This window comes from Pinus tabuliformis, chromosome 9, assembly GCF_031772625.1.
Source record: "Pinus tabuliformis cultivar Carrire ecotype Pingquan chromosome 9, CPIR1, whole genome shotgun sequence".
Classification (NCBI taxonomy): Eukaryota; Viridiplantae; Streptophyta; class Pinopsida; order Pinales; family Pinaceae; genus Pinus; species Pinus tabuliformis.
In genome coordinates, this window is record NC_142307.1 from 1,699,429,530 (window position 1) to 1,699,573,708 (window position 144,179).

The 144,179-nt window shown below is 36.7% G+C and overlaps 1 protein-coding gene and 2 pseudogenes across 1 annotated transcript; 1 reads left to right on the forward strand and 2 right to left on the reverse strand.

Moving 5' to 3' along the window:
- The first annotated feature begins 18,341 nt into the window (after positions 1–18,341).
- On the forward strand, positions 18,342–18,875 carry LOC149155423 (2S seed storage-like protein pseudogene; annotated as a pseudogene).
- Positions 18,876–21,573: 2,698 nt separating this feature from the next.
- On the reverse strand, positions 21,574–103,080 carry LOC149155424 (serine/threonine-protein kinase STY13 pseudogene; annotated as a pseudogene).
- An 11,875-nt stretch (positions 103,081–114,955) lies between these two features.
- LOC149155425 (2S seed storage-like protein) lies at positions 114,956–115,783 on the reverse strand. Its single transcript, XM_089445501.1, has 2 exons — positions 115,218–115,783; positions 114,956–115,022 (listed from the first exon to the last, which is right to left on the reverse strand). Exons 1-2 carry the CDS (start codon positions 115,711–115,713, stop codon positions 114,991–114,993), a joined length of 528 nt encoding a protein of 175 aa, XP_089301627.1. The 5' UTR covers positions 115,714–115,783; the 3' UTR covers positions 114,956–114,990.
- Between the last annotated feature and the right edge of the window lie 28,396 nt (positions 115,784–144,179).

A 144,179-nucleotide genomic window follows, 5' to 3' on the forward strand; every position in this document is an offset into this window, starting at 1 on the left:
CGAGGGTCCAATGCAGTGATACCTTTGAATACATAAGATAATCAGGCTCCACAACGAACAATCTCCCACTTGGAGGTTATTACAGCAACACCACCGCTGCTTCATTTCCTAGACAATGACTCCACTTTGGACCTAGTCGTTTCTCATCTTCTTCATCATACTTGAAGACCAATTGAAACTGAGCAGATTCTAAGTTTCTCCCTAGTTACAACTTTTGTTAACATATTTGTAGGATTCTGGCTAGTGTTTATCTTTTCCAGTTTCAATTGTCCATCTTCCAACGCTGACCGTGTGAAATGGTACTTGAGTTGTATGAAATGGTACTTGAGCTGTATATGTTTAGTCTTGGAATGAAATGTAGATTTCTTTGCAATATGTGTGGCACTCTGGTTTTCACTGAATAACCAGTCCAACTCCTGCTTCTTACCCAATTCATCTAGAAACCTTTAATACCAAATCATTTCTTTACTATCCTCTATAGCAGCAACATACTCTGCTTCTGTTGTTGAAAGTGAAAACCCTTTAACCACAAGTCTAGCTTTATACCTTTTTCTACCTCCATATTCTTCCTTCGATTTGTAAACCCATTTATCCTGCAATGTTGTTTTACCTGCAGGTACTCTGACTAAGTCCTAAGTCTGGTTATGTGCTAAGGAGTCCATCTCCTCTTTCATGCTTGTTGCCACTTCTTCCTAGTTTCTACTTTTACTTCTTCTTCATAACATTCTGGTTCACCAGAATCATTCAATAGTACATAATATAATGAAGGAGAGTATCGTTTAGGGGGTTTGCTTAACTGGCTAGATCTTCTAACACCACTTTCAGGTATTTGAGGTGCTTTTTGCTATTGTGGTTGTTTTTCTGGCCATTGATCATTATGATTTTCAGGCACCATAACTTTCTCTGTAATCTCATCAAGCACTGTGTATTCTATGTTTTATTTTTCTTGTTTCTTTTCCTGCAGCTGATCCTTATACAAAACCTTTTCATTGAATATGACATCTCGGCTCCTAATGATTTTTTGTTTTTCATAATCATAAAAGTGTTTTTCATAATCATAAAAGTGATAACCAAAATCATTAACACCATATCCAATAGAAGTATATTTCTTTGATTTTGCCTCAAGCTTTATTCTTTTTTCTTTATTAATGTGGACAAAGGCTTCACAACCATTTTTTTTTTAAATGAGTAATTTACCTTTTTACTTGTCCATGCCTCCTATGGAATAACACCATCCGAGGAACTTTAAGGCCCTCTATTTATTAGATAAATAGCAGTATCAACAACATCTGCCCAAAATTGTAAAGGAAATCCTACATGCAATCTCATGCACCTTGCACACTCCATGATTGTCCTGTTCATCCTTTCTCACACACCATTTTCTTGTGGTGTTCTTGGAACTGTCTTCTCTTTTTTAATTCCATTCTATAAAAAATACCTATCAAACGCTTTGCTGCAATATTCACCTCCATTGTTCGATCTGAGACACTTCAACCTTTTTCCTGTCTCATTTTCAACCAAAGCTTTCCATTTCTTGAAAATATCAAATACATTTATTTTGAATACAGTAAATCCCGGTTTTTCTGGTTGTATCATCAATAAAAGTAACATAATAATGAGAGCCACCAAGAGATGATACCTGAGCATGTCCCCATACATGTGTATGCACAAGCTCTAATTTTTCGCTCTTCTTTTCTTTCCCAATCTAAGGAATCTAACTCTCTTCTGTTTTCCATAAACACAATTCTCACAGAATTTTAAATCAACATGCTTCAAACCTAGCAACAAATTCCTTGAGTGAAGAATTTGTATCCCCTTCTCACTCATTTTCCCGAGCCTACGATGCCACAATGCCATATCTTCTCCTATAGAAGTTAAATCATTAACAAAATTAGAAATACCATTGCATAAATACAATGTACCTACCTTTTCTACTTTTGTTATTACCAGGGATCCTTTAGTAACTTCTAGGTTTTATCTGTGAAAGTAGTTACAAAGCCTTCACCTCCCATCTGCCCTGATGAAATCAGATTTTTCTTCAGATCTGTAACATGCCTTACCTCCTTCAATAGCCATTGATTTCCATTTTGTCGTTTTATGAAAGCTGTACGCATTCCAATGATTTTACAGGGTTTATCATTACCCAATCAAACCTATCCAAAATCTCCTTGAACATAATCATGAAAATGTTTCCTATCAGGTGTGGCATCAAATGAGGCCCCTGAATATACCACCTAGCCATCAATAATATTTTCTAATGAAAGAAGCAAAGCATCTTGCAACACATCACCTGTCACATTTGCTTCATGATTGTTTTCTTGTTGCGCGTCTCCTTCTTTTCCCTTCCGAGACTTGCAATATTTCTTCAAGTGTCCTTTCTTCTCACACTTCCAACACATTATCCCTGATATGGACTTGCATCTTCCTTTTCTTGACTTACTGAAATATGGAGGGCTCTTTCCTATTTGCATTTTTCTTTCCCTAGTCTCCATAGTCAAAGAATTACCTGATGTCTCACCAGAGATTTTCCGTCGCATTTGCTTGCTAAGGATTTCACTGACAACATCATAAAACTTTAAAGTACTAGATTAAAAGGCAAAGTTAATAACGGCCATAACTAAACCATTCCAACCTTCTGGCAATGAGCACAGAAATAACAGAGCCCTAACTTCATCATCAAAAGCTACCCCTACAAAACTTAACTGACTGGTAGCTATATTAAATTCATTTAAATGATCAACAATAGATCCACCTTCTAACATTTTCATATTAAATAAACGCTGCATAAGAAATACCTTATTTGAGGCCGAGGGTTTTTCATATAGTTTGGCCAATGTCGACATTAAACCCTCTATTGTCATTTCCTTTGAAATATTAAATGCTACCGACACCACTAGGCACAACCATCTTCTTCCAAGTGCCTTTCTGTTGAGAATATCCCATTCTGTGTCTGTCATACTCATCGTCTTCTTTGCCTCTCCACTCAATGGTTGGTATAGATCTCCCTGATATAGATAATCTTCCATCTACATATTCCACAGCTGGTAGTTTTGGCCATTGAATTTTTCGACCCTAAACCTACCATCTTCCGCCATTTCTCCTACTCGAACTTGGAACCCTTCTCTCTTGTGAGTTTATCAGCCAAATAGACCTTCGGCTCCGATACCAGTTGTTAGAAAATTATATATTATAGAGCAATGGAACACATTAAATATTGTAGAAATATAAACACAGAAAATGCATAAAACAAGAGAGACATAGATATACGTGGTTCACCTAGTTTGGGCTACGTCCATAGAGAAATAGCCAACCCTTCCTTTTATATTATCCAGCAACTTGAAGAGATACAACCTATAGCAGATCCGCTGTAATTCCCTCTTCGGTCTCAATCTCCTCTGTCTTCCTCACTCAAGATACAGATCTACATAGGTGCAATACAATTCCCTCATATATAGCGAGGAGTTGCCTTCTAGGGCAAAAAAAACCCTAAATTAACCATAACTTCTACCATCAAATCTCTGCCTAATGAATGGCCTAGATTGACTACAAAATTGCAACATTGTACAAGGCAATTTCAAATCTATTTTTAGCTTCGGGGGTAGTACGCTCGATCCCCCCATGAGTGTGGGGCTCCAAAAGGTCGCAGCCATCCCCCGTTGAGCCCCCCTACAGTGAATATTTTATGGGCCGCGTTGCCATCCCATTACAAACTGGGGTCTAATGCAGCAATACCTTTTAATACAGAAGATAATTCAGGCTCCACACCCAACATTTCTAATGAGGTATTGTGCATATTAAATGTATATTTTATGCCAAAGTTATGACCCCAGGAAGTTGATGCACCAATTTACCCAAACAGGGCCCATTGTTTGGCACTTCATCTCCTAGGGTTAGATTTTTGGATGTTTAGGGATTTCCATTGTTTCTCAATAATAAGTAAGCCTTTGAGCCTAATTGTAACATAGTTCAGAGGGATGTAGCCACCACATCCCTTCTTAGAGATAAGATACAATCGCTTGAGCTAGTCTTATTTCCATTCTGTTTGTAAGCATATTTCAGTATTTGATATTAATGAAATGAAGTGTTACTTCTACTACAACTTTGTATTTATGGTTATATCTATAATTGTTTTCATTCCTATTTAAATTCTAGATCAATGGTATCAGAGCAGTCTGCTCTTTATCTATTTTTATTTGCATGTCCCCAATGGGGATCTGGTTAAACCTTCACAAGATCAGCCTCAGTAACCTTGCAAGATTAGCCTCGCAAACCTCGATGGTCGACCATGGGGGAAGAAAAGAAAGACGAGGGGGTAGGAGATCCTATCAAAATATTGTGTGAGGAGGCCCTCGAGAAGCAAAGTAACACGATGATGGATAACTTTTCTCATATCCTTCAACAGTTACCCACCAGCAACACATCCACATCCAGCAACCACTCTGGAGGCTCCACTTCTTTTAAGGTATAAGTAAACTTTGACATTCCCATATCTGAGGGCCAAATAGATGCAGAAGAGTAGATAAATGGTTAAATTTGCTAGAGGTATATTTTTTTGTTCATGATTTTTCGAGCCAAGAAAAAATTACTTTTTCTCTTTTCAAAGCCATCCCCCACATCAAGGACTAGTGGGAAACCTACCGCGACAAGAATGATGAAGGTACAACCTCACTTTTTCCAGTTGCACCCTCTTGGAATTCGTGTTGGGATGCCATCAAGGAGCAGTACTACCCTATCGGGAGCTATCAGGATAAATACATAAAGTGGACAATGTTGCAGTAGGGAAGGAACTAAGATGTGTAAGAGTTTACCAATGTTTTTCATACCCTTCGCACAAAGTTGGGTATCAAAGATTCTAAAAACATTTGGTACTCAAGTATCGCGATTGCGTACGTAGGTACATCAAGGATGAGATGTCTTTCCTGTACATTTCCTCACTCGACATGGCGTACTACCCTAATAATCTAAACAGAGATGATGGATGGACCATAAGCAAAAACTGGGTTCCAATCCTATCATCCAAATTCTACCCCTAACTATAATCCTCCCCTAATTAACCTAGAACAAACATAAAAGTTCTAATCTATTTTAATTTAATAACACACTATGACCTATATCTTAACTATAATAAACTCCTCAACATAGGATAATATGTAGGAAGCCTTAATAAATAATCGCGACATATAATTAAAACCAATACAAATACAAAGTAAAAATAACTAATTAATAAATAATTTAATAAACAAATGGATATAAATATAATCATAAAAATTGAAATTGAAATTGATAAATAAATTGAAATAAATATAATTATAACAATTAAAAATTAAAAATAATAGTTAAAATAAATACAATTAAAACAATTAAAATTAAAATTAATAATTAATTAAAATATATACAATTAAAAACAATTATAAATCAATATAATTACAACAATTAAAATGCCCCCGAGGGTTAGCTCAAATTCGACTGATAGTACAAGGTCACGGGGTCAAATCTCCTCGACGCCCTCATAATTGCAGCTCTACGTGGACGTAGCGGCCATGAACCACATCGAAAAAAAAATAAAAAATTACAACAATTAAAATTAATAATTAAAAGAATCATAATTAAATAACTAAAATAGAAATAATTAAATAAAACTAAATTAAATTAATTAAAATAAAAATAATCAAAATTAAATAAAAATAATTATATAATTAGAAAATCATATAAATATAAGATTAATTAAAATAAATAATTAAAACTAATTATCAATAATTAAGTATAATTACAACAATTGAAATTAGAATTAATAATTAAAAGAATTATAATTACACTAATTAAAATAGAGATAATTAATTAAAAGTAAATTAAATTAATTAAAATAAAAATAATTAATCAAAATTAAATTAAAAAAAAATTATATAATTAGATAATTAAAACAAATATAATTAACCATAAACCTAAAGGAAAAAGAATAATTAAATCAATTATATATTTCGGCTAAGCATCTCCATGTATATAAGTGGAAAAATAAAACCAGTCTTTCAATATTCTCTCACATCCTCAAGATGAACCATCGTTACTCGTTCGAAATGTCAATGAAAAAGAATCCTTATGTGATGTATCCGGAAGATAATATGAACAAGAATGATGTGATGTTAAGTGCAAAGATGACCAAGTGTTAATAAATGCATGTGAAACATGTGAAATAATCAATTAAAGTGAAGTAAAACAAAGCATGAGAAGAGAGTCATGGTAACGATGACTGTTGGTGAAAAAACAGGGTAACTCATGCGACACTTGGGAAAGGAAATCTTAAAATTGAAACAACACTTATACAATCTAAAACAAGTTAAAACTCTAGCATTCATTCATAAAAACATGTGAAGCAACGCTCTCACAAGCTAAACCATAAAAAGCGATAGAAAAATCAGCAAAAGACTAGAAAATTGAAACTCACTCGAAAAAGCGATAAGGATTGCATCGAAGGTTCCTTGATCTCCTCGGGAATGCTAGATCTCCAATATAGAGTGTGCAAATGATATCTAGCAACATCGATTAAGTAGATTTCATCAAGTTAGGGTTTATGACGTGCATGCCTAAAATCAAGGAAAAAGAAACACTTGGTGGCAATTTCTAAAATAAATCACATGCCTCCTTCGAGTTACTAAAAATAGATCCCTACTTTTTAGGGATACTTTTTTTTCCTTTTCAAGAAAAACCTCCTTGCATTTTCGAGAAATATTGTGCAGTTCTGGAAGGGACTAAGCAACTCTCTCGATCACGCACTGAGCTTTTTTTAGCACAGTGGGTTCTACGCAATTTCTGGGTTGAGTGGCTCTAGGTTGCCTCTGCTGTCTGTGTAATTTTCTAGTTCAAGGTTGGATGCCATTTAGTATTGTGCATTTCTTGAGCTCAAGGCTCAATGGCAGTGAGGACTGCAAAATTCCTAAGAGCAAGGTCAATTTCCCTCAAGAATAGCGCAATTCTCTAAGGCAAGCATGAAACTACCAAAATACCAAGTCAGGAGATCGTCTTGTGTGTTAGAAAATGAACTAAGTGAGGAAACACAAGCCAGGATGAGAATAATAAAGCTCAGTTGAAGCATAAGTACCTAGACCAGTGCAAGATGAGCTATTGTGGTTTAGAAGGGAGGCTCCAAAAACGACACATAGGAAAAATTTTGGAGGGTGATTGTAGGCACTACAATAGGAGGAAAACTTCTATTTCATCAACATTATGACTCTTCTTTTCAATGATTTATAAATTCTCTTCAAGCCTTATATTTTATTTTCAAATCCTCACTATTTTCTCATGAGAATCCACAAATTCTACATCAATAACAATGGTGTTACCTTCTTCTAGATATGACTATATCTTATTTTTGTAGTCTTCTTCTTTTAAATATTATGTATTCTTGACTATGGATGAGATTTATTTCAGTGATTTGGAGTCACACCTTTTTTACTTTCCCATCTTTGTTTTTTAGGTATTCCTTCTAGTTGTTGGTTTGTGTCTGAAGGAACCTACTCTGATACCAATTGTTGGAAGCATTAAGAGGGGGGTGAAATAGTAGTACATTAATTGCAAATAATTTTATCTTTGAAAATTTTTCATGCACATAAATTGTGAAATACATATCATTACATAAGAAACACTTATACATTTTTTCTCTGTAAATATTTTTAAAACTTCCTTGTAGAAACTAAGAACCAACTTACAAATTTTGTAGCCTCCAACCCATAGTATATGTCATTCCTCACTGAGAACCACTCAGAAAATGTAGGAGATACTAAGACCCCCTTGCTGACCGCCAACTCAGTAAACTATAGGAACCAAACTACATCTTCAAGTTTTTCCTTGGATTTATCATCAATAACTTCTATTCCACAAGAATTTCTTTAGTGAGTTATCACCTAACTATGCAACTCTCAGGTTTGTGCCTTCAATCTCGATCACAGTCACTTGACTAATACACCTTAACTTTGTACTCTTTAACTAGCCTTGTTGACATGGATCTTTAGACTTGGTCTACTACATGCCAATCTCTATATTTTATCAAAAAGATTTTTTCCCATTTGGAACTTCAACTTCCTCCACTCTTAGTGTTCATTTTTCAACTATCACTTTCTAATATTATTATATGTTCAAATACAAGGTCTACCTACCTTGCAATTTTTACATACAACTGTATATTTATTTCTACTACACAGGGATTTACATCACAATTTGAACAAAGAATGCATTTATAAACTTGAAGGCTTATTTCTCGTGGCCTATCAAACTTTGCATTGGATACTCACCTTATGTAGCCAAGATGCCTACCATAAATATTTTCCATGATAGCCCCATTCTTAGTGCACCACTATCCACAATAGGCTTCATTCTTATTATCACTTTAACATCACAACTACTCTAGTTAAAAGCTACCATAACATTGCCTTATCCAACTAGATGCAACCTCCAAATTTCCCTACAACAGTTCTGCAGTAGAAATTGTCCACATAAAAAATTAGAATAAAACCCTTTTTATAAGAGGACCACAACTTACGCAAAAACCAAAATCTAGATCGAAATTCAAAACACTAAAATCCAACCTTCAAACTAGACCTCAAATTGGTGTTCAAACTAACCCTGAACTCAACGTTCAAACACTAGAGTTTGGCCCCATAATAGACCTGAAACTTGACCTCAATAGGAATGAATTTTGACCTTCAACAAGGCTAAACTCACATTCAACATAGTTATAAATCAACCTCCAAAACAACTCTTAAATTCTTCTTCTAGACAGGACCATAATCCTTCCCAAAGAGTGCCCAAAACCCTTCCAAAAATTGTGCATGAAAACATTCCCACAAAAAGCCTCTTCAACTCGACATCACTTCACATGGTTCATTAGGTGTGAAGCTCAAAACTATTCCTTTGTTTTCTTATACAAAAACAAATTTTCTTGAGCAAGTGAATATAAATGCTACTTCTCATAGCTATTTATAGTGCATTTGGGGTCTAGACTCGGTTGAGTTGTCCATTGTGTGGGCTAACTTGTGTAACTAGTAGAATGTATAATGAATATTCAAAAATTTATTTCTCCTCAACCATGAGGGAGTTACATATACTATTGGAAAGGACTTAGAATAAAAACCTTATATAATTTACTCCTTGCTAATCTAGGTGATTATAGTAAAAATGCATTCAAATATAGGGTATGTTAATGGGGTATCAAAAATCCAAAAAAAATATTTCGAAAAGGTGTGTCATATATCATTTGAAAAGGTCATGAAAAAAGCTATTTGACTATGTAAGCTTCTCTATCATTGGGATAACCTTTGCATCAATAACAACCATTTTCAACAATCTCCCCCTTTATTATTGATGGAAATAATTTGATATCTACTTCTTTTGACAAGGACAACCCATGTCTGCATTCTCTCCACTTTTGCATTAGTAGAAAAGAGTGTTTCCTCGGAGTTTGTAAATACATGTTGCAAAACCTTCTATTATATTTCTTCTCGCATATTCTTTATAGCAATTTGGGTTAAAAGTTCATGTAATAAAGTTAATAAAGGAAACAATAAGACCAAGGTCATGGGACACTTCGGGTAAAACATCCTAGTGGGTGTTCATTTGGTTTATTATGGCTATGGAAATTGGCAAAGGCATTGGAAAAGGATTTGAAAAGGAAAGGAGACATTAATTGCCACTTATTTTTGAAAATAAAGGAAAATGGGAGAAAATGTAGATGAAAGGTCACAGGTTGCTTGTGAGGAGGAAATTGGAGGAAAATAGAGGAAAATGGATAAATTAGAGGCATCAATAATAAAAAGACATTAGAGAATCAGTTTGGATCCTTTTGTTAGTTTGGATTTGGAATTAGGTTCATAGAGAGAAGAGCACCAAGAGTACAAAGAAAGAAAGAGAAAGTAAAGGTAAATAATGATCAAGCAAGGAACAGTAGGATCAAGTAGCTACAATGAGATTACTTTCAGGTATTTAGTTGCATGTATGGTTTCCTTACTAATTTTGGTAATCATGGTACATGCATGTGTTTGTTTGGTTCATTTGTTTTCAATGGCATGGGTTTTTCATGGTTTGACAGTGGTTTCAACCTTCCCTTGACATTTCCTGATATCCATGGTGTGATGGGATTCATTCTTGGTTGAGTTTTGGATTTCCAAAAGTTTTGAGATCTCTGTGAGGTGGTTGTAAGAAAATATAAGGGGTTGCAGGTGGAGATGGTTTTCTTCGGGAATCCCTCAACAGGTGGGTGGAGATAAAAAAATTACTCAAGGGATGGTGAAGGAATTCTAAGGCATCCAAGCTTGGTTTGGTTTTGCGATCTCCAGGCCAGTTTAGGCAGGATCACGATAGGTTTAGGTGGGTTGCAGGTGGTTTAACATCAAGATTCCCTTCATTGATTATGTCTTGATTATCACATGAGATCCTAGATTCATAATTGGATTATGGCACAAGGATGATTGGTTGAAAGAAAGATTTGGGATGACCCAATCTATGGTTGGGTGGTACGTGGAAGTCCCTAACATGGTTGGATTTTACATATCTTAATAAGATATATTTTTTTATTTTATTTTATGAGTAAATGTTCTTTCTATGTTGTGGCTTTGATGGTTGTCTTATCATTATTATTATTTTGGCTATATGTTGGCTATAAGTATGGTTTTATGACAAATTCTAATGATGGCTCTTATATTGTTTTGATTGGTAAGTAAAAGATTATTGAATGCATGAACTAATATATGTTACTCTAGCTATTGTGATAGGGAATTAGACCTTCTTGACGATTATTAGATAAGTATTAGACCCCTATGTTTATATATGCATTCATGACCTGTAGATTTCATGTTCACTATGTGTTTGACAGAATGTCTATGATGGTTAGCTCGTGAAAAGTGAATCAAGTTTTGGGGATGCATGCTAAAAACTAGGAAATATAGACTATAGTTTCTAGGAAGTAAGGTTATCTATCAAACTAGAGGGTTGCAACCACTATCTTGCCTTGTTATGCAAGTGACTTGGAGTTTAGATAAATATACTTGGAGTGGTTATTTAGCTCTTTGGGGTCTTGTAGCTCCTAAGGAAGGTCAATAAAGTTTCGGTTTTTCGATTCCACTTTCCTAACTATACTTATGAGGTTGAATCATGTCATAGTATCCCTTAGCTCATCATTGCCCTGGAAGGCTAGTGAAAGTGGGTAAATGTTTTGGGGGGGGGGGGGGGGGTTACATTCTTTGGGTTCATTGGGTGGTCACATATCTCAATGAGGTTAAAAAAGAAGAGCCATATATTGGATATATTCTTTTTTGAACTAGCATAAAAGAATTGACTTTGCTTATAATTTTACTAACTTGATCCTCTTCCATATCATAATCAAGAGGAACAAAATAAATTTATCTTTTCTGATCACTAGTAGTAGAATATTTTCATCATTTTGGTTTATCTCCTCAATTTCCACTTTAAGAGATTCAGATAGAACCTATCTTGTTAAATAATGAATCCATACAGGCGATGATAGTTTTAAATAGAGGAGGAATGACCTGTTATAAAGTTTTATGAACCCAATGTTTCGGACTACCAAGTGAGTCCATCATCAGGGGTTGCGACGATAGATATTCTAGAGATATTAATGATGTACCCATGAGCTAAATTTAAGGTTATATATATATATATATATATATATATATATATATATATATATATATATATATATATATATATATATATATATATAGGTTATGAAAGAAATTAATGTACAAAATTAGGTCAGCCAATCTCCAATTTTGTTAATATTCAGATTTTTTAATCAATTAAGTTGTTTAATTAATCAATTAATTTGTTTAATTAATTAATTAATTGTTAAATTAAATAATTAATTGTTTAATTAATTTTTCAAATTAATTAATTAATTTGTTTTAGTTAATTCCCTAATGAATTAATTAATTAGTTTGAGAAATTAATTAATTAAACCAATTAACTAATTAAATTGTTTAACTAATTAATTAATTTGTTAAATAATTAATTTAATTAATTTGTTTACTTAATTAATTAAGATGTTTAATTAATCAATTAATTTGTTTAATTAATTAATTAATTGTTAAATACTTCATTTCAACACAATCCCCATCATAGTATATACACTTCTAATTTTTCATCTACATATAATCTATTTCTTGCTCACATCACATGATTGACAAATTCATAATTAAATCCATTTGTTATTTTCTTTAGTTTCAGGAAACGAGAAGCAAGGCCAAATTTACCATGAGGATTTTTTCTCTAAAATGATCTAAAAACATTACCATCTTCCACTTTAGTGTCGATAAGTTATATAGTTGCAAATGAGTTCACAAGTTTCTCATCAATATGCCCACTCTCAATGTTGAAGTCCTTTTCTAGATTGTTAAGACTATGGTTTATATCCTCTAACTCAACATCATCAGGGTCATTAAATCCTACAAAAATATGATTCTTAATCCACTATTTCTCTTTAACAGAAGCTTCAAGTCTGATTGTCATTCGTAGAGAATCATGGAATTTTTGAATGGAAAGATTTTCTAATTATATTTCACCACTAACATTATTGGAAATTAGCTTTGCAATGACTTCCACTTTATGGTTCCTTAGAGGAGCTAACCTTTTGTTCATATTCTCCACTTATGTGTTTCACTCCCAATACTTTATTGTCATTTTTGTGGGCATTTTGTTTCTTTTCTCTATCTCATCACTTTTTTAAGTCTTTAGAGTTGTACACATTAAGCTTATGTATTTGGAAACATGACCTGATCCTCCATGTAGTTCACTAATAGAACATAGAACTTCATCTTCTTTAGAGTTGGAATAATAGGATTCAACAAAGTCATTTTCTCTTCTACAAGTCACATAACCCTACTAATTCAACTCAATACCTTCACATGCATGTGCAACTTGGATTTCTAGCCTCAATTGTTGTAACTTCTTTCTTTTGCAACTAAATTTGTCCTCGCTATTATTTCTTTCTAGGTTTTTAGTTGTAACTTGGTTGCATTATAGAGTGAAATACCCTTGAGCTATGAAAAATCATCTTCTGGAAGCGAAAGTGGAGTTCCAAATGTAGTGGATAGCATATCCAAATATATGTCATCGACATCTCCTTGTTCAGATGGATTTTGATGTTTTGGTCTTAAATAGGAATCTTGCAATATTGTCATTGGGATGATGTTCAAACTAAGTAAATCCAAAAGAACTAGACCTCTACAACCACCAATTTCAAAATAAAACAAAACAAGTTAAAAGATATAATTTTCCAACCCTAAAGGTGGGCTTCATTAACCTACAACCATTACATACAAAATTTTCAAGACTTCCCTTTGTTCAACTGCCTCACAGTATTCAACCTTACATGTACTTGAAGAAGCTTTCATCAACAATTCATACCTATGTCTTGAGCATTCACATCCATATTTGTCTCTTCTTACTTTTGACTCAACACTTGGTGCATTTTTCTTTATGCCTACTACAAATATCATCTTCTTTGGTTTCTTTAAGAAAACATCTCATGCTACTTCTGTCGTCCCATGCTATATGCTCAAAATTCTGAATTTCATAGAATTTTGTACTATACTTGTATAAGGGAGTGAATAAATTATGATTTATGTTGCCATCGAGATTAGGACCATTGATTTGAGTGCGTATAATTTTGTTTCTAGATGTTAGACACAACAATGGTAAAGACAAACTATATGAAGGATTAGCCTTGATGCATTATTATTCACAATGATACATATTTATAAAAGTCTAGTGACCGTTGGTTTCATATTCCAAGTGGTCTCTTGGACTACCTTTGACAATTCAACTTCCGCACCAACCCATAGAGGATTAGGTGTCCAAAACTCCCCCCCTTAATTCGAAGGGGTATGTATGAGTCCAAGAAGAGAGCTATAATACAGAATGTGTAAAAATGCATGGGAGCACTTGGCTAAATGTGCTCTCTAAAATGTTGGTATAAGGTGATGGTTCAAGGATGACCACCAAGATTATAATGCTTAGTGTAGTTCCTGTAACTCTTCGAAATCTCTCAAGATGCTGAAATATTTGGTTGGAGGAAGTTTTCATAACTCTTTGGAGAGGGAGATCTTCAACCTCGAAAAGGGATTTCTACAACCTACGGTGGTTTAAGGTTGACCAACAACTCTAGAATGCTTGATGCAATTCATGGAACTGTTCCAAAACTGGTAAGAAGCTGAAATATTTTGCTAGAGGAAGTGTCCCCAATTTGTTGAAGAGGGAGAAGATCAACTTGAAAAGGGAGGTCGCAACCCCGCATAGATGGTTTAAGTGTGACCACCAAACAAAGGCATGCTCAAGGTCATCTCAGTCTCTGGCTACAACTCTAAATCTGGTATGACAGGTTATGGCTCAAGCTTGCTTGATGTGGGTTTGAAGCTTGTACATGACCATCACTTCCCGCTTTGTCAGATACAAGGTGAGAAGATGGAGAAAAAACAACTACAAGATTATTCAATACTCTAGAACAAGTTCTAACATATGACTGAAATATCTTCTTGGTTGTTGAATCCCATTGCCAAGAAGCGATCCATCCAAGAGGAATCGTTTTTCTTGCAAGAGGCTTGTTTTTGAAGCATATGTTTGAAGAATGAGTGGTTTTATGAAAGTGCTCACATGGATGAAGATAGAAAAAATGATATTTCATATGACCAACTTGGTCACAATGTTGGCATTTATCATTCTTTTGTTGTTGCTGTGGAAGAGGAGCATAATCTAAAACGTCTGAAGGTGAATTGTCATGAAGAAACCCAACACTATGGAACTAGATGGTTTTGAGTATTCTGGAATATGAAAGGACACATCATTATGATATCCAAGACCATTTATGTTCTTGTTCTGGAGAATTTCTTCCCAAGGTCCGGTGATGGGCTTGGGAAGTGTTTGATGAATTTCTGCCTCTTTCTGCAAATTTTCTCCTTCATTAGGCACTGAATGTGAATCAACCTCAACCTTACTAATTTCATCACCTCTTGGATGTTGATGGGTGTCTCTCTCAATGTTCTGAACAAAAATAGGTGCATAAATATGTTTATTTTGTTGTAGCCCTTCCTGTTGGAATTAAGGTTCGAGTTTTAGAAACTTGGTATTTGCTTAAGCATCTTGTAGACATGTGCGAATGTCAACAAGAATGGTTTTTCTTATTTTTATTCTCTACAGTAGTGGACAAGATTAGAGTGCTTAATAAATCTAAAAAATCATTATGTCTCGCCATTGTCTCAACAAAAGATAAAGACTCTAGTGGAAGCTATGAAAGGCTTAATAAATGAAAAGTATCATATTTTTACCGAAAATACACCGTTGCTTCTTGTAGATTTTAAACATTTCTCTCAGGTAGTGATTTCAAACTCTGGGATCATTAATGCATCACGATTCCTTTTCTCCACGCACTGCATGTGTCATCAATCGTTGAATGTAAGTGCAAGGAGGATGCAATGCTCATATATTACCAATAAACATTAGACTTTCACTCCTCCTTTCTAGGAATTCATTTCAAAGGTTTAACACTATGAACAAAGCCTTGATAACCATTCCACTTCTATCTTCACTTGCACAATGTAATAATAGCCTTTCAAGAAGTTGAAAGTACAAGTTTGAATATCTCTGCTTGGCACTTTGATAACCTAAATCAAAGGTTCATATAGAGATGTAAGAAGAGTGGGCACACAAGAAGATGCTTCTCCACATCATTGAGGATTAAAAGTAGGTCAATTTCATCCTCAAGCTCACTACCCTTTAAATTATTTTGTGGATATTCTTCCGCTGTTAATGAATAGTCATCTGAGTTATACATTTGTACTAAAAGGAAATGTAGCAATTGGTTATGTATAGAGGAATGATATATGGTGATGAGGCAGATCGAACATAATTGAAAGTCACCAAAGGGAGAAACAAACCATGGTGGAAGCAGTGTTTGAAGGGAACAACACAACTAAATCCACATAAGAATGGCTAAAGGAGGCGGAAGACTTGTCACCAAAGGGCTGAGGAGACAGGGTCTCTCATAATTTCTCCATGTGGGTACTCGATCTTGGCAGAGTTATATAGCTGTTAGGGTTATATGACTCAGAGTTATATGGAGGAGATATATGATGTTCTCAATAATGGTCGAGGATAAGAAAAGGATGTCATTAAATCAATCAAGAAGCACATCGGAAATAAGAACCCTAGATCCAGATTCTTGCATTGACTCTGTTAGAGACTCTTATAAAAAATTGTGGCAATAGTGTTCATCAACAATTAGCTAAACGAGATGTAAATGATTTACTGCATGTAATTGCTCTATAGAGCAAAAGCCATGCCTGTGCATTTTTAGATTTTGTCGGTTTTGATACCATGTTAGACACAACAATGGCGAAGACAAAATATATGAAGGATAAGCCTTGAATGTATTATTATTCACAATGATACATATTTATACAAGTCTAGTGACCCTTGGTTTCATATTCCAAGTGATCTCTTAGACTCCCTTTGACTATTCAGCTTCCACAAAAACCCTTAGAGGATTAGGTGTCCAACACTAGATGTATGATAAGGATCGCTAATATCATCCCTCACATACCCTTTACAATCCCTTGCTTTATTTCCAATGTTTAAACATGAAGAACAATAACCAAGAAATGGATTTTTAGACTGTTGAGAAGGATTTTCTTATGAAACAACTCATCTAAAGTTGTTATGCATTGGAGAAGATTCAACTATATGTTGATCCTATCTCTTATTTCATTGTTACTTGTATCAAGTGTATGGAACCCTTGAAGGCATCAACCTAGCTTAGATACGAGAAAAAAAAAAATTCCACCTCATTGGAAGTTTCAATGTCAACAATAACAAGAGATAAGTGAAGAGCCAACCTTCTCTACTATGGGTGTCTTGCTTCACATATACTTGCATTTATACACATATATTTATTACTTTATATGTGAGTGAGAATCAGCTATTCTTTCCTTTCGACCTCAAGCAACCTTAACATGTCATCGAGGAGTGTAGATGTACAAGCCCTGAAGTAACCTTAACCTCTCATGAGGAGTGTTTGAGATATTCCGTGTGTCCCGTAATCGAATGTCTCATTCATACTTTGAAAACGCATGTTGCCAAAAATGAAAGTCTTGTATTGTGGTAGTTTGGGAAAACTAAGACTTCTATAACTTTTAAGACTCTTTAAGGTAACCTTAGGCTGTCATTAGCGAGTGTTTAATTCATTTCCTAAAGTCGAGAGCTAAATTCCCATTTCATAATCTAAAGTCCCATGACTTCACGCACTGCGTTTTTTTAAATCTCTGAAGTTCATTTTAAGTTTACATTTATCAAATTCAGTGGAATGATCAAATTCGTTCTTTCGCTTTGTTGAAGTTTATATTTATCAAGCTCAATGGAATGATCAAATTCCATGTCACTTTTCTGCTATCAGCAAGCTTTGAGATTTTGTTCCAAAATCATCCCAGAGGAAAGATTTCACATTTGTGATTCAAAATGATTTAAGAGATAGCTGACGTTACACATAGCTGAACGCTTCGCTATATAGTTGGTTTGACCCTAATACCTCGATGTGATGGGTAGTGAGGTTAAAAACATAGCGTGAATACTGATATATATGTTTCACTTAAGTGACAAATATTATGACAAATAAACAGCTAGGCTTCACGGTTAGGGATTTCATCCAAAGTGACGAGATCTGGATTTGCAAGAATTTTGAAAAAAAATGTAAGCTGATAAAGATTCCATCGATATCCCCTAATTTTTCTGAGCTTTTACTTAGTTACTCATAGTCCCGTTTCCCGATTAAATCTTAGGTTTTGAAAATGTTATGCTTCATATGTGATATCATCGTACTATTCAATTTCATAGTTTGATAGTCACGACATATTTGCCGCTGTTAAAGCTAGTCTCGTCCACTTAGTGTCGAATTCGTGTATGGCGTTAGAAGCATTGTTGTGGTATTCAACCTACCACACCCGTCACACCTTCATAACAATGCGATGCTCTTATGTAAACCGCGCCGCAACAGCCTGCACTGTCTTCTCTGCCGCCTGCAAGATTCTTCACTTTCTTTGAAAGACGCGCCCATTCGAAATGGAGGCAGCCAGGCGCTCCTTCTTTCGGTTGCTTTCCGCTGGATTGGGACGTGGAGAGTGAGAAGCTGCATGCACTGCATCTGTTCCTCTCTTCTTCCACTTTGTATTCTGCTGGTCGGCCTCCTTCCCTCCCACAGCTTCCATAATTACCACGTTAATACCTACGACTCTTCCGACCTTCGCACATGCATTCCATCATTCAATCACGGTAACAAATAAAGAAAAACAATGGATGTCTTCTACCCTCAACGGTCGACGAGGCTCACACTCAAATGGCTGAGTTTAGCTGCCGCTCTTCTCGTCCTCCTTTACTGGGGTACCCTCGGTGCTAATGCAGACGAAGAAAATATGTATGGACAGGATGTGCAACAACAAGGAAGGTCGTGCGACCCGCAGAGATTGTCTTCTTGCCGCGACTACCTGGAGAGGCGGAGACAACAACCATCTCAGAGATGCTGCAACGAATTGGAAAGAATGTCTCCACAATGCCGATGCCAAGCCATACAGCAAGCACTCGATCAATCTCAATCGTTTGATTCATCGATGGAGGACCTGTCGGTGGATTCTGAATTTCAGGAGGATGCACCACATAATCAACGCCGTCGCCGTGAAGGGCGCGGAATGGAAGAGGAAGAGGAGCTGGTTGAGAGAGCGGAAGAACTTCCAAATACCTGCAATGTCCGCCAACAGCCCCGCCGTTGTGATATCCAACGCCATTCTCGTAAGTCATTCCATCAATCGATCGAGGCTCCTAGCTATTAACGAAGAGTGATCAATTTGTGTCGCTGTACGTCCGGTGTTTTACTATTATGCAAATTCTTTCATAACGTGGCGCATTAATTCGTATCATTGTTCTTCTTGTTATTTCAAGCCATGGTGAAGAATGAATCTAATTGATCTGGTGTTTTACTGGTGGTGCATGCACAGGCAATAACTTATACGAGAGTGACGAGGAAAGAAAATATATATACCATGTAACTAAATAAACAATGGAGGCACTTAACCCACTGTGAATATGTGGGTTTTTGGCTTCTAGGACAGCACGCACGATCTCCTCCCTTTTATGCAATAAAGGATGAATGATTGACATAGATGTAAGTTTCCCATTAAGGAGTAAAATTAGAATCTATTACAATATCCAAAAATGTCCAACTTACCATGGATAACCACTTCGCAATTTTTTAGGTTTCTTTTAATTATCAATTTCTCAGTAAATTTTTTATTAAGAAAACGAAGACATAAGACAGTAACATCCAACTCAACATCAACTTACAGGATATCAATTATTTTTTAATATAAGTGTAAATGAGTTAGTTTGTTACGAAGTTTAATTTTTATTAAATTTTTGAATTCATATTTTATGGGAAATGATTAAACAATGAAAAATAGTTTCAAAATACATCTATTCTCAACTTAATCTCAAACAATATCAATCATAACATCCCATTCTTCTTTCAATCTATAAATGAGCATCAATAACCTATAAAAATAAAAACGCTCCGTTGTTCTTTCAAGGTATACATTTGCATCAATGACCTATAAAAGAACAAAAGAAAAAATAACTAATAACAAAAGGCCCTTCATGAGACTAGCCCTTCATTTTATTTATTAATCATTTTTGTGTTATTTGGTTATTGGCTTTTTTATATTGGAATTAGGTTTTCACAATTTTAATTTTTATTTAAAAAAAATTATTTCAATAATTTAAATTTCATTTTTGGTATAAATGAGTTAGATTGTTAGGAAATTTAATTTTTATTAAAGGTTTGAATTCATATTTTATAAAAAAAATTAAAAATAAAAACTAATTATAAAATAAAACATTGTTTCAAAATACATCTATACTTAACTTAATCTCAAACAATATCAATCATAACATCTCATTCTTCTTTCAATCTATAAGTGAGCACCAATAATTTATAAAAATAAAAACACCATGTTGTTCCTTCAATATATAAATTTGCATCAATGACCTATAAAAGAACAAAAGCAAAAGTAACCAATAACAAAAATCCCTTCATGAGATTAGCTCTTCATTTTATTTATTAATCAAAGTGTTTTTGTTTGTTTTATTGGTGGATGGGTATTTGTTTTATTGGTTGATGGGTATTTTTATATTGGAATTGGTTTTTTACAATTTTAATTTTATTTAAAAAAAAATATTTGTATAATCTAAATTTAATTTTCAGTGAATATTCTCCATCTTTATTTATTAAAAAAGATTCAAATTTATTTAAAAGTTGAAATTGAAAAATATATTTATTTTGAAGAAACTAAATAACAATTTAAAAAGGATTTTTTTTAAGTTGAAATTGAAATATATTTACTTTTGAAGAAGCTCAATAAAAATTTAAAAAATGCATATTTAAAATTTAATATACACATACATTGATTTCATTTTTCCATCCCTTCATTTTATTCTTCCCCCTTCAATTCACCATTTCATTCTATACGCAAACTCAATTACGTGGCTCAATCATATACTCTTTTGTTAGATAGGCACTAGTAATGGTGGCTTGACAACAAGAAGGAAACATCGGGTGAATCTAGTAGACGTCGAGCATGCTTCCATAGGAGAATAAAGCTTATATATATATATATATATATATATATATATATATATATATATATATATATATGAAAACCCGCCAAGTGTACACCCCAGCCTGACGAGGCCAGATAAAATCCCACTCGGGGTGTCAGCTTGCTAGCATTGGAAGTGATGTATGGTCAAGACCCTCCCGAACAGACAAGGACGCACTACAACAAACTCCCACCATCAGGCCACTGGCACATAACTTCTTGAAGCAACAGATGTAGGGCTGACACAACAGATGGGGGTTCTACTCTATTAACTACCTTCAAGCCAAGGGTTATGCCCCCATGTACCTTTCTATACCCTGGTCTAGGTAGGCTGACAATGAGCATGATAAACTAGAAATTGCACTGAGAGTTGCAAAGGAACGCCGATAAGAGGAGTGGGGAATGTTGATGGAAATAGTTTGCACATTATTATTTGTAAAATTTTGAGCTTGGAAAAGCCACAGATCATATGCCACTTTATCTCGATGTAAAGGAATGTCAATAAGAGGAATGGGGAATGTGGAAGGCAATAGTTTACACATTATTGTTTGTAATATTGCGATCTTGCAGAACCTAGACATCATATGCCACTTTATCCTTTCAATATAATTATTCAAAAACTCTGAGAAAATATTATGCATACTACTTTGTACCATCAATATGACCATTCGATCAAAATGAAAAATGCATGGATCTAATATAGTAGCATGATCTAGTTGTGTTGCCTTAGCGGTGCATAAATTTGACACAAGTATAAAACTTAGTGAATTTTACATACAATGTGTAAATGATATGGTTAACCTACTTTCCACTGCAACCCAAAAACACAAATTTATTTTAGAAAACCACTAAAAGAGTTATATAAACCCTCTCAATGCTATGATACAGTTTCAAGAGTCATTCCTTCCATTTACACTTCAATTCTAGCAAACCCAAAATCCACAATCTTGATAAACTTATCTGTAGCTATGAGTAGATTACCAAACTTTAGATCCATGTGAATAAACCAAATATTCTACAGATACTCCATGCCCCTTGCCACATCCAATGCCTACTTCACAACTAATTTGGAAGGAAGGCATTGGGCGGTTCTGTCTCTAGCTAACATTAAAGGCATTTGACAGTTTTGTCTCTTTGTGAGAGACTGCCTCAGAAAACCCCCATTTGCATACTCCAATACACCAAACCATAGGTTTCTTACAACCCCTATGAATCTCACCACATTCTCATGCCTCAAAGTGGCCAACATCATAGACTTTCTGTGTGAATTGTTGCTCCAAAACTTGGGCTTTCTTGGTATTATCCTCTTGTCTCTCAAGGATCTTCACTGCAACATCCTCACAATTGTACATACCTTTTCAAATTTTACCAAATTCTCCATGTGCAAATGGAGGACCGGTGTTGAGTTTTTTTAAGTCAATGGTCCACTCATCATATTCCTCAAGGCCATCAGTAGGGAACCTATCATCCATAAGCACTTGTGCAAGGCCATATTCTCCAAGGGTATGAGTGGCTATGTTGTTATGGGCCACACTATGGGCTATGGATCCTCAGTGTAAAAAATAGACAAAATTATTACAACATTTAAAATGGAAATGGGTGTGCCTTGGTCTGGTTCGGGTTCGAATCCCTGAATCTTAACTAATTCTTTAAAATAACTTGAAGTAGGACCTGTCAAGAGTTTAAAATATGGTATGCATTCCTACGTTTCAGAGAGAGCGAGGAATTTTGAGGGGTAATTTAATTATTATACATAATATTAGTATTCCTATATCCAAAGCCTCATGAAGGCATAGTGTGGCACCTATCATCCATAAGTGCCTATGTAAGGCCATCTTCTCCAAGGGTGTGAGAGACTATGTTGTTATGGGCCAAACAGTGGGCTATGCATCCTCAATCTGAAAGATAAAGAGAATTATTACAACATTTAAAATGAAAATGGGTGTGCCCTTGCCTGGCTCAGGTTTGAATCCCTAAAGCTTAACTAATCCTTTAAAATAACTTGAAGTAGGCCTTGTCAAGAGTTTAAAAGATGGTATGAGCACCTACGTTTAAGAGAGAGCAAGGAATTTTGAGGAGTAGTTTAGTTCTTCTACATAATATTAGTATGCCTGTATCCAAACCCTCACAGAGGCATACCTACACCAAGGAAACAATATAGGATTAGTTTTTGTATAAACCCTTGTAAGAACTAGAATGAGGAATGGAAACTATGCCATAAGGAATTTTATTTTAGAAATTTAAATACTTGGACATGAGTAAAGGAGGACGCCATACTTCTGGGTGAAATCCAACCATTAACCCACAATTAGAATCCCCAAGGAAAGTGGAAAGTACTAAATATAAAAAAGGTGATCGGAATGTTACTGTTCAATTGGAAGATGGAAGACCAGGCCCGGTGAAGCGAAATGTCTCCAAGTCTAGCCTGGATAATGAATATGTCATGTAAGAAAATTCCCTTGGTGATGAGCTGAGAGTCGAACAATTTTTTTCCAACAAGTAGGTAAAACAAGAAAAGAGTACAATTCTTTTCTTCAACAAAATTTGTAGTTGTGGCTTATAGTGATCAGAATGGTACTGTTGAGATGGAAGATGGAAGACTAGGCCCAGTGAAGCAAAATGTCTCCAAGCCTAGCCTGGATAATGAAATTGTCATGCAAGAAAATGCGCTTGGTGATGACCCATGCAATTGGTGAAATTTCTGTTCAAGTTAATAATTGTTTCGAAGGGCTAATTGTAGTAAGGTTTTGAAAAATTACCCTACTAGGAGTTGCAATGGCCATATTTTGAACAACTGAAAAGATAAATTTTCTATCTAGGCATTCCTTAATATTCATATCCATAATTATCTTTCTGATTCAGAGCTTTTTTTCTACCTGTTTCAATCCATGTGCATATGATGAAGTAATTAGAACCTATGCTAGGAATCCCCTACCCTACCCTTAACTCCACCTAGTGAAGAAATCCCTAACTCATTGTTGTGTTTCTTGTGACTTTACACAAAGTATGTAACTCCCGCTCCTTTGCATTTTGATCAATTCTAAGTGGAGTCCAAGGATTTTATACCTCAGAGTCGAGTGTATTGGTTCAAGAACCCGATCCCTCCCTAGAGTAAAAGTGCCTAGCCCATTGCATTAGCTCCACTGTGAATGTCGCTTCTTGTTGTGTCCTCCCCTTCTTGAAAATAAAGAACCAACACCTGAGTAAAGGCTCTAAAGGTCACCTTTTTGCTGAGTAAAATCTTTCATGCTAGTTTATCAGGTTTTAAAACCTTAAGAAGAAAAACCAATGGCATTGTGGAAATGTTCTATGCAATATAAAGAAATATTTAAGTTGCACCAGGCAAAAACCTTTAACAAAAAATTACAAGAGAAATGAGGCTTATAATTTTTTTCTTAAATGACCTTAGAACAAAAGTTAAAACCCTTACAAGCCCCAAGCTAAATCACACAAAATATTAGTGAATCTTACAAAGAAATATGCACATGTACATTTTCTTTTGAATGTGGAAGGAAATCCTTGGATGTCAAAGGTTATGTAGAAGGTTAGACAGAACTCTCAAGAAGTATAGCAAGAGCCTCCAACAATATGGAAGATGACGAGCAACAGAGACAACCCCTCTTCCTGCTACTGCTACTCTGGCTCTATGGAACAACGTCGAGTTGAGGACTTTAAAGGGTAGAGGGCAAATTTTATGTAAGCGGGAGTTGGAAGATTCGGTGCAGAGAGGCGTCAAGCAGAGGTAGTGCTACAAAGGCCATGGATAAATGGCAGGCATGTATGCAAAGTGACCTCCACTAAATTTGTTACACGTGTCATATTTCTATTTGCCTAAATGACATAATTTAAAGCATTTCATCGGTTAGGGTGAATAGTGTTTTCCCACCCCATTCTAGCAAATAAAATGCCTATCAGTGTAACTAGTGTATGTTGTCATTTTTGGTAGGGTCTGTGGCAAGTATACAAAAAGAGGGACGAACCATCAGTGACCGGACCATGGCACATCTATGTGGGGCTGCAGAGTTTTTTTGAAAATATATATCAACTCAATATATGAACAAGTGTTAAGTGTAATAGGCATGGATTATTGATTAGTATTTTTTTTATGTAAAAAACAACTGGTATCTAAATTAAAGTAAAATAATTAAGGAGCTAAAATTGTATATAGAGATAAATGTTTTTAATCATAAAAAATACAAATATTGAAAATGAGGTTGTTTTATTTATACAGATATTTGTTATTGAATTGATAACTATTTTAATTTATTATTAAGATTTTTTTACTAATTTCTAATCTATATAAAGTAAAATTATTAATTTTGATTTTGAGGGTAAATAGATATAAGAAAGACGTAAATGGTACTACACAATGTAGGAGGAGTTCAAATGGGAGAGGAATGGTCAAATGTGAGACCAATGAGGAAATTTAGGTGGTTGAATTAGCATTATTTTTGTTTATTTGTTGTTGTAGTGAAGTTATGAAAGCATTGTATTGCTAAAACTAAAGAGTGGAAGAAAAGTGACAAAATAGTAGTTTTTTATTGCAAAGCAAGAAGAACATTGCTAGATATGGAAGTTCAATTTGACTTATAGAAAACAAACACTAAATTGTGTTTACACATTGTAACCTCATATTAAAAAATCTATTACCCTAACTCCTATCAATACCCAAATATGGATCCAAAATACTACATTATTACAATGTTTATTATAATAATAAAATAATTATTATGAGATTAAAATTTAAAACCTTATAAACAACTAACTTCATAATATAAACTAATAATATTTAATTAAATAAAATATGTATTTATTATAATAAAACATGTATTTATTAGAGTAATGTATATGAGATTGGAACCATCATTAAAAAAATAACCCCTCTACCAAATAATAAAATACTTTTATAAAAGGTGAGACCTTAAAAAAACAAAGTTTATGATACTAAAGGCAACCCACTTACCAAATAAAATTTTGTATAATAAATATGTTGACCCAAATGTGTCTTAGGTCGGGAAACTCACGGCTAATGTATAATCATAAATCTTAAAATCTTTTACGTTTCGACAATTCGAAATGGTTTAGTTTATGCTTTAGATAAGAAAATTGAGGAAATTTACATATGGGAATGGTGGGCCCGTGTGGAGTTTTAGCACAACAAACATGACCCAAACAAAGTACTGAACTTACAACTCAACGACCTATAACTAAACAAAAACAAATAAGGGCCCACAATGCATAGAAGTTTTTGGTGACAGCTCATTTATGATTATGTAGAAGTCGTACGGTACGTGTGCACAGAGGTGAGGACCCAACTGAGATATCACTGAAAAATGAATTCAATAATAACAAATAAATCAAAGCGGTGGATCCGTCCATCGATCAAATTGAGGTATTTAATCTTTTATTACATAATTAGAGATTTTTTTGTTTGACAAAATTGATTTCAAACTAGGGACATTCACCATTAAAAAAATTGTAATATAATTTTTAAAAATGTTTAAAAATAATTTTATAATTAACAAATATTTAGTTTAATATTTGAATATTTGATCATTTTTATAATACTTAAAAAAAATTATTTAAAAAAACTATTTGAGACTTATTAGTTTGATTCACTCATTACAATATACTCTACTTTCGGCATCTACAATAACATGTACCAATTGCATGATAACAACATAATACTCTTAAGTTTCACATGTATAAAGTAGTTAGATAATGTTGGCACACAAAATTAAGTTGTTCAAGGACATATTTGTTTATATATATATATATATATGTGTGTGTGTGGATATGCGTGTGTTTTGAAGTTGTATAATTGTTTATATATTTGTTATTATGAGTGATGAGACTCTTGATACATATTGTATGTCAATACTTATATATATAATTACGGTGGATTAACACATGTACCTTACTCATACAATAGGTATGAAGTTGGTTTACCTATTAGATTTGTTATATGGTATATATTATGTTGATGAAATGCACACACATATATGAAAATAAGTTGAAGGTTAAGCATAAGAAAACTAGTACATGTGGCATCATCGTGTGGAATAGGTAAAAAATCTCAGGTGCCATCATGTGGGTTGATGTGGACATGACCAACGCTGATGAGATAGAATGATTACATTAATGTAACCTTTAAACTAGTTGTTAGATCAACGAAGTGATTATATAATCAGAATTTTCGCACCCAGTAGGATACTATGACATTGTTATTATCTATTTTCATAATTCTTTTAGAAAATGGCATTTTATAGCCCAATATATCGTTAGAAATTGATAAATAGAAGTTAAACATTAGTAACACCTCCCACAAATCTTAATATTACAAGGAGGTCATATGTAGTGTTATAGTTAAGTACACCCCTTAGATACTTGAGGATTACTTCTAGGTTCTTTTGCGAGATACCCAACATTATGGCCATATTTATAAATTCTATGATGTACTCTTGTATGTTATGCCCAGGTCTACTTGAAGTAATGCCATTGGATCCATTGGCCTTCTACTTACCTAACAGTGTAAAATAGTGACTTCATGAGGGTTTTTGAATCATCCCACTTAGCGACTGGAGGATCTCCTTTTAGCCTCAAGGTATTTGTGTGGCGTTCCCTCTATGTCGAGGCATGGGCCTATAATTTTAGCTAAGGAAATAAAATCTTTTATTTTTCCTCTATATGATGACACACCAAAATAAACTTTTAATTGTTACAGCTAGTGATTTAACTTTACAGCATCAATCTCACCATTGATATAGCTAGATTTTGAGTTCCACATCCATTTTGAAAATGGATTGTCAATGGTTCTCGAAAATTAAAATAGGATGATCATTTTTGAGTTCTTTTGTAGACTTCCTTTATGGATCTTCATGATCAATCAATTTTCTCTCCAATTCGACCTCCACATTAGAACCTCCATATTCTATGAATAATGTGAGCTTATTGGTCAAGGATACCATGATGAGGTTCACATTATGGTTTATATATGTGACCTGTGCTTCCAGCCATGAAAACCTCTCCTCTCCAACATCTTGAGGATTATTAAAATATGCATTAGCTATTGTTGTAGTTTTATGTCTTTCAACTTCGTCGATATAGTTCCCCTATAAATATCCACAATATATCCAAAGAAACCTTCTCTAATACTATTTTGATTCGTAAATTATTGTGGATATTCCAATGGATATTTCATCACAACAAATCTACTAAAAATCACTAAAAAATATTAAATCTATACTATCAGGATTTCTTTCTCCATAGCTTTCTAGATTTGTTAATCATTGTTTATTGTATATGCATGCAAATTATAATTAAGTAGAAAATAGAGAACAAATAGGGAAATCACTCATAAACCGTAATAACACAAGATGTAACTTGGGAAAATATTTTAGGGGAAAACCAGGGGGGAGTTGGGGTTTCTCATATCCCTCTTCCTTTGAATGAAAATGGATGGATGTGAAAATAAGTAAGAAATGTGACCCATGGGGTATTGCAGTGCATAAACCCTCTCTATTTTCTCTTTTCCTACCACTCTTGGCTACTTTTATCACCATGGAATAAAATTCCCTTGAATAGATTGTAACTCCTTTTCTTCCTAGTGGCATAGTTATAACACAACCTAATATCCAACTAATGGTTAAGTTGGACTTCTTCAACTCTTAACTAGTGTTACAATATTGAATAATTTGGGATAATATGGAACCCCCTCAAACCATAATTGTTAAAACGAGAAGGTCAACTTCTAAGTGGAATAATTTTTTCATACAAAATTCAATTGAGACGATTCTCATACCATTGGAAAGGTATATGTATATAAAATTATGCTAGTGGGTGAAACATTTAAGTGGGAAAAGTTTACCCAAAAAAAAATCATTTGATGCCTCCAATTTTTTCCAAAAAGTTTCAAAGCCTAATTTTAAAAATGGTCATGTGTTTTGATTCCTCCACTTTTTCGAGTCTAAAAGAATCAAGATGGATGAAAAATAATATAATTTTCTACTCTGGATCAATTAACTTGCTCCATCAATAAACTATGAACTAGTAATAGGGGGAATATGATAACAAGACATTTAAATATTTCTATAAAGAGAAAGACATTCAACATTACCACTTTATTCCCTACACCTCTCAACAAAATGGAATTGCTAAAAAGGCGAGCCAAAAACTAAAGGAGATGGAAAATTTCATGGTTTAGTTCAAGAACATGATACCTTTTTTTTAGAATGAAGAAATTGATTGTGGCAATTACATTCGAAATTTTATGCCTCATAAGGCATGTAACATATGACTCTAGTGGAAGCATAGAAACATGTTAAGAATAATGTATCTTCTTCCAAATTATTTATAAGTCTAGCTTAGGCATTAATTATAGATGGAAATGTAAAGAAATGGAAAAGAAGAGTCCATTATTGATATTTGTTTGCTACTGTAAGTGGATGAAATGAATATAGACCCTTTCATGCTCACAGAATGAATGCATGTTTAAAGCGATTTCTATTTTGATGAACACTATAAAGTGACATCATCTATTTCTCCTTCCTCAAATTTTAGCATTTATAATGATCTTAATTATTGTTATAGTTTTGTAGATGTGAAAGATGAATTTTTTTGCTAAATGTCATTGGCTGTAATATAATCTACCATCAACACCACTAAAACATGTGTAATATAGCTAGGTTCAACTTATCCAAGGCAAATCTTTTAAGAGGATTCTTAAAAATTGAATGTATATTGACAGATATCGCTATGAGGCCATTGATTTTAGCTATCTTGCCTCCAACCATATATAATCAAGTGGAATCTCACTCTTGAGTCCTGCCATCCTAGAAGATCCACCACATATTTCTGATGTTGTTGGAATACCTATGTGGAAAGCTCCCATGACCAAAGAATTGTCTCTTTTAATGAGTAATTACATTGAGGATTCATCTTATAAATTAATCTATAGAACCAAATATGTAGCAAATGGATTTTGTGACTAAGGATTTTTCAGAAGTGGAAGGAATCAATTATTCTAGGACCTCTATCCTTGTTTCCAATATGTATGCTCTATCTTATGTCTTCTCTTACAACCTCCTAAGTTTGATATACCAAATGGATGTAAAAAGAACCTTCTTACATGGTGATCTACATGAAACAAAATCCTGGTTAGTGTAGGATCCTTCACTAGTGTGTAGGCTTCAACATTCATTGTATGGTCTCAAACAAGCCCCTAGAGCTTTGTATGAGAAGATGAGTAATATTTGGATTCAACCATTGTCATGTTGTCACTATGATCATACAACTTACACTTAGAAACAAGACTTTGATATTTGATTTTAGTTTGCAGGTAGATAATTTGGTCTTCACCTAGAATTCATGTATGATTTAGAGTGTCAAAGAAACGTCGATGGAACAATTGAATATAACTAACATTAACTTTCTACATTACTTTCTTGGATTGAAATCGGTTACTCTTGACAAAGAGGAATGATATTTCACTAAAATATGCTCTTCATTTACTTTAATTCTTTCATATTACTAGTTGTAAACCTAACCCTACTACTTTTCAATATTATGTTACTCTTACCACCAATTATTGGGACTCTACTCTATTTGAATCACGTCCTATCGAACATTGAACAGTTTTCACAATATGGCTAGTCTCTCGATTTTCTCAAAATCCTTACGAGACTAAGAGGAAATAAGCAAAGAGTATTCTTAGATATATTCATATTAGTTTTTTGATTTAGTACATGGTTGCACGGTTGGTACTTCTTGTGGATTTTTTTAATTAAAACATAGTTAACTAATATATTTCATTAACTAACTTATTCAAGACGATGTTTTTCACCCACTTATTAACTTATTCAAGACGATTTTTTTCACCCACTTATTAACTTATTCAAGACGATGTTTATCACCAACTTATTAAATAAGATCCATATATTTCATTAACTAATTTATTCAAGACTATGTTTTCCACCATCTTATTAAATATGTAATTTTTTAGCCTAGTGTATGTGCCTAATGAAAAATCACAAGTTATAGATATCTTCACCAAACATTTGTTCAGTAATATTTTTTTAATTATGATTGTGACTATATGATTGGAGTAATAAGATTTTTGGAGAGGAATTTGGAAATTTCTCTTGAAGTTAGCTCTTATGAAACATTCTTTGTTTTCATTATTTCGTTTATCTCCTTGTTCATCTTTATTTTGGGGAGAAAAAAATTCTAGAATTTTTTTATTAAACATTCTTTATTTTGTTGGTTTTTGTTTTATTTTTGTTTCTTTCCGAGTATTAAAACTTAATTTATGCAAACTATAGACCCATTAACAATCCTATGTGCTACATACTCCATTCCATTTGTTCCTAAGGATATTATACTACTAATTATCTTTTGGGTCTCTCATTAGGCTGTATTTTGTTCCATCTGTTACTAAGGATACTATACTATTGTTGATAGTGCTGGATTGGCCAACATTCAGGGGATCTCCCCGATATGAAGTCCCAACTAGACCTCACACTATTTGGTGTAGGAGTCCCATCCCGTATGATGGTCCGGTTTCCATTATCTTAAATATTTACCTTAGATATTGCTTTTCGGCACATGAGAGTGGTTTTCTTAGTCTTCGAACAACAAGGTTGGCATGCCTAGTGAGCTCTTAGTGTCACTTGTGTCAAGGTTCTTTCACTACAGAGGGAGAGGGTGAGAGTAAGTCTCAAGTCGAAAGGGAATAGTCCCAAGTTTGTTAGAAACATACAACACATGAGTACATGTTCAGCTTCTGACTTTGTAGTCCACATAGATGTAGTAGTCATAAACACAAGGTAAGTAGATATCATGTACAACACCCAATTGAATAGTCCACACGAGTGCGACGATTGTTATCACAATTTTACGGGAGTGAATCTGTCGAGTGTCTGGTGGAATAGTCCATACACGTGAGACAACATTAACAACTAATACAAGACATTTCTGATAACATATGTACTAGAACAACCGAAATAGGTCAACTGTCTTAATACAGGTTAAAAGAAAATGCCTTACAAGCATCCAAGGAATAGTCTTACAAACAAATACAATACATGTGTGAAAACGTGTTGCCCTGTTAATAGGCTTCTGAATTAAGCGAAAGTTCCAAGACACATCCGTACACCATTAAATCACTAACCACGATAGAAAGGTGTTGGAGCCACTGCTCACTTCTCAAAGAAAATACCAGAGACTCTCAAGGTTATGTGGGAGGAGCCAAGGTAAAAACTTCATTTGCATGTACAAATGAGGGGTATATATAGCCAAGGGTGAGACTAACCCTTATGACTGTTCGACTTCCCTCATGAATTTTCGACTTACATGACTCTTCAACTTTACATGTGGGTCTCTTGGACTTCCACGTTACATTACATTGATTACAACAATATGGCCCATAGTAGTGATTTGGCCGAGATGAATCATGACATGACTCGACACGACAATGCTAGTATGTTTGTGTTGATGGTGGTGTCTATGTTGAGTTGCAGTGCTGCTAAGTGATGAGTGTGCTCTTTGTGTATTAGTGTTGTAGGGAAAACACAACACCCTCCCACCCCCATTAATTTAAATAATGGAGACCCTTTCCATTAATTTTTTGCTAAGCATATTTTTTGATTTTCATTTAAATTAATTGTCTTACAATTTTATCATTTTTTCATTTTCATCGAATTTATGTTTTGATTGTTTTATTTAATTCGACTTTTCACTAGCTTTCCATTGATACTTGTTTCGCCTCGTTTGGTCAAACGGTTTGTAAATGGCACTCCTTTGAAGTTTGATAGTTTTCTCGCATGGGCTAAAAAATGTTAATAAATGTATAATATTTCTATTTTTTGTAACTAATTAAGTTCAATAGCCATTCATAGTAAATATTAACTCTTACCTAGTTTTCACTAACATTTTTTCATTTTTCACTAACGGTCCTACAAAATGACCCAGCTATATTGTACATTAGTTGAAAATTATTCCAGGATCTTAGTAATTTACTCCAATTTGTTATTTTAAAACAAATTACCAATCCCAAAACCCCAAAATTGCAAAGTGAATGAAGTTTGATTTGCAGGATCATTAATTCACGTGGGCCTCACTTCTCATCAAATTCTCCCTTCCAAAATCCCGAAATTAAAAAATGTCATATTGTGATGCGATATTGTGATCGTGATAATTTCATATCGCATATTGCAATTTTTTTTTTACTAAGCACTCATTTTTATATTTTCGATTTGCGATGAGATAAGTTTTTTATATGATGAGAGTTTTTGGTTTAATATAAAGTTTTCATTTTCTCCTTATACCTCCCAACTCCGCTGACCTCACCCTACCTTACCCTCATCCCTTATTACTCCACCTCACCCACCTTATCCCTTTGTTAACTCCCCATTTGCATCCTCCATTAATCTCCCTCCTCCATAACTCCCTCACTCATATCACATTCACGTGGTTTTTTTTTTGTTTTAACTATTTTTGATCCAGGTGGATGTTGGTGGCCACCCACCTATCCCACTCAGACCCCCACAACTATCTCTTTCAGCTTTTCAGTTTCCTTATTTGTAACACAATTTACTATTTTTAGCAGTTTTTCGGGTCTTCAACTTTTGGAGCTGTTTTGAGGCCCTAAACAACGTTCTTCTGGGAAAATCGAGAGCAACATGGGTTTACCACCCATGTTTCTCTTCCCTGAGTTATAGTCCTAAGATAGATCTTTATAACAAGCTATTGTGTGTGTCAAACAAAGATCCTATGCCAAAGTTATGACACCGAGAAGTTGATGTACCAGTTTACCCAAGCGGGGCCCACAATTCAGCGTTTCATCTTCTAGTGTTAGGCTTTTGGATGCTTAGGGTTTTCCATTGTTTTCCAACAATAAATAGGCCTTCGAGCCTCACGGTAACATAGTTCAAAGGCATGTAGCTGCCACATGTCTTCTCAAAGATAAGCTACCATCGCCCTAGCTGTTTATTTCCATTTTCTGTTTGTAAGCATCTCTCAGTATTTTACATTAATGAAATGAAGTATTATTTTGTTGCATCTTTGTGTTTACGATTATCTCTGTAATTTGTTGCGTTCCTGTTTAAATACGGATCAGTGGTATCAAAGTGGTCTGCTTTTTTTCTCTATTTTTCTTTGCATGTCCCCAACGAGGTCGGGATATAAGGATTTAGGGCTTGAACTAGTCGAATCTTTGCAATACCAGCCTCACAAATCCCGACAGCCTCCCATGGCGGATGAAAAGAAAGACAAGGGAGCAGGAGATCCTATCAAAATCTTGCTCGAAGAAGCCGTCAAGTGACAAAGGAATGCGATGATGGACATCTTTGCTCAGATCCTTCAATGGCTACCTAGAGGCGATGCATCAACTTCTAATAGCTACTTTGGAAACACCGCACCATTTAAGGTAGAAGTTAATTTTGAAATCCCCATATTTGAGGGTTAGATAGACACAGATGCCGTAGATAAATGGTTAAATCTGCTAGAAGGTTATTTTTCTGTTCATGAATTTTCGAGTCGGGAAAAGATTATTTTCGCTCTTCTCAAAGCAGCCCTCCATGTCAAGGATTGGTGGGAAACATACTGCAAGCAGAAGGATGAAAGTACGGGCTCACTATTTTCAGTCGCACCCACTTGGAATTCATTCTGAGATGCCATCAAGGAGCAGTACTACCCTGTGAAAAGCTATGAGGACAAATAGATAAAGTGGACCACGGTGCGGCAGGGAAGGGACCAAGATGTACTGGAGTTCACAAACATTTTTCATACCCTTCGCACACAGTTTGGTATCAAAGACTTTGAGCCACATTTAGTACTCAAATACCATGGGTGCCTACACAGATACATCCAGGAGGAGATGGAGTTCCTGAACATCTCCTCGCTCAGCACGACGTACTGATAAACTGTCAAAATCCAACAAAAGTTCAAACAGAAGAAGAGAGACTTTGGATTTGTGAATCTGAAGAGCAAAGGGAAAAGCCAAGGCGGGGTGACCCAAGACAACTTGTCGAAGCCACAAGAAAAGAACAACACCACAAAGTCAAAGGAGGACACAGGAAAGTGGTGTGAGTTCCATAAGAGCCCCACTCACAACACAAGTGAGTGTCGAACCAAGTAGTCACTGGTGGCCGAGTTGAAGGCTTCAGAATCAGATGAATGTTCTGACCCTGAGTCAGAAACCGACAAGGGGAACGGAAAAGGGAAGCAGATCATTGATGTGGAGCCCAACATCATTGTTTCCACTGCCAAGATCCAGAAGAATGAGCTCGAAGATCTAGAGGAGGGGGAGTGTCTTTTCCACTCATAGATGTGGGTGAAGGGTTCATCGCTACAATTCATTGTCGACAGTGGTAGCCAAAAGAACCTCATTTTAGTAGAGATCATGAAGCAATTGGGCTTACCAACTACACCACACCCACAACTGTATAGTATCGGGTGGCTTCACTAAGGTCAAGATCTCTGAGTTCGCCAGCAGTGTTGCCTTCCCTACAACATCAAGCCCTTCATAAACGAGGTATTGTGTGATGTTGCACCTCTCGATGCTTGTGATGTACTATTTGGCCAGCTGTACTTGTGGAGTTTACATGTTGTGTATGAGTCAAGGCCTCATGCTATTATTATTACATTAGGTAATTCATTATACAGGATACCAGAGGTAGCCCCACCTATCGCCACCTCTTTGATCACTGCTAATAAAGGCAACAAGCTCATCCCGTAGACTAGGAAATTTATTTTCTGTCTATTTCACTCCAAAAGTAAGGGGAAGATTGTTGCCACATCCATAACCACTGCAAAGGGTTCCTCCATGCAGCAGCAACAACAAAGGGATGCGGTCATGACAAAACACAAGAACAACTTCTCCTCACCCATAGGGGTACCACACAAGTTTCAGGTGGGTGACAATTCTTGGTTACATCTGCAGAAAGAATGCCTTACAAGAGCCCATCAGAAGCGCAGACCACTTCAACATGGTCCTTACAGCATTACCAAAGCCATGGGAAACAATGTTTTGGAGCACAAAATTCCTCCATTCCTTCGCTTGCACCAAGTGTTCAATGTGGACCGTCGTTGACCATGCTTCCCACCATTACTGGACACATCAGAGACTACAGAAAAGCTCAACAAAGACCTAGCTCAATAGAAGCTTCCTCATCTAATGGAGGAACTCAATGCAATGGGGACCATTGCTTCCTGTGGGGGAGGAATGATCCAGGTGGATGTTGGTGGCCACCCACCTATCCCACTTACACCCCCACTACAGTCTCTTTTAGCTTTTTAGTTTCCTTATTTGTAGCATAATTTACTGTTTTTAGCAATTTTTTGGGTCCTTAACTTCTGGAGCCGTTTTGAGGCCCTAAACGATGATTTTTTTGGAAAAAACGGGAGCAACATTGATTGTCAACCAATCTTACTCGTCCCAAAGTTATAGTCCTCAGATAGACCTTTCTAACGAGCTATTGTACATGTCAAACTGAGATCATATGCCAAAGTTACGACCCCAGGAAGTTGTTGTACCAATTTATGCAAATGGGGCCCATAATTTGGCATTTTATTTTCTAGGGTTAGGTTTTTGGATGTTTAGGGTTTTCCATTATTTCTCAACAATAAATAGGCTTTCGAACCTCATTGTAACATAGTTCAGAAGCATGTAGCCTCCACATCTCTTCTCAGAGATAAGCTACCATCACCCTAGCTGTTTATTTCCATTTTTTGTTTGTAAGCATATCTCAGTATTTAACATTAATTAAATGAAGTATTATTTCCATTGCATCTTTGTGTTTATGGTTATCTCTATAATTTGTTGCATTCCTATTTAAATCCGGATCAATTTTGTTCCTTGGTTGATTCCAATGGTTTGTATTTGAAATGTTTAATATAATAATTATATTTTTATTATAATAATTATATTATAATTATAATATTTATACAATTTTAATATAATTTTAATATAATTTGAATTATAATATTAATATAATATTATTATATTTTAATTCATTTATGTTAAATCATTTTTATAATTAATTTTTGTAAATAATTAATTTAGTTTGTAATTACAATTAATTAATTAATAACTATAATTTAATTTGGGATATAATTTAATTAGAAAATTCTAATTTTGAGCCCATGCAACAAAAATTCTAGAATTCTATCAAATTTAATTCTCCAACTTTAGAAGCTCATAAATGAAGTTTTACTTGGCGAAATGAGGCCCAAGATGGCTCATTTGAAACATAAAACTATGGAGAATATTTATAAAGTACTTTCATTTCTAGATCTGATCATTTAATGCATCTAAAATACAATAGAAGATCAAGCTCAAAAATTTTTAAACAAAACTAGTTTTCTGAGTTTAATTTTCTGCATTCTCATTTGCCGACAACTTCTTCTGAGTGTAGATCCATTCGTTTATGTCCCCCTTAACCAATTAAATATTCACATGCATCAATAGAAAGCTCATATTTCTTTTAGTTTAATTATTTAATTATGTTTTGATTGAATTTGTTTTAATCCCACTTTTGGTATTTTGATTTTAGTTTTTTCATTTCAATTTAGTTTTGATTTATTTTTTGTAGAAAAAGAGTTGAAGAGATAAGGAGAACACAATCTCCATCAATGAGAATGCTCCAACAATAAAAGAATAGAATTTTGAGTCAATGAAAATTGAAGGAACAAATTTATTGTTCAACAAACTTTCTTGTTGAGAATTCTTTTGTAAATATTATCAATAATAGATTGTAGAATGTATTAAAGGCTTCTCTTCTCTGCAATTCTAAATTCTTAAAAGCACTATTGTAATAGGGATTTAGAGTTGTAGGTGAAAGGAGAGAAAATCTCAGATCTAGGGATTATTGAGGATTTTTCTTTTGCATTATGAATTATGTATGATGGGAAGAGCTTGCACTACTGCAGCTCTTCTTGTAACAACATAAGTTCAAGGATTATAGAGGATTGTTGGAGACTAGAGCTAGAGATATGGATTCAATAAATTGGTATTTCTACTACTATTGTTTTAAATACTAATTTCATTTTATGATGGTGGGAATGTGTCATTTTATTCATATTTGTGCACTATTGTCAGTATGAGTAATTTGTCTCAATCATATGTTATTATTTATCTCTGCTCTAATGGGTTGAAATTTGATTTTCTAGTAACTATTTACTTAGAAATCTAATTTTTAGTATTGATTTAACAAATAATAATATGTTGTGAATTATTTCCTCATATTATTGTTTAATTATTCCAATTATTGATTTAACAATCAATATCATTTTTTGAACTAGTTTTTAAATGTTGTTGGTTGATTATTTCAGTTAAGAGGTCTTTGAATAGAATATGTTTTGGTATTCATAATGTCAATTAATTGAACTACTTCGTTAGCTTGATATTACTTATAAGTCAGACATATTTAAATCTCAATCATTTAAATATCTTGCTATCGGTTGGGTTAGATCTATCTACCTAATTGAGATAGGATTGGGATTTAGTTCCTTTTGCTTGCATTTTAGAATAATTTTGTATTTAGATTAATTCTACATTCTTGAAAGTCCTCTTCACAAAGAAGTACACTTTACTTGTGCCTTGGCTGAGCCGCAGACCATCCTAAGGGTCATTCTCTTTCCTGATCAGCAAGAAGAGCTGATCTGATATCCCTACCTATTGGTAACTAAAGAAACATCTTAAACTGATAGCAATAGGAGAAAGGTAATTGGACCTAGTTAAACCAGTCGAAACCATCATTTCAATGTAAAAGGAGTTACTTTAAGGTCTAAAGTGGGTGGTCTCCCTTATAATGTTGATGGTAGGCATTTTCTGCCCTTAACATTTTTGGTGGTATAAGGAGGGCCTGAAAGTATTTGTCTAGTGTAGCCTTTTAATTCTAACGTTTTATTTGACAATGGATCCTCTTAAACTTCCAATTTGGAGTTGTATCCATGGGCATGCATCTTCCAATACTTCACCTGAATTGGTAAGACTCTTGTCTTACGTAAAGTTTAATTGTAAGCGGAACTCTTCTGCTCTTGATCATTCCTTTCAATTTATTCAAAAAAAATCAAATTTTAATTTTCATGATATTGATGAAGGCATTTTAGGTAGGATTATTACTCTTACGTTCTTGGAAAAATCCAAAATATGGTGTCAATCACTTCTAGTTGCCTCAATTCATATTTGGGATCAATTTGTTACAATGTTGCTTTGTAAATTTGACTTCTATAACTACAAACAAGTATGTGACGAAGCTGAATATTTGTGAAGGTCTGAAAATTAGTCCCTGATTGATTTTACCATTTGATCTCATTTAATTGCTTGAGATTTAAAATTTAAGAAAAAACTTCGAAAGAAGAATTATTAGATTGGTTTGAATATATTTTCTCTCTTACTCCCATTCATAATCCATGTGAAATTATTTCAAGCTTTACTCAATCTTCTTCCAATTTCATTAACATAATTGATAATTCCAATATGGAGGTGCAAACAATGATAACGAAATGGCCTCTATTATGTACAATCTATTTCTTCATTTAGTGGACACTTCCTAAGGTATTAATAATGATCACTATGCACCTTCACATTTCAGTGAATATCAATCACAAAGCTTGGAGAATTTTACTATTCAAATGCAAGAAGATATTAACAATAATCTTGAAGAAAACATAGCTTTGAAATATGAAAATCAGTATGCATTAAATTATGAAAATCAAAACACAAATCAGTGAGTACAAGCAGCAATCAAAGTTTCTGATAAAACACAACCTACTGTACAAATTTCTAAATTCTTTTACGATGAGAAAATGCAAAATTCAGAACAGAAAAGAAACATTCTTCAAGAAAGCACAAGTGCACAAATGAATGGTCTCAAATGTAAAATTTACAATGAATAGAATGCACAAGAGTTCTCAAATAGAGACACTTTGAAATCCATTTCTTTTGATTCTCATTTTTCCCTTTATCTTGATATTTTTTCTCATAGCAATTTATCCCCTCTTAACATTAATGATATTTAAGAAAACAATGAGGCTAATATTAAAGAATTGCCAATTAGTTTTTATCAAGATAGATAATTAATTATTGATCACTCTTCTAGTATTAATTAACATGTGCTTCATATTCCTTCTTGTTTTGATACATTGGATGAGATCAAAGGGAATTCTAATGAATGTCGTGAAGTCATTTATGATAAGTACTTTGAAATTCAAGATATTGATTTTTCTTCTTCACAATTGAATCCTCGTGACCAAAGTCGAATAAAATGTGAAAATGAAGGACACTCTAATTCAAAAATTGTTTCAAATAGTTCTCATTTTCAAATAATTAGTCATACTCATGATTTCAACATTCAAGAAACCATTCCCATTCATAATTTATCTTATGATCAAACTCTCATTCCTATTCATAGTCATAATTCTTTGTCTAATTCACAAGTTGGTATTGACAATCATTCTAATTCATTATTATGGAAAATTCTCATGAAAATGAAATTGTTTTAAATCAATCCCAATTGTATTGTAACAATAATTGTAACACTAGTGTAAACTACAATTCGATTTTGTTATCTATCCTTCACTTATTTTCTTTAAATTCAAATTTGTTTTCTGTTTTTAATTATCAATTTTTAGATACTTTGTGCTAGCACATTGAATATTGAACACCCAATTGATGCATTTCCTAAATGGGAAAATGAAGTTTCAATTTCTAGTCGTGAACATCAAGAGTTATTTATCTTCCAATTCCAATTGATGTTCATTTCTTATCAATTACTTCATTATTCTTGAAAACAATGCTAACAAGAGAATGTCTTTTCAGAATATCACCAACAATCTAATTCAATTAATAATATTCCATTGTATCTAAGATATTTTCATCCATTTTTCATTGACCCATTTGAAAAAAAATTGGAAAGTTTTCCTTTACGGAAGGATTTTAATAGTTTAACACTTGCGCATAACACTAATAAATTTCTGCAGGCCATTGTATCTAAAAGCTCATTTCCACGATTTTTCCTATCATTTTCTCTTTTCAACCTCTTCCAATCATCAATGGAAATCCATCAAGATTTCTATGATTCAATTGAAACTTAGTTGGAAAGGGAATTTCAAAAGAATGAAATTATGAATAAGTTGCTAACAATATATATACATGCTTCTTTCAGATTTAGTTTGATTACTTTAATTATATTTGTATTTTTGTTACTAATGATTGCTCTATACATACATGCATGAATTAAAATGCTTACATGTTACATCGGAGGTATGACTATATCTAGTCATGTATCCTTCAACGTTAGAAATAGAAATAGATTAATTTATATTAGATTTCTTTTCTATTTGCACTTATTTCATTGTTTCATATTTTCAATAAAGCGAGCAATGAATCTGATTTCTTTTAGGAATCCCCTTTCCTTTTCAGAAAGAAGATTAGAACATTTTAGAATCTGTTTAATAACCAGATCATACATATTTGTGAACCCCTTCATTGTCTTGTTTTGTAAAACTTCATCACATTGATCATACATGAATAAATTCCAAGAATTTTCGACACCTTGACAATTTTTTATTCATAAGTATTTTTGAAAAAAGAGTTTTTTTTCAGCACTCTTGTCTTCCGATATCAATTTGAGGTGGATGCAATTTGAAAATTCATTATTTAGCATTTTTAGATTAAACAAGTAGGTGATGTTGAACATATGCTAATTTTGAGAAAATTTGGGAGAACTTGAAGATCCATGAGGTAAAGTTACAATCAAAATTCGCTCAGGTATGTTTTTACAAGTTCATTGTCATCTATCATTAGTTTAATTTTTTCAAAGGTTAGTTCTTATTCCTATTTTGTATCTTCTGCAGGTCTTCATTTACTTGATTGTGGAAACCTAATATAAGCAAGCAAACAACACTTTTTCAAATATGCGACACATTAGGGAAGTATTATTGATTTTTCATTAGAATTTGAGAATTTTTAATTTTTCTTTCATTCAATAAAACCCCAAAAGGCCTTTAAAAATAATATTGGAAGATTCATATCGAAGTAATCTAATAGCATAATTGGCATCATTTGAAAAGCTGCGATAAACATATTCCCTTATCCAATATTTTGAACATCTATTAAAAGGGATTTTGTTAAAAGACAAAATTAACTTTGTCGCTTTTTTTTTAATTGAATACCTTAAGAAGTTGTTGGACCCACAAAATGCCACGTCCCATATCACATTTTTCATATTGGAGGTTTTCAATTGAGCATATCTCCAATATCTCGAATCACCGATCGCCGATAGTTGACCTCACCAATATTACAATGTCCATATAACCTTGAACCCGATATAAGATTTAAATCAGTTTTTAAAGATATTGCATATGCTCATAAATTGAAATATTGGTTGAGGCCCATGTTTAAAAATTCCAATGTCCCAGATCCGATATGAAATTAAATCCATATAATAAAACTACCAGGTTCATTCTTCATCACACATCGGCATATCAATGTGGTTACATCTCATATTGAAATCTACCGATCATCAGTCTTATAAAATCCAAAGCTGGTCCCACTAATGAGCCATGTCATCTATCACATTCCCGTTATCACAAGAATAATATTGGAGTTTCCTTCTCCTAATAGCTTTGATTTGTGATATGAATATTCACCTATATCGCAATCGCTCCATCATAATTTCCCATTTCATATTCTCATATTGCAATCTTGCTACCGCAATGCTTCTATCGCATCTGAAAACTCAAATGATGCCTTGTCCTGACATCCCCTAATGCGATAAAATTTGGCATATGCCTCTTTGCCTTTATCTTTTAACTATTATATTCAATTACATATCGGCAAAGGTGAATCTTGCAGTTTGAAAATTATGCCTGAAAAAAAATCTTGTGATGCAAAACATCCAATGAGGCATTGTCATGTAGAAAAGAATTTAGGGCACTTTTGGGCAGCCATTGTGGTAATTTAGCATATGTGTGTTCCTTCTAATGCTCAAATAACAAAGACCCTTTCCATTGATTTTTTGCTAAGCATCTATTTTTGGGTTGATTTTGTCATTTTTTTGTATAATTAAGTTGGGTCAATTTTCACTAACGGTCCTACAAAATGACCTAGAGAAATTGTACATTATTTGAAAAATGTTTCAGAATCTTGGTAATTTTCTCTAATTTGTTATTTTAAAACAAATTACGAAACCCAAAACCCCATAATTGCAAAGTGGATGAAGTCCAATTTATAGGATCGTTAATGCACGTGGGCCCCACTTCTCATCAAATTCTCCCTTCCAAACTCCCCAAATTAAAAAATGCCAAAATGAAATTTGTGATACAATATTGCAATTGTGATACATCACATATCGCAAAAAAACAAAATTATTAAGCGCTCTTTTTTATATTTTCTATTTGTGATGCGATAAGTTTTTTATACAACAAGTTTTTTTGGTTTAATATAAAGTTTTCATTTTCTTCTTATACCTACCGACTGTGCTGACCTCACCCTACCTCACCCTCATCCCTTATCACTCCACCTCACCCACCTTATCCCTTCCTTAACTCCCCACTTGCCTACTCCATTAATCTCCCTCCTCCATAACTCCCTTACTGACATCACATTCATGTGGCTTTTTTTGTTTTAACTATTTTGGTCCTTGGTTGATTCCAATAGTATGTATTTTAAAGCTTTTGTAAAATATTGTATTTGTATTATAATAATTATATTATAATTATAATATTTATTATAATTTTTATATAATTTGAATTATAATTTGAAGAGTTAATTTAGTTTCTAATTACAATTAATTAGAATCAATTAATTAATAACTATAATTTAATTTAAGATTATAATTTAATTAGAAAATTCTGATTTTGATCCCATGCAACAAAAATTCCAGAATTCTCGCAAATTTAATTCTCCAACTTTAGAAGCTCATAAATGAAGTTTTACTTGGCCAAATCAGGCCTAGGATGACTCATTGGAAAGATAAAACTATGGAGAATATTTCTGAAGTAGTTATATTTCTAGATATGATCATTTTATTGACCTAAAATACAATAGAAGATCAGGCTCCGATTTTTAAACAAAACTATTTTTTTGAGTTTAATTTTCTACATTCTCATTTGCACACATCTTCTTCTGAGTGTAGATCCATTCGTCTATGTCCCATTTGACCAATTAAACCTTCATAAGCATCAATAGGAAAGTCAGATTTCTTTTATTTTAATTATTTAATTAACTTTTCACTGAATTTGCTTTAATTCTAGATTTGGTATTTTGATTTGATTTTTTCATTTTAATTTAGTTTTGATTTATTTTTTCCAGGAATAGTTGAAGAGATGAGGAGAAAAATATCTCCATCAATGAGAATGCTCCAGCAATAGAAGAATATAATTTTGAGCCAATGAAAATTGATGGAGTGGATTTATTCTTCAACAAACTTTCTTGTTGAGAATTCTTTTGTAAATATTATAAATAGAAGATTGTAGAATGTATTGAATGATTCCCTTCTTTGCAATTTTGAATTCTTAAAAACAGTATTGTAATAGGGACTTAGAGTTGTAGGTGAGAGGAGAGAAAATCTCAGATCTGGGGATGATTGGGGATTTTTATTTTGCATTCTGAATTATGTATGATGCAAATAGTTTGTTATAACAATAGAAGTTCAAATATTGTAGAGGACTATTGGAGAACAGAGCCAGAGATATGCATTCAATAAATTGGTATTTTCAATACTATTGTTTTAAATACTAGTTTCATTTTATGATGGTAGGAATGTATCATTTTATTCATATTTGTGCACTATTATAAGTATGAGTAATTTTTCTCATTCATATGTTATTATTTATCTCTTATGGGTTGAATTCTGATTTCTAAGTAACTATTTACTCATAAATGTTTCTTTTAATATTGATTTAACAAATAATGATATGTTGTGTACTATTTCCTCATATTATTGTTTAATTATTCAAATTAGTAATTTAACAATCAATATCATTTTGTGAACTAGTTCCCAAATGTTGTTCGTTGATAATTTAAGTTAAGAGGTGTATGAATAGAATGCATTTTAGTACTCATGGTGTTAGTTAATTCAACTACTTCATTAGCTTGATATTAGATATAAGATAGACATATTTAAATGTCACCCATTTAAATATGTTACTCTTGGTTGGGTTAGATCTATATTTGCCGAATTGAAATAGGATTAGGATTTAGTTCCTTTTTCTTTCATTTTAGAATAATTTTTCATTTAGATTAATTCTGCATTCCTAAAAGTCCTCTTCATAAAGAGGAAAACTTTAGTTGTGCCTTGGTTGATGTTCAAATAAGCTAAAGGGTCATTCTCTTTCTTGATCAACAAGAAGAATCGATATGATGTCCCTACCTATTGGTAAATAAAGACACAACTTAAACTGATAGCAATAGGGAAAAGGTAGTTGGACCTAGATAAACCTTTCAGAACCATCATTTCAATAGAAAAGGAGTTACTTTAAGATTTGGACTGGGTGGTCTCCCCTATAATGTTGATGGTAGACAATTTTTGCCCTCAACACATAGCTTCACCTCCGTATGTTAAGGTGTGCAAAGCCTTCAATTGTCTTGTTGTTCACTTGATGTTTTACGCATGTGCATGTGTCTCCTTCGCTTGCTACTTGGTATGATTTGTGTGTTCGTCCAATTGCGAGCAAGTCTTCTAGCATGCGCTCCTTGTTCATCTCGTTCGTCATCGCTCCATGTCTCATTCATGTACCTATATATGCAATCACTCATGACGAGACGATATCAAATCCAGAAATCTCCTAGTATACATGATGCATAATCTTTCATTTTCAGGTTCAGGTGACCAAGAGAGACAACAAGGCAATGAAATTGCATAGAGCACATTTCAGGCTGAGATGCAGGCTCCCGGGCATCGTCAAGGAAAATTGTGCAGAGGTTAATGGGAGGCTGAGATGAGAAATCCAGAACAGTAGTGACCATCTACAAGATCTGGCATGGTTGGAGGGTAAAACTACGAAAATTTTCCAGGGAGGAAGTGCAAACAGCACTAAGGATGTTGGCAGTGAAAACTATGCAGATTCTCCAGGCAAGCTGGTAGCGGGTTGTGGGAGCTTACTGGCCAAAATTGTGCAGAAATGGGAGGCTAGCCTATATGACCTTTCTGCGTAGCTTCTAGGATGAGCAGGGTGTCAGGAAGCTGGTGGACAACCTAAGAAAACTGCATAATTTTCAGTAGGAGTAGCAGGTCGGCTGGTAGGAGGACTGACTGACAAAACTGTGCAATTTTTAGAGATAGTGCAGTGACAAGCAGTGGGTGTTTGTCCCTCTTGTCTACAGAAATTCTTTAATCAGTGGAGGCAGGCTTGCTGACAACTTATGCGTAATTTTTGGGAGGATTAAAGCTTGGTGTCACTTCTCAGTCAAACTCTCTTGTTGACCAGTGGTAGGCTTGATGGATAGTCTTGCAAGAAGCACACATTAAGGTGGCTTCTTGGGCAACTTCTGAGCTGTTCTAGGTGACAGTCAACCAGGTCGTTTCCAAGATTGCATAATGCAGACTTCTTAGGAGACAAACTCAAGATCTGTGTGATTCAGGAAAGAAGTACTTGGTGACTGAGGGCTGAGACTATGTAGTGCAGCTCAGCACAGGTCCAGTTGATGGAGGGTGGTTCAGTCAACAGATATTCGGCAAAATCGTTAAGTGTGTGAGTGAGTGAAGTCATGTATACATGACCTTGTCAACACAAACTCAACATGACTTGAAAAAAAGAAGTATCAAACCAACAAGACAACATATGCTCATCGTGACTAACTACGTGACTGTCTAATGGTGAAAGCGACAAGTTCGACACTTTAGATAGACCTTCGGATGACCATGAAGAAAATTTCACGATGGTGCTTACGACATCGTGTGTCAGTGTGATTAATGTTTACATAGCAAACATTACTGAAACACAAACCTTCAACATCACCATAACAAGGTCGCAAGCATGACATAACAATCAACATGCCGAAGATGATAGTGGGTCAAACGAGTGAAAAGGAAGAAAGACATGTAGAGGAAACACATGAAATTAATTTTTGTGTTTGCGCACATGCATGTTACTGAGGACAGGGTGATATGAGAATGACAAGGAGTCTTGCAAACTCAACTAAGAGGTGCACTTTGAAAGGTGTTCTTTACTTACCATACTCAGCCTCGAGACGATCATGCATCCGATGAAGTTTTCATGTGGTCCTGATATTTTCCATTACTTAGTCTCTTGTTCCTTCTCCTCGACGCCTTGGGAGTGATCTCAGGATGTCACATTTTCCTATTGTCACTGGGCGATGGATCAACGCAGTTTCAGCAGAAAGTGAATGTTGTTGAGATGAGGTCCTGGGAGGCCCATCTGCTTATTTTTTGCATGCATGACCGATAGGACAACTTGGACAACACTGCACAGTTTTGAGGCACAGGACACTACTACGGGATGGAGTTCCTAGGAGGACACCTTTACACAGTTTCTGAATGGAGCTGGGATGGACTGCTCTGCACATTTCTGGAAAGCAGTGTTGGTTGCCTAACTGATCTGCATATTTCTGCAGAGTAGTGTTGGTTGCCTAACTTCTCTGCACATTTCTCAAGAGAAGTGTTGGCTCAGGTCTCTGCAGGCTACAGGGTTTCAGCAGGCGAGTGAGTAAGCTTGATGGTTGTAGATAAAAGGTGTAAAGTTTTTGGAAGATGAATGAAGCTAGGTTTCTTATGAAATGGCTAAGTGTGAGATCATTGACACAGATGTAAACATTGATAGAACTCGACTATGATTGCACATGGACACTTAGTGACACAATGTAGACCATTCAAAATGAATAATACATAATTTTCTCAATGCAACAACCTTCGTGACAAGAGTGCATGAAGTGAGTGTAAAACATGTCTATGTGATGAAAACCACTCATACGTACGTGATTCCCTTGAAGCAAAACAACATTCCCTTTTCATGACAAATGACAACTCCTATTCCCAATGATGACACATGTTACATAAAGGTGAGAACATGAACAACTCTTAAGATCAAGGAGCGAAAGCTTGAGATCATGAGCTTACCAAGAAGTGACCAGGGACAAATGATCGCAAGAGCCAAGGTAGCCTCCGAAACTTGCATGCAAGCCAAAATTTCAGAGGGTGTTGTAGCCATTACAACACTAGCGACACATTGGTAAAACTCCATCTCTATGTATGGACCTTGTTTCGTGAAAAATTAATTTAACCCTTCTAGACGTATTGTTTGATTCTTTGATCACGACAGCTTCCACAATAGCTTGTGTGAAATATGTAGTCCTTTCCATTCTCTTAATCGGTAAAAAAATATTCCAAGTCAAGTCAACTTAGTTGTTTCGATTGGAGATGAGTTTTATATTGAAGAAAAAGTAATATAACAGTCAGAGTTTAAGTTTCATCTCTAGTGTTGCTCTGCTCTTAGCAAGTCCTGACAGTACCCCAGTGGAGTCACGCAGGTACACAAGCATCACTCTGCTGCCAACAAGCTTGGTCAGCACCCTGGCAGAGTTAATTGTATCATCTTTCTGTGTAGGAAGCCTTTCTTTTCTTTTTCCTACAATTTTTTTTTTAATTTTTTTTTTAAGAATTGTGCATATGCAGTTATTTATTTTAGTGGAAGATAGATCGTAAATTATTAAGAGTAGGAGAGGTTTTTACTTCAGAGAAATATGTTATATATACCTTTGACATACTTGTTAAGGTTTTCCCCTCACCTTACTCTACTTGATTGAGTTGACAAGGGTTAACCCAGAAGAACCAATTAGAGTAAGCGATACTAGTTAAGAGTGCAAGCATTGTGTTTTCAATAATACTTACTCTGAACAAAACATATTTTCCATCAAGGCATCATCGATGAAGACAATAAGTTCTTCATAAAGAGAGAGGAAAATAGATAACTAGATGTTTGTATTTGTACAAGTCCTTTTAGATTTGTGCAGCTTGTCTCAAGAGCTAAACACAGTTTCACAAGAGGCTAACCTATGGGTACAAGCAAGCAAATAAATAAAAAATAAAAAACAAGAAGTAAAGTGAAAGAAAAACATGTAAGAAAATAAAGAAAGCAAGAAAACCAAACCAAGTAAGCAAGCAAACAAACATACAAAATAGAAAGCAAAGCAAAGCAAAGCAAGAAGAAAAGACTATTCCTACTCCTACACTAAATAGTGCATGGGCCTACTAACGTGAACTCATATTTCCAATGCAGCCACCAACACATTGGTTGACCCATTTTGGCAAAGGAATGGTAAAATAGAAAGATATGCATGTAAACCAGTGAACAAGAAATATTTAACAATGAATACCAACACACTCTGAGTTTAAACGCATCCACATAAAAGAAAAGAGTGAAAGCACAAGACAATAATTATGTGAACTTAACATGGTGTTGTGACACACTTCATGTAGATGATAAGCTTACGTACTCTTTTGACTGTGACAGATCATCAAACATGAGAAAGATAGACAACTTACGCATTGCAAATGTGCTTGCTTTATATGATTCTTCTAGTGTATAAGTAATGGGATCATGTGATTTCGTTGGAGGAAGCGAAATATGTGTGTTGGATTGATATTCAATGCATACATATGAGTGATGGGGAGCCTTGGGTGTTTCACAAATTTTCTAATCGGAAGTGGAACTAACCTTAGGACAACAAGGGCCTGACATAACCATCATATTAGGCTGAAGTTCCTTCACAACCTGCGGGATTTCCACTTCGTCAATAGATAGATCATCAGAGACCAATGGCTTAGAATGATTAGCAATGAGTGAATGAACATCGTGATCAAATGAAGAAGTAAAAAGATCATGACAACCATGATCAGAAAATTTAGGATGTTTGTTGACATCCTCATGATTTGAAGAATCATATAGAGGGGTAGATAAGAAGCACAGATGTTCACCCTCTGCATTTCCAAAAAATTAGATGAAAATTCAAGTAGATTCTCAATGAAATATTTTTCCTCTCTGCTATGAAATGATGGACTGGCATCGGGTATGTCCTGCGAATGATCAGAAGTAGATGGATCCGTGGATAGATTTACACAAGGAAAAATAGAGATAACAAAATCATCAAAGATATTAAGAAAAAGTAGAGGAGGCATGGACAAAAGGAGGTCATCCCTCACAGCAGGTTTATGCTCATATTCTTGGTCATACTCTTCGTAAACGACAATGCAGGTTGGTTTTGCAATATCAACTCCATCAATAGCTTGATCCTCATTCACAACAAGTGTAGAGTCTAGAACGAAAGAACACAAGAAAATGCAATCCAGAGGATAAAAAAAATATGGGGGTAGGAGGATGTACTAGTTGAATAGCTTTCAGAGCATGCTCTGCCACATCACTCTGTGGGGGTGGAGCTATTTGATGAGGGCAAGGTGGACAATCACTTGTGACAACAATTGTTGCCGCTTGAGATTTTGTAGCTCCATCACCGAGGTATGCTAAGCAGGGTTTGATCTTTCTCTTCACTTTGGGACAAAGTAATTTATGACAGCAATATTCAAATCTATCAATAATATATTGGAATTTCATTTGACTTTTCAAAGATTCAAACATGAGTAGATAGAAACGCTTCCAAAAATCCATAGGCGACTCATGTGGGGCATTTCTTTGTTTTAACATTTTTTTGTCAAGAGCTTTAGTATTAAAATGATGTAAAACATATTCGATTAGATTATTCAACTGCTTAAATGAGTGCATGCAATTAGGAGGCAGGTTGTGGCACCATCGTTTCTGGGATTCGCGAAGTGTGTATGCAAGCAGCGTGTTGACCTATACTTCAGGAAAATATTCCTCATTCTCCAAGAATTCAAGGAAGTCATGTAAGTGGTCCGGATAGGCCACTTTGGCTTCACCATCATACATGAGTTCAAACAAGTCATGTAAAAACAACTTTGTGACTTCAAAGGCATATGCGTTGAAAAGACATCACGGAGGGTTAAATACAAAAATGTTCATGATATATGTGCAAAGATTCAAAACATGATGTGACGACTCATCTTGTCATGTGGCCCTCCTTATAGCACCAGAAATATTGATAGCATTGGACCCACCAACATTCATGGGATCTCCTTGGTATGAAGTCCCAACTAGACCTCACCATTTGGTGTAGGAGTAAAATCTAGTATGACGGCTCGGTTTCCATTATCTTAAAGAACTTAGCTCTTTCTTGTCAGCACATGAGAGTTTGGACAAATCATGTAAAAACACCTTTTACCTCAAAGGGATGTGTGTTGGACACACATTGTGGATGGTTAACTACAACAATATCCATGATAGATGTGTGAAGATTCAAAACAAGATGTGAGGACTCAACTTGTCATCTGCCCCACCTTCTAGCACCATAAATGTTGACAGTTATGGACCAACAAACATTCAGTGGATCTCCTCGATATGAAGTCCCAACTAGACCTGACACTGTTTGGTGTAGGATTCCCATCTGGTATGATGCCCCGATTTCCATTATCTTAAAAATTTTCCTTAGCTCTTTCTTGTCAGCACATGAGAGTGGTCTTCTTAGTCTGAACAATGAGTATTGCATGCCTGGTGAATGCTTAGTCTCACTTGTGTGAAGTTTATTTCACTACAGAGGGAGAGGGTGAGAGTGAGTCTCTAGTCGAAAAGGAATAGTCCCAACTCTGTTAGAGACACACAACATAGCAAGAAATGTGCACATTCTGATGGAGTAGTCCACATGGATGTGGATGTCACAAACACAAGGTGAGCAGACATCACATACAACACCCAGTGAAATAGCCAAGGGTGAGACTAACCCTTGTGAATGTTCAACTTCCCTCATGATTGTTTGACTTACATGACTCTTCAACTTTACATGTGGGTTTCTTGGACTTCCACATTAGATTACATTGATTACAAAAGTATGGCTGACAATAGTGATGTGGCCGAGATGACTCATCAAATGACTCAAGACGACAGTGTTGTTATGTTCATGCTAATGGTGGTGTCCATGCCGAGCTGCAGTGTTGTTGACTGATGAGTGTTCTCTTGGTGTATAATAACTTCACCTATGTATGCCAAGGTGTGTGAAGTCTTCGACGGTCTCGGTATTTTCTAGATGTTGCATGCATGTGCATGTGTCTCCTTCACTTGGTACTCGGTATGCTTCATGTGTTCATCCAGCCATGATAAAGTCTTCTAGCATGCGCTCCATGTTTATCTCATTCGTTGTCGCACCATGTCTCATCCATGTACTTGTATCTTCACTCACTCATGACGAGATGACATAAAATCCATAACTCTCCCAGTCTACCATCATGCATCATCTTTCGTTTTCGAGTTTAGGTGACTGAGAGAGAGGAAAAGGTTATGAAACATCAGTGATTGCCTGTGGCATCAAGCCCATCTAGAGGGAAGACCTGTGCGAATTTTCTAGGGAGACAGTGCAGGCAGTAGGGAGGACATTAGCAATGAAAACTGTGCATATTCTCTAGGAAGGCTGGCAGTGGATTGGGGAGCTTACTGGGAAAAATTTCGGAGAACTGAGAGGCTGGACTCTAGGACATTTTTGTGTAGTTTCTAGGCTGAGTGGGGTGTCGAGCAACTAGATAACGACCCAAGAAAACTATACAATTTTCAAGAGGAGCGGCAAGTCACCTGGCAGGGCGACTGGCTGACAAAACTGTGCAATTTTTAGAGATAGTGCAGTGACAGGAAATGGGTGCCTGTCCCTCTTGTCTATGTAATCTCTTTAGTAAGCAGAGGCATGCATGCTGATAGCTTCTATGAAAATTTTTGGAGGAGTGAAGCTTGGGGTCACTGCCCAGTCAAACTCTCCTGTTGACCACTCCGAGTTTTGATGGATTGGCTTGCGGACAACGTAGATTGAGATAGCTTCCTGGGAAACTTCTGTGTTGTTTTAGCTGACATTAATCTAGGTCGATTCAAGGATTGCTTAGTGCATACTGCTTTGGAGATAGCCTCAAGCTCTCCGTAATTCTAGGAGAAGTATTCGGTGACTTAGGGATGAAACTGCACATTGGAGCTCAGCAGAGGTCCAGCTGATGGAGGGTGGTCCTGTTGACAAATTTTCGAAAAAATGGTTAAGTGTGTGAGTGAGTGAACTCGTGTCTACATGAAATTTTGAACACACACTCAACATGACTTAATGACAAGACATATAGAACCAACAAGACGACATATTCTTAGTTTGACTAACTGTAGGACTATCTAATGGTGAAAGCGACAAGTGTGACACTTCAGATAGACCTTCGGACTACTGTGATGATACATGTGTGACAAATCTTATGGCATCGTGTGTGAGTGTGATAGATTTTTACATAGTGAACACAACTCAAACCTAAACCTTCAACATCACTAGAACAAGTTTGCAAGCATGACTTAGCAATCATCATACCAATGAGAATAGTTGGTCAAACAAGTGAAAAGGAAGCAAGACATGTAGAGGAAACACATGATTTTTTTTTGTCTTTGCGCACATGCATGTTACTGAGGACAAGATGATATGGAAATCACAAGAAGTCCTACAAACTCAATTAAGAGGTGTAATTTGAAAGTGTTCTCTACTTACCATACTTACCCTAAAGATGATCATGCATTCGACAGAGTTTGCATGTGGTCCTCATATTTTCCATTACTCGGTCTGTTGGTCCTTCTGCTCAACTCCTTGGGAGTGATTTCAACATGTGACCTTTTCCTATCTTCACTGGATGATGCAACAATACAGTTTCAGTGGGAAGTGACTACTTCCGGGATGAGGCCCTAGGAGGCCCATCTATGCCGTTTTTGCATGCAAGATGGACATGACAACTTGGAGAACAATTCACAGTTTTGAGGCACAAGACACTACTTCGGGATGGGGGTTCTGGGAGGACACCTCTATGTGGTTCCTAAATGGAGTGTAGCTAGACTGCTCTGGGCATTTCTAGAGAGGAGTGTTAGCTACTTCACTGCTCTACACATTTCAGGAGAGCAGTGTTGGCTAGGATCTCTGTGGGATGCGGGGTTTTAGTAGGAAAGGGAGGAAGCTTGATGGTTGTTGAGGAAAAATGCAAAGTTTCGAGAAGCTGAATGAGGCAAGGTTGCTTGGGAAATGGCTAAGTTTGAGATCAGTAATGCAGATGTTAACAATGATAGAACTCGACTGTGATTGCACACGGACACTTAGTGACACAACATAGACCATCGAGAATGCATAGTACATACTTTGCTAAATGCAACAACCTTCATTGCAAGAGTGTCTGAAGTGAGGGAAAAACATGTCTATGTGATGAAAACCACTCATACACACATAATTCCCTTGATGCAAAACAAAATTCCCTTTTCATGACAAAGGACAACCCCTTTTACCAAATATGACACATGCCACATAAAGGTGAGAACATGAACAAATCTTAAGATGGAGGATGGGAATATTGAGATCATAAACCTACCAACAAGCTACCAGCAAAAAATGATTGCAGGATCCAATGTAGGCTCAAAAATTTGCATGCGAGAAAAAAATTTGGAGGGTGTTGTAGCTACTACAACAACTAGTAAGTAGCCATTAGGTCTCTCATGAGGCTGTATTTCATGTAGTAATGAGAGGAGTGGGTTGTATTCCATTCCATCTATTCCCAAGGATATTATACTATTGAGTAGCCTTTGGGTCTCTCATTGGGTTGTATTATGTCTGTAAGTGTTATTATTTCAAGTGCACGTCGTCTACCACCGTCACTGCACACCGTCATGGCTCTTCAACTTATGGAAGTCACCACTTCCATTCTTGCACTGCCTTACCTATTCAAACATATAATAGTCACCATCGCCTGTAGAAATGAAAGGGAAACACCACCTCAAAAAATAATATTTTAATTGTTATACTAACAAGAATTTCTGTATAAATGGAGATGCTTAGCCAAATGAAGATCATCCACTCTCAGCTCTCATTCGTTTGTATAATCTTGTAGTTGTAGCTACGTTTTCTAGACTTAGTGTGTCTCTATTTCTTTTCCTTATGGTTTTGATCTGGTATTGGAGCCACTTTTGGCAGTTGTTGCTCCTTCATGGTTGATATATTCTTCCTCCCGTCATCAAATTCCTCTTCTTCTTTGTTAGTATATTCATATTAATGTAGTAATGGTTGTGTTGTAAGTGTACGCAATGATGATTATGGAGATAGAGAAGGGCGTAATTTTGATTCTAAAATTTTTGTATTATAGAGTAGGAGTCTCCATGACAGCCTAAGAGCATGGTGTATAAATAGTAATGGAATCTGAAGTGAGTGCCACTTTGCAGTTCGTTGGAATCTGAGTGAGATAGAGAGAATTTATTCCGTAAAATTCAGTCAGAAGTCGTTATTAGAGGAAGAAAAGAAATGCTATGGAGAGTGCCTGTAACCGAAGAAATTGGTGTTGTTGAGGAATTGTTATTGGGTGGCGTAGATATACATTGAAAACAAATAGTTTTGGCATAATGTAGTCTTCCGGCATGATGTGATTTCTACAACGATCCCTACTGACATATTGAATATTCTACGTTGAACTGGAGCTTACCGTGACTTACTTTCGAAGGAATTTTAAATTCATATTTGTATACCAATACCAAACCATTCTTTTAGTTGTTAGTTCATTTGTTGTCTTTAAAACTTTATATGCATTTCCTTGAGTATTATGAGTCCACTTTCTCTTCATATCTAAATCTCTTCTCCATCACCTCAAAGTTAATCATTAAGTTATTATCTTGATTACTACCCATGAGTATATTGGCTTTGTTTTTTTTGGAGAATGGGATATGTTGTTGTTGTAGAGGCTACAACCACCCTCCAAAATTTTGGATCACATGTAAATTTCGGAGCCTACCATGGTTCCTGTGATCGATCATTCCTTGGTCACTTATTGGTAAGCTGATGATCTCAAGCCCCCCTCCTTGATCTTAAGAGTTGTTCACATTCTCATCTTTATGTAGCATGTGTCATCCTTGGTCATGGCGATTATCATTTTTCATGCAAGGGGAAGTTTGTTCTACTTCAAGGGGAAATCTTTGTGTGTATGGGTTGTTTTCATCACATAGACATGTTTCACACTCACATCATGACTCTTGTAATGAAATTTGTTGCATCAAGTAAAGCATGTTTTATATGTTCTAGATGGTCTATGTTGTATCACTAAGTGTTCAAGTGTGTGATCATAGTCAAGTTCTATCGTTGTTTACATGTGTTTCACTAATCTCACACTTAGCCAATTTCCTGAGGAACCTAGCCTCATCCAGCATTACGAAACTACACACTTTGCTTCTTCAACCCTCAAGATCTTTCCCTTGCCTACTGGAACTACGTAATGTTCAGGAACCCTAGCCTCCCTTGGCATCCAAAACTGCACAGTGCTTTCCTCCAATGTCCTTCCCTCAACAAGAATCCACTATCTCTAGAATCTATGCAATGTTGTCCTTTAGCTGCCCAATGTGCCTTGTGACCTAAAACTACATGAATGTGTCCCACCAAGACCTTATCTTGCAATGGTGCCTTGCATTCATAAACTGCACAGTATTTTGCCTCAACTACCTAGTTTGGCCTACATTTAGAAACTATGTAGAGGTGTCCTCCTAGGACCCCATCCCACAGCAGTGTCTTACATCTCAAAACTTTGAAGTGTTGTCCTAGCTATCCGGTATGCCTTGCATCTAGAAACTACACAGATGTGCCTCCCAAGGACTAATCCTAGTAATAGCCACTGCCCGCTGACACTCTATAGATCTATCTCTTAGTGACCATAAGGAAGGATGACATGCTATATGACTTCAAGGAGTTGAGGAGGAGCACCAAGGAACCTAGGTTATGATAGAAGACTGGGACCACATGAAAACTTTGTCAAGTGCATAACTCTTTGGAAGGTAAGTATCGTAAGCAAAGCTCATCTTTTGAAATACATCCCTTAGTGTAGCTTGAAGTACTGATATCATTCTGTCTTTAATGACATGCATGATTGTAAGCACTGAAAATCATTAGATGTGTTTCCTCTATGTGTCTTGCTCCTTGTTGCTTGTTGGACCAACGGTAATCTTTTGGCATACGGATTGCTTTTCCATGCATGTGATATTGTTCTGGTGATTTTGAAATTTGGTCTTTGTGTGCATGAATTTTCTTCGCTCTGTGAACATCGGCCATACTCACACAAAACATTGTAAGCACTGTCACACAAGTTTCATCACGGTCATTCGAAGGTTTATCTCAAGTGATGCACTTGTAACTCTAAACCTTAAGATAGTCTCACTGAGCACGTGTTTGTCTTGTTGGTTTGTCTTGTCATGTAGTTGAGTCATGCTAAGTGTTTGATCACAATGTCACATCTACACAAGTTCACTTTCTCTCCCACTTCACCATTTTTCTCAAAAATCTGTCAACCAGATAAACCCCTTCAACTCGACCCCAACTGAGTTGCACTGCGTAGTCTTATATCTTAGTGACCCATCTCTACTGGCCAGAACTGTGCAGTGCTTTAGGCTGTCCTATGAGGTAGTTGCACTATGCATTCTTGGAATTGAGCAGGCCGTCTATCTCCCAGAATTGTGCAGAAAGTGTATCCAACCCTGATTCAATCTGTGCTTCCCACAGGATCATTTTTCAAGCCTCCCTCTAGTGTACCAAAAATCTACACTGCAATGTAACCTGGGGTTTCACTGCTCTCCAAAATTTCATAGACATGCCCAACTACCTACCCTGCACTGCCTGCAAAAATTATGCAATCATGCTGAGTCAAGCCTCCTGCTCGCTTGCTCTACTCTGCTCTTGAAAATTGCACAATTTTGACTGGTACACCTTATGCGGCCCTGCTTTACACTATTTCTGGAAACTGCGCAATTTTTCCTATCCTGTAATGTCTGTAAGAAATGTGCAGTTATGACCAGAAGCTCCCTACAGCCTAATCATGCCTTTCTCTAGAAAAGTGCAGAGAATTTCCTGCTAGTGCCTTACTTTGTCTCCCTCCGAGAAATTATGTAGATCCCCAGCTAGACCCCAAGTGACCCACGCAATCCACATCCTAAAAATCGCACAAACCTGTCCAATAGTTCCTCTGACACCTTGCATTGTCTTCCTCTGATGAATTGTGTAGTTCTACCCAGCTGGGTTCCACCTTGCAACTGTCACTACCGTCCTAGATTGCGTAATGTTTCATCCCAGTGACCTCTACATAGTTTTTCTCAAAAGTACTCAGGAACCCATCATCCCAACCTAAGTTGTGCTCTGCGTAGTTTCCTTGCCATTTCCTCCCTCTCGGTCACCTAAACCTGAAACCAAAAAGAATGCATCATGCTAGACTAGGAGTTTTTTGGATTTGATGTCATCCCATCATGAGTGGATTACAGGAACATGTACATTGATGGAACATGGAACGATGACGAACATGATGAAGAAGGAGCACACAATGTGCTAGAAGACATACTTGTAGTTGGGGGAATGAACGAGGCACATCAAGCAGCAAGAGAAAGAAACACATGCATGTAACCATATTGAAAATACCGAGACCATTGAAGACCCCACAGCACCAAGCTATGCGGAGGTGAAGAAAAAGTACATCTAGGGAGACATCCTTCACTTAACAATGTGGAAACTTGACATGTACACCATAGTTAGCGAATACATGTCAATTGTGTCATGTCGAGTTGTATTATGAGCTGTCTTGGCCACCTCACTGCTATGAGTCATATCTGTTGTAATAAAATGTAATGTAAAGTGAAATTCCAAGTGTCATTAGTTGAATACAAATAGTCATATGTAATGTAAAGAGTTATATGTAAAGAAGTTGAAGATTCATGAGGGTAGTCCAAGAGTCTAAGGGGAATGTCAAGGGTCACCCCACCCTTTGCTATATATAGAACCTCATGACTCATAGAACAAGATTTTGGAAGACAAGCATTTTTCTAGGAATTTCTTAGAGAGGGCTTGGAGAGTATTTTGAGCAACAATAGATTCTCCATAGCATAAAGTGAGCACATCTCTTTGGAGGATCAGGTGGTTTTGACTATAATGTTTCGCTATTGGGGCTCGTGGTTGTCAATGGTGTATGTATAGTTGGAACTTTCACTTTATATATATATATATATATATATATATATATATATATATAGATATATATAGATATATATATGTAATAGAGCCATCACATATTCATGGATATGTTGTTATTGTAGTTCAACTATTCTAGTTACTTTAGCAATGTATGTTGTTTCACTTACACATTTACTTATGAACTATTTTGTATGCAATTGTATGAATCTTGTTGGAACCGTTTTGTTGGTTGAACATTTCACCCTGGATTGTGGACTATTCCACTTCTAATCTGTGATGTCATTATGCTTGTGTGTTCCTTTTAGGCTATGTACTATTATGGGCTACTAAGGGATACACTTCCTTTTCCCTTTTGTGTGTTAGAACCTCCCCATGCATCTTGCTTGGCTCGTCACAAGGTCACACACTTTCTTCCAACAAATATATCTTTCTTACCTCTACGCGTAACCACAGTCAAGGAACTATTGTACTACCCACTGCTAGGACTCCTACTCTAAACAATCTGAGGTATAGTTGCGACTTCTTACTAGCGATATCCCCTGATATGTTGGTGGGTCTAGCACTGTCAACATTTTTGGCACTAGAAGGAGGGCTAGATGACATGATGAGTGCTCAAATTTTGTTTTGAATCTCTGCACATATTTCATGACTTATGCTATAGTTAATCCTCTGAGATATTTGTCTTATGGAAATTACTTTGAAGTATCAGAGTATATCTGGAATGAATTTTCATGTAACACATACGATGGTGAAAGCAGAACAACCTTGCTTAGAAACAGAGTTGCCTTCACAGGCTTCTGTGAAAGGAATGAAATCCATCAAGATTACATTGCGTGTTCATGTTCTTATTCATGCTTCATGGGAACCCTATGATGTGGTCTGTCACATTGCCTGATGCCTCTATTCACTCTTTTGACCAGTTGGTCAGAGAGTTCACACATGCTTTCTATCAGTAAAATTGTAAAGCACTCAATAAGAAAATTCTATAATTACGTAAAGCACCTAATGAATCCCTTGTGCGATTTTGGGAAATCTTTCGTAATATCGCATATCAAATCCCTGAAGATGAAAGTGATTGGAAATTTCTTGATGAAATATTTCAGTATCTTCTTCACATATCAAAAAATATTCATATTTTAGAATCATTTGAACCCCTCCCATCATACCTCGGTGTTAGAGCCACCAAATCTAAGATAGACAAGGTTGTTATCAAAAGTGACTGTCTGTCCTCCACTCATCAAACAGCTCTAGCTCCGCAGTGCGAGGTGGGAGAAGATGTACGCACATCTGTCAAATGATCGGAAGCGTCCATCCTTAGATATGTGTCCATCGTTAAAATTTTCCCACAAAGAGGACACATCTTTCTCTGAAAATCCATTCAATATTTCACTTGTCATTTCCAGAAATGAAAAAGGTGAACATTTGTGTTTCTCATCAACCACTTTGCATGATTATTCAGATCATGAGGATGCTGATGAACATATTGAATTTTATGACAGTGTTTGTCATGATCTCTTTAGTCCTTCATTCAATCACGATGTTGATTCAGTCGCTATTGATTTTTATAAGACACTTCTCTTTGATGATTTGCCTGTTGATGAAGTGGAAACCCCTCAAGTTTTCGGCGCACTTCAGCCTATGCTGATGGTTATGTAAGGCCCTCGCTATCTTAAAGTTAGCTCCACTTCTGATCAGAAATCTATTGAAACATCCCACACTCCTCATCACTCTCTTGTTTCCATTGAAGATCAATCTAGTTTACAGATTTCACATCCTATACCTGAATCACGTGAACCCATTGCTCATGCATTGGAGGAATCATACACAATGAGCACTCTTGCTAAGCAAAAGTTTTCTTACCTTTTTTAGGTTTTCTTTTTTGTCACGGTTGAAAGAGTGTACATGCTTATCATCTATGCGTAGTGTGTTGCAACACGATGGAACATGCGTAAAATGTGTGTCTTCTGTGTTTACTCTTTTCTTTGTTGTGGATGTATTTAAACTTGGAGGGTGCCTGTCTTCATTGTCTTATCTTTTTTGTTTGCTTGTTTACATGATTATCTTTCTTGTTAACTATGCCTTCATCACATGGGCTAGCCAATGCACTGGTGGTTGCATTGTAAATATCATTTCACGTGGGTAGGCCCATGCACTATTTAGCGTAGGAGTAGGAGTAGTGTTTTCTTTGTTGCTTTTATTTTCTTTCTTGTTTTCTTTTATTTGCTTCCATGTCTTTCGTTTATTTCTTACATGTTGTGATTTCTTTCATGTCTTGTTTTCCTTTCTTGTTTTTCCTTGCTTACTTCTTCTGCTCCTTTCTTTTTTTTTGTTTGCTTGTTTGTACCCATGGGTTAGCTTTAAATGAAACCGTGTTTGGCTCTGACACAAGCTGAGAAAAATATAAGAGGACTTGTACAACTATCGAAATTTGGTTATCTCTCTATTTCATCTCTTTATGATGATCTTGTGTTCTTTAGTTGATGATACCCTAAAGGAAAATACGTTATGTTCATAGTAAGTCTTGGTTAAGTCACAACGCTTGCACTTTAACTAGTACCACCTACTCTAATAAGTTATACTATTATTTTATTAACCCTTGTTAGCTCATCAAGTAGAGTAAGGTGAGGGGGCAAAACTTAACAAGTACTTTAGGGGTACATATAACATACTTCTCTGAAGGAACAATCTCTTATGTTCTTAATAAGTCTGGATCCCTCTTCTACCTCATGAAAATAAATAAGTGCCTATGCACAGTTCTTAAAAAGAAAATAAAAAATTAAGGGCAAAAGAAGAGAAAGGCTTCCTGTGCAGAGAGGTGATGCAAGTAACTCCACGAGGGTACTGACCAGGCTCGCTGGCAAGGGAGTGATGCTTTTGTTCTTGTGTGACTTCATCGAGGTATTGTCTAGGCCTATTCGCAATAGAGAAACACCATATATAAAACTAAAACTCTATAATGGTTATATTACTTGCGCATCAATATACCCCTCATCCCCAATCGAAACAACTGAGTTGAATTGGCTTGGTATGTGTGCTGACCGATCAAGAGAATGGTAGGGACTACATATTTTACTCAAGATAGTGAAGAAGCTATGACAATCAAAGAATCATACAATAATTCCTAAATATTTAAACTCGCATTCATGACACAAGGTCCATACAGAGAGCGTGAGTTCTACCAGTGTGTCACCAATGTTGTAGCGGCTACAATCACACTCCAAAATTTTGGCTCACATGTAAATTTCATAGCTTACCGTGGATCCTGTGATCAATCATTCCTTGGACACTTATTGGTATGTTGGTGATCTCAAGCCCCCCTCCTTTATCTTAAGAGTTGTTCATGTTCTCAGCTTTATGCAACATGTGTCATTCTTGGGCATGGGGATTATCGTTTTTCCTAAAAATGAAACTTTGTTTTTCTTCTAGGGGAAATATTTATGTATATGGGTCATTGTCATCACATAGACACGTTTGACACTTACTTTATGCGCTCTTGTCAGGAAGGTTGTTGCATCAAGAAGAGTATGTTTTATATGTTCTAGATGGTCTATGTTGTACCACTAAGTGTTAAAGTGTGTGATCATAGTCAATTTATATCATTGTTTACATCAATTTCACTTATCTCACACTTAGCCAGTTTCCCAAGCAACCTAGCCTCATCAAGGTTTCTGGAACTACACACTTTGCTTCTGCAACCCTGGAGCACTTTCCCTTGCCCACTAGAACTGTGCAATGTGCAGAAACCCCAACCTCACTTACAATCCAAAATAGTGCAATGGTTTCCTTCAGTGTCCTTCTCTCAGCGGAAACCCACTATCTCCAAAATCTATGCAGTGTTGTCCCTCAACTACCGAGTCTATATTGCAACCTGAAACTATGTAGATGTGTCCTCTTGGGACCCCATCCCACAATGATGCCTTGCATTCAGAAACTGCACAATATTGTCCCTTCTGTCTTTCATTCAAAAAATGTGCAGAGGTGTCCTTGTAGGACCCCATTCGGCAAAATTGTCATACATCTCAAAACTACACAGTGTTGTCCTAGTTGTCTGGTCTGCCTTCCATATAGAGACTACCCAAATGTGCCTCCCAAGGACTCACCCAGACAGTGTTCAGGGCCCGCTGAAACTACGCAGATCTATCTCTCAATTACCATGAGGAAGGATGACATGCTAGATGACTCTCAGGGAGTTGAGGAGGAGCATCAAGGAACCCAGGTTATGATAGAAGATGGGATTGCCTGAAAAATCTAGTGAATTCATAACCCCGTGGAGAGTAAGTATGGTAAGAAAAGCTCATATTTTGAAATACATCCCTTAGTGTAGCTTGAAGTACTGATATAATTATGTCTTCAATGACATGCATGCTTGCAAGCATTGAAAGTCATTCCATATTTTTCCTCTATGTGTCTTTCTGCCTCTCACTTGTTAGACGAAAGGTCATCTTTTGCAATACAAATTTCTTTGCCATGGTTGTGATTTTGAAGGTTGGTCTTTGTGTCAATGAGTTGTCTTTGCTCTATGAACATCAGTCATATTAAAACACAAAGTTGTAAGCACTATCGCACAAGTTTCGTCATGGTCATTCGAAGGTCTATCTCAAGTGACGCACTTATCAATCTTAACCTTAAGACAATCTCACTAGTACATGTTTGTCTTTCTAGCTTGTGGTATCCTATCATCAAGCTATGTTAAGCGTCTGATCACAATGTCACATCTACATAAGTTTACCTTCTCTCGCAATTAGCCATTTTTCCTGAACATCTGTCGACCGAACAAACCCCTTCAGCCAGACCCCGACTGAGCTGCATTGTATAGTATTAGCTCTCAATGACCTTGCTCTGCTTCCTAAAATTATGTGTTACTTGAGGATGTCTTCAGAGGTAGTTGCACTGCACAATCCTGGGAGTGAGAATGATGTCTGTCTCCTAGAATTGCGTAGAAAGTTTCTTCAAGTCTGATCTAATCTGTAATTCCGGCAAGATTATTGGTTAAGCATCCCTCTAGTCTACAGGAAATATGCACTGCACTATGACCCAGGGCTAAACTTCTCTCCAAAATTACGCAAAGATTCTCATCTTCCTGCTCTGCACTGCTTGCAGAAACTTCGCAGTCATGCTGAGTGAGGCCTCCTACTGGCTTTCTCTTCTTTGCTCTTGAAAATTGTGTAGACCCCTAGCTGGACCCCTATTGACCCACTTAGTCCTCATCCTCAAAATTGAACAGAACTATCAAGAAATTCCCCCTTGACACCCTGCCTTATCTTCCTACTAGGAATTGTGCAGTTGTACTGAGCTGGGTTCCACCTTGCAGTTATCACTACTTTCCCTGATTACCCAATTTCGCCTCCCAATGACCTTTGTGCATTTTTTCTCAATAGTACTTTGGAGCCCATCATCCTGATTTGAGCTGTGTTCTGTGTAGTTCTAGTGTCTTGTCCTCCCTCCAAGTCACCTGGACCCAAAACCGAAAAAAATGCATCATATTAGACTAGGATATTTTTGGATTTGATGTCATCCCATCATGAGTGGACTGCCAGAACATGTACATTGATAGAACATGGTGCGACAATGAATGGAACGAAGAAGGAGTGCACATGCTAGAAGACGTACTAGTAGATGGGCAAGAAAATGAAGCACATCAAGTACCAAGTGAAAGAAACACATGCATGGAACCATCTTGCAAAGACCAAGACGATTAAAGACCCCACAACACCAAGCTATGTCGAGATGACGATAAATTACATATAAGGACAAATCCATCACTTAACAACACAATAGATTGATATGGAGACCACAACCAACTAGTACATGTTAATATTTTCATGTCAATTTGTGTTATCAGTTGTCGCGGCCACCTCACTACTATGAGTCATATATGTTGTAATCAAATGTAATGTAAAGTGAAATTCTAAGTGTCATTAGTGGAATGCAAAAAGTCATATATAATGTAAAGAGTTATATGTAATGAAGTTGAAGATTCATGAGGGTAGTCCAAGATTCAAAGGGGAATGTCAAGGGTCACCCCACCCTTTGCTATGTATGGAACCTCATAACTCATAGAATAGGATTTTGGGAGCGAAACGCTTTGCTAGCCATTGCTTAGAGAGGGCTTGGATAGTATTGTGACAAGCCTTGGCTTCTCCACATCATAGAGAGAGTACATAACTTTGGAGGAGCATGTGGTGTTGAGTGTAATATTCCACTATTGGGGCCAGTGGCTGTCAATCGTGTATGTATGGATGGAACTTTCACTTTACATATATATAACAGAGCCAATGCGTCTTCATGCATAGGTTGTTATTTTAGTTCGACTATTCTGGTTAGTTGAGAAATGTAAGTTGTTTAACGTATGCATTTGTGTATGAAGTATTTTTTATATGATTGTATGAATCTTATTGGAATCATGTTATTGGTTTAACCCGTCACCCTGGATTGTGGATTATTCCGCTTCCAACCCGTGATGTTATTTTTCTCGTGTGTTCCTTTTAGGTTGTGTACTATTACATTCTTCTAAGGGACACACTTCCTTTTCCCTTTCATGTGTTTGAACTGCCCCATGCATCTCGCTTGACTCACCACAAGGTCACACACTTTCTTCCAAAAATGATATTGTGCTTACCTCTACGTGCTACCGCAGTCAAGGAACTATTGTACTACCCACTACTGGAATGCCTACTCCAAATGGTCTAAGGTCTAGTTGGGATTCCCTACCAGGGAGAGCCCTTGAAATGTTGGCAGTTCCAACACCCTCAATAGTTGCCTAAATCATTTTTCTATATGGTAGAGAAGCATTCGCATCATATTTTCTAGAACTAGCGTTCAATTTTCTTGTCCACTATTATAAGAAACTCATCCATATTTCCAGAGTATTTCATATTGTTATAGACATATTTGGGCACTGCAACCCCAATCACATATGTCCATAAACCAGGGCTTTTAAACCCCTAAAAGTGTTGTTTCATACCCTAAAGGAACAAGGTTAGCTGATTACATCATCTCCCAGAAGTTCTCCATGAAATATTACTCATAACTGGTTAAAATAGGACCATAAAGACTGCTCCATGGATAGGGTGTGATGCATCTCACCTATTACACATGGGGGGCGCGATGCATACTAGAAATCCCTTCTGTAGGGTGCGATGAGCAAGAGAAGACAAATGGTAGAAGAAGTTTTCTAGCTGGAAACCCAAAGAATCTTCTAGAAACTACTCATATGACACTTGCCTTTTTGAATTCACCCAGGGATGAGTAAGATATTTGAAATCTCCAAGTGGAACCAAGAAACATCAGTGAAATGACACTAATCAAAATCCTAGAAGCTGACTCACTCCCCTGTAAACATTTATATGGATCCCTCATCCAAGATATCCAGGGGGCTGGAATTTTGTAATTTGCAAGGAAGTGTTGCTGGTTTCTCCTTCAAGACATTGTTGGGTGATCTTGCTCTGTATGAGGTGAAGAGGGCTTTCATGCTGGATCAAACAGCCTAGTTGTAATCCTCTCTTCTACTACTTCTATCAATAAAGCTATTTGAGTTCTCATCCATATGCTTGTATATCTCCAAATCTTGTTTATGTATGCATTTATATCGTTAATGTACATCTGATCCTACATTATTTATCGTTATAGATATCTATGCTTTGATGGTATTTTTCTGCCTTGACTCTATAGGTGTTCTTTGAAGTGGGACAAGTGAGAAAGGAGTGGTAAAAACTCTATCAAAGGAGAGAGGAAACAAGTAAGGATACTAGTGAAAGACTGAGTTTGGTGCTCTTTGCTTCTCTCTCATCTATCTCTCATAAAGGAAAACACAAGTAACTTTAATCTGTTTGTTTCTAAGATAGCTACCCGTCTTAGTGGGACTAGCAGCTCTGAATGGATGCTAGTTTTCCTGATAACAAAATGGCGACTCCACTGGGGAGCGAATAGTTTGTTTATTTTGTTACTATTGTTTGCTTTATAAACCATAGATGAAGCCTGAAGTCAAGCTAGCTAGCCTTTGAACTGCTTTTGCTATGCAACTGCAAAGTAGATCAATGCTGCCTCAGTTAATCTCCAGGTTGGTTTATGAAGTGAACATCTAGCTTACAAACATCCTAAGTTCCCTGGTGGTAGCTCAAATAACCTCATTATATCAGACCCTATAATGTGTGTTTATTGACAATCATTAGCTCAGCCTAAATCCCTAAACTTAGCTGCAAACTATGAGTGAAAACCAAGCACAGTTTAGTCCCTAGATCATCGCACTGTCTCCTCTAGGAAATCTAGATGCATCGCACCTCCCGTGTGTTGCAGGTGAGATGCATCCCTGTTTCCTTGTGTTACAGATGCGATGATTGAATGAGACTGTTTCTGCCTCCAAATTTTGGTTTTTTCTTCATTGTCTTCAGCTTTATTCAGTAGTTTTGCTGTCTATGATCAGTATATCTCTTTTGAAACCATCTTCCTTTGCATTATTTAGCCTCCATTAGAAGGAATTGTGAATTTTTTTTATGTATTTTTCATCATTTACAGTTCTCCTTTGCAAATAGTAGCCTAATCGAACTATCATCTTTTGATTCGAAAGTGTTGCAAGTGCCGTTTTTAGTGAAGAAAAAGAGTATTACAAAGCATTCCTCTTTTAGATAGTCGATTACACTTTTTCCATTGTATTTGATTTGAATCATTATTATTTCAAGTGTAGAAAGAAATTTTAAATTTGAGATCGCAAAGTGTCATCTTGGCTTTACTTTCGTTTTTTTGAAAAGAAAATTGTTAGTACTATCACTTTGAAAGAGAATGGTTCAGATCTATACTTTGTTTTCTTTTTGTCATTCTCACATTAAGCAAACTGAAAAACAATACATGCATGTGCATTTGCATTAAGACTGCATGCTAAAGTTGATTTAGGAAAAGTGCATCTAGCATGTGCTCTCTGCTCTATGTTGAAATAATTTCATTTATCTTTCCTTAGTAGCTAGGATTTTCATTGCAAAAAGAAAGTAAATGATTGTTTATCATCTTAGATTGCATATTTAGGAATTGTATATCTACATCACATGGTGAACCTTAAAGGAAAACTTCTTAAGAAAGATCAACTGTAAAATAAACTTCAATGAACATAAAAATGCTTTGGAACCTAATGCACAACATTTAGAAGTCTAGGCTAGAGATGTATTCTGGCGTCGTAAAGCCTGGTAACTATTGCTTTCATCGTAGGTTGGGTGATTCCTCCTCTTTGAGACGACAAGTGCCAGTACGGACTTGTTCTACCACGTACCGTCGAGTATATATTGGCATACCACAATATGCTACATCCTTTATCCTTAGGAAGCCGTGTCTGCCGCCCTATCGATCGCAATGCACTGAACATAACATTCGAGAAAATTGACTGCTGTACCATAAAAATTATTCTGCAGTTTTTCAATTGGTTTGGTAATCCCTCTGTCTAGATTTCCAGAGCAGTCACTTTTGTTCCTTTCCAGAATCCTTAAAAGAAAAGGTCCATTTGAGCACTTGTCACTTCAGGCTCATTAAAAATCAAAGGTGACTAGAGTCATCTTTAGCTTTTTCTTGACTCTTAAAAATTGAAAAAGCAAGTTGTGTCAAAGCATCATAAAAATTATTTTAATCGAAATAACGTCATTATTCCCTCGTTGGTCTGTAGGTTGGGAAATGGAGTCTACCAATCAAGGATCTCCCCTTGGGGGAAATCCTGGTCCCTTCTCCTCTTGGGGGGATGTTGGTGCTCCACACATGGCCACATTGTCCCTTCCAGGACTCACAATTGGCCTGCCAGTATAGCTTTTCTCGACCTCTGTCATTCAAAACACCGCAATTCCTCAACAATCAAATAAAAAACCAGATGAAGTTGCTCCCCCACCTTCTACTTCATTTTTTTCTCCCTCTCCTTATTCCTCTTCACTTGATGAAGTTGGTAACACTAAAAACCAAGTAACTGAAAAGAAGAAGAAAGGGAAGGAGAAGAAGAAGAAGAGTCCAACAGAAAAAGGGGGAAACCGTACATCATTTAGTGAAAATACACAAATTGCACCTTCCAAACCTAAATCTCCATGTGTCATTTGCAAGGGAGACCACTATCATCGAGATTGTCCCTACATCCCATGGATCTTGAGGGACTGGTCTCCCCGCTTGCACAATTCGGTGTCTTCAACCGCTGACGATCATGTTGAAAGCACACCGTCAACTAGTGAAAATGAATTCAATGACAAAAAGGAAGATCCAAATTTCCTTGTAGATTCTGTGAAGGTGATCATGCCCTCCACCGTTGTCCCTTCCTAGATGAATCTAAGAGAGTCTTGGATAACCGTCTTGCTTTGCCGCAGCGACTTCCTCCCAGATACAAGAAACTCTTGCCAAGTCCATCGCTAGTTGAAAATTTGACTGACACACCTTTTTTTTCGGTCGAAGCACCTATCATTGAAGTTAAACCCTCTGAGTCCACATCAAACCAAAGTCAACAGGTCGAGACGACAGTCAACCCAATCTTGTCTTCAAAAGGTCCACCATCAGATGATACTGTCACCAAGGAGAATGAGGACGACACCATTCAAATTCTCTTCGTAAGCATAGACTCCGATGAACATCAGGGCAATCTACCCATTCCTTTACCATAGGAAGGAAGTTCGTCAGAGATGTATCTGGCCATTTATTCGGTCCCACCTCCAAGCAATCTAGTCATTTCCTTCGATTGGAATCTACTAGGAAGACCCCACCTACCATCTAATGTACCATTCTAAATCATAGTACAAGATTACAGAATGATCATGGTCGGCACTATTATAGATGAAGGGGCTTATGTGAGTATCATTTCCTCAACTGCTTGGAAAGCGCTTGGCTCTCCATCACTTCTGCCTGAGATTCAAAATCTGACAGGCTTCAACAAAGGAACTAGTCAACTGTTAGGGATCCTTCCAAATTTTCCTATAACTTTGAGAAGGAAAATTGTTCATCTAAATGTGATGGTAGTCCAAGGACCTCTAGATTACAATCTACTCCTTGGGCGTGACTACATTTATAGCATGGGAGCTATCGTTTCTTCACTCTTTCGAGTGATGTGTTTTCCACATGAAGGCAGAGTGGTTCGACTCGTAAACCAGCTTTCGTTCCCTGGTTCAAACATAGATATTAGTCAAATGCCATCCCTAACTAGTCTTTTTTCTCAAGGAATGTCTCATCAATCTCCAGTCTGTCCACCTGATGATCATGAGTGATTTGGTGATTGTGACTGAAACCCAGGAGGCATGCGCCCTGGTCTGCTTCGGCAGGAAAACCCCAGATATAAAGGTAGGTTTCTGCGTATGAATATGACTAGTTTGAAAATCCTGTCTATTTAGGAAAATGGATCAGACTAGAAAAGGATTACCCCATCAAAGGTTATGTGATTGGCACTGACAATAGTCACCTTTGTCCATTTCGATGGACATCACCAAGGAAGTGTTTTGTCTGCGACGTGGATGGAACAATCTTGCTAATGCAAGAACTTCCATATGATGACCTGGAAACTCTACTTTATACCTCGGGGCATGCAAACCTTTTTGTACGCAAGTGAAAAGCGACCAGCGTAACTCTAACCCCTTAGTTTTACTAACTTCAACTGCTTAAGTTAGGTGATTGGTCTAACCCACCATTTAGTTTTTCCAGGACCAGCGAAAGTGGCAAAGCAAAGGAGATTGTTTCTCGCCGAGAGACTATCCTACCTAACCTTAGTAGTTCATTAACCCTTAGGACAATAGTTGGTTGTTCCTAGCTTGCATGGAAAAAGGCTTAGGAGCAAAGTTGCGCATGGGGCAAGCTCCCTAAAAAATAAACCTACTGATGAGATGTACATATTATATGACTGGCATGAGCAGTTTTACGCAAAGTTCAAGGTCGTTAAAAAATAAACCTCCCCACAAGCAGTTTTACGCAAAGTTCAAGCTCGTTAAAAAATAAACCTCGCCATGAGCAGTTTTATGCGAAGTTCAAGCTCATCAAAAAATAAACCTAGCAATGAGCAAGTGTTTCCATAGAGTTCAAGCTCATTAAAAAATGAACCCCACCCCCGGTAAATAACCATTTTGATCGCATGACTATCATCTTTTGAACCTTGGTCGTGTTATTACAATCACCACCACTCTTTTTTAGCCGATCATATGCTTCCATTTGATTGTTTACCCTTTTGAGGAACAACTGCGATGAGTGATTCTATTAGCCACATTTTTACACTGTCGTGATTGAAAATTTCCAAGCCTTACCTGGAACCAATTGCTATCCAAAAACATCACTCGTTGCTCAAAAAATGAGTCTCCTTTAAGCTCTTTTCATCTAACTCATAAAATATGAAAAGATTGCAGAGAAATTGGCCTCTTCATCTCGTTAAAGTGACCAGAAGTGCCATCCCTCCCCTAGATTTTAATCTTTTTGGACCTAAGGTATTATTACACAAAAAGATCGAGCGCTTGTCTTGTTCGACTCGTTAAAACTATCGAAAAGTCATCCCTTTTGTATTATTTTACACTTTTTCGGACTTAAGGGATTACATTACAAAAAAGAACCACTGGAGTTACCTTTACATCCATTTTTAGACTCTCTAAAATTGAAAAGGACCAAGTTATCTTTGTTGTTAAACTCGTTAAAACAATAGTGACAAACTTGTCCATGCAGACAAGAGCAAGTTTCACTCTCTCTAGGCTCGTTAAAACATAGCGATGGGTTTGCAAGAAGGGAAAATTATAGAACAAGCATATGTTATCCTCCTCAAGATTGAAAAAGATAAAGAGGTACTGGTTAGCAAGGACTGGGGAAGAAGGGAAGAAAACTTGAATAACTTCATTGGTAGCAGATCGCTCTTGAACATGACACTTTCACTCCGTCAACATGATTGAGTCAGGTTGCGTTATTCCGTTCACCGGTCACATCACCATTGGTCCACCGTACCATTCACCTTGGGGTTAATGCTACCAATCCATTTCAGTGACATTGATATGTTCAAGAGAAGTCACTCAGAGAATTCACCAACCTAACTAATGTCTCATCCGCTTCAATACCTTCACTCTACATTCTTTCATGACTGCCACCCTGAACCTCATATCATCAGATCGTTTTAACCTCTACAAAATCATTTGCTCCGTTCCGTGTTGTAGATGTGGGATTCATTAAGGCCCTCCTACGATGGGTCACTTCTTGTCGACATCAGCTCATTATCCAAGAAGTTGACTTAGGGACAACCCTTTCAGTACTTTGAAGCTTGCATGCCTCGATGGCAAGTTTCTCACTTTTGGCCACAGGTTTACATCAATGGCCTTCAACCGAAAGATTTTATGTGGTGTTCGACATCAGCTCATGTATGAACACACCATGTGAATTGTACTGCAATACCTTGAGGGTCATCATCATTATCGGTGATTCCTCTTGCGCCTGTTAATAGCTTACATCATTGGTTGGTAATCATGCGATGTCTTTCCATGTTCGAAATTAGAACATCTTTTCACATGGATCGACTTGTATTTCGGGTGAAGATTGAATGAGTTTGAAGACCCCAGATCTAGTTTCATCCATCTAGGCTGCGATATATTCAGAAAAATAATGACATCAAATGTACATCATTGCTGCACAGATAATCATCCAAACTAAAGGATGATGACTCTACCAAAATCATCAGTCTACCATACAAACGATTGTCTGTCTTATGTACATGAAAATGAATTTATAAAGCTAAGCATGGTAATGCCCGCCTCAGCTAGATCATGAAAATATTATGAAGATAATGTACTGTGTTGTATCTTATTACAGGTCACCTTCTAGTTCGAAAAACCTCGGATCCTCATTATAAAGCATTTTGCCCGACATCAAAAGGATTTACGACCTCATGCTTTAGGGGGCAACTGTTACAAACATATTTGGGCACTGCGACCCCAATCACATATGTCCATAATTCAAGGGCTTATAAACCCCTAAAAGTTTTGTTTCATACCCTAAAGTAACAAGGTCAGCTGATTACATCATCTCCCAGAAGTTCTCCATGAAAAACTATTCAGAACAGGTCAAAACAGGACCATACAGACTGCTCCATGCATAGGGTGCGATGCATCTCACCTATTACACACAGGGGGTGCGATGCATAATGTAAATCCCTTCTGTAGGGTGCAATGAGTGAGAGCAGACAAATGGCAGAAGCAGTTTGCTAGGTGGAAACCCAAAGAATCCTCTATAAATTGCTCATATGACACTTGCCTCTCTAAATTTGCCAAGGGATGAGTAAGAGATCTGAAATCTCCAAGTGGAACCAAGAACTATTATTGAAATGACACTAATAAAAATCCAAGAAGCTAACTCACTCTCCTATAAACATCTATATATGGATCCCTCATCCAAGAGATCCAGGGGGCTGGAATTTTGTAATTTGCAAGGAAGCTCTGTTGGTTTCTCTTTGAAGACATTGTTGGGTGATCTTACTTTGTATGAGATGAAGTGGGCTTTCATGCTAAGAGGATGATGTTGGATTAGACAACCTAGTTGTAATCCTCTCTTCTACTACTTCTACCAATAAAGCTTTGATGGTATTTTGCTGCCTTGACTCTACAGGTGTTCTTTGAAGCGGGACAAGCGAGAAAGGAGTGGCAAAAGATCTATCAAAGGAGAGAGGAAACAAGTAAGGAGACTAGCGAAAGACTGAGGCTGGTGCTTTTTTATTCTCTCTCATCTATCTCTCATAAAGGAAAACACAAGTAACTTTAATCTATTTGTTTCCAAGATAGCTACCCATCTTAGTGGGACTAGTAGTTGTGAATGGACACTAGTTTTCCCGATAACACATATTCACTTATTATTTCCAGAGTATTTCATATTCACATATTCCATAGTATCTTCTTTTCTTTTTTATTTACCATGAGTCTGAAGAGCTATAGCCATATTGTGAAAGTACTCTTACATTCCATCTTAAGAATTTGGTCTTCTATGAGAGATGGCAACAAATACCAATATTACTCAATCATCAGTTACTATTCTAAATGAGAAAAACTATGATTCCTTGTTTATTCAAATCAAAACATTGTTTTGTTCTCATGATCTTTAAGCATTTTTTACTGATGGGTATCCAGAACTTGCTAATCAGGTAGCAGAGATGGCTCTTACAAATGTTGAACAAATGTTGTTGAAAGAGAACAGAAAGAAGGAAAAAAAAGCTCTTGGCCTTATTCAACAAGGCTAAGATGATGTGGTACTTTCAAAAGTATCAAATGAAGAATCTTAAAAGAAGGCATGGGACACTCTTGAATCCTGTTATCAGGATGTATCCAAAGTAAATACTATCAAGTTGCAGAATTTGAGAAGAGATTTTGAGAATATGAAAGTGAAAGACAATGAAATTGTGGATTTTTTTATGACTCAATTCATGAGTGTTTTTAATCAATTGAGACATTATGGAGAAGACTTCTCAAACAAAAGAGTGATCAGGAAAGTCCTTCAAAGTTTGATAAATAAATTTGAAGTAGTTGTTGTATCCATAGAGGAATTCAAGGACACAAGGCAAATGCAAATTGAAGATTTGTCTGGTTCATTGGTTGCACGTGAATTAAGGATGTCAAGATATGATGATAGAATGTTGGAAAATTCCTTCAAAACTAAGGTGCAATTTAATAGAGGAAGAGAAGAGAAAGATCGAGTAATAGAGAAAGAGGTGGTAGAGTAGCTGATCAAAGATGCACACGAGATAATCATGAAGAGAAATCTCAACAACATCATTACAATTTAATGGGGGGTAACAATAGAACATGGAATAAAGGAAATTATGATATGTCTAAAGTTCAATGTTATTATTGCCAATATATGGCCATTTTTCTACCAAGTGATTGAAGAGGCAGGTAGATGCTAGTAAGAAATCTGCACACATCTCAGAAGAATTTGAAGATAATCAGAAGTCAATGTTTATGACTTGTAACATGACTCAATAATGTTCGAATGATATTTGGTTTTTAGATAGCGGCTGCAGCAATCACAGGATTGGAAACAAAGATTTTATTTCGAATATCGACACTATTATTCAGTGCGAACTCAAGTTCGGTAAAGATATTAAGGTATGCATTAAAGGTAAAGGAGTGATTGTTGTTTATACTAGAAATGGTGATATAAGAACAATTGATGATGTGTATTATGTACCTAGCTTAAAATGAAATTTGTTGAGCATTGGACAATTGATAGAGAAAATTTATAGAGTGTTTTTCAAGAATAATGTGTGTACTATCATCAACAAATATCCAAGCAAGCAACTGATAGCAAGAGTAGAAATGAAAAGGAATAATATGGTTCCTCTTATAATGAGAAGTGAATTGTCTCCCTCCTTGAATACTTATAAAACTAAGAATTTCTATGAATCATGGTTATTACATTTATGATATTGTCATTTATATTTTTGTGGTGTATAATTACTGTAGAAGAAACAGATGGTGAAAGGGTTACCCAGTATTTAATAGCCAGTGATTTGATGTGAAATTTGTATACTTACAAAGCATCATAGGTAGAAATTTCTATCTAGAGTTTTGTATAGGGTGAAAGCTCCATTAGAGATTGTTCACACATATTTATGTTGATCCAGGTGGATCTTCAGAAAAGTACTAGTGGCATGGTAAAAGGCTCGAATCTCAGAGTGGTAGAATATGGATAAACATAGCATTGGATCGAAGTGCTTGTCATCCTGATTCTAATAGTGCAAACGACGCTCAAATCCGATTCTAGATGACAAAGTTAGAGAAAGTCAAAGTTTGAGTATGACTTGTCGAGCTGGCAGGAGAAGATGACATGGCAAAAATTTTAGTGAATGAGGGATCGCCACATTAGCAGGTTTCCACCAAGTCCCGCATATCGCATATTGGTGTAATAGGAAGAAGGGGCCTAAGAATTGGCCTCAATAGGGTCCCGACTGCGATTGCGATATCATATATCGCAAGTCAGAGGTGGAACAAGTATATGAATCGGCCCCGGGAGAGTCCAGTTGCAATGTGGTGTATATTGCAATCATAGTTCACGGGAGGGGAGTGGTGGCATGGAGTGACACCCTAACCCATGCTAATTGCAATTTGTGGGGAGGATTTGGACCCTATATGTTATATGTTGTGGTTTATAAACCCTGTTAAGTCTAGCATATTGCAGAGTGCTGAAGTTGGGTTTATACGGTGATGGGTTCCATGTCAATTGTGATTTGCGGGGATGATCCAAACCCAATATGTTATATGTTGTGGTTTATAAATCTCAGCCAGTCCGTCATATCGCAGAGTGTTGAAGTTGGGTTCCATATTGATTGTGATATATGATGGGGACCACTAGATGTGATATATTATATATTATGTTCTATAAGCCGGTAGGTCCATATATCACATAAGTGTCTATTGTATTGGCTTTGAATTATTTGTAAATAGTTAAAAGCACCGATATACATGCCATTAGGCTTGAAGTGCAGTTAATAGGTTCATTATGTTTAACTAATATTTCACTATTGTTACAAGGTTGTTTCCATATAACCTTCCGACCCAATCTCGCCTGCCTAAATTTGGTTATTATGTTAAAACGCCCCATTTTTTAGGGATGCTACCATGCTTATATATATAACTTTTGTGTTGGAAAAAGGTAGGGGGAGTCAGCAGATAGTTCAGAAACACACGTATGCAGCAGAACCTGACCCTGGCATTAGGCCAGATGTCGCCTTAAGCATTAGGGAGGTTCTGAGAGGTTGCAGAAGGTGTGATTATCTAGATTGTGAGTTTGGATAGGCATTTTTCTACTATTTTTCGTGAGGTGTTCAGTGGTACTTTCGGTTCCTTAAGCTAGGCTCTCCATTCTCTACCGATATTTCAGCTTGGAGGTATAAGGGTTGTAATTTATTATTGCTTGTACTTTTATCTCTTTTATGGCACTAATTGAATGAAGGCCTCCCCACTATTGAGAAGGGCCTGGAGACGTAGTTCAAATTGGATGAATTTCATAATCAAATCATCATGTCATGGTTTTTGAGTTCTTCTGATTATTTCTGCATTGCTTATTTGCTTTTAAGTTCCATGGTTAATTAACTCTATTATATGTAATTATGATGGCTCTGTAAGTAAAATATCTTGGACCGAGTTTCGTATCAAAGCAGGTCTTTGTAGATGCGAATTGCATGAGTTTATGATAACCTAGAACAAACTATGAAAAGGAGAAGGAATGCTTAAGTCCTTTGATCATGAAGCAAGACGTTTATAGTGAAGAAAAAACATGGCATATGAAGAAGTTCATTGGGATGAGGAACAAAATTTATGTAAGCTATTTTAGAATATGGTAGGAAAAGTGGACAAGTTGTTCGCAGATTATGAGAAGGCACTTGGGCATGAGAAGAAGGATGTCAATGATCATGGATCAGCAAATTAGGAAGGTGGTGGATAAGGTCCTCTTCCCTCTCCTTCCTCTACTGAAAGTTATCATCACTCTCATCGAAATTCTAAGCATACCTCTAAGAAGTGGTTCTTCAAGGTAGACATAAATTTTGACCTATCCATGTACAATGGAGAATGTAGTGTAGAAAAGCTCAATAATTGGAACAGACAGAGAGAGGTTTATTATCGAATCCACTAGATCAAAGAAGATGAAGTGAAAGTCCAGTTAGAATCTCTTCAGCTCAGTGACACTTCTCTCATTTGGTGGGAGAGAAAGTGACAGAAGGGCAACATGAACTCAAGAAACCTTCTATCCTCTTGGTCTTGTTTGATTTCTACATTGAAAGCCCAATTCCACCCTCTAGGTTATAAGTAGAAGGCACTTATGGCATGGAAATATCTGAGGCCAGGTAAGGGCTAGAATGTGCAAAGCTTCACTAAAGAATTTCAAAAACAAGAACTAAATCTAGGCATCTCGTTAGATGCAAATGATACTCTAACTATGTATGTAGGTGTGCTACATAGTTACAACAGACACTCATTATTACTATTCGAGCCTACTACAATTGATGCGGTTAGCGTAAAGTCTATTCATCTTGAAATATGAGGAAACAATGATTGAGATGATCAAGCAAAGAAGACACCATTAAAACCTCAACATAGAAAATTCTAGAAGAAAGGAAAAGAAAAGGATAAGGAGATCATTGTAGCCAAGAAAGGGGACGAAGCAACACCGACTTTCACTTATTGCAAGAAAGATGGTCATGATAAGGACCTCTACTGGAAGTTGCATCTGGAGTTGAGATCGAAGAGATTCAGTGGAAAGGGGAAGCAGAAGATAGTGGCAACAGTGCAAGACCTTGGATCAGATTCCCGCAATGAGACATTGATCACAGTTGTGGGTGCAAGAGGTACTCTTTCTATTAATGATAGTTCTGATTCGGTTGCAAGTACTAGTTATTTGAATGAGCTTGTAAGTAATGAGTGGAAGAGAATTGATTTATTCCACATTAGAGTTGTTGTAAAACATACAAAGGTATAAAATCTATTTGACTCAAGTTCTCGAGCAAACTTAATCTCAAAGTCCTTAGTGAAAACGTTGGGCCTTGAAACTAAGCCTAATCTGATTCCATACCCACTTGGTTGGGTAAGCGATAAAGCCAAATTGCAGGTCACCAAGTAGTGTAGGGCTAGATTTGATATTGCTTCTAAACTAGTTGATGAGGTGGAGTTAGATGTAGTGCCTTTGGACATTTGTGGAATCATCTTGGGAAGCCCATATCTATATGACATAAAGGTTGTCTTCTTGTAGCATGAAAACATATACCACCTCACAAAGGATGAGTTAGAGTATATAGTCAGAGCTCATCATACAAAAGTTAGTGCTAGCCTTTTTAGTGCATGACAAATAAAAATATTGGTTAATTCGAGTAACAGGTGCATGCTCATGGTAGTGAGTGCAAAAGACGTCGAGACGACAGATGCTTTCAAAGGTTGTGATCCTGATCATAAGAAGGAATTATTTGAAATTGTTTTTGAATATGAGGGATTGTTTCAAGAACCGAGAGGATTTCCCCTAAATGAGAAATTCAACATGAGATCCATTTACACTAGGATGCTCCTTTACCGAATGTTGGCATGTACAGAATGGCTTCTATCGAGATGGAGGAGATCAAGAAACAGGTGCGGGAGCTGCTAAATCAGGGAGTCATTAGATTGATTTCTTCTCCTTGTGGATCGTCGATCGTGTTGGTTCCCAAGAAAGACAACAAATGGAGAATGTGTGTAGATTACAGCATGATGAACAAGTTCACTGTGAAGAATCGATACCCTCTCCCTTGCATTGATGAATTGTTAGATGAGTTGAAAAATGTTGTTTAGTTTACAAAACTAGATTTGTGTAGTGGTTATTAGCAGGTTAGAATTGTAGAGTAGGACATTTGGAAGACTACTTTCAAAACCAAAGTGGCATTGTTCGAATGGATGGTGATGCTATTTGGATTGTTCAATACTCTAGCCATGTTCATGAGGGTAATGAATGATTTTTTTAGGCCTTTTCTTGATCATTTTGTTCTTGTATATCTGGACAACATTATTATGTATAGTAGGACATGGGATGAACATGTGTGTCATTTAAAGAACATCCTCGATGTTCTGAAGAATGAGAAGCTATATTTGAAATTGTCAAAGTGTGAGTTTTGGAAGACTTCTTTGATTTATTTAGGCCACATTGTCAATAATGGAAAACTAAGGATAGATCCATCTAAAGTGGCAGCAATTATGAATTGGCCTGAGCCCACAAGTGTTACAGAGGTTCAAATTTTTCTGGGTGTGTTACAATATTGGAGAATGCTCACTTTGAACTTCTCCATTATCATAGCCCCCTTGCACACCTTGACTAATGTGAAGTAGGCCTTTCAGTGGGGAGGAAAATAACAAAAATCCATCGACACACTAAAAGATAAGATTAGCACAACACTAGTGCTAGCGTTACCATACCTTTAGTAGCCTTTTTAAATTGAAATAGATTCCATTGGATATGCCTTTGGTGTTGTATTGATGTAGCATAGAAAGCCTGTATGTTACCATTCAGAGACTTTCTCCTAGGTTGTTGTGAATTATCCTACGTATGATAGGGAGTTGTATGCCTTGGTCTAGAGTGTAAAGAAGTGGAAACACTATCTGATCAGAAAGGAGAACATCATCCACATGGATCATGAACCCTTGGAGTATCTTTAGTCACAGACCAAGCTTCAGCAGGCCTATCCCTTTAGATGGATGGGATTCCTCCAACAGTTTCATTTGGTATTTAGATATAAGAGGGACACTAGCAATAAAGTAGCAGATATGATTTCTCGCCCTCCTATTTCTAAATCTGTAGTTTTGCCAAATGTTTCTTTATCGTTAGAAAGTTATGTTCAACAGTATGCCAACGATAGTGATTTTAAAGAAATCTATGAAAAACTAACTTGTGGATTGTAGGTGGAAAACTATTACTTGTAGGGAAATCTATTGTACCACGTTGGAAAACTGTGCATACCTAGTGATGAAAGGGTTTGTGTAATCGAAGAGGGTCATACCTCTCTAGTGTCTGGTCATTTTGGAATTGAGAAAACTTTATGTCATTTGGAGAAGTTTTTTTGTTAGCCTCATATGAAAAACAATGTGACTCACTTTGTAAAGGGTTGTGTATTGTATTCTATTTCAAATTCCTCTAATAGAAAACTTGGGCTCTACACACCACTCCCTATTCCGAGTCAACCATGGGAAAGTGTGTCCATGGATTTTGTAGTAGGTTTTCCTATGTCTAGCAATGTTCACGACTATTTGTATGTCGTTGTGGATCAATTTAGTAAAATGTGTATTTTAATGCCTTGTAATAAGTATGTCATTGCTGAGCAGACTTCTTTTCTTTTCTTTCGGCATGTTTGAGTCCCTTTTGGGTTTCCCATATCTATTGTGTCAAATTGAGACTCTCGCTTTCTTGGGGAGTTTTGGAGCAACTCGTGGGGAATTATGGGTACTATTCCAAAAAGGAAGTACGACATTTCATCCACAGATCGATGGAAAGACAGAGGTTTTCAACCTCACCATGGTACGCTTGTTGTGAGGCTATTGTGGGAAAAATCTCAAATTGTGGGATGAACAACTTCCTTATTTTCGACATGCATACAATCGGGCAGCACATTCATCTACATAGAGCTCAACGTTTGAGACATGTTTTGGCTATCTACCTAGAGATCCCTTGGAAATGGTCTTTGGGAAAGAGGAGGATAGAAATGGACGAGATGATAGGGACAAATCACAAAAGTTCATTCAATGGATACATGTGATTCATTAGGCAATGCATGAGTAGTTAGAGAAGAGTCAAGTTTGGTATAAAGCTCAACATGATAAGCACCAAGTTGACCATCAATTTCAAGTTGGGGACAAGGTATGGCTCCATATTAGCAAGGATAGAATGAAGGGAGAAGGGAAGAAGTTGAGACCCATCTGATATTTTCCCTTCACCATACTGGCAAATATTGGAGACAATGATTTTCATCTTAACTTGCCTACTTATATGCAGATGTAATCAATGGTAAATGAAGAAAACCTGAAGCTTTATGAGGCTCCATTGATTATGGATACCAAGGAGGTTGCATAGATTCCTACAGTGGTGTTGTGACCACAACCACCACCCTATTAAAATTTTCCTTGGTAGCAATTTTGAATGGGTCCACTAGAGGTTTGATCTTTCACCTCTCCGAATGATCTGTTTTATCCCAAGGGATTTTAACTCTCTGCCACATGATTCATCCACAACCCTTTCTAGCCTTTCATCCATTTCCTTCATCAGGACTTTTCAATCCCCATAAATGTTCATGGTGCTCTATGCCCCATGCGTATAACCAACCCCCACTGCCTATCATGGTTGTATTAGGATTCAACCCATGAAACCTTCCATCGTTTCTTTATTCCCATTATAACCCTTTATAATGGAATGCTTCACAAACATGCATAACTTACCCTTTTTCAACTTATCACAATCAACATTTCCACACAACGAGCACCATGAGGCACCAGACCTGACGGCATTATCAACCACCTTATATATATATTTTGGGTCTGGAGCCCCATCGCGTATCGCAATCAGCGAGGTTAGGGGCTTATATATAAGGTACACCATTATTTATCAGACCCAATGATGATTATAGAGGGGGAGGAATAATATTTGAAGTTCAACCCTATGGCTTAGCCACGGGGTTTTCCCGTGTTTTCCCATGTTTTTCGATAATACACTGGGGTCAGCATTTTTCAAAGGAAAGTCTTACATTGTGGGCCCACTGGGACTATTAAGTGCAACATATATATATATTTCAGGTTCGGAGCCCCATCGCATGTCATAATCAGGCTCCAATGAAACCCAAGGCCCATTCAACTACTATTGAAACATTGCGATGCGATACGACGGACCCACCGACAGTATATATATATATATATATATATATATATATATATATATATATGTTGGGTCTATTTTCCCCAATCTCTTATCGCAATCGACGGCGCCGGGGGGTTATGCAATTTATGAAGGGGTGATGATTGGACCCGGTGATAATTATATGCCTGGGTACATAATATTTGAAGTCCGACCCTATGGCTCGGCTGTGGGGTTTTCCCGTGTTTTCCCATGTTTTTCGATAATATGCTGGGATCCGAGTTTTTCAAAGGGAAGGCTTATGCGGCAAACCTGAAGTGATTGTGAACCACGACATATTTATATTTTGGGTCTGGCCAATCACAAGTCACAATTGGAAGAGCTTAAAGCTAAAAAACACGCTGCGATGCAATGCGATAGTATTTCACGGACCTCATAGGGTATGGGTTCCCACCTATAATATTTCAAGTTCGAATTTTGGATCCGGTTCTATGTTATGCAATGATTCTCAATGTGAATCAGATTCACGCTTGCGGGACTTAATCAATGCATGAATTAAAAACCAGGACCCGATTCTTTCACGCTTGTTTCTTTTGATGTTATAAACATTTAATGAAGGACCAAGAGAAGGCAAGTGAGGTCAAAGAACGGATGCATAACCATCAAGTATGGCTCCAGATAAAAGATGCATGAGTGTATCCGATGAGTTTATATATGTGGATATGTTTCATTTAAAGAATTGGCTTTAGGCATTGACGGTAATGTTTCCATGTGTTACTTATGTGTTCCGAATGTTATGCAACCTCAGGTTGTATCATGAAGAAATGACACACATACCTCCTCCTTTCAATCGGCATCCATTCATTTCCCCAGGAAATGAAACACTCCAGCAGATGTGGCCTTTACGTGTTAGCGGTTACACCAACTGTTCTATGATTGTATATTCTAATTTGTGAATTGAAAAGAGAGGGGAGGTGAAAAGTCAGGGAAGACCGAGAGTCATTTCCAGCTGCATAAGTATTACCTCCGGGCAGGAGAGGGGGAATTTTTGCTTAGAGAGAATAGCTTTGATTTATTATGAATAAAGAAGACTGTTTGGTTCAATGAGGAGCCTATTGTTTCTAATTTAAGGTCCTTTTCTTTTGGGTGTTTTGATATAGGGTGTTGTTGCTGGCATAAATACAAATATGTTGTGTTTTTGTGCATATTGATAACGATACATCTTATGATTAGCCTTGGTTGTTTGAATGTAATTCTTCATCATAATTAATTCATAAGCAATCCCTGATTTGAAACTATGTTAGACATCAGTTGCAAGCTTTATTTGTGTAAAAATGAATGTGGATTCATGTATGAGTGATTGGCTTGCAATTAAGATTTGATGCAGCCTTGTTCTTATGTGAACCAGTAATTGATTCGTTTGGACTTGGAATTTATATATCGTGTTTAACCCATTTTTTACTATGCTCCTGCAGGAAAGATTAGGATAGTTAGGACTAACTTAAGTAGTTTAGATAAGGATTTGATACATATAGGTTAGCCATTTCCTTTTGTTGATTTAATTGATGTATTCCTCCAAGAAGAAATCTTTCAACACCTTTAACAGTTTACGGCATCCTTTAAAACCCATTGGAACTAGCCACTCCAAATGAAAGCAGGTCTAATTAGGGCCTGTGATCAGGTTAGTTCCCCTTGTTGGTATAGCGAAAATTTGCAATGTCAACAAGTTGGTGCTAGAAGGAGGGCCTGAACCGCCGTCCACAACTTTTCAAGATTTCATCTATAAATGCCTTACATGGATTCAAAAAGGTTAATGTATGGATCGTACAGGTTGAAAATATCATTCCACCCATTTGAAAGAGCCTCATTTCAAAGAAACAGAGATCCCTCTAAGTCTTGCTTCTGGGTCACCCAAAGAAGAGATACTATGGGAGTATCTTGTCAATCAGGAACAACCAGTCAGAGTGATTACTCGTTCATGCACTCACTCCCTATCTTAGCTTCCCATCTTCCATTCCTTACCTCTGACAGCTAAAAGAAATCCAAGGATCCTTCCTATAAGTGAAGAGACATCTGCAACCCCTTCTCTTGAAGACATTGTGCTAGACTCTTTCCAAAGTATCAACACTCCTCGCAAAGAAATTCTTGAGGATTCCCTTCTAAAGGTAATCCCTAGTTTGATTGGGAAAATCCTAATAAAGAACGCCTTGAAGAAACCTTCAACCAGACCTCCCTATCCATAATATGGCTAATGTCCCCCCTCAGGGTGGGAATCAACCTCCACTGCCTCCTCCAGGTGGGAATCAACCTCCACCTCCTCCGGGAGCACTCCCTCCTTGGCTTGTAGAGGATTTTGTAGCGGTACTTGGATAGCAACATGCCTAACCCAAGAATTTAGATGGAGTACTGCCTAAATTTGACCGTAAGTGGGGAGACACTACAGATAACCATATTCACTCTTTCTTCTTAGTTGTGCGCATGTTGTGGGTAGCCGATAAGGATGTGGTATGTCACTTTTTCCCTTTTACTCTGATTGGGTCAGCTTCCACATGGTACTTTAGCTTGAGAATAGGATAGATCACCTTATGGGGTGCCTTTCGGTAGGCCTTCTTAGACAAGTTTGGCGCTGACAAAATGCCTGCGACCTTAGTTTTATAACTATCTCGTTTAAAAATGCAAGCCAAAGAATAGGTCAAGGATTTTAACATCTGGTTCAACACTTTGTTTAACAGAATCCTAGCTAACATGAGAGCTACTGATGAGGTGCCCATGGAATTCTATATCACTGCTCCTCCTCTCCCCACTGCGATGTGGGTCAAGAGAAGTAATGCACAAACTTACAAGGTGCTATCGATGAAGAAATAAAAGTTGAGAATGAAATGATCGGTCTGAGAACATGTCATCATACAACCGAAGGAAAGAAGGCCTCTCAGACATCTAAGAAGAGTAGTGGGAGTGATAAAAAAGTGGCTGAGGGCAAAGAAAGGGACACCACAGATGTAGAAGGTTTGCATCAGATCATTAAGAAACTAACAAACACAGTCATAGATATGGAAAGGAATTATGGAGAGAGTACTAGTGGTAATGGAGGATATTATAACAATAGAAAACCTTTCAAACCTTTCTATTGTAAGAAGATGGAAGGTGGTCATGGTCAACTTGCACTACCTGCTCCACCCAATGAAGGGAATTTAAATATGGAAGAGCTAGCTCTTATCGGGTCGCTCCTTAACAAAGAAGAACCTATAGTGGAACTGGAGCCAAAACAAGAAAATGAGGAAGAATACAAGGTAGAAGAACTGTTGGATGAAGAATCAAAAATCAATGTACTATGGGATTTCTATACAAACGAGAACGATGACAACGAAGAAGACAGTATGGCAGAAATCCACACTAATGAAATCCGCACACAAAGTAAAGGACCACTTGCAGGCGAGATGAAGCCTGTAGACTAGACAAAGAAATATGTTCACCCTTTGAAGGCATCCACCCCCAAAGTCCCTATTGAGAAGGGTAGACCTAGTGGTGAATCCAAGAATACTCCAGTTACAAACTATCCAAAGAAAGAGAATACATCTCCGACTGCAACAAAGGCTACTCAAAATGGAAAACTACCACTTAAGAACAGAAAAACCGATATTTTTACTCTACCCTACCCTGTTTAGAACATTGATTACAACATTGTGGATGATCTTGAGAAATCTAGGTCTAATATCACATAGTTCAATTTGATAAAACTAACACAGTAAAGAGATTTTTTGTTGAAAGCTATGAATGAAGGGAATTGCAAATTTCCCACCATTCCGAGTAGCCAACCCAAGAAGGCGGCCTCTAGACTTGTTAGTACCCCTAGTATAGCCCAAAATCCATTATCCATGGAAGCCACCCTATCAAAAATGAATCAAAACTCCCAAGATGTTAGTGCAGCCATGATAGGGAGGAAATCAAAATCCATGACTCCACCTTTCCTTATTACATTTGAAATCCTCAACATGAATGTACACAATTGCATGGTAGATTCTGGTGCCTCATCCACTGTTATGCCTTACACTGTTGCTAAAAGACTTCATGCAGTACCGGAGAAAAATGGAACTTAGATTATGCAACTGGATAGAACGAATGTAAAGGTAACAGGAGAATTGAAATATGTGTTGATTCAAATCGCTACTAAACCACAATAGATAGAAGTCATTGACATAGTGGTAGTCGATATACCCAAGGGTTATGGAATGATACATATTAGGGACTAGTCAACAAAACTAAATGGATATTTCTCAATTGATTGGTCCCATCTCTTGCTGCCTTGGAAGGGAAAAGGTGATATGCTGAGAGTTGATTGAGAAATATACATGAAGTATGTGGTAATGGAACTAAATGGCCCCAATGAACCTGTAATGTTTACCAACTCTATCCTTTGGAATTATAGTTTCGACATTTGTGCCATCAAACCCTGTTTCGGAGAATTCCATGAAGAGACAGTTGAAGAAACTGTGACACACACACACAGTTGGAAGCTCTCCCTCGTAATCCAACTAATGAGTTATCCTGTATTATAGTAGATGCTAGGAATAATTTTGTAGATAGCAGTTCAATTGATGTAACATTAGATTCTATCTTTTGGACACTCTACTTCAATTGCTCTAACTGCTTTGAAGGTGTAGGTGCTGGTAACATACTCATTGACCCACAAGGGAACCAACATCTGATGACCAGCCAGTTGGACTTTGCATGCACCAAAAACATGACAGAATATGAAGGCTTGCTGCAGGGCCTAAAGAAATCCATTGATATGAATGTAAGAACTCTTAATGTTTTTGGTGACTCAGATAATTGTGGATCAGGTAAGGAATAGGATACACTGCAATTCGCCACACCTGGTAAGGTACCAGCATGAGGTATGGAGATTAACTGATAGTTTTGATTCTTTTAATATCACATACATACCTCGAGGGAAAAATCAAGATGCTGAACTAATGGCTGGTATGTCTAGTAGGCTTTTGCCTGACTTTAGATTAAACAAGAATAAATGTTATTTTGAATTGAATTTTAGACTATCCTTGCCTCATAACATCTCAAATTGGGAGATGTTTGAAGATGACGAGCAAATCCTTGAGTTCTTGCACTATGAGAAGACATTCAAGAATGCAATCATTGATGAAAAAGAGCATGATATGCTTATGAATGAGAGGGAAGATGAGGAAAAGGATCAACCAAATATGACTCCCAAGTCAGTTGTCAAGATGGAGCACTTGTATGACTTGCACGATAAATTCAAGAAGCCAACTAACTGCAAAATGCATAGCTCATCCATGAAGTATGAATCAGTCAACCTTGGAACCAAGAAGACCCAAAAAATGTCAATTTGGGCCTAGGGTGCTCTCCACAAGAAAAGGCTACATTTGTCAAGCTATTTAAAGAATACAAGGATGTCTTTGCATGGACATATGGAGACCTAAAAACCTTTGATACCAGTGTTATGTAGCATGCAATTCCTTTGGAAAAGGAGGCTAGGCCCTACCAACAAAATCTCTGTAAGCTACATCCAAGCTTGGAATGGTTGGTGAACAAAGAATTAAACACAATGTTGGATGCTAAAACCATCTTTCCAGTCAGACACACCCGTTGGGTAGCCAATCTTGTGCTAGTAAGAAAGAAAAATGGAGACATCAGGCTATGTATCGATTTCAGAAACCTGAACAAAGCATCGCGAAAGGATAACTACCCTATCCCTTCTATGGAACACATTCTTCAATGCATTTTCGGGTCTAAAATGTTGTCCCTATTAGATGGGTTTTCAGGATATAATCAAGTGCTGGTATCTAATGGGGATCAACTTAAGACAACCTTCAACACTAAATGGGACACTTACACATATCGTGAAATGCCTTTTGGACTTATTAATGTGGGCACAACATTTCAGAGAGCTATGGACATAGCTTTTCGAGGGTTGATTAACAGATCAATAGTGGTTTACATGGATGACATCGCTGTGTATTCATATCACAAAATTGATCATATTTATCACCTGAAATTTTTTTACGAAAGATGCCAAAGATATAGAATATCGTTGAATCCCAAAAAGAGCGTCTTCACAGTCATAGAAGGGAAACTACTACATCATATCATTTCTAAAGAAGGGATTGTTATTAATCCTGAAAGAATAGAGACCATCATGAGAATACAACCCCCTGCAAACAAAAGGGAAAGGCAATCTTTCTACGCGAAGATTAATTTCGTTAGGAAATTTGTCTCATGTTTTGCAAAAATAGTGTGTCCCTTGCAGCTAGTGATGAAAAAGGACGTTGTCTATAAGTAGAGCGATGAGGCTAATAAATTGTTTCACTGAATTAAGGAGGATATTGTAGAAGCTCCTACATTGGTCAGCCCCGATTTCAACAAAGAATTCTTTTTGTACACTTTTGCTTCTAATGTTTCATATGCTGCAATCCTCACTCAAAAAAATGATGATGGTGACGAAGTCCCTATTTCTTATATGAGCTCTAATCTTCAGGGAGTGGAGCTGAACTACCCAAATGTAGAGAAACAAGGCTTTGCAGTTTTTAAAGTTGTAAAACACTTCTGTCCTTATTCATTAAAGGCCATGACTAAATTAATCGTTCCCTATCTTTCTGTAAGAGCCCTCTTCGCGCAAAAGGAAATGGGTGAACAAAGAGAGAATTGGATAACCACACTTCAAGAATTCGACCTCGAGGTTAAGCCGACAAAGATAGTTTGAGAGCAGGGATTATGTAGGCTAGCAGCAAAAGCCTTGGCGGAGAAAGAAGGGGCGTCCAAAGAACCAGAAGAGTAGAACCCATGGAATGCACAAGTGGAATTTAGGGAGGAATCCCTACAGATTAATGAAGTGCTGATGTGTGAACGCGAAATGTCATAATCACTTTTGGATCCTGAGTCATGGTGTTATGACATCCACTTTTATCCTACACGGGGGTCATGTCCTGAACACATGGATGCCTCAAAATGGAGAGTGCTCATATTGAAATCTAATTAGTATCACTTATACAATGACACATTATACAAGAAAAGCTATGATCGAATCTGGCTGAGGTGTTTGGAAAAGGATGATGTTGACCATGTCTTGAAAGAAATGCACGACAACCCAAGAGGTGGTCACTATGGCGAAGAGACCACTGCTCACAAAATATTAAGAGTTGGATATTATTGGCCCATAGTGTTCAGAGACTCGAACGCCTACGCTGGAAAATGCAAGGCATGTCAAACTTTCGCATGACGAGAAAGAAAGCCAACCTTTCCCCTTAGGCCCATTATGATTTATCACCCATTGCAGCAATGGAGCCTAGACCTCATAAGCGAGATCACTCCAAACTCTTCACACCAGCATAAGTATATACTCACAGTGACCAACTACTTCACCAGATGGACTGAAGCCATCCCGCTTCGAAACGCAAACGAAGATGAGGCAATATCATTTATTAAGAAACTCATTATCAACAAGTATGGCATCCCTGACGCCCTCATCTTTGATAATGCCTCTTACTTTTCATCACTGAAATTGACTGAATTTGCTATTGATAAATCAATTCACATAAGGTATGCATCAAACGATTACCCCCAGGGAAATGGAGTTGCAAAGTCCTCAAATAAAAACCTAATCTGCATAATACGTAAATCTATCACCGACAACCAGAGGTATTGGCACAACACTCTAACAAATGCCCTTTCGGCCGATAGGGTCACCCCAAGAGTGGCCTTAGGAAGCTCCCCATACTTTTTTGTCTATGGACATGAAGCCATCCTGCCTCCCAATGTTACGCTTCCCTCTTTACAGCTCTCCCAAGCCTCAAGAGGGACCCCTTCAGCCTTACTCCAAGAAAGGATCAACCAGCTGGTGAGGTTGGAGGAATTGAGACATAAAGCTAGAAATAAATTTAGAAATCACCAAATGAGTGTGAAGAGATGGTTTGATCACCAACTGGCAGGAGATAAATATTACCAAGTAGGAGAGCTAGTCTTGAAATGGGATAAGTTGAATGAGCCAAAAGGTAAACACACAAAATTCCAACACATATGGCTGGGCTCATTCCAAGTTGAGGAGAAGATTGGCCAGGGAACTTACTAAGTGAAAACTTTACAGGGAGAAACTGAAAAACTCCTTGTTAATGGCCAACATCTTAAGAGATACTTCCAGTAGACACCACATGATGGTTACCTCCTGATTAGGTTAGAATTCATTTTATTTTGTTGTTAGATTAGTTATTTTTTTGTCCCTTCTGTTTTCTTGTTTCCGCAGAATTTATTTTCCTTCTGTTTTCAATTTTAGTCTTGTCTCAGCCAACTGATTTCTGCTCCAACCTTGTTTTAACCTTCTCAAACCTCTTCAGATTTCCTTCATTCACTGCCTTCAGCTTTTGTACCCCTCATTAACCTTTTGATGAGTGTACGGATCCTAAATCCATCATTACCTTGGAATTCAAATCAAAGCCACTCATTAACATCTGTTGGGAACCATGTAAGATTTGTTGATAACCTAGATACCTGGAGCATGTAAGGGCATCTTTATAAAACAAAAAATGTGTAACTACAGCTAGACTGGCATGGAGGAACACTGCATTTTTAAATAAATCCCACTCAGACCTAGCCTATGTTTGCTTGTAAGGTTTGCAATTATTCTGCATTGGTCCCATCCACCACAATAAATTCTCCAATATTTTTCATCTACAAGTATACTTCCTTTTATGGGCTAAGCTCACTGTCATACACCCTGTGGCAAATCCAATTGTGCTCTAGTCCTTGTGCCTAAAACTGGAAGGACTTGTTTAAAAGAAAATGAAATGTCAAGTCCTTGTCCCAATCTAGAAGGACAGGTTGTTTGGGAAGTCGGTTAAAGTAGGGACTGTTGCTGGGCTCAGAGTACCGATCGACATAGCAAGCCCAACCTTGCTGAAGCGGTTTAAAAATATGGCATGATCCATGACTATGCCCCATTCAATCATATGAAAATATAGCACTAAAATTCTTATACAAAGTGCCGATAAACATATCTACATCAAGTTTAATGAGCGATAAATAGTTGAGGTACACACCTAAACATTTATTGACAGACCAGTGATGACCCCGAAAGGATTCTTGAAAGTAGGAAATAGGTAAAGGAATGTCAATAAATCCCATAATACTACCATTGGAGAATGCATGTCAGAACTCCATCAGTAAGTAGAAGATATTTGTATTTATCCCACCTGAAGAAATTAATGTTTAAGTGGAACCCATGCTGATCCATCTGTATAGTTTGCATTTCAATTTTATCTTAACACCCTGATGTTCTATTGATCCAAGGTTTATTTGGAAACAAGGATAACTAGTTCACCCAGCAGTTTGCCATTTGTTGTGGCCATGACCACCACCCTATTAAAACCTACCCTGGCAGCAATTTTGAATGGGTCCCCTAGAGTTTTGATCTTTCACCTCTCTGAATGATCTGTTTTATCCCGAGGATTTTAAATCTCTACCACATGATTCATCCATAACCCTTTCTAGCCCTTCATCCATTTCCTTCATCAGAACTTTTCAATACCCATAAACCTTCATGGTGCTCTATGCCCCACGCATATAACCAACCCCCACTCTCTATCATGGTTGTATTTGGATTCTACACATGAAAGCTTCCATTGCTTCTTTATTCCCATTATAACTGTTTATAATGGAATGCTTCACAAACATGCATAACCTACAATTTTTCCAATTATCACAATCAACATTGCCACACAATGAGCACAATCAGGCACTAGACCCGGCGACATTATATATATATATATATATTGGGTCTGGAGCCCCATCGCGTATCGCAATCAGTGAGGTCTGGGGCTTATATGTAAGGCACACCATTATCTTCCAGACTCGACGATGATTATAGAGGGGGAGGAATAATATTTGAAGTCAGCCCTATGGTTCGGCCACGGGGTTTTCCCATGTTTTCCCATGTTTTCCTATAATATGCTAGGGTTAAGGTTTTTCAAAGGAAAGGCTTATGTGGCGGACCCGCCGAGACTATTAAGCGCAGCATATATATATTTTGGGTCCAGAGCCCCATCGCATATCACGATCGTGCTCTAATGAAACCCAAGGCCCATTCACCCGCTATTGAAACATTTCGATTTGATATGGTGGACCCGCTAGCGGTATTAACACACACACACAGATATATATATATATATATATATATATATATATATATATATATATATATATATATATATATATATATATATATATATATAGATATATATATATATATATATATATATATATATATATATATATATATATATATATATATATATATATATATATATATATATGCAATTTTTGAAGGGGTGATGATTAGACCCGGTGATAATTAGATGCCTAGGTACATAATATTTGAAGTCTAGCCCTATGGCTCGGTCAAGGGGTTTTCCGATGTTTTCCCATGTTTCTTGATAATATGCTGGGGTCCGGGTTTTTCAAAGGGAAGGCTTATGCGTTGGACATGAAGGGATTGTGAACCATGACATATATATATTTCATGTCTGGCCAATCGCAAGTCGGAATCGGCAGAGCTTAAAGCTCAAACACACAGCGCGATGCAATGCAATAGTATTTCACAGACCCAATAGGGTATGGGTTCTCGCCTATAATATTTCAAGTTTGGATTTTGGATCTGGTTCTGTGTTATGCAATGATTCTCATTGTGAATCGGATTCACACTTGCAGGACTTAATCAATGCGTGAATTAAAAACTAGGGGCTAATTCTTTCACACTTCTTCCTTTTGATGTTATAAATGTTTAATGAAGGCAAGATTTGTGTTTTTAAGCATTTTTATCATATTTGCATAAGTAGAGCTAATGTTGGTTATCTTTGTAGGCGAGGACCAAGAGAAGGCAAGAGAAGTCGAAAAATGGATGCATAATCATTAAGTATGGCTCCAGATAAATTATTCATGAGCGGATCTGATGAGTTTATATATGCGGATATGTTTTATTGAAAAATTTGGCTTTAGGTGTTGGCGGTCGTGTTTCCATGTGTTACCTATGTGTTCCGAAGGTTATGCAACCTCGAGACGTATCACGAAGAAATGACACGTATACCTCCTCCTTTTAATTGGCATCCATTCGTTTCCCCAGGAAATGAAATGCTCCAGCAGATGTGGTGTTTACGTGTCAGCAGTTACACCGACTGTTCTACGATCGTATATTCTAATTTGTGAATTGAAAAGAGAGGGGAGGTGAAAAGTCAGGGAACACTCAGAGTCATTTCCAGCTGCATAAGTATTACCTCCGGATAGGAGAGGGGGGCTTTTTGTTTGGAGAGAACAACTTTGATTTATTATGAATAAAGAAGACTATTTGGTTCAATGAGGAGCATGTTGTTTCTGATTTAAGGTCCTTTGCTTTTGTGTGATTTGAAACAGGGTGTTGTTGCTAGCATAAATAGAAATACGTTGTGTTTTTGTGCATATTGATAACGATACAGCTTATGATTAGCCTTGGTTATTTGAATCTAATTCTTCATCATAATTAATTCATAAGTAGTCCCTGATTTGAAACTATGTTAGACATCAGTTGCAACCTTTATTTGTATAAAAAGGAATGTGGATTCCTGTATGAGTGATTGGCTTGCAATTAAGATTTGATGCAACCTTATTCTTATGTGAACTAGTAATTGATTCATTTGGACTTGGAATTTATATATGATGTTTAACCTTTTTTTCGCTATGCTCCTGCAGGATAGATTAGGATATTTAGGACTAGCTTAAGTAGTTTAGATAGGATTTGATACATATAGGTTAGCTATTTCCTTTTGTTGATTTAATTGAAGTCTTCCTCCAAGAAGCAATCTTTCAACACCTTTAACAGTTTACGGGATCCTTTAAAACCTGTTGGAACTAGCCACTCCAAATGAAAGCAGGTCTAATTGGGGCTTGCGATCGGGTTAGTTCCCCTTGTTGGTATAGCAATAATTTGCAATGTCAAAAAGTGGATGATTTTGCACCAGAATATCTAGATACGTTTCCCAAAGATATCATACTCAACTCAAAAACAAGAACTTCATAATGGGGAGATGTGCAGTATATCCATGTTGCCTTCAAAGGAATGCATCTAGGAAAAGCTTAATGGATGGAGAAGGAAAAAGTGAGGGAGAAATTTCCTCACTTTTCAATTGAGTGAAAAGACTTTTGGTGGTCCAAAATCTCTTAGTGGGGAGGATTGATGTAGTGGATCCTCAGAAAAGTACCAGTGGCATGGTAAAAGGCTCAAAACTAAAAGTGGAAGAATCTAGATTAACTTAGCATCGGAACAAAGTGCTCATCATCTTAATTCCAAAGGTGTGAACAACACTCAAATCTGAGTCTAGATGACGAAGTTAGAGCAAGTCAAAGTTTGAGTTTGACATATCTAGGTGGCAGGAGAAGATGACATGGAAAATGTCTCAGTGAATAAGGGAGCACCATGTGGTAGGTTTCCACTAGGTCTCACATATCGCACATCAGCGCAAGAGGAAGAAGCAACATAAGAATCGGCCCTGGCAAGGTCCCAGCTACGACTGCGATATCGCATATTGCAGGTCAAAGGTTGAACAAGTATAGGAATCAACCCTCGTGGAGTCCAATTGCGATGCGGTATATACCATAATTGCAATTGTCAAGAGGGGAGCAGTAGCGTGGATTGACACCCTCGGACAACGCAGATTGAGATTTTTTGGGAGGATCCAGACCTGATATTTTATATGTTGTGGTTTATAAATATCAACAAGTCCACCTTATCATAGAACAGTGAAGTTGGGTTGATACGTCGATGGGTTCCACGTTGATTTCAATTTGTGGGGAGGATCTAGATCCGATATGTTATATGTTGTTGTTTATAAATATCAGTGGGTTTTCCATATCACAGGGTGCTCAAGTTGGGTTCTAAGCTGATTTTGATATACAAGCAGGATCGTTGGAAGCAATATATTATATATTATGTTCCATAAGCCGGTGGGTCCATATATCGCAAAAGTTTCTATTGTATTGGCTTTGGATTTTCCATCGATAGTTAAAAGCATCAATAAACATGTTATCGGGCCTTAAGCATGGTTAATGGGTTTTCTATGTTTAAACAACATTTCACTATTGTTACAAGGTTGTTGCGATATAACCTTCTGGCCCGATCCCGCCTGCCTAAACTTGGTTATTATGTTAAAACTCCCCTAGTTTTGAGAGATGCCACCATGCTTATATATATGGCTGTTGTGTCAAAAAAGGTGAGGGGGAGTCAGTAGATAGTTTAGAATCACATTCACACAGTAGACGCTGACCCTAGTAGTAGGCCGAACATCATCTTGAGCATGAGGGAGGTTCTGAGATGTTGTACAAGGCCTGATTATCCAAATTGGAAGTTTGGATAGGCATTTTTGCACTATATTTCTCCAGGAGTTCAGTGGTACTGTCAGTTACTAAAGTTGGGCTCTCCATTCTCTGCCCACCTTTCAGTTTGGAGGTATAAGGGTTGTAATTTCTTATTGCTTGTACTTTTATCACTTTTATGCCACTAATTGAATGAAGGCATCCCCAGTATTGAGCAGGGCCCAAAGACGTAGTCCAAATTAGACGAACTTCATAATCAAATTATTGTGTCATGGTTTTTGAGTTCTTCTGATTATTTTCACATTGTTTATGTGCTTTTAAGTTCCATGGTTAATTAACTCTGTTATATGTAATTCCGATGCAGCTGTAAGTAAAATATCTTGGATCATATGTGGACCAATGAAAATTCCTTCTTTGGCTGGTAATGTTTACTTTTTAACCTTTTATTATGACTACAACTGAAGAACATGGGTTTGTATTCCGAAAGAGAAATATGAAGCATTTTTTGTATTTAAAATATCTAAAGCTATGGTTGAAAAGGAAAATGGAAAGCATATTAAATTTTTTAGATTAGATAGAGGTGGTGAATATATGCTACTAGATTTTATTGAGTTTTTAAATCACATGCAATCAAGAGGCAGTTTACTGCACGTTATACTCCATAGCAAAATGGAATAACTGAAAGGAAAAATTAAACTATTATGAATATGGCTCGAAGTATGTTGCAGCAAAAACATCTACCAAATCAATATTGGGGAGAAGCAGTAGCTTGTGTTGTTTATATTATTAATAGAAGCCTGACTAAGAGTGTGAAGGATCGAGTTCCGGAAGAAGACTAAAGTGGTAAGAGTTGTCATATACCTCATTTGAAAATTCTTGGTTGTGTTGCTTATGCACATGTTCCTAAATAATTGAGAAAAAAGTTAGATGATAGAAGTGAGAAATGTATCTTTATTGGATATAGTAAGGAGTCTAAAGCATATAGATTTTGTAATCCCATCACCAAGAAATACATTATCAATAGAGATGTTGGGTTCAAGGAAGGAGAAGCTTGGGATGGAAACATAGATAAATATGTTGAAGAGGTAGTTGTATTATCTCATGGATATGATAACAAACATGAACAAGAACTACAAGGTGGATAGTTGATTCCATACACAACTGTTGCAAGCACTTCAACAAGCCAATCTAGAGTCAGTCCATTACAATTCGGAACATTGAGAAATCAAGAACATCAAGAACATGGCGAACCATTAGGTTATGGTGGATAACAAACAAGAGGATCAAAGGTAAGTAATGAACCTAATCCTACAATAGCTACATTAAAGAATAGAATTAAAGGTCAAAAGACTAGAATTTTAAAGGAATTGTATGAGCATAATGGTGAAACAGATCAAGTTTCAAATTTTGCATTACTGCATATGATCCAATAATTTTTTATGAAACTGTGAAAGAAAAAGTTTGGATAAAAGTTATGGATGAAGAAATTGATGCTATAGAAAGAAATAGTACTTGGCAACTTGTAGATTTTCCCGAAGGTAAAAATATTATAGGTGTTAAATGGATTTACAAAATTAAAGTGAACATTGAAGGTGAAATTAGAAAGCATAAAGCAAGACTTGTAGCTCAGGGGTTTAGTCAACAACCTCGTATTGATTATAATCAAACTTTTGCACCTGTAGCTAGACTTGACATAGTACAAATGGTATTAGTCATTGCTAAACAAAATAAATGGAAAATATATCAGAAGGGTGTTAAGTCTGCGTTTTTAAATGGTTTTCTCAAAGAAGAGGTTATGTGAAACAACCTCGTGGATAAGGTAAATTTTTTATTGTGTACATGTATGTTGATGATTTGATTTCCACTGGAGATCTCTCAATAGATGATTTTTAGACAAGCATGAAAACGAAAATTGATATGACTGATTTAGGCCTAATGAAATATTTTCTTGGTATTGAAGTAACTCAAGCTGAAGATGGTATTTTCATTTGTCAATCTAAGTATCCAAAATATATATTGAAAAGGTGCAAGATGGAAAACTATTAGCCAATTCTAACCCCAATTGCAATTGGTACAAAATTCACTAAGGATGATCAAGGTACAGATATTGATCCAACCTTGTTTTTTGTTGGAAGTCTTGTTTATTTGACTGCAACAAGGCTTGATATAATGTTTTCTACAAGTTTAATTTCCAGATTCATGGAGTCCCCGAAGAGTACCCATTGGGTAGTTGGACAAATGATTTTAAGATATGTTGCTGGAAAAAAAAAATTATGGTATCCTGTATACCTATGACTCATATTTTAATCTAACTAGATATACAAGTAATGATTTTTCACCTAATATTGATAACACAAAGAGCACCTCTGGGTATGTGTTCTAATTTGGTTCAGGTGCAGTTTCATGGGCATGAGTGAAGCAATCCGTTATGATTCTATCATCAGCTGAAGCAGGGTATGTTGCCGCCACAACAACAGACTGTTAAACTATGTGAATTGCAATAATTTTGAAAAAATTGTTGCATAAACAGAAAGGACCAACTCAGATTTTGTGTGACAACAAATCCGCTAATATCGTGTTTTCCATAAAAAAGATCAACACATTCATACAAGGTATCACTTCATTCAAAAATTGATAAGAAATAATGAAATATGTATGGAGTTCTACAGATCACAAAACTACTTTACAAACATATTTAGTAGGTATGATGTAACCACATTTTGATGTAATAGCAAACCTTTTTGTTGAGAGAAAATGTAAGTATAATTATTTCAAGGGCACGCTGTCTTCCACCGTCACCGCACACCGCTATGACTCTTCAGCTTCCTGAGGTCACCACCGCCATTCTTGCTCCGCCTTACCCCATCAAACATCTAACGGTCACCACTGCCTGCAGAAATGAAAAACAAAGACAGGGATTTATCAAACATCTAACAGTCACCACTGCCTGCAGAAATGAAAAGGCAAGACAAAATTTTTTGTGTAAATGCAGATGCTTAGCCGGGCAGATCATCCACTCTCGGCTCTCATTAGTTTTTCTAATCTTGCAGCTGTAGCTGCGTTTGCTTTTGCGATTACCAGTCTGGGTGTGTCTCTTCTTATAGTTCTCACCGTATAGTAACGAGAGGAAATAGTAATGAGCGGAGCTATTGTTAATGTGAAAATATTTTCCGACATTTCTTCAATTTTTTCGTTTTGATTATACAGTTTGACCCTTGTCTTCTCCTAAATGTACAATATCCATCTATAATAAACACTTAATTAACGCAACTGTCTCACATGTCACATCACATGTCACATATTTATCTTACACAAACATATAGATTATGTTACACAGATAGAAATGTGTAAATGAAAATTCTCACATGTTACATATTCATCTTACACAAACATATAGATTAACTTACACAAAGATAGAAATCTGTAAATGAAAATTCTTCATAGTCGGATTTCATTTCATCTTACACAAACATATAGATTAACTTACACAAAGATAGAAATCTGTAAATGAAAATTCTTCATAGTCGGATTTCATTTTATTATATGACGAGATGCTTTCCGGTTTTAAAGAATATAACCTTCTTGTAGTTTTTCTGGGATTATTTTAACTACAAGTTTTATTCTATAATATATTAATTGTGTTTTTGGAAAGAATTTCGGCCAAAAGCACATAACTGAAAGAATTAATAAATAATTAGGTTTAATTTCTATTTATCTTACTATACTTTTAGTAAATATAATAAATAAATTTCATAATCAAGTTAATATTTATAACTATTTAATTATAAATAGTTTTGTTTTTATCTCTTTTCTTTTCCATAATTCTTCCTATAATAAAATTAGCAAAATTTTATTTTTATTTGATTTTAAGTTAGAAGAAAATACTGCATATTTAATTAGATATATAGCTAAATATATAAACTTACTAAATACGTAATATGTTTAACTAATTTTTTAAGTTATCTAATTAATAAATATTTATTTTCTTAATATATCTTATAAAATTTCATATAATAATACGAATAAAGTACAGAATCCTTATATAATTTTGTAGTTTTAAAAGAATAAAAAGTATATTGATTTATTAGGTTTTAGTTAGTTTAAGTTTATGATAATAAATAGATTTAACTAACTAACTAATTAATTAGCTTATTATTTTTATATTCTTTATTTCTTGAGTAAAGTATAGTTGTTGCCCGGTCTATTATAGCTATTTTAATTAATTAACTTATTAATTTGTTTTTTCCTATTTCTTAAGTATAGTTGTGCTCCAGTTTTTTATAGCCATTTTTTTGAAAAAATAGCTATTTATTCTAAGCCTTTCTGTTTCTGGTTCCAAACAATGCATGAACAAATAAATTTTAATGTGATTTTTGTGAAAAATATTTCTCTATTTTGGTTCCAAACAAGGTGGAAAAATAAATTTTAATGTGATTTTCGTAAAAAAGCACTTCTCAATAAACTTGATATAGATCACAGAAGTTTAAATTCAATAATAACTTTATGTAATTAAAAAAAACCTAAATTCAATAATAACTTTGTTGATTTGATTTAATTAAAAAAAAAGCCTAAATTCAATAAAACGTGGTTATGATTTAATTCAGAAAAAAAAAAAAAAAAAACCTAAAGTCAATAAAACGTGGTTAATAAAACAAAACGTTGTTGTTGATGATTTAATTGAAAGAATAACCTTGTTGATTTTCTTGGGATTATTTTAATTACAAAGTATACGATGAGATTCTTTCAGATTTCTTTCCATTCTGGCAAAAAAGTAGTATATTATTTTTTATTTTTTGGTTTTACTTTGTTGCTATCCAATTATTTTTTTGTTTTTCTTTGTTTGCATCCAATTACATGATATGAAAACACTGAGTCCGTTATTTGATTACAAAGTAACTTTCTCACATATGCGATTGTGTTTCGTACAGTTAGAAGTGAAAAATATATATAAAATTTAAACTTTATCCCATTATGTCATGTGTCATTTTCGATCTTCTAATAATCACATAGAAAAATATGTATAAAATTTAAACTTTATCCCATTATGCCATATTTCATTTTCGATCCTTCTAATAATCACATAGAAAAATATGTATAAAATTTAAACTTTATCCCATTATGTCATATGTCATTTTCGATCCTTCTGATAATCACATTGTAATGCCCTCAGGAAATGTAAATATTTGAATTTACTGTGGTTAAAAACTGAATATGACATTATTAACTGTTTTGGAATTTAATAATATTTTTATTATTTCTTTAATAAGATAAGAAATGTTTTTGGAAAATGCTGGCAACTTCTGAAGGAGGAAGTTGGGAAATGGTTGCAGTGGTTGCAACCCTAACTACCTCTCCTGACTGGAAAAGTTTCTGGGAGGAAAAAGGAAGGGGGGAGTTAGTCTGTGCTGTAGAGGACAGGCAGAGAAAAAGAAAAAGACAAGAAGACGGATGGCTAAGTCTGGTAATGACCAGATAGCCAAGCACTAGGTGCGGAATTTCTTGCCAAGGACAGTGGTCCTGCAAGAGAGCACGGGGGAGAGATTCTGGTCCCGAAAGACGAATCTCGAGGTTGGGTGGAAAATTAGAAGCGGCAGACAAGTGAAAGTTCTGCTTCCGTAGGACTATGAGGATCACCACAACACAGGGAGTGGAGGTGAGTAGTTTTGTTGCAGTATTATTGGCACTTTGAACAGACAGGTAAGGAAAATTATAACTGTTGTGATTAAGTAAGTCTATGTCAATTGGAAACCTTAAGAATTGAAACAAAAATTTCTATGTAGCTATGACTCATAAAACAGAGGCAATATTATAATAATAACATTTACAAATTAAAGATTTTATCTGCGTGTTAAAGAAAGCAAGAAGGTGATGTACACTTAGGACCCTCATAGGATGAGATGGTTGTTAGTAGGGTGTTATCGTAGGAAAGTCGAGGGAATAGTAAGTAAAATTGAACCATGCGAAACCCCTGTTGAGGACCGAGGAATTCCTGAGGGAAGGGTAAAATGAAATGTCTTGGGCAAGCAATGTTTTTCCCCACTGCTAAACTCTGTTGTGTAGGGAATGAAAACTGGAACAAACTGTGAATCCTAATGCCGGAAAGGATGTCTAAGGGCGTATATGCATTTCATGGAAATTTACCAGGTGTTAATGGTGCAAGAAAACCCTAGGAACATCTTACCCTGAGGCACTGATAAACGAGGGCTCTGGCGTGCCGAATTGGTAACCCTTGAGCCATCCGAACAAGTATGATGGGTAATGACTGTAGTTTTGACTATACAATGAGCAGGACAAAACAAGCAAGGTGACAATAATTTTATTGAGTCATCTGTTAATAAACCAGAACCAAGTGATATTTAAGTAAATGGACGAGAACAATTAAAGATAAGCTCAGAACATTTCCATAAAAAAAATAGCGGAAATCAAAGGAATCTAGGGTGAAACCCTTTTACAATTCTGCTAACTGTATAAGATGAAGAACGAATGTCACACAGGGCTGTAACATATATTAAATATCTGACAACCGATTCAAAAACGTGTAAGATAGAGTACACAATCTCAAACCAATCCTCTGGCGTCGACCAGGTAAATAAAGAAATATAAAGCAAAACATCAGACGGAGTGGCTTCCTTAAAAACCCGTTACAATCCATAAAGACAGTAAGACGAAAAACCTTGACCGAGGCTGTTATAGCCGTGCATCTCTATTCAATGAAGAGCCAGAATTCTAAGAAGTATTGCATGTTAATGTGCAACAGGTGTAGCTAAGCAAAAGCCAATTCATATTCAAACATTGAATCATATACATAGACATATCAAATTTTATACGGGAAAAGCAGTTAAATTTCAATAGACTGATATCTCTCAGGTTAGCCCTAGAGGATTAATACTGAAATATTGTTGTCCATTAAATAAACAGAAGCCTCGGGATGAAACCCTCGCGAGGAGTAGTTTAAAATTACATTATATAATCATTGTTCGGCCTTCACGCTGGAGTCAAACCGTCTACACAAATGGTTGTATAGAGTTTCAACACCTTACAGCCTTCAGCCTATCAAATACATAAAAACTCTGAATACTGTGAGACTGTAGACTAACTAGGAGAACCATTACAGCTAAACAATAGAACCAAAACTTTGTCTAACTTGCAACAAGGCAAATTTTGCTGAAACCTTCAAGCTGAAGATGAACCCCTTACCCGGGATTTCGGTGGCGAGTCTGGCGAAACGCTCCCACACATCAGCAGTGTATAGCTCCAGAATCCTGGTGAAGGGTCCCTACCATTAGAACCGAGCAACCATTAGTTAGTGATGTTAAAAAAAAACTAGACCAGAAGAACATTATGACAGGAAATTCTAATCATTGAAAAACAAACTTACCCGAGCTTGCCAACAGCGCCGACGCCATAACCTGGTTCTAAGAGCGCTAATGCATGCAAGGCCCTGGAGCCATAGCAGAGCGGGTCACAGAGAGCAAGCAACAGGAAAAATGGAGCTGGTGCCAAAGTGTGGAACAACATAATCAAACGAGTTATAGTTGAGTCAACCCAGAAAGGAACCTGAGCCGTAGATCTCCAAAACTCAATGACCACCGTTGATGGGGTAGCAAGCCTGAGGATAGAAGTTGCGAGAACGAGCCTGCTCGTGCCATGCATAGAGCAGAGTCATAAGAAACCACGCAGAATCCAAAGCACAGATCAAGCGTACAGATAATCAAATGTGCAATTAATAGAAATTGCCAGATGTCCCTCTGTATTATCTCTTTGCAGATCGTGAGGAGTTGGGAGCTTTCCCAAGGTAACAAGCAGTTAATGAAACCTGAGTGAATAGGACCAAACCTTTTTACTGTCGTCGGAAATAACGAGTTGATTGACAGATAAAAGTTATGGAAGGCTGGAACAGTAAAGTGCCGAGACATGTCACAAGGTTACGTGTCATAAGAACCAGCTCATACGTTGGTAACACCATGTAAAAAAAAAATTACGCAAGAGACATTACAATTGGTATCAGAGCCCGGTTACAAAATTGAGGCCTCTGGAAATTGAAATTGAGAATTGAAATTTGAAATTGCAATTGAAATAGGAAATAGCTCATAAAATTTATTTTGTCCCTATTTGAGCAATTCCAATTAAAAAAAATAGTTAGTGTGATGATTTATTTTTCTCATGTTAAAGACAGGAAACTGGAAGACTGACAGTATGAGAAGAGGGGACAGTGCATCACGCAGGTATGCAATGGGTCAGGGACCTGTACCTGGCCCTGAGAGTAATCCTGAGCTATGGATACAGCTCGGGGAGGAGGCTCGCAATACAAATTAGGCTATTTTGGAGACAGTGCAGGAATTGAAAAATGAAATGGCCCGGTTACGCGAAGATAATTCATGGCTAACTATGGAGCAAGAGAGAATTATAAAAAGCCTGTCCGACAAATAGAACTAGCCGCCTGCTAATCCCAGTGCGGAGCAGCAAAGAATGTAAGAACAGAATCACCACACAGAACCTGAAGGATCGGAAGAGAGGGAGGAGCGATCTGATAATGCATCTGAACAACAGACTTCAAAGAGGCAACATATAGAGTTGCAAGGGGAATTCCTTAAGATTAAAATGCCACACTTTTACGGGGAGCAGGAATAAGTAGCTGATGCATGGTTGATTAATATGAACAAATATTTCCAGCTATATGAATACGATCACAACCTTAAGGCATGGTTGGCCATTTTCCAACTACAGGGAAAAGCCACCCTGTGGTGGGAAGAAGTTAAGATCGTAAGAGGGGTAAGCGAACAGACCATAACCTGGGAGAGATTTCAAAGGTACTTTAAGGAAAGATACCTGACCAAGCATTTTTATGACGAAAAGGCAAGAGAATTCCATGACTTGTGGTTGGGGTAGCAGACCATGGACGAATTTATCACCCGTTTCACTTCCTTGCTTCGTTATGTGCCTTATATTAGAGAGGAAAAAGCTAAGGTGCAAAGATTTGTTAGTAGTTTACCTCTGTATATGCGGGAAAGGATTGAGTTTGACAATCCAAAGACAATGGACGAAGCAATACGTAAAGCCAGGATTTGTTACCAGCAGAGTAAACAGAAGGGGGAAATCCCAGGTAAAAGATGGAATGATAAGAGAAGTAATAAGTCAGCTGGAAACAATAAAGGGAATCACAGTAGTGGTAGCAAGGGAGTTGGTAAGGGGCAAAACAGCAGGACTATACAGAAAAATTCATTCAGATCCAAGCCAACCAATGAGTCCAGAGTCAGCGAACAGCCTGCAAAATTGGACAGCGAAGGGACAACAAGACCTCCAGTGTAGTGTTGGGGTTGTGGAGGGCCTCACTACATCAAAAACTGTCTTCAGCGAAAGGGAACCGAACAGTTATCCCAAATCCATGAAGCATCGACAGTCGGCGACATAGGACGTAGTCTACCGAGGATTAATGCGGCCTTGGACGATCGTCAGGCGGAGTACCAGCTGACCATGGTGGAATTCGAAGGTAAAATCTTAGACCTTACTGTAGCTGTTTTAATTGATCTTGGAGCCACATTAAATTATATTAGTCCTAAGGTGGTAGAACATTGTAAACTACAATCTGTTAAATTCAAGAATCCATGGTCAGTACAGCTAGCTACAGGGGCCAAGAGGCGAGTGCTTGCAAAAGCCAATAACTGCTCCTTATAAATAGCAGGGCAGCTCATAATGGCATATTTAAATGTGCTTCCCCTTGGTTCATATGATGTTTTGATCGATATCAACTGGTTAGAAAAACACTGGTCATTGGTTAACTGCAAAACCAAGACTATTTATCATAGCGATGAACATGGAGCAAGGCAAGAGATGCAAGGAATTAAGTGGCCAGTTCAGATTCGACCAATAACTGCATCTTAGTTAGCAAAATGCATTAGGAAGGGGTGTCAAATTTATGCCATCCAAGTGGGCTATGCTAACTCGAAAGATAAGACAGCCACATTGGACAACATCCCTGTGATACAAGAATTTGCTGATGTGTTTCCGGAAGAGATTCCCGGACTGCCACCTAAGAGGGATATAGACTTTACTATCGAATTGGTACCGGGGGCAGCCTCAGTATCCCGAGCACCCTACAGAATGAGTATACCTGAGTTGACAGAGTTAAAAATGCAGCTACAGGAGCTGTTAGACAAAAACTATATTCATCCCAGCGTGTCTCCTTGGGGAGCTCCAATATTGTTTGTTAAGAAAAAAGATGGGACTCTTCGCATGTGTATAGATTATCGTCAGCTGAATAAACTGACAATCAAAAATAAGTATCCTCTACCTCGGATTGATGAACTGTTCGACCAAGTGAAAGGTGCCATAGTATTCTCCAAGATCGATTTGCGATCAGGTTATCACCAAATCAGGATTAAGGAAGAGGACATAGCTAAAACAACTTTTAGAACAAGGTATGGACATTATGAGTTTGCGGTGCTACCCTTTGGATTGACTAACGCCCCCGCAACTTTCACGTGCTTGATGAATAGCATATTTCATCAATATTTGGATAGATTTATGCTGATATTTATCGATGATATATTGATATATTCCCGTACCATGGAAGTGCACAAGAAGCACCTCAGGTTGGTGCTGCAAACCCTCCTAGAACACTAGTTGTATGCCAAGTTCAGCAAGTGCGACTTCTTCAAAGAAGAAATACAGTATCTAGGCCATATAATCACAAAGGAAGGGATCACAGTGGACCCTAAAAAGATAAAGACCACAATGGAGTGGCCCATAGCGGAAGATGTAGCAGACATCAGGTCCTTTATGGGGTTAGCCAGTTATTACAGACGATTTGTAGAAGGTTTCTCAAGAGTAGCGTATCCTATCATCCCCCTACAGAAAAAAGGAAGAGCATTCAAATGGACCCCGGAATGTCAAAGAAGTTTTGAGCAGCTTAAGCATTTGCTCACCATCGCACCCATTTTGAGCATAGCTGATCCTAATAAGGACTATGTGGTGTGCACTGATGCAAGCAAGGAAAGTGTGGGAGGTGTGTTGATGCAAGAAGGGAAAGTAATTGCTTACAAGTCAAGGAAACTTAAAGAGCATGAGCAAAAATATTCTACTTATGACTTAGAGTTGGAAATCGTCATACATGCCTTGAAGATGTGGCAACACTATCTTATGGGAAGGAAATTTTTATTACTGACCGACCACCACAGTCTCACCAATAATTTTAGCAAGCCCATGTTAAACACTAGGCAAACTCGGTGGCCAGATTTCTTAAGTGGTTTTGACTTTGAAATCAAACATCTCAAGGGGAAAGAAAACCAGGTGGCAGACGTGTTAAGTCAGAAAGTACAATGTTTGTACGAAATTTCCTTCAGCAAATGGAAAAGCCCCTTCGAGAAAATGATAAAAAAAGCAGCAGAGAAAGATGTTGTATACCAGCAAGTACAACAATCTACCAGTGAGAAGAATCAGCAAGGATATGAGACGAATGATGCTGGAACGTTGTACTACAAGAAAAGGCTATATGTACTTAATCAAAACAGCATTAAAAACCTAGTTCTGGATGAATTTCACATCAGTCACTATGTTGGACACCCAGGATATCAGAAAATGATCACTGTGCTTCGAAAAGAATACTACTGGCCGGGTATGAAGAAGAATGTGGCCGAGTATTTGGCACGGTGTTTAGAGTGCCAACAAATTAAGGCAGAGCATCAACATCCAACGGGGCTATTGCAGCCATTGCCCATTCCGGAATGGAAGTGGGAAACCATTTCTATGGATTTTATAACGGGGCTGCCTAAGACAAAGAAGAATAATGACTCCATTATGGTGGTGGTGGACAAATTGAGCAAAGCAGCACATTTTATACCTATGCAATCCACCTACAGAGTTGTACAGATTGCCCATATCTTCATGCAAAATGTGTTTAAATTGCATGGACTCCTGAAGACGATAATTTCAGACCGTGATGTGAAATTCACGTCAGTCTTTTGGAAGACATTATTTGCAGAATTAGGGACACAACTGAACTTCAGTATAGCGTATCACCCCCAGACCGATGGACAAACAGAGAGGGTGAACCAGGTGGTAGAAGACATGTTAAGGCATATGTAATGCAACAACCAACTCAGTGGGAGGAGTATTTGCACTTGGTTGAGTTTGCATACAATAACGGCTATCATACTTCATTACAAATGAGCCCCTTTGAGGTTTTGTATGGGCAGAAGTGCCGCACACCCTCAAGCTGGGGTGGACCTGAAGACAAATTAAGGTTAGGGCCAGAAATGCTTAAGGAAATGGAGGAAATGGTCAAAAAGGTATGCTCTAATCTAAAAGCTGCTCAGGATAGGCAAAAGAACTTTGCTGACTAGAAGAGGAGGTTTAAAGAATACCAAGTCGGTGACCATGTTTATGTGAGAATTCAAGCAAGGAGGAGTACACTGCAATGGATAGAGTGTGCCAAGTTGGCACCCCGATATTGTGGAACTTTCCAAGTCTTGGCAAGAATTGGGCCGGTGGCTTACCAGCTCACCTTGCCAAGTCACATCTAGGTCCATAATGTCTTCAATGTCTCTATGTTAAAGAAGTATGTTTATGATCCTAAACATGTGATCAGATGGCAAGATATATAGGTGAGGATTACTTCCAGTAGACCAGTCTAAAAGTTTTCTTTTAAGAAACTAATTTAGAATATTGCATGTTGCAGGTTGAACTGGAAGGAGAAGTCTTGGTTGAGCCATTGAGCATTCTCGACCGGAGAGAAGTACAGCTGCAGAAGCGAGCTATTACCCAAGTTAAAGTGCAATGGCAGCACTTTGGGCCTGATGAGGCCACTTGGGAAGATGAAGAGTTCATGAGAAAAGCTTACCCGGAGTTGTTCCTGGTCAACGGACATCGGGATGATGTCCAATTTCAGGAGGGGGAGATGTAATGCCCCAGGAAATGTAAATATTTGAATTTACTGTGGTTAAAAACTAAATATGACATTATTAACTGTTTTGGAATTTAATAATATTTTTATTATTTCTTTAATAAGATAAGAAATGTTTTTGGAAAATGCTGGCAACTTTTGAAGGAGGAAGTTGGGAAACGGTTGCAGTGGTTGCAACCCTAACTACCTCTCCTGACTGGACAAGTTTCCAAGAGGAAAAAGGAAGGGGCGAGTTAGTCTGTGCTGTAGAGGACAAGCAGAGAAAAGGAAAAAGACAAGAAGACGGATGGTTAAGTCTCGTAATGACCAGATAGCCAAGCACTAGGTGCAGAATTTCTTGCCAAGGATAGTGGTCCTACAAGAGAGCACGGGGGAGAGATTTTGGTCCCGAAAGATGAATCTCGAGGTTGGGTGGAAAATTAGAAGCGGCAGACAAGTGAAAGTTTCGCTTCCGTAGGAGTACGAGGATCACCACAACACAGGGAGCAGAGCTGAGCAGTTCTGTTGCAGTATTATTGGCACATCGAACAGACAGGTACGGAAAATTCTAACTGCTGTGATTAAGTAAGTCTGTGTCATTTAGAAACCTTAAGAATTGAAACAAAAACTTCTATGTAGCTATGACTCATAAAACAGAGGCAGTATTACAATAATAACATTTACAAATTAAAGATGTTATCTACGTGTTAAAGAAAGCAAGAAGGTGATGTACACTTAGGACCCTCATAGGATGAGATGGCTGTTAGTAGGGTGTTACGGTAGGAAAGCCGAGGGAATAGTAAGTAAAATTGAACCATGCAAAACCCCTGTTGAGGACCGAGGGATTCCAGAGGGAAGGGTAAAATGAAATGTCTTGGGCAAGCAATGTTTTTCCCCACTGCTAAACTCTATTATGTAAGGAATGAAAACTAGAACAAACTGTGAATCTTAATGCCAGAAAGGATGTCTAAGGGCGTATACGCATTTCATGGAAATTTACCAGGTGTCAATGGTGCAAGAAAACCCTAGGAACATCTTACCCTAAGGCACTGACAGAGGAGGGCTCTGGCGTGCTGAATTGGTAACCCCTGAGCCATGCGAATAAGTATGATGGGTAATGACAGTAGTTTTGACTATACAATGCGTAGGACAAAACAAGCGAGATGAAGATAATTTTATTGAGTCATCTGTTAATAAACTAGAACCAAGCGATATTTAAGAAAATGGACGACAGCAGTTAAAGATAAGCTCAGAACTTTTCCATAAAAAAAATAGTGGAAATCAAAAGAATTTGGGGTGAAACCCTTTTACAATTCTGTTAACTGTATAAGACGAAGAATGAATGTCACACAAGGCTGTAACATATATTAAATCTCTGACAACTGATACAAAAACATGTAAGATAGAGTACACAATCTCGCACCAATCCTCTGGCATCGACCAGGTAAATAAAGAAATATAAAGCAAATCATCAGACAGAGTGGGTTCCTTAAAAACCCATTACAATCCATAAAGACAGTAAGACGAAGAACCTTGACCGAGGCTGTTACAGTCGTGCATCTCTATTCAATGAAGAGCCAGAATTCTAAGAAGTATTACATGTTAATGTGCAACAGGTGTAGCTAAGAAAAAGCCAGTTCATATTCAAACCTTGAATCATATACATAGACATATCGAATTTTATACAGGAAAAGTAGTAAAATTTCAATAGACTGATATCTCTCAGGTTAGCCCTGGAGGATTAATACTAAAATACTGTTGTCCATTAAATAAACAGAAGCCTCGGGATGAAACCCTGGCAAGGAGTAGTTTAAAATTACATTATATAATCACTGTTCGGCCTTCACGCTGGAGTCAAACCCTCTAGACGAATGGTCGTATAGGGTTTCAACACCTTACAACCTTCAGCCTATCAAATACATAAAAACTCTGAATACTGTGAGACTGTAGACTAACTGGGAGAACCATTACAGCTAAACAGTAGAACCAAAACTTTGTGTAACTTGCAACAAGGCAAATTTTGGTTAACCCTTCATGTTGAAGATGAACCCCTTACCCAGGATTTTGGTGGCCAGTCTGGCGAAACGTTCCCACACATCAGCAGTGCGTAGCTCCATAATCCTGGTGAAGGGTCCCTACTATGAGAACCGAGCAACCATTAGTTAGTGATGTTAAAGAAAACTAGACCAGAAGAACATTATGACAGGAAATTCTAATGATTGAAAAACAAACTTACTCGAACTTGCCAATAGCGCCGACGCCATAACCTGGTTCTACGAGTGCTAATGCTTGCAAGGCCCTAGAGCCATAGCAGAGCGGGTCACAGAGAGCAAGCAATAGGAAAAATGGAGCCGGCGCTAAAGTGTGGAACAACATAATCAAGCGAGTTATAGTTGAGTCAACCCGAAAAGGAACCTGTGTTGTAGATCTCCAAAACTCAATGACCACCATTGATGGGGTAGCAAGCCCAAGGATAGAAGTTGCGACAACGAGCCTGCTCGTGCCATGCATAGAGTAGAGTCATAAGAAACCACGCAGAATCCAAAGCACAGATCAAGCGTAAAGATAATCAAATGTGCAATTAATAGAAATTTCCAGATGTCCCTCTATATTATCTCCTTATAAATCCCGAGGAGTTGGGAGCCTTCCCAAAGCAACAAGCAGTTAATGAAACCTAAGTGAATAGGACCAAACCTTTTTACTGTAGTCGGAAATAACGTGTTGATTGCTAGATAAAAGTTATGGAAGGCCGGAACAGTAAAGTGCCGAGATATGTCACAAGGTTAAGTGTCATAAGAACCAGCTCATACGTTGTTAACACAATGTAAAAAAAAAATTACGCTAAAGACATTACACACACAGTTTCACAGTTTTCCAACGCTTATGATCATTGTACAGTTTTTTTTTTTTTATCCTTCTGATAATCACAGTTTTCCAATGATTATGATCATTGCACAGTTTCAGTTTTTTCTATCCTTTTGATAATTCACAGTTTTCCAATGCTTATGATCATTGCACAGTTTTTTTTTTTCACAATGTTCATCAGTTCTTTTTCCAATGATAATTGGTTTTTTTTTTTTTTTTTTTTAATGATAATTGGTTTTTTTTTTTTTTTTTTTTAATGATAATTGGTTTTTTTTTTTTTTTTTTTCCATTTTTATTGTTTTTCTTTCCATTTTTTTTTAATTATAATTGGTTTTTTTTTTTTTTTTTTCATTTTACTTGTTAATCCCATTTTTTTTTCTATGGTTATTTTCCAATGATGTTAATCCCATTTTTTTTCAGTTGTTTTTTTCCAATGATAATTGGTTTTTTTTCATCCAGTGATAATTGGTTTTTTTTCGTGTTAACCTGTCCGAAAATACTTTTTACACTATCATTTCCCTCAGTTACCTAGTTTTTTTCCCAATGTTCTTTAGTTTTTTTATCCCAATGTTTTTCAGTTTTTTTATCCCAATGTTTTTTAGTTTTTTTACCTCCCTCAGTTACCTAGGTTTTTTTCCCAATGTCCATTTTTGTTGTTTTTTTTTCAGTTTTTTTAATGATAATTGGTTTTTTTTTTTGTTTTTTTTTCATTTTACTTGTTAATCTCGTTTTTTTTCTATGGTTTTTTTCCAATGATGTTAATCCCATTTTTTTTTCAGTTGTTTTTTTCCCAATGATAATTGGTTTTTTTTTCATCCAGTGATAATTGGTTTTTTTCGTGTTAACCTGTCCGAAAATACTTTTTACACTACATTTCCCTCAGTTACCTAGTTTTTTTCCCAATGTTCTTCAGTTTTTTTATCCCAATGTTCTTCAGTTTTTTTACCTCCCTCAGTTACCTAAATTTTTTTCCCAAAGGTTTTTTCTAAGTTTTCTAAGTTTTTTTCCCAAAGGTTTTTTTCCCAATGTTCATCAGTTTTTTTACTGAGTTTTTCCCACGTTCATTTTTAATCCCGTGATATTTTTTTTCCTTTTTACATCTTTCATTTTTAATCCCGTGATATTTTTTTTTTTCCTTTTTCCAGGTTAATCTCGTGATATTTATTTTTCCCCTTTTCCATGTTAATCCCGTCCGAAGATACTTTTTACTATCATTTCCCTCAGTTACCTAGTATTTTTCCCAATGTTCATCAGTTACCTAGTTTTTCCCTCAGTTACCTAGTATTTTTCCCAATGTTCATCAGTTACCTAGTTTTTCCAACGTTCGTCCGAAGATACTTTTTACTATCATTTCCCTCAGTTACCTAATATTTTTCCCAATGTTCATCAGTTACCTAGTTTTTCCAACGTTCATGTTAATCCCGTGATAATTGGTTTTTTCCCCCAATGTTCATTGTTTTTCCAACGTTCATGTTAATCCCGTGATCATACCTAGTTTTTCCAACGTTCATGTTAATCCCGTGATAATTGGTTTTTTCCCCCAATGTTCATTGTTTTTGCAACGTTCATGTTAGTCCCGTGATCATTGGTTTTTTTAATTGTTTCTCCAACGTTCATGTTAATCCCGTGATAATTGGTTTTTCATTAGTTTTTTCCCATGTTCATTGGTTATTTTTCTCCTATTTTCCCAACGTTCATGTTAATCCCGTCCGAAGATACTTTTTACTCTCGTTTCCCTCAACGTTCATGTTAATCCCGTCCGAAGATACTTTTTACTCTCATTTCCCTCAGTTACCTTTTCAATGATTATCATTTGTGCACCCTTTCTTTTTCAAATATCTTACGATCATCCCTAAGTTCTTTTTTCAATGTCTTATGATCATCCCTAGGTTCTTTTTCAATGTCTATGCGGGATTTCATGTTTACGTTTATTATTTGTGCACCCTTCTTTTTCGATGTCTTATGATCATCCCGAAGTTCTTTTTTCAATGTTTATGGTTTAAGTTGGAAGTTTAAAACATTAAATTGATTCTTCAATAGTTGTTCATTTTTTTCCTTTAGTTTTTCAATGATTATTATCTGTATACATTTCTTTTTCTTTTTCAAATGTCTTATGATCATCCCGAAGTTCTTTTTTCAATGTTTATTGTTTAAGTTGGTAGTTTAAAACATTAAATTGATATGAATCAATTGTCAGGGGTACATTTCTTAAAATGTTCGATTGGGATGAAGAAGATACTCTTTTTGGGAATCTGTCATTGCACGTATATGAAATATGAAATGATATGTGATTTCCTTTCGGTTAAAATAGACATTGATTTATAAAAGAATTGCTTAACCATAATTAAACTAGACATTGGATCATGAAAAATCTGACACAAATTGTATTCATCACTAGAACAACAATATTATGAAAACAATAATATTCTTAAAACAGTAAACATTGCCGTATATTAAAACAATAAAACTTGCCTTTTGGATCATGAAAAATCTGCTAACAGAACAATAAATTGTCTTTTCGTTTCTTACATGTCATCCTCAACTGTTACTACGAAATAGCTGCATATGTCTTCTGTCTTTACACTAATTTAAAACACCTCCCATCTCACCAAATCTTGTTTTCCGTCGATGGAATTGTCTTTTCGTTTCTTACATGTCATCCTCAACTGTTACTACGAAATAGCTGCATATGTCTTGCTGTCTTTACACTAATTTAAAACACCTCCCATCTCACCAAATCTTGTTTTCCGTCGATGGAATTGGACTGCCTTCGATGAATTTGGATTTGGTCTGGGCTTCGATGGAATTGAACTGGGCTAGAAAAATATTGCTGGCCTTACGAAATATTTGATCTCGCATTGGAAAGTAATGTCATCGACCACCGATATCTCAGAAACAAAATTGGAAAATTGTGCGATATCTCAGAAGCAACAAAATTGGATCTGGGATTATGATCGCACTGTCACAGTAAAATTATATTGTTGGAAATAAAATTGCAAAATAAATTCATTGACAACCAATATCTCAGAAAAAAAAATTGAGACTTTATGATCTCACGGACGTACTGGAGTTCTATTCTCTGCCTGTCTCCTAATGAATTTAGGTTATAAGCTTTGCATGTCTTCTCTAAACTTCAGCAGCGACAAACACTGCCTCTCATGCAGAAGGGATGCCCTGTATAAAGAAACGTATGCAAAGTTGCAAACTATACGTAACCTATGCAACGAATGCCCAGTTTAAAGAAACATTTGCAAGGGGTGTCCTCTGTAAAGAAGCATATGCAAACTTTGAAGTGATCCCCTGTCTAACGCAACTAATGCATATAATGGAGGGTTTCTTGCAGCTCTAATGCAGCTCATGGAAGCTCTCTTCATGTCTTTGTACGCTTCATAACATTTATTATGACTAGTAACATTAAATAGTCTTGTTGGTATTAATTTCTACATTAAACACGTCAACACATCACATGCACATGCTCGCTTTGTGGCATTAAAAGAGAAACCAGGTTCACAAGAACTTTAATTCGATTGCTGACATTAAAATAAAAACACAGTCAAACAGTTAAAACAAAAACTTTAATTCAGTATGTTGCGTAACTCGCTGCTGATGTTTAAGATAGCAGAAGTGGCTATAGAAATTTATCCCATTATTGTACTCATGTTTTTCAAAACGATTTTGAAAAGTGGTGAGGCTATATATATAAGAGCTACTGTGAAGTAGAAACCACAAATACATAGCGTGAGTGCCTCACTTATTTATTTAGTTACATACATAGCATAGACGCCGTGTTTATATTTTCTTCTTTATAAGCTTATCCATCACTTAAAACTGCTGCCCGTCATGACATAGCCTGTCCACACACAACCAGTAAAAAAATAATGAATTAAATTCATCATTCACACGGGCATTGAATAACAATAGCATGAATGAATGAAAAAATTTACAGAGCTACGTTATACTGATAGCTGAACCGCGGCTTACTGGACTTAATCACACGACTTAATTATACTCGTCAATATTTAGTAGCGTTGATCGAATAACTTACGAGAACGGCGTTGAATATCACAGCGGCGCGGGGGCTGGTGTACGTTGCAGGTATTTGGAAGGTGTTCTGCTCTCTGCACTGCCTCCTCCTGCCCTTGTCTTCCACGGCCTTCACGGCCGCGGCGGCGTTGATCAAGTGGTGCATCTTCCTGAGAATCAGAATCCATGAAGAGATCCTCCGTGGTTGAATCAGACGATTGAGATTGATCGAGTACTTGCTGTATGGCTTGGCATCGGCATTGTGGAGACATTCTTTGCAATTCGTTGCAGCATCTCTCGGATGGGTGCTCTCTCCGCCTTTGCAAGTAGTCGCGGCAATCAGACAATCTCTCCGGGTCGCAGGACTGCATTTGCTGTTGCATCCCCCCTCCATACATATTGTCTTCATGGCCATCAACACTGGGAATACCCCAGTGAAGGAGGAGGAGGAGCAGGGCAACGGATAAACCGAACCATTTAAACGTCAGCAGCGTTGTGGAAGCCGAAAAGACACCCATTGCTTTTTGCTTTTTCCGTGTTTCTTCCCGTGATGAACGGAATGCAAGTGTTTTGATAGGAACTGTATGTGGGTATTAATGGTGTATTTATGAAGGCCAGGGAAGAAAACGAACGTGTCTCCTTGCACGAACAATACAACACGACGACAGAGAAGAGCGGAACAGATGCATTGCATGCAGCGCCTCACTCTCCACGTCCCAGCCCAAAGAAGGAACGCCTGCCTGCCACTGTTTCCAATGGCCGCGTCTTTCAATGAAAGAGAGAATCCTGTTAGCAGGCCCTCACATTCACTACACGACTGAAGTAACAGCATCTCGTTTTAAACAAATTAGCGAAATAAGAAACTGCCCATCACATTGCTTTTACTCTGCATAACCTTGAGGAAACATCGCAATGTAACGCGGACAGATTTTATGGTTCGGCTTCCACAACATCACTTCTACGTATTAATTAGGACACTCAAAACAGCATACGGGAGTTTTCGTTATGAACTATACAATATCGAATGCCATACATTGCTGCAACAATTATTAGACATTTACATTGTTTTAAAATTTGAACATCCATAAGGTTGTGTGAGAAAACATTATTGATACAATCCAAGGCTTCAATTATTTTTATAAACGCACCTGTATATTGTAAATTAAGAATTCAAGTATGGATCTCGGACATTTATGATACACTCCCTAATGTGAACCTAAGGCATCATTTGAGCCTTGTTACGTTCTACATAAGTAGCCATTCATAACCACATTGACATACGATTTCATGGCAAGCATTCACAATTCTATACATATTTCGATGCGTAAGTTCATCACAACCTCAAGTCACATGTTATGGTGTAGCAAATAAAGTTATTTTAGTTACTGATTATAGGTTCATAAGGGAAAGTTTAACCTAGCTGATCCTTTTGGCCCAATGAAGGTAGTGAAACAATATTTATCGGGTCAATTGGTTCATTTTGATACGATATAAAGCTAAGAAGGATCTCTTCGAGACTTTTTCAACTTTAGTTGAATGTGTATGTGAGTTCTTTAATCTTATTTATGAACTTTAGAACTTTCAATCCATCTCCTTTATATAATGTTTATATACCGTATTCAGTCACAATGGTGGTAAATATCTAAATATCTAAAACCAATATAAAGTAAAGTAAACTTATATTTACTAATTCCATTTATCAAGAATATGCATCTAAAAGTATTAGATTTTCTTTAATTTAATATCAAATTTTCTTATAGTTTAATCTAATATTCACTTAGAACTATATTAGTATCTTTATCAGAAATAATACTCTTTGAAATCCTGAAATGGGTAAGACCATTTCAGGTAATAAATTTTCAATTTTTACCTTTTCACTTTTTACTATCTTCTTGTGAGCCATCAAAATACACATCTTATTGAAAGTCATACACTCTTAATATTATCCTTAATAGAATAGACAATGTCCATGAAGATATTTTGACATGACTTTTTAAGGGTTAGAAGTAGATGATGTTTTGACATTTACAAGTTAACTATAATGTCTGATAGCAATAATTTTCCTTACAAATAGTAGTAATGACAACTAGATCAAATGTGCAGTAATTTATCAACTAGGTGATATAAAATACCTTGGACGGTTTATGTAGGTTACAAGTTCCTATTTTCTACTAATTTATTTATTAGGAAGTTGCAACAAGGAAGTCTATTGGAAAATTATGAAGAACTTTCTAAATCTAGATCTAAGCTACAACATCCAAAAATCATAATAAAATATGGGAATTAAGAAATAACATTCTTACTACAAAATTCAATATGCATATAAAAATAAACAAGAAATGATTATCTATATAACCTTAAAGAAACAACATTTTCTTTGTTGTTATGGGAACATTCTATTTAGAATAGAGTGCTAGGTTGGCTACAAAAAAATAAACAATCGTAATTCATTTTACGATACTATATACTTGAGAAAGAAAACTTGAATTTAAAAAAAAATATGTTGAATAGAGTTAATGTATATTTGATGAGTGATGCAACCTTTTCTTATGTAGGTACAAGGATATCTTATATGCCATGTCTTATTAAGGAAATAGTAACTTCAAAAAGTTGTTGTAATAAAGTACTAAAATGAGAGAGTATATAAAAAGTAGCTGCATAGTAGATTTATAATAGTAGAGACATGGATACAATAATACCTTAGTTGCACACTCATTTCCCAGAAAGAGGGTTGAATCATGGCTCATGCATACTTAGACGATCCATAGAAAAGAGCCAAGGAGATATACTCCCCTTGGTTATATGCATCACATTGTCAACATCGATTTTTCATCTTCAACATTATTTCTATAACATTATAGAATAGAAAGATATGTAGCAAATGAATATATCTAATTATAGATGCAAAAACACATCTTCTAATGTTATGTAGAAAATGAGTGAAATGTTAAGAAACATGGATGAAAGATAACTTGAGCTTATATTCTAGTTCTCAAGATTAAAGATGATAAATGAAAGATTGAAAGAGAGCCAAAAGGGATGATGAACAATTGAGAAAAGATGTGAAAACTAGGACTTGTCATCTTCCCCCAATCTATGATATTATATGTCTTCATGCAATCATCTAATTATGCATCAAATGTAGGTGATTTGAGATGTGAAGACTCAAACTAAACACCACTCCAATTTTATGAAGTATGTTCCAATTCTTCTGGTGTATAATAATGAAGTTTTTCATTCATACTTATCCAAAAGTTTGGTTGATTTGGTTCACGTAGGACACCATACTCTAGGAAAATGAAATATCACCCCTATCCATCATGTGGTATAGCTCCTTCGATAATCATTATATACCTAAGACCTCTTTATATAGCGTTATCAGAGGTAACATAGAATAAAGGATCTCATAACCTCCATGGAGAAGTTAGTGCTTCCCATCATCTCTTGAAACAAATGAAGGTTTCCATTAACTATGGATATCCAATTTCATAAGTAGAAATAGTTAGGATATCATCCATAAGAATGGATGAGACAAACTTATGTAATTGTAGCATTTCTTTGTTTTCATATATTACCATAGAGGAAACTAAGGAATCTTCTCCTACCAAGAAATAATTATTCAATTCTATAAACTCTAGGCTGTTAATGGATCCATCAACTTAATTTTACTATGCATGAATAAAAGAATGTTTCTAAATAAGTAATAACACGTTTAGGTCCCAACTATGTTTCCAACTTAATAAGATATTATGCTAATATATTCACACAATAAATCTTAGCTCTCTTCCTCATAGGTAGAACAAGTTTGTACAAATTTCTCAAGAACCTAGAAATTACAAAGATTAACAATAGCTATATATAGTATGCATTTGTAAATAAACCCATTGATATTTTAAGTAAATAGGGTATAGTGGATAAGGACTTCGATGAGAATGCAATACATGAGCGAAATGACATATATAATGCTTATCTGGCTTGGTTTGCTATACTTAAGTCATTAGTATTTGCGTAGTCATCATGGAATCTTGAAAACTTTTTCCTTGTTTTTATAGATATTTGATATACTTTTGATGGTTTGGTAAAGAAATAACTTCTATTTAAAATGATCCAATATTTTTTTTATTTTTAATTTTGTCGATCAAAACACTGATTTTATATTATTGAAGGTAAAACAAGTGCAGACTAATGGTCATCAGTTCGTCCTACCTCATTCCTACTACATTTGTTGGTGAGGAGAGCTAAAATATACAACATAAGGTCTATCAATTTGCACCTTATTTCTAGAGGGCTTCTGAACCATACAAGCTAAAAAATTTACAAAATTAAGACATAACCTAACACATTCATTTCATATTAGTGGATGCGGTGGATGCATATTTGCATGAGATGGATGCTCATTTTGGTCTTTATAGTCATGTTGAGGAAATTCAATGTGCTCCAGTCGATCTTCAATCTCACATAGACATTCATGAATTTTGCATAGGCTTCGATAGATGTATGTTAATTGCTCTAGAATTTCCTTTTTGGTAAATTGTATATCATTCTAGTAGGTCACATTGTCGTTGTGGTCCTCGTACCTATGGTCATGGAGGATATCCAGGTTGGCCTAGGTCCTCCTCAGTGGTTCAGCAAGGGAGTCTAAAGAGGTGGCCTGAACTACTTGACCGAGGTCCTCCTCTCTATCCAAGCGAGATGAATGTGCCTCACTTGAGGATGAGGCATTGCCACCTCTATTATCAATATGTCTGTGCTCACCACCCACTTGTTGGGGTCTTCCTCTCTATCTCTACATACATAAAGGTAGAAATAAACCATACCCCCAAAGGCACTGGAACTCACCCATCCCTTGCTCAACCCCTTCTACCCACCACAAGTTTACGCGAATTTCTGGAATCAGGAGGTGAGTGACATCCAACTAATTCCATACCATGGCAGACCACTCAACACCATATAGATGATTCAATCCCTCACATAACACATCAACTACCAACATTTCAACAACAGGGTCCCCTCAAGATGCAGGGGACCTTTAGGCTTGACACTCCAACTTTCATAACACTCATAGGCTAGATTCTTATTCCCCCTGAGACCCAATTCACATCAACCCCTAGATTGGATGGGACTACTATTATAGGGGCGAGATCTAGGTACTCACAATTGAACCTCTAAAATCTCAGGGTTCTCCTCACATGGGACATAGACACCAGGAAAATTACACCAATTACCTCCCCACCCCAGTAACACCCATGACTACTCACACAAGGCACAAAATTCCTCACCTTGTGGTCCATTGGCTTGGCCCAACAAAGCCATGTTCCCCCTTGACTAATAACCCAAACACTAACAACATAGGATAAATAAGAAACAACCCACAAACACCAGACCGGGCAACAGAGTGTACCCAAACTTGATGGTTAACGAATTCCACTAATAGAAAAGGAAAGTAGCTAACAGGTGAAGATGCCACAGATCAAAGAAGAAATAGAAATTTAACTTCACAAATTCCTCTACTCATGACTCCCTTGGATCCGAAATGAATTCTTTGCCAGAAAACCAAATTCATAGGTTGATTGCAATCACTAGAATCTTACCACCCCATCCTTTTAGCTTTCGCCAGAGACTTGACAAGTAAATATAATTTTCACCATTTTGCTCATAATTCCTTCTCATCACACGCCATAGACATAGTGAGCTATTCCTCCTACATAGTGAACAAGAAAACCATCCTCTCTTTGAATACTTCCATTGACAGGTGCTGAGCCCCCCATCATGTCACATTAAACCATGCATGGCACACAACTGGCTAAGGGTAGGGATTGTAAGACAGCCCCAAATGCATGTGATTCAACCCCATTGGGGGAAGATAAGTCCTTCTCTAATAGCCAAGATATAGTCTCTATGTCTGCAAGGGATAGGTTTCTATACTCCTAGGCTATATTCCAACTAAGGGAAAAATCCTCACGGACCTCCTTAGTACCCAATTTCGCTAGCCAGTTAGCTACTGAGTTTCTAACCCTCAAAGTATGTTGGGTGATGACATAAGGGAAGATATCTAGAAACACTTTTATCCTCATAGTAAGTGACTCCAGTTTCCAACTACGAATAAGTTTGGAGGTGGGGACTCCATTGGTAATCTTTTGGGAGATGTTAATAACTAGTTTTGAATCCCGTGTGATTTGAATCTTAGGGACCCCAATATCTCTTGCTGCTTGCATGCCCTTCATGAGGGCTATCATTTTTTCCACGTTCTTACAGGTGAGTCCATAGTTCCCAGTGAAAATACGCACTAGTGTCCGGACCTCATTCTGTAGAATACCTTCAAATCCCGCTGGGCCAGGGTTCCCTTTAGAGGCCCCATCAAAACTGAGTTTTACAAATCCTTGTGGGGCCTAGAGGAAAGAAGAAGCACAATGGGATTGAAGCTCCTTCTCTCCCTCAGGATGTTGGCATCCCATCCTAGTAGAGAGGTGCATGTCATTTAGAATTTTAGGTTCTGTCAGGTTAGATTTCCAATCTTCATCGCTCCATTTTTCTTCCAAAATATTTTCTAGTATGTTTTCAATGAAACTATTCCAAATAGTAGATAGATAAGATTCCTGATCTTGAGATATTAACTTATTACTGGCTTTCAAGATGTTCCAAATAATGAACCCCATGAATATGATCCATGCACAATTTACTATTGGATTTTTAAAGCAAGATGACCTCCAGTTGATGATTGTGTTGGCTAGACAAGTTGGGTCACATTCACTAGTACCAAATAGAATATGAGTTGTAGACCAAGTCTCCTTAGTGGTTTGGCACTCATTTAGAAGGTGATCCATTGTCTCCCCACTCTGTCTACACATTGGCCATTGATATGGGTCTAGGAAGCGCTTTTTCAGAAGTCAGTCCCATGTTGGATGTGCAAGTAATCTCAACATAACTACTTGATCCAAATATTCCTTGCTTGATCCATGCTTCCCTTTACAATATTGTTCTTCTTTTTCCTTCATTTCTCTAATGCTAAAGTCCTCCAACAATTCTCTATGTGTGCAAGAGTATGAGAGAGAGAGAGTTTTAAGGTAAAACTCACAAGAGGTTGTGAACTGATCCTTAGAAGCCTTGTTATCAATGAGGCCTCTATTTTCTTCAATTTCCATTATTTTCCTTCAATTTCCTCCTCAAATGAAACATGTGATCTTTCATCTTCTTTTTCTCCTTTTTTCCATTATTTTCATAAAAAAAATGCCAAATAAAGCCTATTTTCCTTTTCAACGCCTTTTCCACTGCCTTCCCCAATTTCCTTAGCCATAATAAACCAAACGAACACACACTAGACTGTTTTTATTAAAATTTAGTTTGGAATAAGTTTGCCATGACCTTGGTATTGTTTTTCCATTATTAACTTTATTACACAAACTTTTAACTGAGGGTTGTTACACCATGATTGACCATGGTTGATGATGGTTAACCATGAGTATAAACCCAAGGGACTTCTATTAAACCCTATGATTAATATTATGTAGAAACATGGTGATAGAGTTGCAATTGCTCAAGAAATTTAATCTAACAACAAGATACAAAATTCTACTTTACGAATTTGTAGAATTTAATTGAAAAATTAGAACAACATAGACAAACATGGAATAGAAAACCACACATGCACAATATTTTTCTAGGGGAACACAAATAGGAAAAACCCCTTCAAGCCTCTTTGCATTAATAAGATGAATAGAGAATGTATTACAATTTCTTTCCCACTCTGAGCACAAACTTCAAGTTAACAACCTATCTCTCCGTTCAATGAGAATATTTGTCCCAGACATAGTCAATTTCTTCCTCTACTTCAACCCCTCTTTTGTTGAGAAAATTCTAAGGAATTAGCCCCTATCTTTTAGCAATTTTCCTCCAATTGATTGCACAATTCCTATGGATTGATCATTTGACTGCATGCAACACCTCGTTATAGACATTTTTGGGCACTACAACCGCAATCATACATGTCCATAAAGCAAGGGATCCTAAGTCCCTAAAAGTGTTGCTTCTCACCCTAAAAGAACAAGGTCAGCTGATTACATCATCTCCCAGGAGTTCTCCATAGAAAACGGCTCAGAACTGGTCAAAGCTGGACCATACAGACCGCCCAGTGTAGAGGGTGTGATGCATACTGGAAAGCCCTTTTGTAGGGTGCGATGAGCGAGAGTAGACAAATGGTAGACAATTTGCAAGGTGGATCATCATGGAATCTTCCAGAAACTTCTCTCGTGACACTTGCCTCTCTGAATTTGCACAAGGATTAGTAAGAGATCATCAATCTCCAAGTGGAATCAAGAAGTATCAGAGAGAGGACACGAATCAAAATCCCAGAAGTTGACTCACCCCCCTACAATCATCTCTATATGGATCCCTCATCCTAGAGATCTAGAGGCTGGAATTTTGTATCTTGTAAGGAAGTGTTGTTGGTTTCTTGGTGGAATATCATAGTGTTGGGTGATCTAAGCTTTTCATGAGGTGAAGAAGGGCTTTCATGCTGGGAGGATGACACTGGGTCAGAATAATTGGTTGTAATCCTCTTTGCTATTCTTGATATTAATAAAGCTATTCAAGTTTTCCTCCACATTCTTGTATGTTTGATGATATATGCATTTGTGTGGACAATATATATCTGGTCCTATATTGCTTATAATTGTAGATCTCTGTTCTTCGATAGTATTATGCTGCTTTGATTCCACAGGTGCTCTTTGAAGATGGGTAGACGAAGGAAATGCGGCAAGGATTTGTAAGAAGGGAGAGGAACCGAGCAAGGAACCAAGTGCAAGACTAAGGTTGGTGTCCTTCATTCCCCTATCTACTTCTCATAAAGGAAAGCAAAAGTAGTTTTAGTTTGTTTGTTTCTAAGATAGCTACCACTCTTAGTGGGACTAGTAGTTCCGAGTGGACACTAGATTTCCCCATAACAAAATGGCGACTCTGCTGGGGAGCGAATAGATTGTTTGCTTGTCTATAATTTTTTGTTTTATAAACTTACAAACAGAGCCTGAAGTCAAGCCAGCTAGCCTTCGAACTGCATTTGCTATGCAAGTGCAAAGTAGATCAATGTTGCTTCAGTCTATCTCTCGGTTTTGTTTATAAATTGAACAATTGATTTGCAAGCCTTCTAATTGCCGTAGTGGTGGCTCTAGTAACCTCATTAGATCAGCCCCTGTGATTTCTATTTACTGACTATCATTTGCTTGGCCTAAATCCCTGAACTGAGCTGCAAACTGTGACCAAGAGCCAAGTAAAGTCTCGTCCTGGTACCATCGCACCCTCTATTCAAGGAAACCAGTAAGCATCATACCTCCCATGTGCAGTAGGTGGGATGCATCCATGTTTCCCTGTGTTACAGGTGCGATGATAAAAAAAGGCTAATTTTGCCTCCAGGTTTTGGTTTTTCTTCACTCTTTTCAGCTCTATTCAGGAGTTTTGTTGTCTGTGATCAGTATACCACTGTGGAAACTCCCTTCCCTTGCATGATTCCACCTCCATAGTACGAAGAATTGTGAAGTTTTTTATGTATTGTGCGCCATTTACAGTTCTCTTTTACAAAAAAGTAGCATAATCAAACTATCGTCTTTTGATTTGGAAGTGTCGCAAGTGTCATTTTCAGTCAAAGAAAAGAATTCTATTGTTCTTGATGGTTGATTATACAGTTACTCTTGTATTTGATTTTAATTAGTAGTTTTTCAAGTGTCGAAAGCAGTTTTCAATTCATAATAGCAAACTATCGTCATTATCTTCCTTTCGTTTTTGAAGAGAAACTTGTTAGTATTGTCGCTTTGAGAAGATAACTCAGATTTGTACTTAGCATTCTTCTTGTCATTCACACATTAAGAAAGCTGAAAACAAATACATGCATTTGCATTTGCATTTAGATTGCTTGTTGGTTTGATTTAGGACAGTGCATCTAGTGTGTGCTCTCTGCTCTATGTTGAAAGAATATCATCTCTCTTTCTTTAGTAGCTAGGATTTTCATTGCAAAAAGAAGATTAAACGATTGTTTATCATCTTAGATTGCATTTTAGGAATTGTATATCTACATCACGCAGTGAACCTGAAAGAAAAATTTCTTAAGAAAGATCAACTATAAAATAAATTCAATGAACATAAAAACGCTTTGGAACCTAACACACAACATCTAGAAGTCTAGGCTAGAGACGTATTTCGGCGTTGTAAATCCTAGTAACTGTCACTTTCACTCTTGATTGGGTGATTCCTCCTCTTTGAAACGACAAGTACAAGTACGGACTTATGCTCCCACGTACCGTCGAGTATATATTGGGAGACCACAATTGTCTATATCCTTTATCCATAGGAAGCCGTGTCTGCCACCCTATCTATCGCAATGCACTAAACACAACATTCGGGAAGATTGACTGCCATACCGTAAATATTATTCTGTAGTTTTGCGATTGGTTTGGTAATCCCTCTCTCTATATTTCCAGAGTAGTCTCTTTTGTTCCTTTTCAAACTCCTTAAAGAAAAAGGTCCATTTGAGCATTGGTCACTTCAGGCTCATTAAACATCGAAGGCGACTAGAGTAATCTTTTGTTTTTTCTCAACTCTTAAAAATTAAAAAAACAAGTTGTGTCAAAGCGTCTAAAATTTATTTTAATCGGAATAATATCACCATTGTCACATTGGTCTTAGGTTGAGGAAAATGGAGTCCACCAACCAAGGATTTCTCCTTGGAGGAAATCCTAGTCTTTTCTCCTCTTGGGGAGTTGTTGGTGCACCTCATATGGCCACATTGTCACTTCTAGGATTGACAATTGGCTTGCCAATATGGCTCTTCTTGACCTTCGTCGTTCAGAACACTGTGATTCCTAAGCAATCGAGTTGGTAATTAGATGATACCAAAGTTACCCCCCAACCTTCTACTTCGTCCAATTCTCCCTCTCCTCCTTCCTTTTTGGTTGGTGAAGCTGGTAAAGCCAAAAATCGAGTAACTAAGAAGGAGAAGAAGGGGAAGGAGAAGAAAGAGAAGAAGAAGAAGGAGCCAAAGGTGAAAAGGGGTAACTGGGCATCGTCTAACAAAAATCCACACACTGCACCATCCAAACCTAAATCTCCATGTGTCATTTGCAAAGGAGACCACTATCATCAAGTTTGTCCTTGCATCCCTAAGATCTTAAGGGACTGGTCTCTTCATTTGCATAATCCGGTGTCATCAACCTCTGAAGATCATGTTGAAAATACATCATCAACTAGTGAAAGTGAAGCATTTGGACAGAAAAGGAAATGTAATTTCCTTGTAAACTATGTGAAGGCGATCACGTCATCCACTGTTGTCCCTTCCTAGATGAAGCTAAAAGAGTCTTGGATGACCGTCTTGCTTCACCGCTAAGGCTTCCTTTTGGATACAAGAAACTCTTGCCGAGTCTATCACTAGTTGAAAATCCGACTGACACGCCATTGTGGTCAGTCAAAGCATCTGTCATTGAAGATAAACCCACTGAATCCATACCAGACGAAAGTCAAAAGGTTGAGGTGGCGGTTGACCCGATCTTGTCTTCGGAAGGTCCATCTTCAGATGATACAATCACCGAAGAGAATGAGAATGACACCGTTCAAGTTCTTTTCGTAAACACAGACTCTGATGAACATGGGTGAAATCTACCCATTCCTTTACCACAGGAAGGAAGTTCGCCAGAGTCATATCTGGCCATCTATTTGGTCCCACCTCCAAGAAACCTAGTCATTTCCTTCAATTGGAATCTATGAGGCAAACCTCATTTACCAGCCAATATACCATTCCAAATCATTGTACAAGCTTACAAAATGATCATGGTCTGTACCATCATAGATGAAGGGGCTTCTGTGAGTATCCTTTCCTCAACTGCTTGGGAAGCGCTTGGTTTGCCATCGCTTTTGCTTGAGATGAGAAATCTAACAGGCTTCGACAAAGGAACCAGTCGACCGTTAGGGATCCTTCTCAATGTGCCCATAATGTTGAAAGTCCAAGGACCTCTAGATTATAATCTACTCCTTGGGCGTGACTATATTTATAGCATGGAAGCCATTGTCTCCTCACTATTTAGAGTAATGTGCTTTCCGCATGAAGGCCGAGTGGCCCAGCTCGTAGACCAGCTTTCGTTCCCCAGCTCACACATAGCTAATAGTCAAATTCCATCCCTAAATGGTCTTTTCACGCAAGGAATGTCTCATCAATCTCTGGTCTGTCCACCTGAAGAGCGCGAGTGATTAAGGGGGACATGACTAAAACCCAGGGGGCATGCATCCTCGTCTGTTTCGACAGGAAAACCTTCGGTATAGGGTAGGTTTCTGCGAAGGATATATGACTAGTCTGACACACTCGTCCGTTTAGGAAAATGGGATTAGACTGGAATAAGATTCCCTCGTCAAAGTTATGTGAGTGGAGGTGATTGTGCCACTCACCTTTGTCTATTTCAGTAGACATTGCCAAGGAAGTGTTTTGTATGCAATGCGGATGGAGAAATCTTTCATATGGTAACCTGGAAACTCTACTTCGCTATACCTGGGGGCATGCAAACCTTTTTGCCTGAAAGTAAAGAGTGACCATTTATTTTCTTAGTTTGTAGTTTCTCAACCCTTTAAACTCATAGGATTGGTCGTTCCTAGCTTGCATAATGAAAGGATCCGGAGCAAAGTTTCGAATGTTGCAAGATCCCTAAAAATTGAACCTATCGATGAGACATCCTTATTATACGACTGGCACGAGCAATTTTTATGTGGAGTTCAAGCTCGTTAAAAATTAAACCTAAGCAATGAGCAAATGTTTCCCCCAAAGTTTAAGCTCATTAAAAACTGAACCAATTTCCTGTAAATAATCATTGTGAATGCATTATCATCAGCTTTTGAACCCTGGTCGTGTTCTCATCATCGTCTCCACTCTGTTTTAGTCGATCATTCACCTCCATTTGATTGTTTACCCATTTTGAGGAACAACTGTGAAGAGTGATCTTGTTAGCCATCCTTGTGACACTGCCGTGATTGGAAAATTCAAAACCTTACCTGGAATCAACTACTACCTGAAATTATCACTCGTTCCTCAAAAGACGAGTCTCCTTTAAGCTCTTTTCATCTGACTTGTAAAATATGAAAAGATTGCCAAGAAATTGGTCTCTCTAGCTCGTTAAAGCTATCGGAAGTGCTATCCCTCCTCTAGATTTTAATCTTTTTGGACCCGAGGGATTATTACACAAAAATATTGAGCGCTTGTTTTGTTCGGCTCGTTAAAATTACCGAAAATCCATCCCTTTCGTATTATTTTATACTTTTTCGGACTTAAGGGATTATATGACGAAAAAGGATTATTGGAGTTTCCTTTACGTCCCTTTCAGACTCTCTAAAATTGAAAAGGACTGAGTTATCTTTGTCATTAAACTCGTTAAAACCTAATAGCGACAAACTTGTCCATACAGACAAGAATGAGTTTCACTGTCGCTAGGCTCGTTAAAACATAGTGACAGGTTTGCCCCAAGGGAAAATTATAGAACAAGCATATGTTATCCTCCTCAAGCTTGATAAAAATAAAGAGGTACTGGTCAGCAATGACTAGGGAAAAATTGGGAAGAAAACTTGAAGAAACTTTATTGGTAGCAAGTCGCTCTTGAACATGACACTTTCACTCCACATCCGAGTCGGGTTGGGTTATTCCGTTCACCGGTCATATCACCATTGGTCCATCGCACCATCCATATTTTGGGTTAACACTACCAATCCATGTCAATGTCACCGGTATGTTCAAGAGAAGTCGCTCAGAGAATTCACCTATGTCTCATCCGCTGCAATACATTCACGCTCCATTCTTTCATGACCACCACCCAGAACCATGTATCATTAGATCGTTTTCACCTCCAAAAATCATTTACTCCATTCTGTGTCGTAGATGTGGGATTCATTAAGGCCTTCCTACGACGGGTCACTTCTTGTCGACATCAACTCATTATCCAAGAAGTTGACTTAGGAACAACCCTTTCAGTACTTTGAAGCTTGCATGCGTCAATGGCAAGTTTCTCACTTCCGATGATAGGTTTACATCAATGGCCTTCGACCGAAAGATTTTGTGTGGTGTTTGACGCCAAGTCCCTTTTTCAATCCACGTGAATTGTACTGTAGTACCTTGAGGGTCATCATCATTATCGGTGATTCCTCGTGCGCCTATTAAATAGCTTACATCATTGGCTGGTAATCAGGCGATGTCTTTCCATGTTCGACTCTAAAACATCTTTCACATGGATCGACTTGTACTCCGAGTGAAGATTGGACGAGCTTGAAGACCCTGGATCTAGTTTCATCCATCCGGGCTGCGATATATTCAGGAAAATAAAGACATCAAATGTACATTGTTGCTACACAGATGATCATCCGAATCAAAGGATGATTCAGAATCATCAGTCTGCCACACAGACAATTGCCTGACTTATGTACATGAAAATGAATTTATAAAGCTGAGCATGGGAATGGCTGCCTCAGCTAGATCATGAAAAATATTATGAAGATAATGTATTGTATTGTATCTTATTACAGGTCGCTTTCTAGCTCGAAAAAAATTCGGATCCTCATGATAAAGCATTTCACCTGACATCAAAAGATTAACGACCTCATGCTTTAGGGGGCAACTGTTATAGAGATTTTTGGGCACTGCAACCCCAATGATACATGTCCATAAACCAAGGGCTCCTAAGTCCCTAAAAGTATTACTTCACACCCTAAAAGAACAAGGTCAGCTGATTACATCATCTCCCAGAAGTTCTCCACAGAAAACTGCTTAGAACTGGTCAAAGCTGGACCATACAGACTGCCCAGTGCAGAGGGTGTGATGCATCTCACCTGCCCAGTGTAAAGGGTGCGATGCATACTGGAAAGCCCTTCTGTAGGGTGCGATGAGAGAGAGTAGACAAATGGTAGAGACAGTTTGCAAGGTGGATCGTCATGGAATCTTCTAGAAACTTCACCTGTGACACTTGCCTCTCTAAATTCACCCAAGGATGAGTAAGAGATCATCAATCTCTAAGTGGAATCAAGAACTATCATAGAGAGGACACTAATCAAAATCCCAGAAGCTGACTCACCCCTCTGCAATCATCTATATATGGATCCCTCATCCTAGAGATCCAGAGGCTGGAATTTTGTATCTTGTAAGGAAGTGTTGTTGGTTTCTTGGTGGAATATCATAGTGTTGGGTGATCTAAGATTTTCATGAGGTGAAGAAGGGCTTTCATGCTGGGAGGATGACGCTGGGTCAGAACAATTGGTTGTAATCATCTTTGCTATTCTTGATATTAATAAAGCTATTCAAGTTTTCCTCCACATTCTTGTATGTTTGATGATATATGCATTTGTGTGGCCAATATATATCTGGTCCTATATTGCTTATGATTTTAGATCTCTGTGCTTCGATAGTATTATGTTGCTTTGATTCCATAGGTGCTCTTTGAAGTTGGGTAGACGAAGGAAAAGCAGCAAGGATCTGTCAGAAGAGAGAGGAACTAAGCAAGGAACTAAGCGCAAGGCTGAGGTTGGTGTCCTTCATTCCCCTCTTATCTACTTCTCATAAAGGAAAGCAAAAGTAGTTTTAATTTGTTTGTTTCTAAGATAGCTACCAGTCTTAGTGGGACTAGCAGTACCGAGTGGACACTAGATTTCCTGATAACACACCTATACACTCAAACTAGTTTACAACTACTTGTTACACTACCTTGCAATCTCCACCACAGCCAAGGAACTCGAATTCCTTGCATTCACTAGCTATTTTGAGTTGATTGATGAGCTAACTAGATGATCAGTAAGCTAGATTTTTATCCCGCTGCACAACTGACCTTCCACTAGTTCCATTAAATGTTAGAACTAGTTTAACTGAACACAACTAAATATAACTAAACATGATTACTAAAATTTAGAAATCATGCCTGCTTAACTGAACCTGAAACCCTATAAATCAAGTTTAATGATCTAACTAAGTGATAAGATCCATGTCACACAAATTAACTTCATCCAAGTTGTTTGTTGATGTGGAAATTCAAATTTTCTAAATTTGATGAAGGAAAAGCCAAATTGAGACTTTTTGGCTACACTTATTAACACTCCGTATTTGCAAGAAAGGGATTATCAACCACGTGTATCCTGCACCAGTGGAATTCGAACTTCCGTCTTGATAAAGCCTTTGTGAAGATGTCAACATCTTGTTCCTCTGTTGGAATGTATTGTAGCAACATTCTCTGCTTGTGCAAACAATCCTATAAATATTTATATCAAATATCTATATACCGGATTCTCAGAGAGCTTAATGCAACTATGATTATCACAATAAATTACAGTTGGATCCATCATCTGACCAAAAAGTCCCAGAAGTATCTTTCTCATCCAAATCACCTCACATGTTGCTTGACTTGTATTCATGTATTCTTCTTTTGGTGAGCTGAGTGCCACAGATCTTTGATTTCTGCTATAACATGAAATATTTGTGGACCAAACACTGAAAATTTGACCTGATGTACTATTTGGTTAGATGAACTCCATGCCCAATCTGCATCTGTGAAGACACAAAACTTCACTCTCTTTGTCTATTTGTATCACAATCCATACTAGTAGTGCCTCTGAGGTACCATAAGACATGCTTTGGTGCTTTCCAATACAATTTTGCCAGCCTCACCATAGCTTGGCTCAATTGGTTGACTTCATACCACATATCTAATAGTGTGTACATAAGGTACATCAGTGAACCCACAAGCTTCAGGTAAATGGTACCATCAACCTCTTCACCTGAAGTGGCATTCTTCTTCCTCTAGTTGGTCACTAGAAGTGTCTCCATGGGCTTACAATTCTCCACGCAAAATCTTTATAGTATCTCGTTAACATACTTTCCTTGAGACAAAAACAATTCCCCATCACCTTTCCATACTTCCAGCCTGTGGAAGTAGTGCATGAGACCGACGTCCTTCATATCAAATTCCCTTGCATGGTACTCCTTGCAAGAGTTGATCAACCGCTCATCACCTATTAATATAAAATCATTAACATATAAAACAATGATAACCAATTTACCATCTGCCAAAATATGATATATGTTTGCATCCACTTCACTTTTGGTGAAGACCAAACCAATGAGATAATTATCGATCCTAGTGTACCAAGCTTGGGCTGCATGTTTGACACTGTACAATGCTCGCTTGAGTTTGCAAACATGGTACTCACAATGAAATGTATCAAAACCTTTTTGTTTCTCTATGTACACTTCCTTCGTAATAACCCCATTGAGAAATGTTTTTTTACATCCATCTAGTGGATCTTCCACCCCACCTATGTAACCAATGCAAGAATTGATCTAATGGATGAATACCCTGTTACAGGAGAAAGGGCTTCCTTATAGTCAATTCCCTCAACTTGAGAAAGTACTTTGGCCACAAATCTTGACTTATACTTCTCTATGCCTCTGTCTATTGCACGCTAGCCTTGAAGATCCATCCGGAGCACACAATTGATTTATCTGCTAGTCGTAGGACACCCTTCCCAAGCACTCTTCTTCATGATGGATTTGTATTATTCCACCATTACATCAACCCAAATAGGTTGTTCTATTACTTCCTCAAAAGAGGATGGCTCAGTATCTACAAGCTTAGTCATTAGAACCATGCACCCAGTGTACCTCTTATGTGACCTCCTTTCCCTGGACAAATTTGAAGGAGATCCCACATTCTGCCTTGCATATTTCACCAATCTATCAAATTCCTTTGTTTCTTTTCTACATTGTATGGATGTTTCTGCTTGAGTGGATGTCTCCACTCCGACTCCTCTTTTTTCCTCCATTTTTGGTTGCTTCACAACTTCTTAAGGGTCATGCTTTGGATCTAAAAGCTTTGCTTATAGTGGGATCTAAAGCTCCCTCTCAAGAGAGAACCACATTGCTTTCTCCACATCAAAATTTACATCCCTTCATACAACTATCATTTTGAGGGAAGGTAAGTACACATCATAATTGTGTGGAGTTTCATTGTAACCCATAAAACCCCCAACTCTGTTGTTGACTCAAGCTTCTTCCCCAAATCTTTGTAGACATGGCAGTGAAGAGAGGATCCAAAAATTCTAAAGTGACAAACATCTGGATTTCTGCTCGACAAATACTCCTATGGTGTAATCATGCCAAGAATATGATGAGGACTCTCGTTTTACAAGTAGAACACTGTGTTACATGCCTCTTACCACAACTACAACGACAAATCTTAGTCATGTACCACAACTCTCATGGCTCCCATAATGCTATGGTTCTTTCTGTCAGCTACCCCTTTTTATTGTGGTAATGATGTTCCATAACCTCTCTTTGAATGCCTTCTTTCCCACAGAAATACTTGATGTCATTCAAAACATATTCACCTCCATTATCTCTCTTGAGAGCTTTCACGTTCTTACCAGTCTTTTTCTCAACTAGTTCCTTGAATTATACAAACTTTGATAATGTCTCATCCTTCTTTCACATGAAGAAGAACCAAAACTTCCTTGAGAAATCATCAATAAAAATAACAAAATATTCATGTCTGACAGTGGAGCCTATCAAGAAAGGTCCACAAACATTAGAGTCGACTCTTTCCAAGGCTACACGTGCTTTGTTGTCTTGATCATGGAATGTGGATTTTACATACTTCTCCAGGGTACAATCTTTGTAGACATCATGTTCTCAAGTGATCCTTTAGGGAATGCCATTGGTTATTTTCTTCAATGGACCAATCTCTTTTTCCAAGGCTCACTGACATCATGACTTTGCACTTTCTCAACCTTAATTCTTAATGCAACACAATATTCCACATCAAGTTTATAAAAGTTCTTCACACAAACCCTGATCTGCTTCACCTGTCTAGTGGCTATGTGTCCGATGAATGATTTCCCTTTGATGAAGATAACATCATAACCACTGTATTCAAAAAATGTCATAGATATGAGGTTCTTCTTTAGGCCTAGTGCAAACATGACATCTTTGTAGTGAAGAGGGGATCTCGACTCCATCTTAAGGGTTATTATACCAATCCTAATAGAATTGTACCTTGCATCATCCCCAAGCTCAATATGCATCTATAGATATTTCTCCTCCACGTCACTAAAGAACTCTTTGCACCTTGTCATGTGGAACAAGGAACCTGAGTCCAGGTACCACACACTCCCTATCACAATGTTGTCCAGGGATGTGATAAAAGTGAAGTCAAGCTCAAATTGTGAATCTAATAGTTCACCTGCTGCTCCTCCTGATTTCTTCTTGCAAGACTTTTTCTGTGGACACTTTGTAGCATAGTGCTCGAATTCATGACAATTGAAGCATTTTTTTTCGAAAAGTCTTTCATTTTACCCCCTTGGCCAGATTCTAGTCTCATTTGAGATTTCTTCCATTTTCTCTTCTTTCCCTTTCCAACCAAGGAAATTTTTTCTTCATCCTCTCCCTTGGATGAGGTTTCATCTCTAGTATTCCGCCTTATCTCTTCTTGCACCAAATTAGACCATAGAAATTCCCAATTTGGTAGTTTTTCCCCATCATTCACCAAGTCCTGGTAGTTATGCTAGCTTTTGAGAAGGCCTAATAGAGGTAGGCTCACTAGGTCATCTTCTAAAAAATTCACACTAAACCCTCCAAGGTCATCCCAGACTTGTGTAAATCTAGTGAGGTACTGCAGAATACTGTGATTCTTCTGCATCTTGATATTTTGAATTTTGTCTTTGAGGAACCATTCTATGGTCACTGCTATTCTAGAATATCTTTGTCAATTCCTTCCACATTTTAAAAGGATTTTCTTTCTCATGGATATTTGAGACAAATTGGTCTCAGCACTCCCTCCAAGATTATTCTCCTCACCTTGGTTACATCTTTCTTCCACTGGGATAGGTTCTGGGCATTAGTTGATCTCGATTTTGGAATGTTTGTCTTGACATATTCCAATAATTCATTGTCATCAAGCATCACGTCCATGTGATCCTTCCATGCAATGAAATTTTAGTTTCGTTCCAAGGTGTACTCTAATATCAGCCCAGTGATGGTCATTCTCCGAACTCTAAATAGATCCTACTACACTGAAGCTGCAAATTCGAACCTCTTGAGGAACAACTTTGAAGATCCTGTTCTAATGTGAATCCTACTCAGATACCATCTAGAAATATGTTGATATAATTGCAAATGCTCATGGAATTTAATCTTAAACCAAGAGACATGTTTCTACTCTACTAATCTACAAAATTTAATTCACAATTTAGAACAACATTTGCAAACATGCAATAATAAAAACCACACATGCACAGTATTTTTCAAGGGGAACCCAACTGGGAAAAACCCGTCAGCCTCTTTCCATTAATCATATAAATGTAGAATGCATTACAATTGCTTTCCCACTTTGAGCACAACATGCAAGTGAATAACCTATCTCTCTACTCAATTAGAAGTTATGACCTAGACTTAGTAAATTTCCTCTACTTGAGCCCCTATTTATTTGCATAGATCCCAAGAATTAGCCCCTATTTTTAGGAATTCTCCTGCAACTGATTGCACAATTCCCATGGATTGATCATATAACTGCATGCAACACCTATACACTCAAAGTAGTCTACAACTTCCTGTTACACTGCCTTGAAATCTCCACCACAACTAAGGAACTTGAATTCCTTGCACGCACTATCTATTTTGATTTGATTGATTAGTTCACTAGATGATCATTGAGTTAGAATATTGACTCAATGCACAATTGGCCTTCCACTAGTTCCATTAACTGTTAGAATGAGTTTAACTGAACACAACTAGATCTAACTAAACTAGATTACTAAAATTTTGCAATCACTTTTGATTAACTGAACTCGAAGCCCTCTAACTCGAATTTACTGAGCTAATTGAGCAACAAGAGCCATGTCAGACAAGTTAACTACCTCCAAGTTGTCTCCTGATGTGGAAATTTGAACTTTCTCAATTTGACCAAGGTAAAGTCAATTTGGGAATTTCTTGCTAAACTTCTCAACATATTACAAACCCTATGAATAATATTATAGCCTAGGAATATGAACCCTTAGATTAGTAAACCCAAGGGATTGATATTATAAACCCAATGGATTAATACTAAAATGCGAGGTGATTATAAACCCAAGGGAATAACATTAAACCCAAGGGATTAATATTATAAAACCAAGGGATATAAACCCTAAGATAAATATTATAAACCCTAAAATAAACATGGTTGACCCTGGTTGACTTTCCTATTGAGATAATCCTTGACACAATGCGATGTTGCACTATGGTTGACCATGCTTGACCATAATTTATTTTCATATGAAGACAATCTTTGTCACAATGCAATTTTGGACCATGATTGACCATGGTTAATAATGATTGATATTATAAACCCAACTCAATAATAAACCCAACGGACCAATAGTAAAAATCCAAGGGATTATAAACCCAACAGAATAATATTAAACCCAAGGTAATAATATAAACCCAAGGTATATAAATCCCAAGATTAATATTATAAACCCTAAAATAAACATGGTTGACCATGTCCGATTTTTCATGTGGAGACAATCTTTGCCACAATGTGATGGTGGACCATGCTTGACCATACTTAACCATGATTAATTTTTATATCAAGAAAATCGTTGTCACAATCAGATGTTGGATCATGGTTGACCATGTATGTTTTTCATATTGAGACAATCTTTCTCAAAATGAAATGTTGGACCATGGTTGACCATAGTTGATTTTCATATTGAGACAATCTTTGTCACAATGTGGTGTTGGACCATGGTTGACCATAATTAACCCATAAGGGCTTTACTCAGGGACTAATACCATACCACGTGCATTCATATTGGGGGATATATATTGAGGAAAAATTGACATAATATATATTGAGCATATAATAGGGGGTAAAGGGTTTTATAATGGTGGGCATAAAAAATGGAGCTCAAATTTAATGAAATAATATAAAGGGGTATAAAAAATGTTAATAAAAAAATGGATACATACAATATCTAGTGAAAGTAAGAGTTTTTTAAATTGGGAAGGTGTCTTGAGTTTGTATTGGTAGGGGGTTAAATAATGTCATTTTTAGAGCTATTTTCCAATATGTAGTCAAATTATGGGTATTGTTTTATATGCCACGAATGCATGTGATATGTTAGAGGTTCATTGAGTGAAGCCCTGGTGAATTAACTACGGTCGACCATGTTTGACTAATTTTGTCCACAATTTACCATGGTTGATGGTGGTGACAATGGTTGAGTGTGTTTGTTTTTCCTATTGAGACAGTATTTGTCATAATGTGACATTGGACCATGGTTGACCATGATTATAAATCGAAGGGATTTATATTAAACCCTAGGATTAATATTTTAAACTCTGAATAATATTATACTCTATGAATATGAACCCTTAGAATGAAAAACCTAAGGGATTGATATTATAAACCTAAGGGAATATTACTAAACCCAAGGGATTAATATTATAAGCCCAAAGTATGTAAACCATAAGATAAATATTATAAACCCTAAAACAAACATGGTTGACCATGGTTGATTTTCATATTGAGACAATCCTTATCACAATGTGATGTTGCACTGTGGTTGACCATGCTTGGCCATGATTAATTTTAATATCGAGAGAACCTTTGTCATAATGCAACACTGGACAATGTTTGACCATGTTTGATTTTTATATTGAGAAAATATTTGTCACAATGCGACGTTGGGCCATGGTTGACCATGATCAATTTTATAAATGCAAGGGATTAATATTATAAACTTAAGGTATATAAACCCTAAGATAAATATTATAAACCCTAAAATAAAAAGGGTTGGCCATGGTTCATCATGATTGATTTTCATATTGACACAATATTTGTCACAATGTGATGTTGGACCATGGTTAAACATGATTGATTTTCATATTGAGGAACTGTTTATTACAATGGGACATTGGACCATGGTTGATTTTGATATTGAGATAATATTTGTTGCAATGCGAGGTTGGACCATGCTTGATTGTGATATTATAAACGAAGGCATTGATATTATAAACCCAAAGGAATAATAAATGCAAGGGATTAATACTAAAATGCCAAGGGATTATAAACCCAAGGGAATAATATTAAACCCTAGGATTAATATTACAAACTATATCAATAATAGTATACGCTAGGAATATGAACCCTTAGAATAATAAACCCAATGGATTGATATTATAAACCCAAGGAATTAATACTAAAATGCCAAGGGATTATAAACACAAGGGAATAATATATAATCCAAGAGATTGATATTATAAACACAAGGTATATAAACCCTAAGATAAATATTGTAAACATTAAAATAACCATGTTTGGCCATAGTTGATTTTCATATTGAGACAATCCTTATCACAATGTGACGTTTCACCATGGTTGACCCTACTTGACCATGATTTTTTTTCATATCGAGACAATTCTTATCACAATGTAACATTAGACCATGGGTGACCATGGTTGATTTTCATATTAAGACAGTCTTTGTCAGAATGTGACGTTTTGTCATGGTTGATCATGATTGACCATGGTTTACCATTATTGATTTTATAAACACAAGATATATAAACCCTAAAATAAATATTATAAACAAAAGCCATATAAACCCTAATATAAATATTATCAACTGTAAAATAAACATTGTTGCCCATGGTTTACCATTGTTGATTTTCATATTGATACAATCTTTGTCATAATGTGACATTGGACCATGGTTGACCATCATTGATTTTCATATCAAGACAATCCTTGTCGCAATGAGACATTGGACCATGGTTGACCATGGTTGATTTTCATATTGACACAATCTTTGTCACAATGCGATGGTTGGACCATGATTGACCATGTTTGTCACAATGTGACGTTGGACTATGAGATAATCTTTGTCACAATATGACCATGGTTATTGACCATGTTTAACCATGATTGAGCATGATTGACCATGAGTGATTTTGATATTGAGACAATATTTTTCACAAGAACGTTGAACCATGGTTGATTTTCATATTGAGACAATCTTTGTCACAATGTGGCATTGCACCATGGTTGACCATAATTGACCATGTTTAACCCATGTTGACCTTGATTGACCATGATTGATTTCCATATTGAGAAAATATTTGTTGTAAAGCCAAGGGATTAATATTATAAACTCAAGGGATATAAACCCTAAGATAAAAAAAAATATGAATTGTAAAATAAGCATTATACCTTAAAATTAATATTATAAACCTCAAGGGATTGATATTATAAACCCAAGAGGATAATAAACCCAAGGGACTAACACTAAAAACCCAGGGAAATAATATTAAACCCAATGAATTAATATTATAAACACAAGCTATATAAACACTAAGATAAATATTATAAACCCCAATTGCATCTAATTGTGCGTTAACCTAATTACATGTTTGTCATGTCTTCTATATCAAGCTAGTTGATCAATAATTTTAAATTAGAGTTCTTTGAAACAATTTGATATTCACACTTTAACATGGGGTTTTTAATATTAGGCTTAATAATACTTAGTTTAATAATGGGGGTCCAAAATATAGGGTTTATGATATGGGTTTTAATATTAGGGCTTCTAAATATAGTGTCTCCTTTTTATGTTCATCAACAAGAGTCAATGAGAGTGAATTGTAGACCAAGCATGACTTGAATATTTGTAACGAGACTCTTCTAGGGTTTTATAGATTCAACTGATTTTATGGATCAATACAGAGGACCCCTAGGTTTAAGGCTTACACCTTCAAATCATCGTTAATAATGTCCTCACTATGAATGATTATGGTCAATGATTTTATGACTATGGTTGAGTATGATTTTATTACAATGGTTGATCATGATTGATTATGGTTGAACATGGATTGCATATGACTCACCATCATTTCACCAAGGTTTGATTATTGTCAACCATAGTTAAACATGATTGATTATAGCTGACGATGGTTTCAATATGGTTTGACTGTGCTTGACCATATTTTGACTATGGTGTCTCTATTGTTGACCATGATTTCGTCATTGTTACCATTGAAATGGTCGCCATTGACGCTCAACCATGGTTTGACTATGACTAACCGTCACCATCCACTATAGGTGTCCACGTTCAACAATGATCATCGACCACAGTTCAATATAGTTCACTATGGTTGACAATGACTCACCTACTGATAGAACATGATGGTTGTGGTAACTATAGTTCACCATGGTAGTCATGTTCACTAATATTGACTATAATGCTTGTTAGGATATTCCGACACATAGGAAATAGTTAAGTTCAACTTGGTCTAGTATAGAGTTAGGTATAGAGTTAGGTAAAGTAACACACTTTACCGTTGTACATTTTGTAACTTACAATCTGACGGTCATGATATGTAGTGATCCGACGGTTCACTCTCTCCTCGGTATTACCGACACTCGATCCGTGGCTTGACACCCGATTGGTCCATGAGTTCTATTTAAAGCGCATGGAGGGTCATTGTTCGGGTAATCTGTGCATGAGATAAGCTTATGTAAATTTTCATTCTTTGATTAATAAATTGCCTGTAGTACCCACGTTGGGACAGGCCGTGGACTGTTTCCCTCTTTGAGGGTTTTAACCACGTCAAAAATACTGGTGTATTGATTTGAGATCTGGTTGTGAGTGGTGTCCTTTTGGTATTCTTTCTGAGGAACTTACCCTGTAAATTCCTACATGGTATCGGAGCTATTTGAGGGATGCGTCCGTTGGTGATCCAAATCTGAAGCCGGTAGAACTGCATCCGACTGCTGTTTCCTAGATCTGCTGTTTCTGACTGCTTTCGGGCCGAGAGGACTGCTCTGTTGTGTTCAGAGCATCTGTTCCAGTGAGGAACCCCTTTCGTTTCACACGAAAAGGTTTCCGGTAGCCCTAGCTGCGTCATTTTTCAGATCGGGAGGTATACAATGTTTATTTGCAGTTTACTGTTATTTTCTCTCTGCTTATTTCGGTTTCAGTTTATTTAGCTTTTTTGTAACCGGATCTATACCTTTCATTTCTGCGTATGCTCTTTGCCCTGCGACTCTGTGTGATCTGGGCAAATCAGAAACAGAAAGGAAGGATTTTTCTCATGCGTATGCTCTTTTCCCTGCACCTTAGTGTGATCTCGGAAAATCAGAAACATTGAGAAAAATATTTAGTTTTTCGGCAAAAGCTAACTTTGAGCCGCAAGGTTCATTTTTGAAAATATTTAGTTTTTTGGGTAAATCTAACTTCGAGCCGTAAGGTTTGTTTTTCTTTGCATATTCGTGTTGGGTTTTGTGTTTTGTGTTTTGTAGGGAAAAAGAGCTTTCTCAAGGCAAGCACGTAAACCAAGCCCCCCCCCCCTCTCTCTCTCTCTCTCAAATTTTTTGTATAGATCAATTGGTTCAAAGCTATTTTAAGAGAGTAGAGGTCTTGGGTTCAAGTCTCCATTTTGTGGGGGCGGATTTTTTCATTCCCGCACATTCGCGCACTTTGCCGGCAACTTCAACAAATTTTTTTCAAAAAGCCATAACTTCTTCATCCGGAAGCCTTTTTCAGAGCCGTTTTTTTTAAAACAGCCTAATTTTTCGAGATCTATCCATTGGAACACTTACTTTCAGCATCTTCAGCTTCATTTTTTTTTTAAAATGGAAAGTCCATGCCAAGTCATTCTTGACAGCACTAACTACTTCCAATGGATATCCTACATGGAAGATTTACTTAGAAGTAAAGGTCTCTACAGAATAGCCACAAGCCAAGAGAAGAAACCAAAAGATGAAGACAAGGTTGAAAAATGGGAAAATAGACAAGATCAAGCATGTGGTTTGATAGGGATGTCTATTTCTCCTGATCTTAGATTCCATATTGCAGAACTTGAAACTCCTCATGAAGCATTGGAACAAATCACTAAAGTTTTTGGGATTAAAAATGAAATTAGAGCCCATCAACTTGAAAATGAGTTGCTTACATTGGATCCTAATAATTTTTCTTGCATTGAAGATTTCTTGTCTAAATTCAAGACCCTTAGATATCTTTTGGAAGGTGTTAAGGTTAAGAAAGAAGATAATAACCTTATTTATTCCATCCTTACTAAGTTGGGACCAGCCTACTCTGTATTTGTTTCCACCTTCCATTCTACAAGGGAAGCTTTCATTTGTCAAGGAAAAGACTACAAGGCCCCTTCCTTTGAATCTTTTTGTGATTCTTTAATAAGAGAACAAGAAAAACTCTTACACCTTGGTCTTCTTAATCTTGGAAACTCTTCCAAGAAAGCGTTAGCCGCCCAGCAGCAACCAAATTCAAAGAATCCTAAGAAGTCATATCCTAAAAAGAATGGTCCTAAACCAAACAAGGGTCCTAAGCAAACTCAGCCTCAAAATGAAAGATCATTTCAGCAAAATGATAGGACCAATAAAAACAAATGGAAGAAGACTGATAGACATTGTAACTTTTGTAATCAAGATGGCCACTTAGAATCTAAATGCTTTAAGAAGATGGAAGCCTTGGAAGCCGCAATGAAGAAACATAACATCCATGTGGAGCATTCTTCAACTTCAACTTCAACTTCATCTTCAGGAATGGCACTTTCTGCTTATCGTTGTCAATCATCTCAGTCTGGTTATGCATTAAATGTATCTTCTTCTTCTCATTCTCATGAGTGGCTCATTGATTCTAGAGCCTCTTATCACATGGCCAAAAACCAAGCCATGTTTTCTTCTTTAAATAATTGTAACACCAAAAATATCTATGTTGGTGATGATAGATCTCTTAATGTTGTAGGGACTGGAACTGTTCATCTAGACAATGGTCAGTTTAATGATGTATTATGTGTTCCAACCTTATCCTGCAACCTTCTATCTGTATATCAGATAACTCATTCAGGTGAAGGTAAAATTGTTGAATTTTCACCTCATGATGTTGTAATCAAGGATCTGAGAGATCCTAAACAGATTCTAGTATTGCTGATGATTCCACAAGGTTGTATAAGTTTCACAACTTTGGGTCATCAAATCTTCCCTCAGTATTTGTTGCTCATAATGATGAAGTGAGCAAACTTTGGCATGAGCGATTTGGTCACTTAAACTATCGCTCCCTTCAGCATCTATGTAAAGAAAATATGGTGACAGGTCTTCCTATGGTATCTTGCAGAGATGGTGTTTGTTCCGGATGTGTACTCAGAAAACATCATCGGGACAGTTTTGAAAAACGTGCCTCTTGGCACGCCTCAGCCCCTTTACAGCTTGTGCACAGTGATTTATGTGGTCCACTTCCTGTTGCTTCATTCTCTGGCTGCAAGTATTTCTTAACTTTCATTGATGATTTCTCCAGACGCACTTGGGTATACTTCTTAAAACTCAAGAGTGAAGTATTTAACACATTTTTGGCCTTCAAAGCCTTTGTTGAAAAACAATCTGGACATCAAATTCTTAAGCTAAGAACTGATAATGGTGGAGAATATGTTAAAAACACATTCATCAACTTTTGCACCGAAAATGGAATTCAAATGCAACATATTGTTCCATACACTCCACAACAAAATGGTGTAGCTGAAAGGAAAAATCGCACCTTAAAGGAAATGGCTAATTGTATGCTGCAATCTAAAGGACTCAGTCTTAGTTTTTGGGCCGAAGCAATTAATTGTGCAAATTATATAATCAATCGCACTCCTACTAAGGTTCTATAGAATATCACTCCAGAAGAAGCTTGGAGTTCCATTAAACCAGATGTAAGTCACTTTCGTGTTTTTGGAAGTGAAGCATGCGCCCATATTCCAGATGAAAAGCATAAAGCTTTAGAACCTAAGAGTGAGAAATGTACTTTTGTTGGATATTCTGAAGATGTAAAAGGTTATAGACTTATTCCATTTAAGTCCAAAAATGTTATCATTAGAAGAGATGTAAAATTTGATGAAAATAAATCGGCCTGCGAGCCTAGTCTAGCGGATGTGCCACCTCTTCCTATCTCTTCTACTTTT

What these genes read in the sequence shown, in the direction of transcription:
- LOC149155425 (XM_089445501.1), bottom strand. Translation starts at nt 115,713, where the DNA reads ATGGGTGTCTTTTCGGCTTCCACAACGCTGCTGACGTTTAAATGGTTC. An exon ending in TGATATTCAACGCCGTTCTC is followed by an intron (nt 115,023 to 115,217) that starts GTAAGTTATTCG and finishes GTGTGTGGACAG; the next exon opens with GCTATGTCATGACGGGCAGC.